The sequence below is a fragment of the Onychostruthus taczanowskii genome, unplaced genomic scaffold, assembly GCF_017590055.1.
Source record: "Onychostruthus taczanowskii isolate IOZ18803 unplaced genomic scaffold, ASM1759005v1 scaffold81, whole genome shotgun sequence".
NCBI lineage: Eukaryota > Metazoa > Chordata > Aves > Passeriformes > Passeridae > Onychostruthus > Onychostruthus taczanowskii.
Genome location: NW_024506002.1, coordinates 2,848,346 through 2,992,524, shown reverse-complemented (window position 1 = coordinate 2,992,524; position 144,179 = coordinate 2,848,346). Strand labels below are relative to the sequence as shown.

General features: G+C 45.3%; 2 protein-coding genes across 3 annotated transcripts in view; both read right to left on the bottom strand.

The window, feature by feature from the left end:
- CAPN6 (calpain 6) overlaps window positions 1–44,160 on the bottom strand; it is a 52,729-nt gene extending 8,569 nt beyond the window's left edge. The window contains exons 1-11 of the mRNA XM_041424400.1: window positions 43,954–44,160; window positions 37,662–37,748; window positions 36,684–36,855; window positions 15,187–15,318; window positions 13,829–14,037; window positions 13,274–13,466; window positions 8,629–8,822; window positions 6,954–7,031; window positions 5,592–5,787; window positions 2,134–2,256; window positions 42–244 (exon numbers count right to left, since the gene is read on the bottom strand). Coding sequence (XP_041280334.1) covers window positions 42–244; window positions 2,134–2,256; window positions 5,592–5,787; window positions 6,954–7,031; window positions 8,629–8,822; window positions 13,274–13,466; window positions 13,829–14,037; window positions 15,187–15,318; window positions 36,684–36,848 — 1,493 coding nt within the window. The 5' untranslated portion in view covers window positions 36,849–36,855; window positions 37,662–37,748; window positions 43,954–44,160. The remainder of the gene's footprint in view (window positions 1–41; window positions 245–2,133; window positions 2,257–5,591; window positions 5,788–6,953; window positions 7,032–8,628; window positions 8,823–13,273; window positions 13,467–13,828; window positions 14,038–15,186; window positions 15,319–36,683; window positions 36,856–37,661; window positions 37,749–43,953) is intronic.
- Window positions 44,161–65,492: 21,332 nt separating this feature from the next.
- Window positions 65,493–131,023, bottom strand: DCX (doublecortin). Of its 2 annotated transcripts, none has more exons than XM_041424360.1 (6): window positions 130,657–131,023; window positions 120,803–121,143; window positions 78,414–78,516; window positions 74,403–74,525; window positions 68,322–68,416; window positions 65,493–65,549 (listed from the first exon to the last, which is right to left on the bottom strand). In XM_041424360.1, the coding sequence occupies exons 1-6, from the start codon at window positions 131,018–131,020 to the stop codon at window positions 65,493–65,495; spliced, it is 1,083 nt and encodes a 360-aa protein (XP_041280294.1). In that variant the 5' UTR covers window positions 131,021–131,023. The 2 variants fall into 2 exon arrangements, with proteins under 2 accessions (XP_041280294.1, XP_041280293.1); XM_041424359.1 differs by having other exon boundaries at window positions 74,388–74,525; window positions 130,657–131,020.
- Window positions 131,024–144,179: the final 13,156 nt, after the last annotated feature.

The window sequence follows — 144,179 nt, the reverse complement described above, 5'->3', positions numbered from 1 at the left end:
CTCAGGAGGATCTATCTCCTGCAGCTGTGAGTGGCACCCACCTGAGTTTTGAGGGCACATCTGTGTAGAGCCTGAGGATGAATTTTGTGGGGACCCCTGGGATGTAGGTGGTTGGGACCAGGACGTAGCGGCCCTGCTGGAGGGTCCTCCTCAGGAACACGCTGCGTGTGTTGAAGTAGGGAGACGTGGCCACTCTCTCCTGCACCGTGAGCTTGTGCAGCCTGTACCTCCTGTTGTCCTCCACCTGCAGCAGGAGAGGGGTTAGGGACAGCAGGGCTGAGGGCAGGGCTCTCCCTGAGCACCACACAGCTTCTCACCCAACAAGGCAAATCGTCTGGCAAGTGTTTTCTCATCCAGTTAAGCTGTGGCAGGTGAAAGTTTGGGGCTGGCAAAGACAGGAGCCCACTGACAGAGATGATGTGATGCTACTGCAGAGCTTGGAACACTTCCAGAGATGGACACACAGCCCAAGGACTGCACCTGCTCAGACAAGGCTGAGATCCCGTGGAAGAGGTTTTACAGCAACTTCTGTGAGCCAGAGAGAAGTTTGAGAAGAGGATCCATGTTCGCCCCTGAAAGAATTTTCTACCAAGGTAGTTGACATAGAAACCAAGAAAGAAAGAAGGATAAATAAGAGAAACCTGCAACTGCCTGTTCCAGTGAGCACTTTGTTTGTCTTTCCTGACCAATGAGTAAACTGATGAGTTTTGTAAGAATGTATGAAAAGCATGCATGCTATAAAAAAAACAGTTTGAAGCCTTCTGAAAATGGAGTGTGTTGCTTTGTATTGTGACCATCTCAACTAGAACAAGATCCCTCTGCCTCCCTTCTCTAGCCTTTCACAGCAGGCTCCCAATCCAGATGCACACAGCTGGATTTTCTTTGCCCTTTCCTGAATACAAAAGCCACAGAATAACCATTCATGTTTTGTTCTAAGCCTTGAAGTCGTGCTTAACTCTTAACATCCCCTCCAGGGGACTGGTATTGCCAGAGCACAGCTTAAATCTAAACCTCTCTCTCCAGCAGTTCTTGAGGCAAAGGCAGCCCTTCATTCTTTTCTGGCAGCTCTCTTCCCAAGGCCTTTAGTCATGCTAACAAGCCTGGTGTGTTAGAATAGATCTAAAATAGAAAAATTATTGAACAGAAATAAAAATAGAGCACTGAAGCTTTTAGGAAGGTGTGGTTTTCTTTTTCAAGCCTTTCCAAATTACACTTTTCAATATATGTGGTTAACAGGTGATTGGCAAATGAGTAGGTTTGATGCAGATGTCAGCAAATCTAACCAACTGTTAAAAATTGACTTTTTTTTTTTTTAGGGTAGGGCCATAGATTTAATGTAGTCCCAGGAGCTGTAGCAACAGATAACAGGATTACCCCGTTCGTCAGTGAAAGAGCTCTCCTCCTCTGAGTTTGAGTGTTTTCATTTTACTCAATTTGCCTTGAGAGTGCAATTAAATTACCTTTTGGGATCCCTGTGGTTCCTTTTCCCATACATTCATTTCCTGCTCACCACTCCAGCTTTTAAAAATACTTTTTTTCCAAGTGGCAACAGAAAAACTGCAGACTTTTCAACCTCATTCTTCTAGCTGTATTTTCTGGTGAAATGGAGGCAGAAGAAGGAGAAAAACCCTCCATGTTTTAAGTATTAATATCATTTTGCCTTTCTCTAGAAAGTTTTGGGGTAGGAAAAACACTTAAAATTCTTTTGCAAGGAGTGAAAATTATTTATTTCAAATAAATGAAACTTATTCAAATAGAGTTTGAGCTGAACTAAAATCAGTTGAGTTCCCATGGCCTGAGTTAAGTGCACACACAAAATCTGAGCACAGAGCCAGACCCCAGGACAATCCTGGTATATTATCTGAAAGATCCATTTTCAAAGCAGTACCTAAAAGAGTAAGTCCCCAGACTCCACAGACCATAAGAGAAGTCTATGCCTGAATTTGCACATGCTGGGAGAGAAAAGGGCAGGAAGGTGGGAAAGGGAGTAGGAATGGATGAACAGATCAAATTATTATCTAGATTTATCTATCTAGAGGTAGATCTCTAGCTGCCAAAGATCTCACTGTCAGGGAGAAGCAGGACTGAGCAAACTGAACAAGCTCTGCACCAGGAGCACAGCTGGCTGCCTACCTTGAGGATTTCAAAGCCAATTGTGATGTTGTCTCCTTTCCCTTCTTTCTTGTACTTGCGGCGATCCTCCTGCTGTAAGGACACCAGCACTTTGTCCTGGGCCTTCTTAACATCAAAGAGGTACTGGGAGGAGAGAGGAGAGGGAAGAGCTGTTGGAATTTTACCCTCAGGAGGCTGAGGGTAAAGCCATCACCAAGGAAACACTGCAGGAGGGCTGAGCCACCATGGGATGGGACTGTGCCACCGCCCTGACACACAGGGGGCCAGGGCATGCTCTGACTCTGGCAGTGGTTTGTTTTGTGTTATTGCATTGTTTATTTTTATTTTCTTCCCTTAATAAAAACTGTTATTCCTATCCCTGTATATTTCCCTGAAAGCCCCTTAATTTCCAAATCAGAATAATTCAGAGGGAGGGGGTTTACATTTTCCATTTCAGGGGAGGCTCCTGCCTTCCTTACCAGACACCTGGCTTTTCAAACCAAGACATGTGCATACAAAGGAGACAAATGGAAATACATTTGAGGGAGGAAGGAGAGTTCTCCATGGAACAGACGTTCCCAGCAATTCACAGCTGGAAAATGAATGCTAATAGTAATGATCTTAAAATCAAAAGTATCAGGTAAATAAAAAGTATTGATGAAAATGGTAATCCTAGTGATAGGACATGGGGAATGACCTTAAAGTGAAGCAAGATAGGTTTAGACTGGATGTTAGGAAAAATTTTTTCCCTGTGAGGGTGGGCAGGCCCTGGCACAGGGTGCCCAGGAAGCTGTGGCTGTCCCTGGATCCCGGCAGTGCCCAAGGCCAGGCTGGACATTGGGGCTTGGAGCAGCCTGGGACAGGGGAAGGTGTCCCTGCCATGGCAGGGGGTGGATTGAGGATTGAGATGAGCTTTAAGGCCCCTGCCAACCCAAACCATTCCATGACTCTCTGATTCTGTGAAATCACATAAAAGACAGCCTGGGACAAAGCTACAAAATAACTGGAGTCAGCAGGAGGATGCCTCATTTGAAAGAAAAAGACAAAAGATAAAGTTTTATTTAGCTATAAATCAGGAATCAAATTAAAAAAAAAATAAACCAGACTCCACATGGGGTCTTAGATAATTTTTGATTCTCCTTTAAACTAAACAGTGCCTAGAAATTTCAGACATAGTTATGTAGGGCCTGCAAATGAAGGAATCTTTCAAATCTTATTTAAAAGGCACTTTGTTCTGCATCTACAGTTCCTATTTAATGTGACAATGACAGGAATGCTAGTTTTGGACTTCTCAGTTTTCCTGAATACCCAGTTAAAAACAGCTAAGAAAGACTCCTGCATCTCTACCATACAAATATTTTATCCAAACTGTTTACAGTAAACTTGAGTCAACTTGGGTTTAAGATCAAAAGAATTTATCTCAAGTTTAAGCAGTAGTTCCCATCTTACTAAATCTGACTCGAACAGTTACAGTATTAAAAATCACTACCAGACCAGTTCATAAGTATGAACAAAAAAAAAGGTCAGACAGATGTTTCTTAATATGACAAGGAATTTAATTAATTTGTTCATTATTAGAGACTCCTTTAAATTTTGCTTTGTGCATGCAGAGGACAAACCTGAGTTGTCAGGACCAGAGGAAGGAAGAGGACATTATTTACCCCAAGTTTGGATAGATACTGTACTCTCCCATCCTCAAAGACACTTAAATGTGAAGAAAATAAATAGAAACATAAACCTGCAGCAGTGCACAGCTGGGTACCACATGTTCTGATTTAAGCAGAAATTCCCTGGCAGTGTGGAGAGGAATATCATCACTGGTTCAACTCCCCGCTCCCTTTTCCTTTGACTGCTGCTGAAAAACAAATTACTGAGCTTTGCTCTGAGGTAGATATAGAGATTGCCTTGGCTACAGAACCATCCACATCCCTCTGCCTTGGAGCTCTGCTGAACAAGGCCCCATCCCAAGCTCTGATTTGTGTTTTTATCTCTTACTGCAGCAGAGAAAGCACAGGGCCCTGGGAGAGTCCCAGGGGCTGTAAGAGAACCTAAAAAGCGAGATATAAAGATGCAGCATCACCCAGTGAGGCACATTTTAATTCTTGTCTGTTGAGCCGTACACCCCCCAGGCAGCCCAGGGTGCTCCAAGGCCATGGAGGGGTGGAAGGACAAGGAGTGGAACCAGCAGAGTTCTCCTGGTCTGGTGACAGCTCTGCAACTGTGACCTTCTCCTGATGGCACCTCAGCTGTCCCAATGGGTAATGATCTAGAAGTCAGCAGGTGACTGTAGAATGCACAAATACTTGGCTGAAATTGCCTTATCAAAGGGACTGGAAGTGTGACAATCCCTCCCTGCACAGATAAACCTCACAGGAGGCCTCAGTGCCAGGAGAACAGAGAGATTATCTCTAGATTATGGTGGGGTGTGCCACAGTAACCTGTAATGGCCCTAAGATAACAGAAATGTGTTCCAGCACTGCTGCTAAGAGCCTTTTAATCCACTGGCCCAGAGATAACACTGCAATACAGAGGCCTTCCACTGCATCAGCATTGCACTCAGCTGGAAGTGTGCATTTGTTCTCTGTGACAGCTAAACACTTACAAATGAGACCAGACAAGGCTTGGAACACATCCAGCATCTCACAGGGCAACACCTGAATTACATCACCCCCTGGAAATGAGGCACTGACAGAAGGCAGAGCAGTGAAGAGCTGCAGGATGAGCTGGGAACCTGAGTTCTGATGTGAGCAGCTGGGCTGCACTGCTGCAGCCTCCCCCTCTGAAAACACAGGCTGCAGGTAGAAACCTCCCTTGCAAGTGCAGAGAAGCAGATGCAAAAATATCTTTAATTAATCTGGACAGAAAGATCCATTTTCAAAGTAGTAACTACCAGAGTAAGTGCCCAGGCCCCACAGACAGTAACAGAAGTTGTATGTCTGAATTTGCACGTGCTGGGAGAGAGAAGGGCAGGAAGGTGGGAAAGGGAGTAGGAATGGATGAACAGATCAACTGAATAGCTTGAAATGACCAGGTAGAATGAGACAAGGAAAATTCTGTAATGCTGACAAGGAGGTGAGCTTGGGGAAGAGATCAGGTACTTCCAGAATGTCACAGTAATGCCAAGGGACACTAACTAAATACAGTGGATCAAATCCCCGAGCTGTTTAAGGGGGTTAAGTGAGTTCTGTCATTAGAATATCAGGCTTGCTGCCTTTCTATGACTGGGAAAATGAAAGAAGTCCACCAGGACACACACCTGTTGTGTGTGTGACTCACCAGCTCCAAGCATGATCAGTCCTAAATAAATATATAAACCATTCTGAGAAACTGCACCAAAATCATGAAATACGCAGTAAACAGCACACTCCCAGGGCAATGAGATTTCTGTCTGGTAGTCACTGCCAACTCCTAAACAGGGTGGTTACTTCAGGAGCCCCAGCTAAAGTGGGTACACTTCAATACCTCACAAAACTTCCCACCTGGGGGTTCTGCAGGAAGGTCTCTCTGTTATCAAAGCAGCCCCCAGCTCGGTTCAGCAGGGGCTCTGGGTGCTTTGCCCAAGCCCCATAGATCATTTCCTTCTCCCAGGTCTTGTGGAGGCTGAAGCAGGAGGTGTTCACAGTCCTGCAGATGTCCACATCTGTGAAATTCTTACACCAGTCCTCAAACGTCATCCTGCTCCAGGGAACACCAGGGGAGTAATGGTTTGTTTAAAAATAAACAGTGATATTCACACAAAGAGCCAAAATAAAACACAAAATCTTCCAGTAACTTGAAGAGGAGGCATTGCTCAGCTGTGCAGGGGACAAACTGCTTCACTGGAAAGCTTTCCATGTGGAAACACTCATGAATCCACAATCACAGGGTTTTAATTCAGAGCAGCATCACTCAGTGTGTTTGGTCAGACCAGGATCTGTCCTGTTGCATCTCCTAAGCCTACAGGACTGCTTGAACCTCCCAGGCTGGATTTGATGACACATTTTACAAAGGCCAAAGAGATCACCTGCAATTAAAGCAGGATCCACTCATTATTACAGTCCTTATTGTCACATCTGTCCTTGAGCACAACTCCAATCTCTGCACTCTGGACAGAGTTTTTCTTTAACCCCATCTCACCTGTGCCTGCTAAAAGAAGGGGCTGGACTGCAGAGCAACTGAAAACCAGCTTGGCTCTTTGAATTACCATCATGGCCTGGCTTATTCATGGCCCAGAGCCAAACCCTGCAGCTGCCAGTCCAGACAAAGCCAACAGAATTATTTTCACTGTGAGCCCTGCCAGCTCACTTGATGCAATATTGATCATTTCCTGAAGGACCTGCTGGGCTAAGGATCTAAGCTTTAAGCAAGGTCAAAATTAATAGATCTCTAGATATTGTATAGAGAATGAACATTTGGAAAGCACCAACAAATATCACAATTCACTGGATGCAACTCTATTTTTAGATGCCTCAGCCATGGCTGACCTACAGACAGGCACAGTACTCAGTAAACAGGGTGTGAAATGCACATGGTACTTCCTCAGATATTTTTGCCCATTTCAAAATTTAACTGGTCTAAACAGTGTTCAATACTGGGCATCGTGTCATGTAAACCAGCACATTTTCTCCTGTTTTCTGAGAGAATATCCTAAATACAGACAGTAGATTCTGAGAGCTACTGATTTTGTTCTACTAGCTTGAAATCCATTTTTATTATTCTTCCCTGTCATCCCTTGGGAGCTTGAAAGAAACAGACCTTGGGATAACTTTAACCATCTGTTTTTGAAGCTGTTAATTGGCAGATTAATGACAGTTACTCAGTGTAGCCAGTGTCTCCAAACCCTTCTCATCACTCCCACTCACCAGAACTCTCCATCGTTCTCAACAGTGAGCCCCAAATTCTTGCGCTCAGAATCGCTGACTTTCTTCCACTCTTCAGAACTAAAAGGAAATAATTAAAAAAAAAAAGAGAAAAAAAAAAATCAAAACAATAAAGATGATTAATAACTTAAAATACAAACTCTTACCTGGAAAAAAAATGGAAGTAAAAATCTCTCCTGATCTGTGGTTTTAAAAAGAATATCAGAGTACTGAAAGGGCAAATGATATTGATGAAAGCGTGAGGCTTTCAGGAGGAGTTTTAAAACATTAATTGATTTGAAAGCTACTAAAAAAGAAAGAGATTAATAGGAAATAGGCTCAACTAGAGCAGAACTTTATTGATTTCCTTTGTCACACCCTCCATTAGGACTCTTAAACACTTAAACAGCTGGTTTCCAAGGTCACAGGAGATTGACTCCATTCCCTGAAGGCCCCTCACATGAAACCTGGTTTTCCTCCTCAGGAGATTATTGAATGCTTCACTTAGACCAGAGAATTCTCTTTGTCTTTTAATCATCTTAATAAAACAGGCCTGAGGTCTGAAATTTCCCCGGGGGCCTTTGAGAAGAAACTGCTGGAGCCTGAGCACAGTGTCCAGTTTGCAGAGGGATATTCCAGTGCACAGACCCTTCAGGCACAGAGCCCCTGTAGGGGAGCACAGACCCTAAATTCCAGCAGCCTCCTGCTGAAACCCAAACCAGACCCTGTTCCTGCTGGGTTGCACCAGACAAACAGAGCCACAACTCCCCCCTGCCCCTCCAAAAGCACTGGAGGCTAAAGCTGAAGGAGGCTGGAAGGAGGGAAGGGAGGCTGCTCACCCCAACAGGCATTTTCTTAACCTATTTGGAAATTGTCAATTTAATTCCGTTAGAACAAAAGCCATGGGCCACCATCAGAGTGCTCAGTGCTGGTATGAGTGGCAGTTGTGCCAGGCTGCTGGAGAACCCTAAGGGCTTCAGTTGAACAAGATACAGCAGCTCTTTTGTGCATTCTCTGCGTTTCACCCAGACCAATCTCTCTGAAAGTAGTAGATTTTTGCTAGCTAAAGCATGGATTATAAGCAATTAACATGCTGCTGTTAAGAACACTGCAATGTTAAATACTAAATGCTAGCTGGTGAGCCCAGTGCTGAACTGTCACATATTTTTCATGTATAAATCACCCCTGATGGGGGACATCCCCTCCAGCAATCATTTCTCTTGCTGTGCAGGTACTTGCTAAGTCTGTGGCCCATGAGACAATTAATTAAAAAGTTAATTAGAAAGAAATCACAAATATGGTACTTTTACAGCATTTTTCACCAATCACTTAAATTATCTACAAGACTTTTGCCATCCCCAGTAGCTGGAAATGACAGATGAGAAACTGAGTCACAGACATGCTCAGTGGTGAAGTTGGGAACGAGCCTTGTGGTCTTCACTCCTGAGCTATTTTTCGTCCCATGGTCCAGTGGGCTAGAAGAATGATGTAAAGAGTAAATAAGGTCCAGGGAGCCATAGGCTCCTCCAGGACATGCTCAGTTTCTCAGAGGAAAATGGGCAGAGATGCACAGAGGTCCAGCCATCTCTGAGCATGGGTGTGTCCCACCAGTGTTTACCCACAAACTGCAGTGCCCCAGCACAGCTTCACCCTTGGACACTGGGTTTGCAGCTCTTACCTGTCACTCCAAGCACCATGCCATTCTTTTTTGCCCCAGGGATTCCTCAGCCTGATCATGAACAGCTTTTCAGCCTTGAAGGAGAACACCAGGCTCTCCCCGAGGCGCAGCTTCCTGATGGCAGTCACGGAGTAGGCATGGCCCACGATCAGCCCCATCTCTGTCTCTGCTTCACTGGGCCGGCCAGGGGACTCCTTGGGCATGAAAAACAACCATTAAACAGAAAGAACTCACATCTCTGAGGAACCTGATGCGGCAGCAGCTCTCTGGCCACAGAGAGAAACAGACAACTTCCCAGGCATCATTCTGGGAAAGGCTGTGAGAAGATCAGAGAAAAGAATGAGAAACAATCCTTATCTTCATTTGCTGCACCTGGTGTTGTGAACATGTGGAATGTGTTATGGAGATTTGTTTACAGACCCTTCAGGCACACAGCCCCTGCAGGCTGTGGGTTCTTAATTAGCCAATGGTGATGGTGTTTTAACTAAAGGACCAACTAGGTCCACTTGTAGCAAACTAGGCTATAAAACTATGGGTTTCTTAATAAAGAAATTATCAGCCTTCTGAAATACATGGAGTCTCTATCAATTATTATCCAGCCAGGGACCTGCTGTGCTGACAACCTGACAGCTCCATGTTCAAGGGGAAGGACATGAAAAATTTGTTTTTCATTCTTTTCCTGAGTGATTTTACTGTGCATAATAATAACAACACTGAGAATCAGAACTAGGGGCTCACTAGTGTGGTGGTGTTAGTGCCAGATAATTCCAGTGCCAGACAATCCCAGGGCACAGGGGAATCCTGCCTGTTGCAGCCAGCCTCTCTTCCTGGCCTCAGAGTTAGAGACAGGGCTGATGGAAAATCAGCCCTCCCAAAATCTTGGCATTTCTACCAAGTGGCTCTTCTGGACACTGATGGCTGTGCCCAGACTGGTGTCCTCACCTGGGCACTCATGAATTTAGCTGGTGATCCAATGGTTGTTCTTGTGTTGGAATAAATTAATAGGAAGGACTACTGGTAGTGGGTAAAAATGAGAGAGCACAGGCACAAGTGAAAAAGCTTCCAAGCCATTTGTGTTCTGTACCTCACTCACTCCTGGCAGGGCTCTCTTATTTGGCAAAGAGAAGATCTATAGGGTGCTTTCGGAACTGGGTTTGCTCATCATAAACTCCACATAAGAATCCCAGTTTCCAGCAATGATCAGGCTGTCCCTAAACCATCCTAAACTGACCCTAAACTGTCCTGTTTGATGACCTGGGCCTGATCAGATGCTGATCTAAGAATACATAAAAGTAGTCAAGCTCTGAAAAAGAGTACAATTTCATTTAATGCATCTAAATCTCCTGATCTAAACCCAGAAAACAGGACCATACAAAGATGTTGGAGTTGTTTTGATGGTCTTGGATTCAGATTCTCCTCACCCTCACTGAATCCAGCCAAGCCATCCTTGAGTCTCTCTCATCTATCACACATATGGGCTATCACCCACAGGGCCTTGAAACACTCATTCCCTTGGACATCAAGGAAGGAAGATTGGACTCAGTGCAGATCCTTGTAATTACCTAATTAATGCTCAATCAAGCCTTGGCTGGGGTGGAGAGAGCAAGAGGTATGGCCTCTTGGTGTTACTAATGCAAATATTTAAATATAAATATATTTTTATCATTGCATGTTAACATATTAGTATAATTATATGAATATTTAAGTATAAATAAGGACTCACCACATGTATGAAATACACATAGTATTTCCTCAGATATTTTTACCCATTTCAAAATTTAATTGGTCTAAACAGACAAGGTCCTTGTCCTAAGGCAAATGTTGCACTGATACAACAGCGCTCAGTCGCCAAAGGTAAGAAATCACATTAAAAAAAAAAACAACAAAGAGGGGGGAAGGAGAAATTCCTATCAAATTGGAACTGACAGATGGGCTGGCAACTGTGAGAGTGTCACCAAGGCCTCTGTGCCTCTCGCTGACAGCAGCTCCCATGGAATCAGCTCAAGTGTTCCCCAGCCTGGCTGACATCCCCCTGGCTCTGGGCTCCCCCAGTGTAACACTTTCCCTGGCATTTTTCACAACTAACAGCAAACAAAGAGTCCTTGACAGCACAGGAGTCTGTAACTTCTCCTGCTGCCTTTATCACCCCCCAGGCTTTTCTCATTGCTGGCCTTTCCCACCTCATTCTCAAGATACTTATTTATTTCTTCATTCAAATGAGATATTGGAGCATCTCCTGTCTGTTCAGATTTCCAAATGGTGATGCTCAGGGCCATTCTGTAATCCAAGGCAAATGATAACATGTTTGTAAGGCAGCAATGAAGCCACTTGAGTATTAAATATTCTACACCTAGCAAGCTCCACTGGGTGTAAATTACATCAAAACGTGACAAATGCAGGCAAACTTAGGAATGGCCTCTCTGTTATCAATGTTTAGAAGCATTTGTGTTCAATTTGGAAGGCAGAAACATAATGCCAGGAATCAGTGAAAGCATTACAACTGCCTAATTAATTGCTTTTTAAAATACAGCTCCCTGTACTGAGTCAATCACCTCAGCAAATTCTTGTTAAGAAACAGAACTGCTCTAGCATTTGGGAGCAGTCCATCATTCTGGAAACAGTGTCTGCAGTAACAATTCACACCAGGCAGTCTGCTCTGTCAGCCTGAGCAAATCAGATGGGATTCTTGCAAATAAAAATTCAGGCCTTATGAAAAAAGGGTAAACCAAAACCTAAAGACCTTGAAGCTTTTGTTTCTGAGCTGTTTCCTGATGTTGCTGGAAGGGACAGTCCCTGTTCTATCCCAGGGTAAGTTCGTGTCCCCAAAGGTACCAGGTGTATCAAATTCAGGGTGCCCCCCACGTGAGGAATGATTGGCATCTGACTCCGTGATTCAGAAGGCTGAACAACTGCTTGATTAAAACTATACTGTATCACATTAATACTGTATTATAACTACACTAAAGAGATACTAAAGAAAAACCCATGACTGTCTGAGACAGCCAGGACACAGCTTTGAGCCAGTTGGCCAAGGAATGAAAACAGTCCTCAGCAGAATCCAATTAACAAATCACTTCAGGAAACAATCTTCCTAACACATTCCACATGAGCCAAACAACAGGAGCAGAGAATAGATATAAGAATTGTCTTCTCTCCTCTCTGTGCTTCTCACTGCCTTCCCAGGAAAAATCCTGTGTGGATTTGGGAAAGCTTGTGCCTACTGCTTTCTGTGAAGAGAGCTGAGGCTACACCAGGTGTTCCTCTTCGGTGCCTGATGCAGGACCATGCATGGCCAGGGCCAGATCAGCAGGTAACATTCTGAGGAACCCCAAAACCAGCTGATTTTCTGCTGTTCTTCACAATTCCACAGCTCCCTTCATACTCACAGGTATTTCTGAATGAATCATCCTCATTCACAGATAGGGAAATTAAAGCAAAATGTTTAGGTGATTTAACTAAGACCAGCCTTAGCTAAGGCCTTAAACTGAAGCAGGGGCCATGGGGGGAGGATGCTGAAGTGCACTTAGATGCCAACCCTGCAGCTCCTAGAAAATTATCCCTTTTCTGTGGGCTGCTGGATTAATGATTCACTATAAGTTATTTTAAAAAAAAACATTTAAAAGCAATTTTAAAGGAAACATTCAGGTGCCATTGCAGTTTGTTAGCCCTTCACATGATAACAAATGAATCATCCTCATTCACAGATAGGAAAATGTTTAGGTGATTTAACTAAGACCAGCCTTAGCTAAGGCCTTAAACTGAAGCAGTGGCCATGGGGGGGAAGATGCTGAAGTTCGCTTAGATGCCAACCCTGCAGCTCCTAGAAAATTATCCCTTTTCTGTGGGCTGCTGGATTAATGATTCACTATAAGTTATTAAAAAAAAAACATTTAAAAGCAATTTTAAAGGAAACATTCAGGTGCCATTGCAGTTTGTTAGCCCTTCACATGATAACAGCTGTGAACAAGGTGAGGATTTCAGCACTATTCAGCCAGGGCCTGACATTGCAGACTTAGAAGGAGAGTTCAGTCCAGCTGTCAATGGTTTGCCTCCTGTGGCCAGGGGCTGGGCCATAGGTCCTTTGTGAAGCACAAAACATCCTTTGGGAGCTGTTGTTCATCCATCTGGGTGGGCACTGGGTTACCTGAGCCACACATGAGCCAGCACAGGCAAGTTATGCAGGGTAATGCCAGTGGGGGGATTATTCACTATATTGACTGTATTGAATATATTCAGTGTCTAATAGCATTGCCTGAATAACCAGGTGAGCTCAGCCTTTCAGCTCAGCTCCACTGTTACCCTGGGCTGCACTGGCACAACCAAAGTCAAGAAGTCTCAGCAGCTCTGTGCCAGAACTGTTTTCTCTAAAGAGATTTCTCTAAGAAATAAAGCAGTTGAATGCTGCTATCTGCTGTGTAAATTAGGGTGGATTTACCTCAGGTCAATTCAGAAAAAAGAATTTCAGACACACAGTGAAGTGGCAGCATGAGCACTTGTGATTGTATTTAGTGGCTCCTGAAGCTGGAAGCACTTGTTAGATTTCTCCAAACAAAGCTTTTGCAAACATGCAATATCCTAATAAAGGTATTTCTTTCAGAATATCTTCATTGAAATAAACCCTTAAAATCCAGCTCTCTGTACTCACTGAAATGAAGCAGCTGATGAACCCTCCTCTTTTATGCACTTTCATCAAGTCTTCAAACAGCTTCATCTGTTCAGGAATAACCTCACCATATTTGCCCTCTTCCAAACTGATGGATTCTGCCACTGCTCCAGTGAAATCCACCAGGGCTTCTGTAGCACAGCCTCCATCCAGGGCTTGGTAGGATCCAGCCAGCCTGGGGGCAACACAGAATATTCTGTGTTTACAGGGGACTGGAATAAGTGCTCTAATTTGGCTTGAATGTAGGGAATATGTTTGTGTCTCACCAAGGAAAAAACAGAACAGAACATAAAAGCCTGAGCGAACTGCAGATAAATCTTCCCTGGTTTCTAGGATCCTTAAGGATTTGGGCTGCTGAAGTAGACTGTATTGCAGTAATTTAGGATTTTAACAGAGATTAAAGAAGGAGTTTGCAGTCTTTTTTAGGTTCTCTTCCAGCAGCAAAACTAAATCCTATGGAAAGTGTGACAGAACTGAAAGACAAAACAGACAAAGGGACAACACTGAGGAGTACAAGCACAACGAACCAGCTCATACTTAGCATAAGCTTTCTCCAGCAAAGCACTCCAGAATTCATTTCTCACGTTGGAACGGCAGTAGATGAGCTGCCCATTCTCAGTTGGCAGCAGATCATCCACCACCACCTCTGTCCACTCTCCAAAGCGCCAGAAGCGGAAACGGAAAATCCCAGCGTGTTTCCTTGGGTTTTTGGGGTCCCACTCCTGCTCGTTGTAGTCTGGAATCACCTGAGAAACCATGCAAGGGTGTGAAAAATGCCAAATCACTTGTTTTTAGAATTTTAAAAGTTTAATAGTAATAAAATGGTTATAAAAATAGTAATATAATTACAGTAATAAAAATTTGGACAATTAGGATTAGGACAATATGAGACAATAAAAACAAAGAGTTAAGGCAGTCCGGGTACCTTTTTCTGGGCATAATAAGCCCGAAAAAGGAAACCTGTTAACAGGGGATTAACCCTTAAAAGCAATAGCCTGTTGCATATTCATACACCTCATACATGATGCACAAATTCCATTCAAACAAAAGATTCTGTCTCTTCCTCTGAATCCTGACGGTGTCTTCAGGGCTGAGCAAGGCAGGAAGAATTTAGTTTCTTCTGATAATGGGGCAATAAATTCTTCTGCTCTGAAAGATTTAGGTGTCCTGTGGCTGCTTAGACCTCATCCCTTTCTTTAAAAAAATATCCTACATACCTAGTTTCTATTTTAACATTATGTTATAACCTAGGCAGTCCGGGTACCTTTTTCTGGGCAAAATAAGCCCGAAAAAGGAAACCTGTTAACAGGGGATTAACCCTTAAAAGCAATAGCCTGTTGCATATTCATACACCTCATACATGATGCACAAATTCCATTCAAACAAAAGATTCTGTCTCTTCCTCTGAATCCTGACGGTGTCTTCAGGGCTGAGCAAGGCAGGAAGAATTTAGTTTCTTCTGATAATGGGGCAATAAATTCTTCTGCTCTGAAAGATTTAGGTGTCCTGTGGCTGCTTAGACCTCATCCCTTTCTTTAAAAAAATATCCTACATACCTAGTTTCTATTTTAACATTATGTTATAACCTAAAACTATATTTAACACACTACTTAAGAAAATTAATACAGCATAACTTTCTAACATAACACATATAATATTCATTTTAATACTTGCAAAAAGCCGATCATAAAATATGCATTTTTCACAAAGGGGAAGTTCAGCAAGTGCACTGTGCTGAGGTTTATTCCCAGGGCAGACTGCCCTGGAGCACGTTAAAGAAAGGGAAGATTTGAATCCACCAAAATTAACCCCTTGTTAGTCCTATGGAGAAAAACAACCAAGGTTAGCTTGGTTTATCAGCTTTATTTCCTGCACCACACACAGCAATCACCCACCTGCTGCCAGAGGCTTTTCCTCAAAGCCAGGCAGGAGCATGCAGCCACAAACCAGCAGTTCCCCAGCTTGCCCTGGTGGAAGTCATGGGAGCTCATTCCATCCACAAGCAGGTGGGGGTCTTCACAGAGGTCCTGGCAAAGCAAACCAGAGATTGCTGGAGACTCCACTCCCAAAATTATCACAGCATCCTTCCAGTCAAGAAAAGCAGCAGGAATTGATGCTGCTGACACCTGAGCTCTGAGCTTCTCCTTGTCAAGCTTCTGAAGGGGGGGATGCTGCCTCAAGATTTTAGCCTTTATATTTTTCAAATCCTGTGCTGCAATAGTGCATAACTCTACACTTCATATAAAGTGTTAACTACTGTCTTCACACTTTGGTCAGACAGAACAATCCCTCCGGGCCTGGAACCCAGGGATAGCTTACAGCCTCAGGTCCTGAAAAGTATAAACAAAAGTGAATTGGGGGGAAGCAAACTGAGGCAATGTGAAGTTATTACTTGAAGCTATAATTGGGGAATGAACCTCTGATATGCAAACAGACCAAACTTATATCAGCCCAAAGAACTTGTGACCATCGTGCATCTTGGGTGTAGCCTCTGCCAGGCTCCTGCACTGCCCAAGGTGAACCTGCTAAAGGCCTTTAATAAATACTCACTTTATTCTCTTGACTTTGTCCAGCCTCTGTTCTAGGTAGCTACTCCAAGGCATTATCTTGGCTGCCATTCCTTTGGCTGACACACTGACCCTCCTTCACCAACAGCCTGGGTCACTGCAGTGCCCCCGAGCCCTCAGCACCACAGCAGGGAGAGAACGCTCTTTGTGAAGCACACCTTTTATTCTCTGGGTCTCGTAACTCTCATGGCTCTGGCTCCTGTTAGAACTATCTGTCCCTCCTTTCCTGGCTCCATCTCTATCCACGCACAGATTCCCACCAAAGCATGGCTGGATCTTCCTGGGATGTCTCCCTGCTCCTGCCTGGATTACCCCTTGCACTAAAGGGAGAACCTCTCAGTTTCATGGACCATGGCAAAGCCACAGGGGTGCATTTTGCAGCAGTGATGTGTTTGTCCCCACAAAATCCTTGGCAGAAGTGTCCTGCTGAATGGAGAGGGAACCTCTCACCAACACTTCAGCAGAAAGGAATGGGACCATCCCTAACTGGTGTGGAGTTGCAGGGTTCAACACAGTGACTGCTTCTGACACTCTCCTGTCAGTCACTGCTCTTCCTGCCTGGCTGAGAAGATGGCAGGGCAGGCAGTGGCAGGAAATTCTGCTCTTTCACAGTTTAATAACGCTAAATTTCAACACTGTGGAAATGATCCTATATCCAAGCATTAGAAATGCAGAATAAATAACTCCATCTCATCTCAAACTGGCAGGAGAGCCCAGATTTCCTGCAGTCTGTCCTGTCTGCCATCAGCAGCAGAGGAAGGAGCTGTGCTCCTTACCTATGGATTCTCTCTGCCCTTTGGTAATTAAAGATGATGATCCCAAAACGGCAGGACTGCCACCCAAGCATGGCTACAAACCACAGGCATCTGTCCCTCTGATGTGACTCTGACAAACCAGAGCTAGATGAACTCATTTCCAGAGAAAAGAGCCACCTCAGTGCTCAGCTGATGGAGAAACCTGGGCTGGTTTAGCCGATGGCACCTGAAATCAGCTCACAGCATGGAATTCATAGAGCTGCAGCCGTCCTCCTTAAGGAAATTATATTTTTGGCATGAAACTTTTATCATTAAATAACAGCTGACATTTTAAATGCCTTTTGGGAAACAAGCAACTGATCATTACATGACACTGCTCTCCTGTCAGGAATTCTCATGTGTCTGCACTTAGAGAAAATACAAAGCTTATTAAGAGACCTCAACAAAAATCTGAGTAACAAACTGGTGCCCAGGAGGAAAACTGAGCACGTACAAGATGCTCACCAGAATCATGGACAGATTCATTCGGCCTCCCTGGATGCTCTGACATGGAATGGCACTTCAGAGATGTAAATCCTCCTAGCTGCAGGGGTGGACAGCAGTTGGCCACTTGGCTTTCATGGTGGTAGCACACATCCCACATCCACGTGGGCCAGATTCCATTTTATATCCCATTTCCTGGCATCTCTGGCATTAATAATTTCTAGTTTGTTTTTCCTTTCAAAATGCTATTTTGTTTGAATAATAAATGAGGGATAAATGGAGCCATTGGGGTTAAAACTGTCCAAACTTTTCTGTCACTAGTGGAAGCCAAAACTTTAATTAGTTTTAGAAAGAAATTAAGCACTGCTGTGTATTATGAAGATCTTATTTGGTTTGTTTTGATAAAAATAACCACATTAAACTGCCATTTTTTAATTGAAGTGTGTCTTGCATCTCACAAAGTCCTCAGAGGGAAAACAGAGCAGCATGTGCCAACTGCCAAAATTTATGGATGAGATCAGCATTTGCTGAGTGCTGGGGTCCAAAGCAAACATGGAACAGCAGAGCTCAGAAACAGCATCTCCCTGCTTGTACCAGAGCCACCAAATTCTCCAGGATCCTGCCTGATAAGCCCTTTCTGGTTAAACCACCTAAAAACCCCGGAGTTCTGGGGCTAAAGAACAATGTAAGAAAATGCCACCAATTCTGTTTATATCATTAATCAATAAATTAATAAATGAGTGCCATTAATTCTCTTGTCATTATAACAGCTTCTGTGGTGGCTGTCACTGTGTGGCTCAGATGAGATACAACAGCACTGAAGCACAGCCTAGAGCTCATTTCAGCTCTTTGCTCTCTCCTGGGCTTTGTGATTTTCACCACTTATGCCATACAGTAAATTCTTAGGAATACTTTTATCTATCTAAGCCACAATTCCCCCAACACAAGTTAGAAATGTGCTATTTCAATATATTATTCTGCAGTCCTTGTGAGGGTCTTTAAGTGTTTTGGTTGCCCCAAGCATGTAAAAAATAGAAATTAAAAAGAAAATATATTAAAAATTTTTAAAATCTATTTTTCTACAATGCTCCCAGCAGTTAGGATATATAATGTTCCCAATTTAGGATAGTTGAGGATCAAGCCAGTTACTATCAGAGGAATTACAAGGAGGAGACACTGACAGGAGATGTGATCCAGGCACTTCAGGAGTCCCAGTCCCTTCTCCCTCTTGCTGCCTAAGCACCCAAGCACTGAGGCTGGGAGTTCCACCAGAATCTCCTCACACAATTCACAGAACCACCAGTTTGGAAGAGACTTTCAAGATCATCGAGTCCAACCCAGCCCCAACACTTCAACTAAACCCTGGCACCCAGTGCCACATCCAGGCTTTGTTAAACACACCCAGGGATGGGGACTCCACCACCTCCCCGGGCAGCCATGCCAGAACTTTATCACTCTTTCTATGAAAACATTTTTCCTAATATATTCCTCCTTTGCAAACACAATGGTTTAACCCCAATCCTTTTTCTCAGGATCATTTGCATCATCTGTGCTGTGAAGGAGAGAAATATCTTCCCATTTCCAAGCAACCATTTAAAGGCAGTTACAGGATCCTGCTACACACCATTAACATTGACAGCCACCCCATTTCTGACACAGCACCACAATAAAAGCAGTTGTTGCAGTATTTGTGCCTGCAGGGAGCATCCCAAATGCAGAACCCTCCCCACTTGTCCCCTCACACATGTACACAGTGAAATAAGCACCATCTGCAGAGCTGCAGTTGGGCTGGGCACAGTCTGGAAGTGAGGTTGGAGATTTCAGGGCCTCGTGGTTCTGCTGAAAGCCCTGGTGCTCTCCCTCATTGTCCCACCAGGCTTTCATTTGCATGACAGAAGTCTGGTTGTGTCACCTCCCATCCTTGCTGTGTAGTTGAAATATCTGACATTCAGACACTGATGCTCTGAGGAATAAAGTGGCTCACAGACCCCTTTTTCCTGTTTTTAAGTGGTCCCTTTATTTCTAACAGACCAACCTGGTCAACTGGCTTGCAATCCTATCCCAGTCTGGATCCTACAGAATTCCCATACCTGACTTCCTAGCCCCTCATCCAAGCAGTAATGAAAATTCTGATGGGGGAGATTCCTGTAGGACTCCAGCAACACAACTTGAGAGTACTCCAAGTAACTTATTTAACCAGCTATGCACCCCCATGAAAGAGTTTTGCAAGACAATGTGAACCATGGGAGACAACAGACACCCATTTCCCTGGAGCCATGACATGGTTTGTGTGTTGTTCTGCCACAATGTCCTAAAATTAAAAAAAAAAAAAAAAAAAAAAAAAAAAAAAAAAAAAAAAGAAAGATTTAATAAGAAAGGATGGGTTTTATTTGAGACCAGATGCACCACTAAAAGTACAGCAGGTAACTGACTGTGCACTGATATATGCATTGACTCAGAATAATTTAGCTAAAGGAGAAAATTCCCCTTAGCCCTGAACATGCATCTCCTGGTGTGAATATTACCAATATTCATGAAATAAAAGTTATGCAGTATTGGTTAAAGATAGGGAGAAAGATATTTTGAGGGTTTATTAATTAGCTGTGTGTCTTCACAGGCATTAGCTGAAGCTGCATTGTAAAAAACATTAACTGTAAAACATTAACTGTAAAACATTAAGAGAGATCTCAGATCTCCAAGAAAAGGGAAAGATGATGTTTTAACAGGTTAGGGTCTGTCAACTGTTTCAGAGAAAAACAGATTAAGTCAAGGGGAGAAGACAGAAGAGCAGTAATTTTTTGCAACTGAGATTTTCAAAGGTTTCTGTAGTATTTAGAGCTTTTCTCCAGCACCCTTTAGAGAACCCAGCCCTAGCATGACAAATAATCCACCTTTGCTTGCACACGAGGCCTACAGAGGCAGGCACTATCAGACTGATCTACTTAAGCCCAGTCACCATTCCCTTAAATTCTTTAAAGCAGGTTGATTTCTGTCAGAGCTGAGAATTGTTTCCATTTTCTTCCCTTCTCCCACCCTCACATCATCCTGAGGCAACTCCTGTAGAGGCAGAGTAGGGAGCAGGGGGAAAGGCAATTCTTTCTGAACATGGATGGAAAAATTCAGCTTGGCTGCAGCTGACACTGAACCACCCTCATCTAAAGGAGGGCAGCAAAGACAGCAGCCAGTGGCCGTGGAGCTGAACAGGTAAATGGGATTGTCCAGCCTATAATAAGCCCCAGCTGTGCTGGCATGGCCACAGAAGCCCTCCCCAGAGCAGGTTGTGTGCCAAGGCAATTGCAGTGAGCCCCAAGAAGCAAAAGGACCAAGTCCAACTGCACTGGATACTCCAGTGCATGCAAAAAGACTTTTACAGCCCTGTGGCTGAAAAAATAATCTGCCTGTGGAGTGGAAAAATAGAAGTGACCCCACAGGGGGCAGTTCTCAGAGAAATCTCCATCCAAAAAAACCCCAGGGTCAGACGTGACCGACTGAAACAGCCCTTACTGAGATCAGGAGGGGACTTTGGGCAGTGCTGTTACACCCTGGAAACCCCCAAAAGGCAGGTTTAGCCCCAGGTTTCTGTCTGTACACCCTGAGCTCAGGATGAGCAATTCCTCTGAAAGCTCTGTGCCCAGCATCCAGCAGAATCAGTTCCTGAAAGTGAGATAATGCCCAGTGCTGCTTCAAGAGAAACTGAGCAGCACAGCAGCAAGGGGAAGGGCATGCCAGAGCTCCAGCCTTGTGTGAAAGGAAACTCAGCTATTTGGGGATTGAGAAATGCTTCTTCTCCCTCCTCCCTCTCCACTAAATCCTGTTACAAAACCAAATGCATCACAGACATTTTTATAGTGTTCTTTTTTTCCTTTTTCAGTTTGGGGCTAGTGGTGACTAATACTCAGTCCATGGGTTTCAGCCTTGCTCTGCCTGTGGGACACGTGTTTGGGGAGGATCTGAATCAATGTTTTGGAAGAAAAACCCCCAAAAATTGGAATTGGGCAACATGGTGTGTATGTTGGCTGTCTGTGGGTTTCACCTGACCCCTGGAGCAGCACAGCTGCTCTCTCCAGAATGCTGACAGGGCTGGGCAGGGCTCAGTGATGGGCCCTGGGGCTGACCTCTTCCTGACCCTCCTGACAAAGCCTTTGCTGAAGCTCTGCCAGTCCTCTGCCACTGCGGCCCAGAAATCACTCCAGACTGCAATGAAAGATTTGCTGTTCTTCCAGAACCCTCAGACAAGAACAAACCACTTCAAATCCCCTCTTGCTGCACTATCTGAGTTTGTGATGCTACAGAACCGAAGCACATCCATAACACCTCTAGAGAAAAGCTGCCTTGTTTGAGAACACTTTGATTTTCACTGAATTTACCAGAACACAGCCTTTGCCTCCTGCCTTTTCCCCTTGGACCTATTCCCTTCTCTAAACTCAATTTGTGTGACTTTTCCCCAGCAGCAGCAATCAAAGATGCCATTCTTAGGACAGGATTCACCTCAGGCAACATCACATTCTCTCAGCCAGATGTCCAAACTCCCCTGGAAGCAGAGCTCAGGTCTTTTCAAAGGGCAGTGCACAGACTTTACCCTGCCACTGGAGAAAGCCCTGTGTCTCTACTGATCATATAAACCAATAGTTCACAGCAACTCCAACCCCTATAAAACTTGATTTTCAGCTATTCCAAAGCTACAACAACTGTGACATAATGTGGGGGAAAAAAATTAATAAAAGTCCCAATTTAATTGGTTAAAAATGTATATATTTAAACTTCCTGGGAAAAGTGATAATTTTCCATCCTAAAGGGACCGTTTTGGGGTCACTAATCTGACATTTTCTTGCAAAATGCTTTTACAGGGATTTATTCTGATTTTGAGGTGGTGATGCTCCATGAAAAACATTTGAAAGAAAATCTGAATGTAGCCATGCACCAAAGCAGGGGAAATGTTTTTGCATTAAATGCAATAAAAGAGGATGGTCAGGGACAAAGCCAGTCCTTAGGGCAACTCCCTGACATCATTTCCAGAACTCCCAAACGTAGCTGAGGTCAGACATGGGCTGCAAGGCCACTCATCAGACTCAAAGGCCACCCACTGCTCAGCTCCAGCTTTTTACTGCTTCCTCAAAACATGTTTGTCTATCAAATTCTTGGACGAGTTTCCTCAGATGGGGAATAAAACCAATAAGAAAATGAGGTTGGAAAAAGTCGCACACATTTTTTCACAGCACTGACATATTCAGCACTGGAGCAATGTGGAATAAACTATTCCCAGGTCAGTACTCCTGACTGTCCAGCTCTGCCTGGGGAGGAAAATATTTGTTTGCCTGATAATGAACATCATTTTGGCTCAGGGGCCATGATCTTGTCCAGTCTGACCTTCTGCTGTGTCTGCATCAGCCGGCAACTGATGCAGATGGAATTCTCCATCACTGCCTTTTCTGAGGAAGGGAATTTGCTGTTTACAAAAGAGTATCAGGCAGATTTCAGCAAAGTCACATTTATTTTTTTTTTTATGACGTTGAGTATTTTGTGGCAAAACTAAAGTCAAGTCCTCTAAACACTGTCTGGAGTGAAAATTCAGATTAATTTGGGAGATGATTTGTTTTTCCTGAAATATTTCTGCCTTGCCCAGTGGCAATGCACAGACTACAAAGATTAAAAAGCATAAATCTAAACACCACCTTAAAGAGGATAAACCCCTTTAGCAACAAGTTCCTCCTTTCCACATCCCTTTTCCTGTAGGGTTTGTTTCAGCCTAGATTCCACTATCTACCATTTATCTCAGACACTTAAGGATAAAAATCCTTTTTCCTCTTCTCCCAGGCTCCTCAACTTTTTCAGATTGCACCTTGAGGTGCTCTCCCACTTATTTGCTTCAAGCAAAAAATAAGTGAATGTCTGGGATAACAGTTCAGGGCCAACCCAGTGACACCTTGCACAGAAACCTTTGGAATTGTGATCCACCCCACACCATTCTGGACTAGATGCTTCATAACATAAAAAGAGGAACTGTTAAATGACACAAAGCCCTGAGCACAAGGCACAAGCTTCTTAGACTATGAGCTGTATCAAATTTTGGATTTTGAATTGGTTTTTAATAGAAATTTTGTTCTAGCCAACACAGCACAACTTTGCTGAGCCTATAAAGGTCAGAGTCCATGGAGGGACTTTAAATTCTAGGTTGGACATCCTTTCTGGCAAAGATCAGCATTAGAACATGTAAACCAGAGTATTTTTCTTTTAGGAAGATAGAGAGTTCAAATTCTAAGCTATAAAAATATTGCCTCAAAAGTGACACAGCAGCATTCATTCTACTCCTGAATACTGAAAGCCCTTTTATGACTCAGCCAAATCAGTGTATCATAGAACCATAAATTCACAGTAACTAGCAGGAAGACTTTTATTTGCTCATCTTGAAAACAAACAGCAGCTTCTATCTCTAAAACATGTTTCTAAACTTTGTCTTGGAAAGATTTCCATTTAGCAATAAAGTTATCAGCATGTGAGATAAGTTTCTTCAGTACTGAGTGATGACACTGAAAAATCCACATCAGTGACTTCCAAGGAAGGATTATTAAGCAAAATCACAGTTGCTGTATCTGCCAGGCAATAAAGCCCATGCTTTTCCCTCCATGTAGATGATTTTGTCTTGCACAGATGGCTATTAGAGTACTAAATGAATAAAATATGTTTGGATAACATGCTGTTATACAAAGTGATCTTGAGGATTTCTTCTTCCCAGCCTCAAGAAAATTTCCAGGATAAACCAGTCTGACTATGCTTTAATGTCTTTACAAACTCTGCATGTCACTTTGGATATTGTTATTGTGCAACTTAAATGCCCAAACCATTGAAAAGCCAGAGAAACCTGGATGCTTGTGAACTTGTGAAAATGTGGAGCTCTATCACTGTTTGAATAGTCAGTAACTTTCCTAGCACCATTAATGATCATTAATTTTGGATTCTCTTCTGCTTCAACCCAAAACAAAGAGTGGAGCAGATTGAGTCAGACAGATCCATGGACAAGAGCCTTTGGCTGCCTGGGAGGACTCAGCCTGTCAGGGTGGAGTCAGAATATTCACTTGGTCATGATTTTATCCCAGTTGAAGCACAGTGACTTTCATCTTTGTGATTAAATTGTTCAGACATTTAAGAGACTTCTTGCTTGCAAAGACAGAGTAAGAAACTTTTTTCTTTATTTATATCATGCTGTTTCTTTCCATAGCTCTTTCACTGCTTGAGCTAATTTTTGATTTTCCCAATGTGATATAAATACACTGAGTGGAATTCACCACTTCATTTCAGACAAATTTCTCTGTTAAACACTAACGTCAGTGCCATCCCTGAGAAATTACCCTCCTGATTTACCAGCTTAGAAATCTTTAGAATCCCAATAATCTCCCTCTATCTTTTGCAATAACTACTGGCAGCCACAGGAATATTCACAGTGCTGTGAGGTTGGAATGACAGATTTGAAGTCACATTCTGGGAAAAACAAAAGGGATCTAGACCTCCAGTTCCTATTGTGTGTTCAAAGCACCCCAAAATTTCCTCTAAAGATGAAGATTTTCTATGAATATCTAGGAATTGCTGTGAGAACTTCATAATCTTTATTTAATCAGGGACTAACAGCTAAAATGAAGTCAGTGAAAAACCTAAGGAAATATTTCTTAACTCTCAAAAGACAGGAGAAGGGCCTGTTTCTAATAATGTTGAGGTTTGTCAGTGCTGCTTTTCCCTTGTCTTACAACACAAGTATTTACAGTTCAGCCATTATGTTCATTGGGAGCGATGCTGGTTTTTAATTTTTTGCAGATTTTGGAATGTCTGCACAAGTAGCTTAACCTGGTGTCCCTGTGTTTTCCAAGCACTCCCTCGCCCTCAGGGTCTGCAGTTTGCACTCCACCCAAATGCAGAGCTGCAGGGCAGAGTCTCAGCTGTAAATCATCCTCACTTCAGCTAAACCAAGGGCTGCTGCTGCTTTATAGGGGCCAGTCCCTCAACCCACCTCTATCCACAGGCACATACAGCTTTGCTTGGGTTCATGAGACATCCAACATTTTAGGGGAATCAATGTGCTCGTTAAGACTGGGAAGGAGAAATGCCATGGTTGGATTACATCTGAAATACTTGGATTCAATTGGAGTTATTCCTCTTACAGTGCAGACAGCAGCTGTTTGACCAGGTAGGTCATGTGCCCAATTGTGAAAAGCAGCTTTTAGGCAATTGTCACTTCTGAGTTTTGTTTGTGGAGAGCAGAGTTAGAGAGTGAGGGAGGAGAGGCCAGAGGACGAGGTGCTGCATTCACATCTCCATTTAGGGAGGAAAATCAGATGTCCAAGGTTTAAATGCCCTTCTCTGAAGGGAGGAGGAAACAGATAGCAGTGCTTGTGCACAGCAAATGCAGCTCTGCACAAAAATGGATTATCTATAGTTATCCTACTGACCCAGGGAGAGAAAATGCCTGATTTTTTGTCTTTTATAGTCCCACAAATGCTTCCTTAAAGCTCCTATGGTAAACTTGCAGCAGCAATAAAACTCCAAACGTGCACACCAAAGCTCAGCCCACAGCTGGATCAGTGCTAAATGAGATTTAATTTTTTACTCACCATCACAGGACTGAAGATTCAGTGCAGTCTTAGGCAAACAACCAACCCCATTTTGATAATTATTCAGTGTATCAGACTGGAAAGTGCTGTCTCCAGACAAAAATCAGACCTCAATGTGCTTTCTGTAGCACAGACACTCTTTACTAAGCAGACCTTGGGGAGCCACTTGTCCACCTCCCAGGTTCAGGAAGGGTCACCTGGAGCAGGAGTGCCCAGATGGCTCCTGGACAGCTCCAGACACAGATTCCACTTCCTGATACATGTGAGGAGCTCAAGGTGGCCTCTGCCACCTCCAACGCTGGCCAAAGCTCAGTGTAAGAACTGAATAATTGTAAGGTACCACTTGCTCTTAACAAAAAGTGTATTTATCCTGAGGAACAGCATTTTATTTCCTGCAAGCTGGAAAAAAATGCTAATTCAAAATGGTATAGCCTTTGTGATTAAGTTAGAAACATTGCCACATACAGGCAAGAAAGCAATTCTAAAAGGTTCTTTCAGCTGTGAAGGATTTTTAAAAGCTTCTTTTTAGCCAAGAAAACATACATATTTATTTAATCTTTAAATAGAATTAATCTTGAAGGAAACATACATTTGGATCACAGGAACACAGCATGAAATTCAAACAAATTACTCTGCAAGTCGAAGGCAGAATGGCTTACTAAACCTCAAATTCCAGCTCATCCCAAATACCCTTTTAAATATGGAAATAATATGACAAAAGCATGAAGCTCTTCACACAGAAAGCATTTTTTGGATGTGGATGCTTTCCACTCTTGCTGAAGAGTGTTGACAGAACAATACCTCAATTTCCTTTGCAACTGGCATGTTTAGGCTGTAATTTTTGCTTCAGAGAAGTCAGACATTTAATTCTTTTGAAAGACTAAATCAATGAACTAACAATTACTGTAAGAAGACTTATGCTAGCTGGGGATATGATCCTCAGGCTTTTTGTTTTACAATCTCAAAATAAATTTTACCATGTCATTCTTGCCATCGCCACATCACCTCAGGACAAACAGAAACTGTTTGAGAAACCAATTTTCATCTAATGACAACTGAACCAACTAAATGAAACCTGACATTTTAAACTTTAAAGAAACATTAGAGTATTGGAGTTGTACTGTTTGTGCTCTAGAAATGGCATTGAGGTAGTTTAATATTTTTTTCTTTAGAGGAAACAACCACAACAACATAAGAAAGCCTTCCTCCAATCTGAGGGAGGGAAATACAAACTGGAAAAAGTGCCAAGAGAGAAGATAACAGAATATTGGCATCTGGAGAGCTGTCTGCTTGGCAAGCATGCATGTCATTTACAATGTTTGCCTTTAATTATAGTCCTGGAAGAACTGGGTGAGTAATCCCACTGAGCAAGCTGCCACTTTCCAAAAGTAGCCACTTCATCCTCTGGAAATAAAGGGTGCCCACTGAGGAGTTTTTGTTTCCTGTCAGGATGCAGCCAGCAACAAAGGGCACAACTAAAACCAAAGAATTTTCTGACATCAGGAGTGGGATTGGGCCATCAGATTGATGTCATATGGCGTCCACTCAGTCACCAGGCTGTACTGGAGAGGTCAGACCTGCAGGCTTTATGGTGCCTTGCTCATCTCTTCTTCTGGGCAAGCCCCATCTTAACAAGATTTTCCAGGCAAAATAAAAATAAAATTATGGAATTCGCAGAATAAGGGTGAGCAACAGCTCAATTCTGAGAACATTTCAGCAGTTCCTGAAAGAAACATGTCACAATTTCCCCAGATGGAAACATTAAGGACAAAATATTATGGGAGGAATGTTTTAACCAGTCAGAAACCAAGATGGAAACGTGCCAAACAATGTTTTCATGATGCCTCCCATACTCAGCCTGCTGGGGGACAGACCAGGTGACAAACAGAACACAGTGAGATTCCCAAAGCTTTGAAAGGAGCCAGGGACCAAAAACCCTGATATTAATATTGAGGTGTACCAGCATAAATCACTGGTGGGACTAAAAGTGAATAATAAAACTGTAAGTTTAATTGAAGTTAATTAAACTATAAGTTTAAACTATTTATAAGTTTATATTGTTTAGAACAGGACACTTTCTTAAAATGACATCCCCAAGAGAACAAAACAGTATCTGTTTCAGTCTCAATAGAGCTTCTTAATTTAAACACTCATCTCAAAAAAAAGTGAGGCCCTCCCAGGTTCTGGAGCACCATGTGCTCCTATATTTTAATTTTTCAAATTAACACACAGGATCTCTTCAGGGTGTGAAGCACTCTGCCAGAGCTGGGCATCACCAGCCTGCTGCAGAAATGTGAGGAGAGACACAAAATCCTAGAACAGTGTGGAATTCCTGATCCTGTTGCTGGTGAGCCTTCACAGACACAGAAATGGAATTTTATCAGGTTCTCAGGGTTTCTGGTCTAGAGGCACAGCACCCTGCACTCACCCCAGCCTGGGTGGGGCCTGCAGGCCCTGGCCTGGAAAATGGGGCCTGGACAAGGCTCACAGAGCTGGACACAACCCCAGAGAGGGAATCCCAGCCCCTGCCAGCAATAACTGCTTGGAGAGACTCAGGGAATTGAGAGAACGAATCCCTCCCTGTTGGTTTGGCTGTGTGAGAGGAGTCCTGGGGGCACCACACACAGCTCTGCTCCACTCCTGCCTCCAGGACCCCAACAGCTGGGAAAGAAAGTGCTCAGCAACACATCTGCAACAACCTTTTGTGTCTGGTGGCTGCTCAGCCCAGTCACTTCTCCTTGGACCCATCCTCTTTCCCATCACTACTCTTAGTACAAAAAAAAAAATAAATTGTATCTTCTTTGTAAAGCTACCACCATTGAAATTCCACAGCACAGATTCTGGGGCTCTGCCTGCCTTCCAAACTCCTCAGATTTGTTCTGGGGTGACAAAGCAAGTCCAAACACTGCTTCACCCTTCAGCATCCTGCTTCCCAAGCCCCTGCCCATTCACGTACACACATCCACGTGCACATCTCCATTTAAACACATCCCTGCCTGCCTGCTCTGGGTTCATGCCCTCGCAGTTCGCCATCCAGGCTTCATTTTCGTGGTAGAAATTGGGTTGGTCTTATCACAGACAGAAATGCTGTTGCAAATGAATCAAGATTTCATCTTGCTGGGGGGTTACATTGTGAAATTGATAATTGTATGTGAAGTTTATATTGTTTAATTTAAAATTCTCTTTAGCAAAATGCAATCCAATATGAAATATTTGCTGTTAACAGGATTTTTTCAGGGTCCAATGCCCATCAGATTTCCAGAGACAAGCCTGTTAATTATTACTTTGAGGCTTTGGTGACAAAGGTTACTTTAAAATAATAATAGGCCAAACCTGCAGACAAAGTCAACACACATTTTCCAGTTTGTCTGGTGACAGCAGAACACCTGCAGAAGCTGAGGCAGGGCTTGCAGCAGAGATGTCATAGCCACTGAGAAAGGATCAGTGTCATGTTGAACGTGAATTAGCACAGTGGCCATGGTGTGGGCATTTCAATCCCCTTTTCCTGGGATCAACATAATGTGTCCTCAACTGATTATTCAGTATTTTTACTATATTCAACAAGGTATCTTTTGTGGCAGCTGTCTCTTTGCTGCCTTTGCACTGCAGGCTGGCTTCAGAAAAGATTAGCTAACAAACACATAAATAATAATATCAGCCTGGAACACAGGAGACTCCTTTGGAGTTTTTCTGGTTCCTCAGGAAGCTGCTCTCAGATGTTGTGAGCCGTCAAGCACGTTTTACATGCCTGATGTGACAAAAATCCTCCTGTTTGGTTCTTCCTTTTCCATCCAGCTATGAAAAAAAATCCCAAATGAACCTCCCAGTTGTGAAACACACAAACACACTCCCCAAAAAAATCCACTTTTGCTATTTCTCAGCCAAGAAATGGCAATGTTCTGTAGGAAACAGCTGCCTGGAGCTCCCTACCTTCACCTGCCAGGGTACTAGTAGGTGCCACATCTTCTTTTTCACATGTTCAGTGAAAAAAATAAAACAACCCAACCTCAAAATCTTAGGAGAAAATAACAATGGGAAAAGGTCAAAAAATAAAACAAAGCCCATGATGTTTTCAGTGAATTGTTTGGCTGGACACCATCAGAACATGTTGTTCTAAGTACCTTAAATCACCAACAAGGGAAAGCCCTTCAGGGCTGAAAAATGTTTCCTTGCCTCCAAGAAAAAAAATTCCAATTCCAAAAGCTTTATTAGCACATTTGGGGAAAAGTTACAACATTAAAATTAAAACCAAAAAGTATTTGGCCCAGTATTTTCCCCCCACAAAGAAAGCCACTATTTCTCCCTTCCATTCTTACAAAATGTGTGCTCCTCAAAAAGACCAATTCCTTGGAACAGCTGGGACTGTTATTAACCTTAAAATTCTTACAGGATTGTATTAGTGTAGCACAAATAATGACAATATTATTCTATCATGATGTGTTCTATGAGAACTTCCATTCTTGGTTGGTAAAATGAGAATTCCAGTTCCAAGGGATTCCAGTTACTTTTTTGATCTCTGTAGATCAATGTATCCTGTATGTATTTGAGTTATTAGAACTCTTATTTAGATGACATTTAGATTTGAACATCCCTTACAAAATTCTGGCTGCTTAGTGCTTTAGAAAGTTTTGAATTTCAGTGAATTCCCATGTATTTCATGCACCAAATCACAATTGACCTCCTCTGTCCCATCACTCCAGGGCAAAACTAGGTGGCCACACTTCTCTTGCAAATGACATTACATTTCCAGCTGCTGGTGAAAATTACCCAAATCAACTGATTTCACCAAATAAAATCAGAAAGCAGATTCTGAACCCAGCTGATCCAGAACTGCAGCCATACAGGAAGGGTAAGACTTGTTTTGACCTGGCTTTGAAAGACCTTGCCCTCCACTTTCGGACACCTCCTCCTAGGAGCCAAGTTCCCTGGGATCTTGGTAATCCCTGCATTTCCAGTCTGTGGATCTCCAGGATGCAAGAACAGCAATAGCTGCACAGAAGATCACTCACTCCACCAAATCCACCCTCATTAAACAAATAAAGCTCCCGAGGCAGATTTTCAGTCGCTCCAACAAAAACCCCCAAGGTTCAGGAGCCAAGTGCCAGCACTAATTTTACCCTTCAAGAAGCCCAGAGCACGATGAAGCCCTACCCACGCCGGCATCTCAGAGGGGTGGCAGCCCATTGTTCTACCCCCAACACCCCTCCCCTTCCCTCCCAGCTCAAAATTAATTCTAACAACGTGAAGACAATTCGACTTAATTGCAGCTGCATCATCTCCTGCAGGATGCCGCTGCCAATGCTGCCCTTTGAATGTGCAGTTGTCAGGGCAACGGGTGCGAAGAGGATGCTTTTGTGCTGCCACTTGCATCCTCGGGAGCCGCGCCAACCTCGCAGCTCCCGCAGCTGGGATGGGGTGGGATTAACGCCTTCCTCCCCGGGAGCCGCCTGTCCTTCCTGCCATCGCCAGCCCTTGGCAAGCAGCTCCTCCCGCTCTGCACATCGACACCTGCGCGACAGGGACAGATGGCTGCAGCTCGGCTCCACAGCTACGGGCACCCAGGGTGCTGGAGCAGCTCCCCAGAAACGTGCAGCAGTGCCAGACTCTGGTTGCAGGAGCTTTGGGGTACATGGTTTGTCCTCAATGAGGAAAGAAAAGACACTTCGCTATCATTTAGGAATTATTTTCTTCTGGTGATTTCCCATCTGCCTCTTATCCCCTCACCCACCCCCTCTGCACTAACAGAAGACTGCACCATGTCTGGAGGACTACATGGTCCCTGCCTCCACAATTTTAACCTAAAAACTATGATTAATGTGTACAGAAACCTTCTCATCAATCTGTGATTATCTTCAAGGGCACACTGCTTCCCAGAGCTTAGCTCTTAACAGCTTTCCTATTTCTTTAAGATGAAGGGTTTAAACTTAGGTCAGAGCCTGCTTTGCCTATGACCTTTTATACTACTTTTGAGTCTGCAAGGCTTAAACCCTTCTATAAAAATTAAGGTGCACTGCAATAATTCTCTTTATATACACACACATGCAGTTAACAAAGAAACATCTGACTTTAAACTTTTCCACAGATAATGAGCTGTAGCTGAAGATCACGATCTAAATCTGCTTTTAATGGCAAGGAAAACTATTTGCAACAATGGCAAACAGCCTCCCTGCTAGTGCACTCACAAGTAATTACAGCACAAAAAAATGCCTGTTGAAATGATCACCAGTGTCATCTAGGAAGTCCTAAAATCCTCCAGCAGCCCTGTACAGCTGCAGTCATGGAGTGAATGTCTGAAAGTCACCCAGTGAAGGATGCTGGACTGTCTGGAGGACAAGATCCATGGTATTGAGATCCAGGATGTGACAGACACACAGGGAAAAGAAGCCAGTTCAGGATTGATTTCATCTTAGTGCAAAGCTGAGTCTTTCACAGCCCTTTTCTGCTACAAACAAGTCCCAGGGAAGCCCAGCAAACAAGCAAACCACAAGACACTGGCTCACACAGCCTCCAACCTGAAACCACCTTTGTGTCCCCAGCTGTGCTTGAGGCACATGAAAGGATTTGTGAACTCCCTCAAAGCTCAGCACCTTTTGAAACACATTTCCTCACCTCCCAGATGCTACATGTGCCATTATTTCCAGTGCAAACACAAAAGTCAGCACACAGAGCTTTGCAGCTTCTGTTTACCTACACTTGAACAAGAGTCAATAACCACCAACAGCAGAGAAATGTGGACAATTCTGGGATAGGCAGGGAAACAGAAGCCTAAACTTCATTTGTTTCAGTACGTGTAGCCTTTGCAGAATAAGTAATTTTTTCAGGAAAATAATAATTATGTAATGCAAATCTTTAAGGGTGCGGAGGAGAGTTGGGGAGGGACCCCTGTTCTAATTAAGCAAAATGATTGCTGTTACTCCATATTTTTAACTGGAAAAAAAAAAAAAGGGGTTGAAGGAATTAAAAAGGCACATTCAGATGTGAAAAAGTGACCATTTAACCACGAGCCACACTCCAGAAGGGTGTTGGGGCATGGAGGGGGGATCTGGCAGACCAGGTAAGTGTCACTGTTCACGGGGGCTGGTACAAGCCCATCACTTTGTCACAGAGAAGGCAGCAGTGCAGCTGCTCTGAGAGGAGTGCACATCACTGCCATGCAGCTGATGGCATTCCCCTTTAATATCCACTCTCCTCCAGCTCTGGATTCCCCCCAGGCCCCATCCTGGCAGATATCCCAGGGTGTGATGAGCTGTCACTCCTCTCCATGCCCTGAAACTGCTCTTGCAGTGGTCATGCAACTGCTCAAAGCCTGACACAGTGCCAGGACACCTCCCTCTCCTACAGGCACCACTGGGCTCCACACGAGTCCCAAACACAAGCAGATGTCTCTGGTCTTGTTCAAACTGGAAAACAGGGTCAGACTGCAGTGACACAGCTACAGTTGAGTCAGAGGAATTAAATGATGAGGAGCATTACATCTGAGGGACATTTAACCTGAGAGCCAAATCTTTCATGACTCTCATTCCATGAAATTTATGACAACTGAGTTACTGTTGAATATTCTGGAGGACACTGAGACCACAAATCCTGTCACTGTGGAATAAAGAACATTAATGCAAAATCTGTAAAGCTCACCCAGACTCTAAGTGCCCACACAGGGATTTTCCCCAAGCTTCCTCTGTCTTCTAAATGAAAGCAAAATCTTAAATAGGTAACAAGGTCGGGGAGGGTTTAGGGTTTCAATCAGCATTTGTAAATATGAAGATGTTTCAGCTCCTGAGACAATGGATCATTTTCCACCAGAAGCAAACAAAAGCTGCTGCTGCCTCCAGTAAACACATGAAGGTGCCAAAGTCAGAGCTCCTGAATTCTCTGACAGCAGAGAATAAAGGTTGGATAAATCACCAACCTGCTCATCCCACACATCCCAATTTGGGAAGTGGGGAGACACTTGTTCCATCTATTCTTATCACTGTATCATTCCAGAACACAGTACTGCCTTATTTCCTGGACTTTTCCTTTGCATGGTGATAACCACCCCTGAAAAGGCTGGAAAACTGGTGAGAAGAGTGGAGAATGGGGCCCATGGCATGCAGTGTTTCCAGGAAAAAGGACACTGGGCTCTGCAGATGCAACTCCCACCTTCAGCCAGGTAGCTGACCTTTGGAGTTAATGGGAATTTAATCAAACAGAGCAGTGTCCCTCAGTGGGCTGGGACACAGGAGGGGTTTCTGGGGAAGCAGATCAGCAGCTCTGTCTCACGGTGTCTTTCTGTGCTGTTTTCCTGGACACAGACCAGCTCTGTCTTCCCAGAACATCAGGGTGCAATCACAGCCCTCTCATAAAGAGAAGATGCAGATGAAAGCAGAATCAGGGCTTAAAAACACAGGGTCAAGCAGGGAAACCAGAAAAGCACATGATAAGAGTCTCATTCTGTAGGATCAGACTATTTTCCTTTGTGAATAACTAAAGAACACTGTTTATCTCTGAAGCAAGCTGGACCACTCTTTCCTCACATGCCTGCCTGCCCTGCTTGGGGGATCACTGCTGTTTGTTTAACACTGACAAAGATGTCCTTGAGATTCCATCCTTTTTTGCAGGGTCAATGAAAAAGTTCACACAAACCCAGGTTTAGTTAAAAAATAAGACAAAGTATCCATTCAGCAGTGACAGGAATTCCTGGCTATTTTCAGCCCATGCTGAGCAGGACCACACAGAGGCAGTGTTAACCAGGACAGGTGGCCAAGGACATCCCTCTTGGCAGGACACAGCTGCCCCCTGCCCCACTTCAGCCTGGCAGAGGGGAGAAACTCCAGGGAAATCACAGGAAAAGAGCAGGATGATGCTAATATCAGTGGGCAGAAAGAATGTCCACTAACCAGAGGGACATTCTGAGTTTCTTACTCTTTTTCCCACAAACCAGCAGTTTTTCCCCACAGAGAATCTCCCCAGAAGGTTTCCTGCATGAGCTGAAGGGCTCTGGAAGATGCTGCACCTTTGAAATGGTTGTGCTCAGCTCAGTTGCTATTTCAGGTTTATCTCAGAGGAACTGGGCTATTAGCAGAGCCCAATGTTCTGAAACACCAGCAAAGGATTCACACATCAGGAGAGGTTTAGATTAGATACAAGGAGAAATTTCATTACCAAAAGGGTTGTCAAGCACTGGAACTGAGTGCTACTGGAAGTGATGTTTTAGAGACCTGGTGTATGAACATTAGCTTAGTAGTGGACTCAGTAGTGTCAGGGTAAGTGTTGGACTCAATGATCTTAGAAGGTTTTGTCAGCCTGGAAGATTCTATGGTTCTGTGTTGTTGGCATCAACACCAGAATTCACCCTCCGAACTTCTGGTCAGCAGAGGCCAGGACTGGTGGGATATGGTTCAACATCTCAGGAGGGTCAGGTCAATCTGTGTGATTTTATGGTAAATGATAACAAAATTGATGTAAATAGAACATTAATATGTGATTCTATGGTTCTGTGTTGTTGGCATCAACACCAGAATTCACCCTCCGAACTTCTGGTCAGCAGAGGCCAGGACTGGTGGGATATGGTTCAACATCTCAGGAGGGTCAGGTCAATCTGTGTGTGGTTTTATGGCAAATGATAACAAAATTGATGTAAATATAACATTAATATGCGAGGTTTCCCACATTAATATCATGTTTCATGGGTAATAATTGAAAGCAAAGCTAATCACTGACCTACAATTAGACTTCAAACCACTGACCACCACCTTGAACAAACTCATAGGCACAAGAATGGCCCAAAATGGCATCCTTGGCTAGAGTTCAGCTCTTGCTTCACATCTTTTATGAAGAACAAACACTCTTCCTGACCTCACTGTGAATGGTTGCACAGTATTTTCTCTTCTAGGAGGGGATGAAAGACTCCAATAAACAGGAAAGTGCTCAGAAATAAAAATAAACCCACAGACTTTGGAATGTCTTCTTTTTCTTTCCCAAATTACTTCTCCCCATTTTTCAGTCTCAGGTCTTGGAAAACTGAAATGAGAAGCAGGAAAGCAACCCTTGCACTGCTCACTAAAATTCCAGTAGAGAAGCTGCTGTAAGGAATGAGCACCAGGAAAGAAGAAGAGAAGCACAAAAGAGAAGCAGCCTCAGGCCATCCTGGCAAAGAGAGTCCAGCCTTGGTCAGCCTCATCTGCTGTCCCCTGTCACAGAGGACACAGAACAGCACCAGCTGTATATGAAGGACATCACATTGGCATTGTGTTTTCTAAGGAAAGACACCCAAGTGTGTACTTCCAGAAGATTAATTCCACCCCCAAAACTGGACATGGATGAAGTAAAAGAGTGATTCATCATGCTTAAAGGTAAAAAAACTGCCTGCATCTGGCTGGAGGCTTCCACTGTCCTCTCCATTACACTTGTCACAGTAAGAGAACAGATGACACTGATGGAAAGCCAGAATGGGAATGTGTTTGTGTTCTTCTGAATTGTTTGCTTATGGCTGTGAACTGATTTAAAAATACGTGTGAAGCATAAAACCTCAGAGCAAACCAATTAATAGACCATGGATATAGGTATTAATGATTTGAAATGCCTACTACATTAGCTCAATTCAAAGCAAATTATATATTTGTTTTCCTGTTAAGATGCCAGCAAAAGTGGCAAATAGACACAAGCATTCTTGGTTGCCTACAGATAATAGCTGTTCATTTGGCACAGAAGATCACTGGTGGGTAATTGAGGTTTTACACAAGTCAGAGACAAAATCCACTGTGAATTCAGCACAGCCATGCAGAGACCAGAGCTGGCATCAACCAGTAAAGGAGAACTCTCCACTCTCTCTGGGTATGCTAAGGGTATCCACTCTTCTGGTGATGCTAAGGCTTCACCAGAATCAAACTGAAACAGCTGAGGGAGAGGGTGGCAGTTCAGAACAGAACAAAGCTTTGCTCAGACACCTCTTGGTGGAAGTGTCTCTGCTGGAGGAGCCAGCAGGAGTGCAAACACATCCATCCTTTACCTTTGGCCGCTTCCATTCCACTTTCCCTTTTGCTGCTGAGTCGTAGTAAAGGGATTCATCCGAGGCTGGAAACTCAGGGTCCTCAAAGAGGATCCCCTGCTGGAGGCACTGCCCCTTCAGCTCGTGGTACCTCTGATCTCGGAAGAGCTGCACTGATGAGGACATCTTCTGTCTACATAAGATCAATATTGGACAAACCATGAAGAGTCTTGAAAGTCCATAGGTGATACCACTCCCTGGTCTTGAACAAGAGAGTATGTAACTTGTTCTAAATGAGGTCACGGATTTATTTACAATAAAACAAAAAACCCCAGATTATAAATTAGATTAGATTAAAGACTGGGAAAGTATAAACACAAGAAGATCCTACAGATAAGGATCATATTTTTGTCTGAACAGAATTCTTATCAGGAAAGAGCCCAGGCCAGGCACAAACTCAACATTTTTCTTTGTCTAATTGATTGGAAAGGTAGCAGAGTGAGGCTTGGCTCTCAGACTGCACCATGTGTGAAGGGCTGGGCCATCTTTCTGTCCTACATTCTTCTTTTGGCTACTAAAGCTTGAATTATCTACTCCAACTTTCATGCCTAAAAAAACCAAAACCAGATTTCCACATTTCTCCATCTTAATTTAAGTGACAATACTTTGGCTTGTACTATTGTCTTTGAACTTTATGTTACATTTCAGGGAACAGATTTCCCAGAAGGAGAAAATATTTGCAAATAACTGATGAGAACTAAAAGTATTTTAAAAAAGCACAACAACAACAAAAAACCCAAACAATGTATTCCCAGAATCCTGACTATCAAACTTGGCAGGTTTATGGTTGCACCCACAGAGCTCAAATTAATAGCTTTAAAACATTTTACAGATGAGACATCAATCACAGAAATCATCCAGGATAGTTTGAAATTTGTAGGACATGAGGGATGCTACCTCTGCTTCATGAGTGAGAGTGGTGAGAGCATCTGAACTTACCCTGTTTGGAGAAGTCCTGTGTGTCAGTTCCTTTCCTCTTCCTTCTGGACACAGGTTGGAATTTGAGATGTATCTCCCCTTCCTTGCCTACAGTGATAAAGACAAATGCAGGCTGAACTAACCAACATCCTGCTCTGGAGCATGGCACCACATGGTCCTGGCAGCCGCCCACTGTGTCCAGCTGCAGGGAGCTCAGCTGGTGCTCCTTGAGCCACCTGCAGCACAAATTGGATGAGATTCCACAAATCTGCAGGAAACTAAACCAAGCTTTTGCGGGTGGGCAAGTGAGCACAGTGAGAGAAATACAGAAGAGTTATGAGGAACACTTGGAAATGTGAGATTTATCGTGGTCTTTGTTCTTGTGAGTGAAACCTGTTTGTGGTTGCCCCTGGATCCCTGGAAGTATCTAAGGCCAGGCTGGATGGAGCTTGGAGCAACCTGGGATAGTGTAAGGTGTCCCTGCCCATGGCAGGGGGAGGACTGGATGGGCTTTAAGATCCCTCCCCATCAAAGCCATTTTGTGCTTCTATTACTTTCTTGTTAGTTATCTCCCTCAATAAAAAGTCTCAAGGCCTCTCACTTGGCATGTGGCCTCCCAAGACAGGGCAAATAGATTTCCTTCCCCCCACAAACCAGTTCTTCAAATTCATGTGTAGAACAACGCATCAATTTTACAGAGGTACCTCAGAGACCACGACAAAATAGTCTGACTAATTTGGGTGGGATATAGATTATTTCATGATAACTAGCATTCTTGATCATTAACAATTCCCCATGAGCTATCTAACATTCTAAACCGAGTCTATGTGTTTTTAAAATAGCCCCTGGGTGATGAGGTTTCTGTTGCTGCCTAATTCATTGAGACAGGTCTTTCATGACCTCATTCCCCTGCCCTTTCTCCCCATCTATCTGCCAGACAGGAACATGAGACCTTCCAGGATTAACGCTCCATTCCACAACAGCCCAGAATGTTCTGTGGCAATGCACAGAAGGTGGTGATAAAGCACTGCCTGCCTCGCCCTGGGCTGCACAGGCAGTGTTCAATAAGGGAAACACCAACAAGGAGGAGGCCTCTCCTGCCAGTCTCTTCTCCTGCCCCTCTCCAGGCTCCCTGTGACATCTGCAGTGTGTTTTTGGGGTTCAGGCTCCCAGGGCTCATCCTGGCTGCTGAATGTTTCACTCCCACCCAGGAGGCACTGAACTGAAGTCCCATCACCATCTGGAGAACCAGGAAGAACCCACTTTCACAGGAACCCAGAGCTGCCCATTTTAAACTCAATAAAAACATCTCTTTCTCATTGGAAAGCCCTCCATCAAGAATATCAGTGCAGCTTCTGTACAACAGCCTGGTGGTTTGAGTGCTGAGGATGGAGGAGCACAGCTGAACCCACCTCTCCTGGAGTGTTCACCTACCAGGACACAGCCTGAGGCAGACATGGCTCCCATTCCAAGGTTTATTTTTGAAGCAGCTCCCAGTTTTTGACCCTCAGTTGATGACTGAAGCTCCAAAACAAAGAAGCACACTCCTTCCTCCTTTCTCCAGCTGGGGCACAGGGCAGCAGAGCATCCCCTGCTCCACACCCACAGCTTTACCCTGGCTCAGCTGGCACTCCAGCCTTGCAGTGCTGAGGAAACACTGCAGGGCTTGGCAGCTCTGCCAGGGCTGCCTGCTCTGCCATGTGATATCAGCTGTGAACAGTGGACTGTGAAATACAGTCCTAAAAATACTGCACCCCAGCTCAGAGACACGGTCGTTCTGCAGAGAGAAGGGACCACTGCAGGGGAGGGACAGAGGAGAAAAGAAGGGGGAATAAACACTGAAGAGCTCTACAGGTCACCCAGTCTGCCGGGGTATCAGCAGAAGTACAGGAGTCTCACCTCACTGAGCTTTCAACCTCTCAGCTTTTAAGTCTTTCTCTGCCCCTGTTTTTCCAGAGTTTTCCATTCTGTTTAGAAAAAGGGATTCAGCAGAAGAGTGAAGCGGAGCTGCTGCAGAGTCCCCTCTTCAGCCTGACCACAGAACAATCTCAGTTTTACTTACAGTTTATTCTCAGAGATGATTCCTCTGCCAGAGCCAGCCAGAGCACAGCTAAATCACATTCAGCTCTGGGCAAATAGCAGCTCCTGGCCTTAGCAGCAGCCATTAATTAAAGGGACATTCACTTGAAATCCAGGTATTCCTCAGAGCATTAAAATAAGCTTAGAGTGTTAAACTACCCAACAGTGTTTCTTTACACTCACATTTCCCTGTCCTAACCTTTCTCTCCCCCAGCTGCTACACAGGAGTTCCACAACAGACAGGTGTGTGAGGGAGAACTACACCCTCCTTATCCTTGAATTCATACAATAAACACACAAACCTGAACAGAATTCACCTGCTCTCATCCCAGTTTGGTTACTTTGTGTGACCAAGTGACATGCAGGGTAAAAAGGCAGAGCAGTTATTGCAGCTGCTAAGCCCAGCCATCCCTCCCACTCCCATCCCAGCCCAAGGGGTGCAGGGATAGCAGGGCTGGGTTTTTCCTAACCAAACCCAGCACTTTCAGTCCCAGAGGCCAAGCAGCTGCAGAGGGTCCTCGGTGCCAGATGAAACTCCTCTGCGAGGAGGAGGCTTGATGTGTTGTAACACATAAATTCTATAACACACCCCACTTTGCTGTTCCAGCTGCTGTTCCAAGGAATTTCCATGCACAGCACCAGGACTAAAAGGGCAAAGCGCATTTCCAGGCAGGATTTAAGGCCACAGTTGGACAAAACTTTGAAAATGAAACTGCTTCTTCCAGAAGTGAATCCTGAGTTCAGGCCCACATTCCTGCTGGTTCCGGAGCCCGTGACTGGGAAGGCCATGGAGGAATGCCAGAAATGATGCACACAGCAAATTCCATGCTCTGGGGTAACCTCCCAGGCTGAGAGAGCTGGGGTGCCTCAGCCTGCAGAAGAGAAGGCTCCAGGGAAACCTTAGAGCAGCCTTACAGTTCCTAAAGGGAGTTTTTTTAAAAAAAAAAAGGGAGAGCAACTTTTTACATGGGCAGACAGTGACAGTACAAGGGGAAGTGGTTTTAAATTGAAAGAGGGGAGGTTTAGATTCGGATACCAGGAAGAAATTCTTTCCTGAGAACTGGCACAGGTTGCCCAGAGAAGCTGTGGACTCCCCAGCCCAGGAAGTGTTCAAGGCCAGGCTGGACTGGACTTTGAGCAGTCCAGAAGATATCCCTGCCCACGGTGCTGGGATGAGATGAGCTTTCCAACCCAAACCATTCTGTTATTGTACAAACCCAGTTTGAAGTTTATTGTCCATTTGCAGGTACCAAGTTGTCACCTTAGCAGGACTAACAGCCACACCTGGTTCTCAGGGGTTTCTTTTGTACTTGCAGTTGTGTGCCTGTCTTGACAGCACACAAAAACCTCCCAGCTCAACACTGACTTCTCAACAAACCTCAAAGCCACTGTTTGGACTACAAGAGCAAAACAGGGACTCAAGTATTTCACTGTTTGCAAACATAGTTTTGTATTTTCCCAAACATCTCTGTCTCCACAGTTTGCTTCAGAACAATCAAACCAGTGAATGCCTCCAAAAAAGCAGCCCTGCAGCCAAAAGCTTTAAATTACTCCGAACTGGTTTTCTGTAAAACTAATTAAAGGAACTTCCAGATGTCCAGCTGGAAAAAGTTATTGCTCTTTCTTGCTGTGCAGAGTGATCACAGGTCCTTACAACACAATGACTTTGCAAATCTGTATTAAGTGCAGGGGAACTTAAAGCAGTTGAAAATCTTCCACTTCATAAACACTGTGGTTTCACGATCTTGGCTGTTCCACTGCTACTGCTGCAGTAGAAGCATGTCTTCTGGAGAAATTTACTAATTCAAATTCTTTAAACAGCTCAAGACATTAACTGGGAGGCTTTATGTTGGACTGGATTGCCTCTCTTCCTCTGCATAAGCGAATAAAAATGTATAAAGTCAGTGTTAAATCTGTGTTGTGTGGATGTGCAATTGCATTAGTAAGAATATATTCAATGTTGACCAAATTTGCTGCACAGGATAATTTAATAGCACCCTGTTCAGTATTAATGACTGTGATACTGGGTTCTCAGTAGTTTTGGATGGCAGTGCTCTCCCTGACTGGGTGAAACACCAAGTTTATTGTGTGCCCTGGGGATGCCATGATTATTAATGATTATTAATACATGATTATTAATGATGCAGCTTCATTATTTCATTATTAATGATACTTCTTTCATCCAGCATTTGGATTTTCCAACAAAATAAGGTTAGTTGGACTATTTTATAGCCTCTGTTACTCAGGACTTTTATAGGCATATAAAGAAGGTTTCTCTGTTAGCTCAGCTGAAGAATTAGCTACGGGAAGGAGATACAAGCATTTGCCTTCTTGCAGAAACAGGACAGTGTCAACCTTGTTCTGCTGTGCAGTTTTGCCACACTTAAAATCTTAAAAGGAAACCACATATTTTCATCTGGGAGTATCCCAACCCATATGCTATCACTTCTGAGCAGGAATGTGGGGGAGAGCCACTGGACAGCCCACAAGCTGCTTTCACAGATAGCATCACAGCCTGGCAGAATCAACAGGCTATAAACCAAAGTTTTTCCACGATAAAATTAATTACAACACGTGTACTGCGACAGCACAGTGCTTAACCAGGTTTTTCTTTCATGTCTCACTGGGATGGGAGGGGTTGTGTGGTGCTTCAGCTGGGATCACAATTCAGATTGCACTGCAGAGGGTGGGTGCTGGGTCAGGACCAAGCCTGACGTTTCCTAAGCCCAGGAGTGGAGCAGGAGCTCTGCCAAGAACCTGCTGCTGATTTTCACAGCTTGTTCTCTCTCCATCTCTCTATCTCACCAGTTCCCAGTGAGATAAAGTGCAAACTCATTCTGACCCCTCAGGATGGGAGTGCAGAAGCAAACAGCTGCTGAGGAAAGCTGCCCCTGCAGGTGACTGTGCCCAAGGGGGAACAGCTGCACCTGGCATGAGCAGAAACACCCCAGATTTGTAGGGCTGGCTGATGGTCAGGGGTGTGGGGGATCTTTTCAGCTTGAGAACTGAGTGAATCAGCATTGCACTGCTGACTGTTCAGCAGTGCAATGCTGATTTCATAGTCAAAGCCACTCAAAGTCCTGGCAGAACACACTCAGAGAGGATAAACTCTGGCTGGATTACCTCTCTCCCCTCCTTGCCTTTCCCATGGGAATTTATCCCCAGTAGCTGCCTGTGAAACACTTTTAACTGTTCTCTCTCCCCTCAGGCAAGGGCAAAGATTTAAAAAGCAATGGCATTAGCAGCAGAGCAGACTTTTGCCTCCACCTGACTTCCAGGTGAGACCTTCAACAAAATCCTGAAATTCTTAAATATCATTGCAAGCAGAGACAAAACCCATGGCTCCTTTCAGGATTTTCCAGAATGCACAGGTGTCCTCATGTTTTAAGAAATCTTGTCCTTCAGTGGCTCCCAGTACAGCCTCAAAATCAGACACGTTTTCAGTTAACATCAGAGAAGTACAATTCCAGTCAGATTTCTTTAAAAAGTCATTTAATACAGTAGATGGCAATAGTTACAATTAACATTAATCCAGTCAAGTGATCTATAAAAAGCTCTGAAGAAAATGCAAACAGCATTGTCACTTAATTCATTCAAGCCAAGGTTTTGTGCTGAAACCACAGGAAACAGCTTTCTTCAAAATTCCAGTACCTCTCCATTCTGCCTCTTCATGAAAGTTAGTTTAAATGAAGAGGATAAAAAGAGATTTCAAATTAATCAGTAACTCCTTATCAGGCCACTCCATTATTTTATATATCCACTTATAAATTATTTTAGATACAGTACAAAAATCTCTCCTTCACAAGAACAGTGAAATAAAGTAAAAAAAACCCAAAAACCCCTTGAATTTCACAGTGAAAGAATCCACAGAGAGAACTGACAATATATTGGAAATCAGAGACAGGATGGCAAATGGAATTATATGAGCAGAGATCAAACCACACTTTCTCAGTCTGGCCCCTTTCTTTGGAATAACTGTAAAGGATGCCTGTAGAGGAAAGAGTGGAACTGGTTATCCAGAAGAAAGCAGAGCACCCATGCTTTGGCAATAAATCCTGCAATAAAGTTTGGATCAGAGTTAGCACAGAGCTGTGACTTTCTGAAAGAACTATATATTAAACAAATTCAAGCAATCCAAAGCATTTTCTCACTGTGCTGGCTCGATAGGGTTCACACAGAGCTTTCCTTCCCGGGGACAAAGGTGTTAATGAGTAAACACCCGTCAGGCACTCACCTGGCTGGGATCAGACGCTGCTGGGGCACATGGAACTCCAAAGTGGCTCCTGCAAACAATGATCCCTCGGCTTCTTAAGTGGAATTCTCCGGGCTGTACCACGATCACATCTCCAGGGGGGTGTGTGTTGGGATAACTCTCCCAGGGATGTCCCAGGGACACCAGGAAAGCTCTGAGCTGACCAAAACTGCAGAGCCTCGTGCGCTTCTGACAACACAAACCATCAGCTGTGGCTGTGGCTGGAACTGTGAATGAACTCTTAGAGAAGGAGATAAGGCCAGGCTGTTTGGCAAGAGTTGCAGGGTTTGTTTGGATTTTTGATTTTTTTTTTTTTATTATTTTTTTATTTTTTTAGGGAAAGCAACAGATTAATGTGCACCGTGAAAAAAAAAAAAAAGTTACATTCCTTATTATGCTGCACAGCACTCATCCTTCTCTCCCTGTCCTAGTAAAGGAATTGGTATCACTTCATGGGGATAACAAAGTTTAGAACCCAGAAAAGAATACATTTCTCTGTGCTGTAGCAAAATAAAAAGCAGGATACAAAGACATTCTTGACAATAAATGGTTTTGGAAAAACAAGCTTCTCTCCATATTTTGCTCAGCCTCAATTTCCTTTTGGGTAAATCCTAAACATCTGGGTTAATTTGACTTGGTTTTTTTAATTTTTTTTTTTATTTGAGGACTATAACACCTTTATTTTGCCATTATGTGGCTTTTATTTGTATTTTAATAAATGTAGTCCCATTTTTGAACAAGCATCATTTCAAAATGCATTACAAAATTCATCTGTACCATAGTTTTATATATTCTCCCCAGGTTTTTTTCCTCCATTTAATCCTCATTTTAGCATAACTGGTCTAAGTTTACAAATAGGTTCATTCCTTCTCCTCAACATTATTACTGAGAAAATTTCCTAGAAGAAATTGGATCTCAGGGGATGAGTTACATCCACAAAATACTCTGAAGATGATTAAGAAGTATCACAAATTTCTGTACTGCAAGGTTCACCACAGGACTATTTGCTCTCTTACCCCAATTCCTTTTGAATGCACGCTGAAATTTGGACTGAAAGTCCCTGGAAGCTGCCACTACAATTTTACCATTTCATGAGTAAAAAAGCCTTACAAACTGAAGCCATGTGTTTCCAATTTCTGATTGAGTAAGTAGCCCAGAGTTTAAATCATAATAAAAAGCTGATGCCTGTATATTACACGCACACTGTGATTCATTTGCACAGCTGAGGTAAGAACATGAAAACTCCCACAAGAGCACAACAAAATTCCACTCTGTGAGCTGATAATAACACTCACAGCTTATAAGAAGTGTCCTTGCAGTAGCTGCCTTTGCTTTGCTCCAGTGCAGAACAAAACCATGAGAACTTTTTGATGTGAGTGGTGTAATCCAAGAATTGGGTGGGATTTGTCTGGGCTGAGGAGGAGCTCTTGCTGGAAGCCTTGTCAGAAACAGAAATTCCTTCGGACAGGCAGCAAGATGAGCTACATGGATGACAACTAATAGGAAAAAAAAAACAACCTGGAAAAGATTTAAATTGTTCAGTTATTGTGAACAATTTAACCTTACAATATTGTACCTGAAATCCTTGAATGAACCCTGCAGCCTTTAGCTTCCTTGGTGGATGTGTCCTCTCCTCTGGATGGACTGGTTTCCATCCATGACTGTGCTGCACCTCCTGGTGTCCCCAGTTTCCTCACTGCTCTCCTGCACTGCCTGCAGGCACGCTGAGCAGTGCCCCACCACACTGTCCCCTGCTCCAGACTTGCTGCTTTCCAAACCTGACTCCACCTCAGCAGCAAAACAGAGCCCAGAGCCAGCCTGTTTTGTAAAGAGACACCACAGCACAAGAACAGACCAGGACTTGCTCCTTCACAAGGTCTTCTATACCCCACATCTGTATGGTCAGCACCTTCAGCTCAGAGCCCATCATACCTTCAGAAATTCCTGCCCATCACCTTGCACACACACTCCACTGCCATGTTCTTGTGTCCCACCAGAGATATGATCATTTATTATTCACTTAATTTCATAGGGCAATTTATTAATAAAACATGAGGTGGTTTCCAGCAGAGATTCAACTTAAATCCTACATGTTTATTCTACTCTTTCCAATTTAAGTAGTTTGAACAAAGAAGAGCCCAAGAAATCTGAAAACTAAGCAAGATTCACTGAATATTTTCTGAGTCGTGTATCCAGTCATGCCTGATTTTGCTCAACAACATCATTTTGAACCTGGATCGCTCATCCTTCACATTGTGGAATTTTGATAACAGGTTCCTTTTTACTTTCTCCCAAAGCATAAATGACAGGAGAGGTTGGAGTAAGGGATCAGTCCCAGAGTGATGGCTTGCTAGTAATGAGTTAAAGGAAGACAATCCCTAAAACAGAAGGCACAGAAGGGGCTGTGCTTTGCCCCTGTCTACAGCTGTCACAGAAGCTGAAGTGTACAGAGCAGGCTGCATCCCCCAACTACCTTAACCACAATTAGAAGAAAAAATTCTAAAAAGCCAAGGCAGCATTACCCTACAGGGTTTGATGTGGGGTTTGGGGTTATTTTTCAGGCAGGCTGGTCACGGAGGGAAGGAGGAGCAGGGGAACAGCCCTGCGAGGGAAGGGCCCCAGGATTTATTTCCCTGCAGGACACACCCACGAAATCCACCCTCCCTCCCCACTGTGAGCCCGGGGAGGGGGGACGTGGCCGCGAGGTGGCGGCATCGCCCAGGGATGCGAGGGTGGGAAAGGCAGGGGAGAGCTGGGAAAGACAAGGACGGGGTGGGAAAGGCAAGGGAGCGGTGGCAAAGGCAAGAGATGGGTGGAAAAGGCAAGGTGTGGATGGGGAAGGCAAGGACAGGTTGGGAAAAGCAAGGATGGGATGGGAAAGGCAAGGGAGAGGTGGGAAAGACAAGGGAGAGATGCGAAAGACAAGGGATGGGTGGGAAAGGCAAGGGATAGGTGGGAAAGGCAAGGGAGAAGTGGGACAGGCAAGGGATGGGAAGAGCAGCTAAGGCATGATCGCTGCCTTGCCTTGTCCTGCATATTCTTCCCTTCCCTTCCCTTTTCTAGCCCTTCCTTGCCTTGCCACCCCTCCCTCCCAGGTTCTGCCTGGCCCTGCCGTGCCCTATGGGCCAGCGGGAGCTCCGGAGTGTCCCCGGGGCTCGGGAAGGGTCACCGGGAGCTCCCGGGGCAGGGAAGGGGTGGCAAGGAGCAGGTGGAGTCCCTGCGGTGCTGGGACTGTATGGCACCGACAGGAATGGAGCTGAAATCACTGTAGGGCTGGGACAGAGAATGGCTGGAGTAAAATTGTGAGGCTGGGGTTGGAATGTGCGTTCCAGAGCTGGAGATGAAACCTCAGAGAGCTGCAACCAAAAAAACAATCCTTAAGTGAGAACCAGGAGCAGTTTTACCTGGCCGTGGGGGAAGTGGAGATGTGGAGTTGGGGCTGAAACGGGAGAACTGGCGGTAAAATAAAGCTTGTGGGGCTGGAGCTGAAATCGTTGTCGGGATGGCAGAGCCACTGTTGGGATGTGATAGCGACATTTGGGACGGGGTAGCAGCATTCGGGATGGGATAGGGACTGTAGGGATGCCATGGGGATTGTTGGGATGCGATAGGGAGTGTCGGGTGCCCTAGGGACTGTCGGGATGTGACAGGGCTTGTTGATATGTGACAAGGATTGTTGGGAGCCATAGGCACTGTCGGGATATGACAGGGATTGTTGGGATCGGATAGCGACTGTCGGGATGCCATGGGGACTGTCGAGATGCCATGGGGACTGTCGGGATGCCATGGGGACTGTCGGGATGCCATGGGGACTCCAAGCCCCGCCAGTCCCAGCCGCCCTTTCAACGCGGCCGCAGTGCCGCCAAGCTCTGCCCGCGCAGTCCGGCCCGGCCCCTCAGCCCGGCTGTCCTGAAGCGCAGCTCACACGGCCGCCGCTTTGGGACCCAGGGGAGCCGCGGCCCCACTACCACAGCCCCGGCAGGTGCAGTTGGGGCCTGGGAAGGGCCGGCGGGGGCTCTCCGGTCACGTTCCCGCCGGCAGTGTGCCCGGGGGGACGGCGGCGAGCGGGCGGGACTGCCCCCAGAGCGGCGGCGGCAGCGGGGCCTGAGGGGACTGCAGGGATCGGCGTGAGGAGCGGGGCGGGAACGGGCGGGCTGGGCAGCGGGCTGGGATTGGCTGGGCGGGCCGGTGCGGGGCTATAAATAGCGTGCGCGGCGGAGCGTGGATGGCAGTGTTGTAGTGGACCCGGTGGTGGCTGTGTGAAATTGGAGGCTGGGTTAGGGCCCTCACAGCTGTGCGGGCCGGGGGGTGCCGGTGAGTCGGCACCGGACCGATCCGAACTCGACCCGACCTCTGCAGCTGCTGGGCCGCGGCGTCCCGGGCAGTGTCGGTGCTCGTCCCGGCCCCGTCCGTGCCCGCTATGCCCCGTGAGGGTCGGGCAGCGGCGCCGCTGGAGGCTGGTGCAGAGCCTGTGGGGGGAAGAGTTGTCCCCGAGTGAGGGGTGGGCGGGATGCGGCCCAGTAGAGCTGTAATATTAAAACTATAGGCAATAAAGTTGTTTTATTCCATTATTATGTTGCTTTTATGTTCCACTAATGTTTTGCAGTAGAGTATTTTTATTGTACTTTTTTATTCTCTTACTAGATAAGTAGTATTTGTAGGACTGGGGCCACAGGGCTATGTTTATGTTTAAAGGGCTATGTTTATGTTTAAAGCCTTGGGACTGGAGGCAGAGCCAAACCCACGTGGAGCTGAAATAAATGCCACAGGGAAGGGGATGGAGCTGCCCGGGGGTTTCCAGCCCAGGCAGGGGTGGATTCCCAGGGGGTTCCTGGGGCTCGGAACCAGCCCAAGGGCACATTTTGGGATGGGGAACTGGGGGTTCGGTGCCCCTATTGCTGGCTGGGGGGGGATTGTAGCAAGGTGTGTGTTTGGGATCAGGTCTCATTAGCTGCGCCCATTTGGGATGGGTGTGACAGCTCATGGAGATAGATAGCAAAGAGATGGCTGATTTGTGTCCTTGTTAACAGCCCTGGGCTGCAGTGAGAACCAGGAGCAGCTTTTAGCCAGAGGCAGAGGGGAGCTGAGGAGCTGGAGCTGAGGCAGCACAGCTGGCAAGACATAAACATGGTAGGGCTGGGGGTGAAACCCTGTGGGGCAGGGTAGGACTGAGGGGTTGGAGACAAAATGAAGATCCTGCCAAGAACCTGGAGCAGCTTCACCTGTCAGTAGTGGGGAGATGTAGAGCTGGAGTGGAAACTGAGCTGGCAGTGAAATAAAGCTTGTGGGGCTGGAATCACTGTTGGATAGGGATGGGAGAGCAGCTGTAGTGGTGGTGCTCATTGTGGGGCTGGGCTGGCACTATAGCAAAGATCCTGCTGTGAGTACCTGCAGCAGCTTCACCTGATGGCAGTGGGCAAAAGTGGAACGAGCTGAATGGGCAGAGCTGGCAGTGAAATAAAGCTTGTGGGGCTGGGATAGGGACTAAAGGAGCTGAAATCACCAGTTCTTCCCCAGTTCTCTAGCAGCAAGGGCTCTGTGCAGTGGAGCAGGACGGGTGTTTTTGGGGCACACAGGGCACATCCCCTGCTGCCATTCACCGTCTGTGTGGGCAGGCGTCAATCAAGCTGAAAAACACACATGAAGAGAAAACTCCCTGAGGGGCTCACAGAGACAGGAGTTCCCTTCTCTTTGAATTGCTATTTGTATTCCGAGTGTTGTGTAAACATTAAATATTTAAAACATTGCCTGTAGCACTCTTGTTTCGCGGTGGGATTTGGATAAAACCATTCCTGTCTCAGGGTCACGAGAAATGTGCTCAGGCATAGTGTGTTCCCCTTCTCCATCAGAGATTCCAGGGCCTCCCGGAGCGCTGCCCCTCTCACACAGCCTGAAATCAGAGCCTTGTTTAATGGCAGGAGTTGGACGGGGTTTGGCTCATGTTTGCCCTGTCATTCCTGGTCTGTGGGATGCTGCTGCTGCAGAAACATTGTCCAAACCTCCCCCAGCATTGGAGCAGCTCTGCACTCCCAGACAGAACCCACTGTGCCAAGCTTTAGGGGTTTTTTGCAGTGTCCAGGCCATGCTCACTGCAGTTCACATCTGCTTTGGAACCCAGGATGTTCCACCTTGGACACTTGATCATGCAACGCCATTTTTTTATTTAGTGAAGTTTTGTCTTCTTGCAATATCAGATACCAGCTCTGCTCTCACAGTGCTGGTGATTTCTTGCTCTGGTAACACTTAGCAGCTGTTGTAGTTTCCCAGGTGAAACTCTTTACATAGAGTCTGAAGGTGTGATTATCCCCATCTTGCTGGCACCTGGAGACCAAAGAAATTCCAAGCCCATTTTGGGCACTTGCTGTGTTTTTTCTGTGGTCCCAGGTGATTCCCCAGGTGGCACAGAAACCTGTGGCCACATCAGGAGCTGAAAGTCTCCCGAGTTGTAGCCTACTGCTCTAAATACTCTTTTCCTAGTTCTGGTGCCTGCATTTGCAGTCACAGCTGATCTCTTTTTCTGACCAGAAAAGCAGAGTATGGTGAGTCATTTAAAGATTTAAGGATATTAAGGCTTTTATGTACTTAAATCTGTGTCAAGGGGACAGCAAGGTGTTTTTTAGTTTCTGTTTTAATGGGGTAAGCCTTGTGGGGATGCTGCATTGGCCCATGTGTGCCTGGAGCCTGTTCCAGGGTACTTTGTCACAAAACACAGGAATAAGGGAATTGTCCTTTAAGAGGAGAGCACGGGAGGACACATTTCCCCTTGTCCTCAAGTTCTCCAGCACATAACTGCATTTCCCCCACCCAAAGTATGACCCATTCATTTGCAGAGCTACAAAATACAAAAGCTTGGCCTCATCTCCCTGCACTTGGCTCCTGCTCCCGCTGTGTGTGCACAAGCAGTGCATGGGTGGGCGACCTCATTTGAGAGCTGATTTCATTATAGATCAACTCTGTTCCTCCCCTCATGGATCTCATAGTTATCTTCCTCCCTGATGAGGACTTCTTAATTAAAGCATGGACAATTTGTGACAGAATGGCATTTTCAAAGATTTTCTTTCCTGATTGCACAAATGCATCACTCTCCAGAGGCCAGGCTGGTCATGTTAATTTAAAATGAAGGTTTTATTGCTGCACCCAGCTCTAGGTGCTGTTCACCTTTCTAGGCAGCACTGGAAGAAACACCATTTACAGGCTGATGACAGATTTGGCTGTAGGTTAATCCAGGCTTCTGTCCTGTGCTAATTCTACCTTATGTTGGTATTAGTGCCTTATTTTTCAGCAAAACTGAGGCCATGTCAGAGTAGCACTTTTGTCCCCCTCCTCTCCCCAAGAATAGCAACTGATGTCTCCTGATCCACCAACCCTGACAACCTGAGCAGATTCCAGGAAGGTCTTTCTGCTTCCTCCAGTGTTCTCTTCCATAGGGCACTCACAGGGACCCTGCCCTATCCCCAAAGACACGGAGGCCACGTCAGACAGCGAGGGAGCTGTGCTGCCTCCAGGGCCCCAGCAGTGCTGCCCAGCTCAGCCCCTGCCCTGTCACACTGGGGGTGAACTCAGGTGGCCTGGTTTAACCCCAACCCCACACAGCCACTCACCCACTGCCTTCCCTGGGGATGGGGACAGGGTCGGAAGGGTGAAAGTGAGAGAACTTGTGGGTTGTGATAAAGACAGTTTAATGCATCAGAAAGGAAGAAACTAATCATTATGATGATAATAAAAGAGTATTACAATGTACAAAGCAAGTGATGCACAGTGCAGTTGTCCAGCCCACGGATGGCTTTCCCTCAGTTTATGTGATAAGCATGACTCCAGATGGTCTGGAATATCCTTGGGTCAGTTGGGGTCAGCTGTCCTGACTGTGACCCCTCCCAGCTCCTTCAGTGCCCTGAATCTCCTCACTGGCAGGGCATGAGAAGCTGAAAAGTCTGAGCACAGACACTGCTTAGCCGTGACTGAAAACAAGTGTTATCAGCATTATCCTCACACCAACTCCAAACCACAACAGTTGGTGCTACTGGGAAGAAAATTAACTCTCTCCCAGCCAAAACCAGGCCAGGGAACTCTTAGGTCTCTTATGTTCAGAACATATGAATATTAAATCTTATGAATAAGTTTTTAAGGCAACTCAAGATGCAGGTCAGCCTGATGAGGCTGACAAAGCACTGATACAATTAAAGCAGTGCCACTGGGGTGTTCATCCCACTCAGGGGTTTTCACAGCTCCCTGGAAAATCCCATGGTTATGGTCACTCCCGTCCTTTGGGACACCTCTGCTTTAGAACATGGTCCAGCACTGTCTGGTGTGTTGTCTGGAGCACAGCACAGAGCCAGCCTGGGGTGACAACCTGAAAAAAGCTTTTTAAATCATAAGATTTGATGGTGATTTAAAGATGGTGAAAGGGAGCAGCAGAGAGTGGGGTCAAACTCTGGATTTGATACCCCAGGCTCAAGAAGGACAAAATCTGAACACAGATGTTGAGCATCATTTCCAGTGATCTAAAATCCTCCTCTGTGTTGTCTTCACAAACGAGGAAAAGCAGAAAACAGCAGCCAAGGGATTTTGAACCAGGCCAGAAGTTGCTTCAGTCCAAGCAACTGATACCACATAGGGCTGACACACTTGGACTGAGACTTTTCAGGAGCAAACACTCTTGCTGCTCTGATGTTCCAACGTATTCCAGGATCCCTGACATTCATTTCTGTCTAGATCTAGGGTGATGCAGCAGAAAGGCCGGGCTGTGGAAGCTGAATTTTGCTCTCACTGACACAACAATAAATCTGGAGTGATTCCATATGTGCCAGAGGAATTCCTGCTAAGCAGCATCATTTCCAATGGCTTGCAGTGCTGCTTGGGGTGCCACACTACCAGAATTTAGATTTTCTTTTAACTCTCTCTGGAGTCCCTGGAATAGCTGTAATAGATGCACACAGCATGTTTTAAATCTGGCATTTTCAGAACATTTTGCATGGGCAGGAGTATTTCCTCCAGGATTTTATTGACCTGATCCAACACACAACCCCTGAAAGAGACACCAAGCTTTGTTCTTGGCTTCTTCAGGGACACAAGCAGAGAGTTTTCTAAAGCACTCGTTCTGCTTTTCTGATAACATTTCCTTCAGTTTCAGCCCATGCACATTCACATAAAGGCTGCTCTGAGAGTGGTTTTCTCCTGGTTTTGTGATGGGAACTGCATTTTTTTCCATGTGGCCTTTCCCTACAAACAGAACTGCACTGTCTGTGCTGCTCTGGCCTGTCCAGGCACAAGTGGGTGCCAGCACTTTGCCAAGAGGGGAGATGGGTTGGTAGCCCAAGCTTTATTGTCATTTCTCAGGGCTCACAGGGAAGAAGGCTTTTGTTCTCACTGTCGTTCTGACAGAGAGGCTGGGAAAGGAAAACTTGGAGCTTTTTCAGGTCTGTGTGGGAAGGCAGGACAAACAGTGCAGCTCTCAAATCTCACCAAACTTCCCCAAACACATGTGGGACTGCACGGGCCTTGCCCAGGCCCTGGATGCCAGAGCAGAGTTCAGATGAGAGCCACATTTGCTGCTCTGAATCCGCAGTTTTATCTGCAGTGCTCACACCGGGAAAGAGCTGCCCTTATTTTCCCCTTTTCTCCCAGAGTGGGACCCACACAGAGTTCATCCCTTTAGGCAAAAGGATGGGTCCTGCACATGTTGGGCTGCTTCAGTCAGGCAGATTTGTATCCTAATTAATTCAGGGGCATCAAATTCCCTCCCCAGCCTCTTTTTTTTCCTGCATTTATACAAGTGGGGCAGATTTGGGAAAGCTGAGGTATCAAAACGAATGAGTGTTCTATAATTCACAAGTCACAGTCAACACACACTCGACAAATAAAAGCCTCAGAAAGCTTTTTATCGGCCTAAATATTGAAACCAAATTTTATTTTTTGAAAATGACATTACACACATCTTGCAAATGTACATTTAGATGAGAAAACAATGAGTAACAAATATTGAGAGCAAAGCTATTAAGTGGACAGGTTCTCTGCTGCATGGCATTGCATTACAAGAATACTCAGACCTGGGATGGTTATTACAAGTAGTAAAAACAGTTCACAACACCTCACAAAAATTGAATTTTTTCCTAGTCAAATCTTCTGACAAAAGGAAATTCTGTTTAGGGAGAAGAGCCATAGGGAATAGAGGTGTGGATCTAGGTACACTTTGTGATTTTGTGGCACGGCTTTTTGGGGTTTCTTTAAGTCCATTTCTTACAAAATGCGTCTTTGTGAGTGACCCCATCTTTTCCGAGACTTTGCCTCTTTTCTGTCCTCCACTGCCAACAGAACCACAGCTAATAAACAAGAAGCCCCTTGTACTCAACTCAGAGCTCAGGAGTGTGGAGAAGGAGTTGTCTACAGACCCGCCAGCAACATAATTCCCATATCCCATCCCCACCCCCTCGCTGTGTATCCAGGAAAATCAAAAGTGTGTGCAAACTCCGCAAATCAGGGGCCGTGGGACGAGTCCCAGGGACATCACCACCACCGCTGCCAGGGGTGGAGGCCTCGTGCCTCTCGCCTCAGCTGCAGTGCCCAGCAGCACCTCACCCTCCAGCAGAGCCAAACTTCCAGAGGCTGCACTCGCTCCCCAGCTCGGGCACAGGCACTGGGGACTGATCTCCTCCTGCTGTGTCCTGCAAGGTGGGTGTGATCAGCGTGCCAAGGCAAGGCACTGCGAGAAGTACGTTCCCCGAGAGAACCTGTTGAGAACTGCTTTTCAAACCTGGTCCTTTATCGTTTTATTTATGCCCAAATCTGTACTTGACAACCACGAGAGAGAGAGAGAGACAAAGACAGAGTAAGAGAGAGGGAGAGAGAGAGAATCTTTCCAGGAGGAAAGGAAGAGCTAATTAAGAAAAGAGAGGTACAGGACCATGCATTTACTCTCAAGAGCTTGTTCACGAGCAAGCCAACATTTCTAACACTACAACCACTCATCTACATCTGTTTGCTAAGTAACTGAGTTCTACCTACAACTAGAGAGCAGAAGGGGTCTTTTCATTTTCTTCCCCCTCCCTTTAAAACGTCAATAAAAATGTTTTCTGTACAAGTTGAATGGCACAAAAGGTGGTTAAAATGCTAAGTAACTCACCACAAATGGAGAATGCAAAATTAGTTCAAAACATGCATGGACTGTGTACAGGTAAGCAAGGAATCATTGGCATAAAGCTGCAATATATTACAAGATGATACAGTTGAGATATTTTGGAATAACCTCTGCTTGTTCTGTCCCTTTGAAGAGACCTTACATAAAAATTCAGCATAAAGGGAATTCAAGGTACGTATCCAAGCAGGAAGTTAACTATGGGCAACGTTATTGGTCTGAAGAGAAAATCATTTCCCCTCCCCTTCCACACACTCCCCCAAGGTACAAAAGTCAACATGATCAGCATTGCTGCAGGCTTGCCAAAAAGAAAGGTTAGACAGGTCTGGGGTAGGAGAACAAACGCACCATTTAAATTAATAGCTCTTTGTACAGTGTCATTAATTAAATACCTTACTCTTTAAACAAAAACATCCTGAAGTTTACCAATCCCACCAAAATAACCACGGACCCCTTCCCAGCCCCGTGTCCTCCAAGGTTATGTACACAGAGTTTAAAGTATACCAGCTAAACTTTAAACCCAGCTGCCCCTCCAACCCCCACCCTCTGAACCACAAGAGAAAATACATCGTGGCCTCTCAGTTATATTATATTATATTGCAGCTTTGTCGTTAATGAGGAAATCATACGAACTCAATGCATGGTGTGAGACAGTAATCCACCATCAGGTCCCAGTTCAGCTGCACATCTCCCTCCCTCAGCACTGCTGGGTGGTGGCTCTGCAGCTCTGGGAGCCACAGGGTCCTGAGCAAAGGCAGCTCCTGCTCTCCAAACAAGAGCAGCGTGAGGAGCTCAGGCTGAGCAAAGGCAGCTGCTCACCTCAGCTTGGGACACGATTTGTAACTGAGAAAGCACACAAAGGCTAGTGACAGCAAAGCCATCAGGCTGATCCTCCTTTCCTGTGCTTCCAGACTAGACTGTGTCACAAAATCCAGAGAATTATGGAGGGGAATGTGTCATTTTAGAGAACAGAAGAGATTTGGCTAGACAGGTTTTCTCTTTCCAAAAGACCCTGGGTGTCTTCTAATTGCTAATCACAGCTGTACTAGGACTGCCACGGTGCTCAAGCTGCTTGGATCACCCATCATTTAAATAAGAAGCAAACTAACAACAATTTCACATGTCAGAATTCAGCATGTAATTATAAACTCTCAGGCTTCCTTGTTCTTACATTCAATACTCCTGCTTCACCATATCTAAAAACACCAATTAGCAGTGCAATTAATTCCCTAGACATTCTTCTTTTTAGGCAGATGCATCATTAGACATCACACTAAATCTGGAAAAAGCTCCTCTGTCTTAGAGGGAGAAAAAGGAAAAAAAGCTGTGTATTCTGCGACCCCCCTGTAACTGTATGGTCAGCATGAGAGGGAAACAGAATATCACAGGATTTCACCTGCCACCTGCTAAGGAAAGTGAATTACAAGTCCATCCATACATGCTCTGCAGTGGTTGGAAGCAGATAGAGAAAAGCAGCAATGCTGTAATTTAAAAAACAAAAAAGACAAAATACTCCCCCAACGTAACCCCAAAAATCCAAACAACAACAAAAATAAACCCCACAAAATGTTTCTCAGGGATTCTCTGAAAATAAAATTTGTCGTGTTAAGATCTGGGCCTGGACCCAAGGTTGGGATCCCTTTGGTCCCTTACAGGTCTTTCCCAAGTCTGACCGTGTGCATGGGTTTCCCAGGGCTCAGGGATTCAGAGCCAGGGTTTGGTTCTGGCTCTCCCTGAGCAGGTGCCACCTCCGTGTTCCATCCTGCATGTGCCAGGTGAGTCCCTGCGCTCTGCAACAACCCCCCAGTGCAAACGGGACTCCAGTTTAGCTCCATTTCCTATCTATAACCCTTGCAAAGAGAGATGGAAGAACCAGCTTGGATAAAGTTCAAAAGCAGCCTTGAGTTTAGATGAGTCACCTAAAATGAACCCAACCTTTCTTTTTATTTCAGAGGCATTTGGCAATGCTTTTCTCTAAAAACCAAGCCAACCACAAATCTCTATTCTGCCTGGTACTAACTAGAACTAGAGTAGAAAAATACTGGTAAAAATAGAAATACTACTTCTAGTCCCATAAAACCTGCTGGGCTCAGGGCATGTCTGTTGGTAGACTGAGTGAGAATGAAGTGAGATAAACTCAACACTCTTTAGAAGCAAAAAAATATGGAGGAGGCTCTGATTTGCTGAGGTTCCTTGTTTAATTTTCAATTCTAAAACTTTTAAGGTATTTCAGCAAACTATTTCAGCTTTATCAGTAACTATAATTAAACTGTACAAAATATCTCCCATCTATAACTTGCTATTCAAGGTCCATACAAGAGATCACTTGATAACTGGGGTCAGTGAGGTTTTCTCCGCAAAGGCTGCAGCTGTCGCCCAGGAAACTGAATCTGCACTCAAGTAATCAATCACACAAGAATTATCAACAGTAATCAATCTTTGAAATAGAAGACAAACACTGGACCAAATAGACTCATAAATTAATTACAGAGGAGCTTCTGCCTGGTTAAAGCAGCAGAAAATTAGGGTTCCATTTGCATTATATTGAGTGTCTGAGAATTTATGGAAATAAAAGAGATGCAATCTTTATGCAACAAAAAAAAAATATCTGAGATTGTACAGCAAAAAAGTGTTTGGATGAGTCAGTTATTTTGTGGTTTAGGATTAAATTCACAAGCAACTCAACTGAATTTAGGAAAAAGATCTCATTAGAAAACCAGTGCAAACACAGATGCCCTTGTTCAGCGTGGACCTCCCATTGCTGTGTGGCTGCAGCAGCTCTCACACAGGGGCTGGGCATTTCCTGGGCAAGATCAGCATTACCTCTGTGCCCACACAGCAAACCCAGGAAACCTCCCCAAGGAGTCTGTCCTGCCTTTTCACCCTGGCTGCCACTTTCCCCAGAGTTTGCTGAGCTCTGTGGGAGGGGATGGGAGGCTCAGAGGTGCCCCCATTATTCTCTTACACCCCCCAGAGTGCCAGGTCTGTCCTCCCCAGGCCAGGGTGTGTGATCAGTGATTGCTATTTCTGATCTGCCAGAGGGAAGAGTGTAAATAAACCCAGCCCACAGCTTGGTGCTGTCCTTCAGCACAGGGCTGCACCTTCCCTCTCCCTCTGAGGGATGGCACATGCTGGCAGGAGAGTTAAACAGCACCAGGGAAGGAGCTGCACACCAAGTTCTCCTGCCTGCAGCCAGTTTTGGCTTTATTTCTGCTAAGGGGAGAGGGACAGACACTGCTGTGGACAGACACCACCCCCTGGCCTAGGTACCTGCAGGGACATGACTCTCAACAGCAGCCAGGAGCTGCTGCTGCTCTTCTGTCCAAACCAAGCCACAGATCCTCAGCTAGCCCCAGCCTCCTTCTTTCTTTGTCCCTGGAATTTCTTGCCTTTTATCTTTCACTATTCCCACACATCAGTGGCACTGACACATCCTCCAGTGCTGTGTCTCATGCTCTCCCTGCCACTGGACTTTCTCTGAAGCTCCAGCTCATTTCATGACTCAGTACCTATGTCCTAACAAACATCCCCACCATTCCTCTAAGGAACAGGCTTTCCACTTCATGCCCTGTGTTTTCCATCATGGCATCTTTCTCTGATGATGCCAACTTTCTCTTTTTCAGCTGACAGATTAATTACTGCCAAGATTTGTTAATTCCCTTTAGGCATCCTCCTTTTTCCTCAGTTTGAGAGACAAACTCTCAGACCTAGGGAACCTCCAAACTGGCTCGAGAGCCCTGAGTTCAGGGAGATAAAGAGCAAGAGTCACAAGAGGTGAGTTCAGCACTAAGCAAGGACACTGCTCTCTCCCATGTAGGCATCTGGCCACAAACACTTTCTAAACAAGAAGGTTTTCAACACCTGGCCCACTGCTTTCTTGGTAGAAAGCTGAAATAATTAGACTTGTTCACTGTTTGTAAATACAGTTTGTAAATACAGGTCCATATTTTGACTACTAGCACGAATTGCCCCTGATATGGGCTCATACATCTAACAGAAAGAGGGGCAGTGGGGGCTGTATTCAGGCAGGAGAGAAGTGGGCTGCTGGATGAGGATACCTCCTTCCTCCCCGGGATGTTGCTGGCTCCCCCATGGTTACAATGGGGAACTAAAAATGAGGTGTCTCTCTTTCCTCATGACTGAAATACTTAAGCATTTTTACAGCAGAGTTTTGAGAGAGCCACAGTTCTGTGAGAGACTTGCCAGTTTGCTTCTGTAACGTGTTTAGACTTTGCTGAGCAATAAATACATTTTAAAATCAAGCTCTTTGTATCAGCTTATCTCAAAGCACCCTACAGGTAGAGCAAAATATTGGGACCAGCCCTCTGTGCCCTGGGACACCATGGCACAAGGAGAAGTGATGTGTCCAGAGTTGTGCCACACCCCAAGAGCTCTGAAACCCCACTGCTGAATCCACTAGGTTTGATTCTCATTTGCTCAGAAGCTCATCTGTTAGCCAAAAATAGGTGTTGATGTGTTTAACCTTCTCTAAGCAGTGTCCTGAGGGATGGACAGTGGTCTGTGACCCCAGAACTCCACATTTTCCTCTGCAGGTGTAGTACTCACACCAGGCCCTGCAGTTGGGAGCCTGTCAGAGCAGCTGTGCAATGGCATTGCTGGAAAAAGCCTTTCCATCCACCTGCTTGTATTCCCTGAAAATCTCCCCTCTCCCTGTTAAAACGTGGGTTTGTCAGCTTGGCCTCAGACCTTCAGTCATCACTGACTAGAACTGCTCCAGAGGAAACAAAACAAAGCAAAGAGGGGTTCATACATTGCTGCTCCCAGCCTTTCACCTGCAGGCACCAGGAGAAACCAGCTCTTGAGCCAGGAGCAGAGGAGGAGGATGAAGAACATCTGAACAGCAGAATCAACCACCACTGCAGCAGCACCCAGCCCTGTTCACTCTGCTCCCTGGAGCAGTCTTGCGTCCTGCGAGACACAAGACTCAGCTTTAACAATTCCTTCCTGAGATACTGTGGAGAGGCTCAGATTCATGCAGATGGGTCAGAGGCATCAGCCAGAAGAATTCTGTGGTTCTGGAAACAGCAATTTTCAAGAGATGGGCTAAATACCTCGAGAATTAAAGTGTGGCCTGTCTCCTTTGGTCAAGGCCATTGAACCCTAGGCCTTGCTGGCCACATGCACAGTCCTGCTTCTGAAGCCTAAGGGATGTTAGAAGGCACTTAAAGTCTTCACCTTCCTGTTCTCATCACACCAGGGTGGGGTTCCAGCTGGATCCCTTCCAGGTGTCTTGTGTAAAGCACTCGTCCTGTTGCATGGCCTGACTCTTTAGATACACAGAATAAGATCCTCATCTCGTGCCACCCATTTGCTTCTACAAAGAACCTCACCAGTCCCAAATACTGTCCCAGCCTGCTTCCATCAGCAACCAGAAAACTGACCTGGAGCCTAAGTCACCACGTGGAAAAAAAGCTGTTTTGTTCCATTGTGGTCATGATCAGCACCTGGTGTGTGGCAAACACACCTCTACAGAGCTTTTCTCTGGTTATGGATTGTCTTAGCTTGAGGAGACACTTTCTAGGCTAATTTTATATCTACTTGGCTGGTTTTTACCCCTTTCTCTAAAAATGATTCTGCCTCTACTACAGTGAAGGAGAACTCTTGGTCGCTTTGCATGGCTGTGGGGCACCACGAAGGTCAGTGACAAAATCACTCTGATGCTCTCAGCACACTGGGAAAGGCTCAGGATGCAAAATCCAGGCTGGACCCCTGCAGAGAAGATGTCACTTCCAGGGGTGGCTGTCCCTGGAACAGTGTCTGGGTAGGGATTCAGCCTGGAATCCCAGAGCACTCCCACAGGGAAGTGCTGGAAGCAGCAGGAAGAGAAGCACTGACCTCAAAGGCGTGAAAAGGCAAAAGACAGGGCATCCTAGGGAATGTTATCCATATGGATAAGGAGAAACCAACACTTTAATGCCCTTGCTTCCCATTGGAAATGCCTGGGTGTGACACTGCTTTGCTGTTTGCCACAATTTTTGGTTCTGCCTCCTTTTTTCCCCTTCAGAAGTACTGAACAAGCAAATGGGAGAGAAATAGCAGCTTGACAAAGTGTGTGGATGCCTACACGTGAGTTAGCTGAGGGTGAGAGAGATGTGGAAGTTGTTTTCTAAGCAGGATTCTTCTACTGTCTATGGAAATAACACAATTAGGGTTTCTAGCTCCTGAGAAGACAATAAATAATGTGCAGATATTGGAAACACAGACAGCTGCTTTCAACTCTCACCATAAAGTAAAATCCCATTATCAAACTTTTTCCGAATCACTTCCAGATATTTAGCTGGTGGAACTGAACTAGCTGCAAATCATATAGCAGGTAAGGCTTTAAACCAGAAACTTCAGGATTATAAATGCTTTACAAGTGATAAAAATCCCAAGGCTGAAGGTTTTGCTGCATTGCTCTCATTTTCTACAGTCAAGACCATCACCTGAGTGTAAAAATGCTAAACCCTTTTGTCTGTACTATTCCTTCCTAATGACTGTGTCTGAAACAGGGATCTTAATATGCAAATTTGCTAAATTATTCTGAATAAAGACAGATTTCAAAGAAACAAAGCCCTGCTACTTTAAGAGTTTCTCCAATTTGTTTTTAAATAATGTATTGTTTTAAAACAATATCGTCTCAGTGATTCAATTAGTCTCTGAAAGCACTAAAGGCAGCCTCATGAGGCAAATTAGACAGGGTTTTTATGGCAGAATTAATATGGCAAATTCTCATATCATGTGGAGCTTTATGTGCTTGTAAATGTAAAAAAAAAAAAATATGAAAGGTGAACTCTGGAGTATATAGTGGTATTACTATCATCTGCTCCAGGATCTCACAGGGTCTGGAATTGCCATAGTAAATTGGAAGTAATTACTAATTCACAGCAGTTCAGGAAAGCTTTCTGACCAAACCCAAGATTAATCTCGTGAAAAGTCAACAGGAGTAAAGCACGTGCTGAAATTTTAACTTTTAGGTTTTTTCCTGAATCACGGCTATTCTTCTGTTTAAGTACCTAAGGTCTGATGACTGTGCACGGTTTCTCTTTGTATTCAAATCTAGATGAGGGATCCTACAAAGCCAAAGATAACTAGTTCTGAATGTGTATAACATTCCACATGCATTTCTGTACAAGAACTCATGCAATATTGGCATTAATACAGACTTCACTCTATGCTACAGCTGAAATGCTCACTGACTTCTACTGCCCAGGCATTTCTACCTAGAAAATTGCTTCTTAAAACTTGGGAGTCTGACCTCATACCCTGTTTTCTTTGTGGCTTCTGCTGGTTTGAATGGCTATTTTTCCCACTGAATAATTAATTTTAATTCTTTTAGGCCTTTTCAAGGTCCCCCTAATTCCCTGAAGGAATTGCTGGGCTCAGCCCCACCACAGGATGATCCTCATGCAAACACAGCTGCATTCCCAAGGGAGAGCTGGCAGGATCAGGTCTCAGATGTGTCACCAGGTGCAGCTCAGGAGGAAGAGCTCAGTGATCCTCCACCAGGAGAAGCATCTCCAAATAACCAAACAGAGCTTTGGGCAGGAAGGAAAGGAGCCCCTTCTCAACAAGCATCCAAACAAAGCATCATTCCTCCCTTGGGATCCTGCTTTCTTTACACAAACTGGGTGAGAGCATCTCCCAGATTCCTTTCCTCCCAGCAGCAGCTCCAGCAGCTCAGGCTGCAGAGATCAGCCCAGATTTGGGTTTCCTGGTGGATCTGTGGTGAGTGTCCTGCACTGAGCAGCACGAGAGCCTGGGTGGGACTGCATGGCTGGTCTCCTGGTTCATCTGAGGAAAGGTGGCAGGACAGGCTCACCCTGACTGTGACAGGAATGGCTCTGGCACAGTGTGACAGCACCCTGGACTGCAGTTCCAGCCCATCCATGGCAACTGCTCAGGGTCCCTGGAGAGGCAGAGACTCAGGGAGGGACTCTGAGATTTCCACCAGCAGAACAGAGGAGGGGGTAAAAGCATGTCAAGTTATCTGTCCCACTAAAGCTTTCCCTAAGACAAAAGCTCTGATGAATAATATTGTTATTAGCATAACCAAGGCCTTTGACATCCTTATGCTTAAAGAAGTCCTTTTTGCTCATGACCAGTGTCTACAGTAACACTCACAGGATTAAACAGCCAAAAATTAGCACCCATAACCAAATCTGCACGCAGAATATTTCAGCACCTTCTGTTAGAGGATCTGAAAGCACTTGACAAATGTTAACAAACATCTGGCCTCACAACCCCCAGTGAGGTAGAACAGAGCTGTCCCTGCAGGGACAGACAGACAGATTGAGGCACAGGGTTACTCAGAGACCTGCTCCCATTCAGACACAAAATTCAGCAATGCCAAGGGCTTAGAGGTGTGCTGACTGCTGCGCCCAAGCTTTGTCCACAGCACCATCCTTCCCCCCACAAACCCTCAAGGAGCCCTTAGCCTGTGAACTAACCCCAGGATTCTATTTACAATATTTAAAATGACCATTTAGCAGTTGTGCAGTCAGAGAGTTATTCAATTAAATGAAGCTATCAGTGAGAACAAATGGTTCCTTGTGCAAAACTCTGGATGGAAATGATCATGCACTAAGACTACTGGGTGCAAATTTGGTGCATGATAACTCTGACCCCTTGACAATTCCCAATCCTGGCCTCTCTCTGATAAAACTCTTTAAAAAGTTGCATTATAAGTATGATCACATGAGCCTTGAAAGATGCAGCCTGCACAGATTGTTTCATCCCAGCAATGCAAGCAAACAAAACGTGGAGTGGCTTTGGGAACAACCCAGCATTCATGGAGCATCGAACATCACAAGGATAAAATCCATCCTAATCACAAGGGGTTGCAAGGCAACAGGGAGTAGTGTCTATGTTGGGGGGGAAAAAAAGCAAAAAAAGCAAATAGAGCAACAAAGAAAGGCTTGATTGCACAGATTTCATTTAGGTAACGTTCTGCAAGAATCAGTTTCATCAAAGCTTGTTCCATGAGGGAGGGAGGCAATGGCAGCTGGCCTAGGACGAAGCTTTGGCGCAGTAAAAACCACCAGCCCTGCGTGAGGAGATGAACTTTGCGTTCTGGAGGAGGCATTACTGATTAATAAAAGCAAAAGCTTTCTCTAAATACAGCGAGTTTGTTTTTCTCAGATAGAAGAGTTTCTTAAAATACAGGTTTTTAGAACACCACAAAACTTCATTTGTTATATAAGTAGAGAATCTGGCCATAGTTAGGAATACTGAAGTGTAAAAAACCAAATACGTAGTCTTAAACATTACAAAAACTATCAAAACATTCAATATTTTGAATTGACCATTTTCCCCCCCCCCACCATGTGTCTGTTTTGGCAGTGATGACAAGATTTCTAAACTGAGTTGCTGTTATTATTGTTCTGCAGTTGTGGTTGGTTTTTTTGTACTTTTTTTTTTTTCTGAACGTGTTTTTTAAACAAAAGAAAATTACCAGCTTTTATAAAAAAGAAGGAGCTTGAATCCTTACTCCCAAAACACAGATACAAGGTTTTCCTTTATAAAAAGTGTATTGATTTTTTTGCTATAAAAAGTGACCTATAGGGTGTCAAACCTGAAAACAAATTCTCACAGTGTTTTCAGTGTTGGCTGTTCTCAAGGCATTACTGTTACAAACAGAGATAGAGAGATACCATAGGGGAGGTATAAACATTTGTTACCAGCTAGCAGCACTGCATGTGGAAGGTGTTCTACTCCAGATAACTCAGCTGATTTATGGTTTTTTGCTTAATTATTTAAAAAAAAAATCCCAAACAATATTTGAATTATTTGAATTATTGTACTAACCTTACTTAGCATCTGACACAATCATTCCTAATCTCATCCAAGCTTCTGCTGGCATATTAAGCATCAGACTAGAAATTCCCTTCCTTCCTCCACAATAAAACCAAGACTCTTTAGAGTGGAGGTGCCAAAATTGGGGCTGTGAATAATTAGCAGGTGAGCTGGCAGAGGCTGGCAGTTTGCACAGGTGGAGAACATAGAACATCATCTGCCCTGCTCCAGCCTGCAGACTGCTCAGCAAGGGGTCCATTTGCACACCTCCAGGGGAACTACTTTACTAACACTAGGAAAACCACATGGATGCAGCAGCAGAAAAACAACAGAAGAAAATGGGAAATGCACAGAATCATTGGCACGGAGGCCCCAAATTTCTCACAGTGCCCATTTTGCACCCCTGTAACTTAGAAGAATGGTATCCCTCTATCTCTATAGACTGGCAGGTGTTGGTTTGTGGCACAGAGAGGAGAAATCACAGAACAAAAATGACATTTAACCGTGTGTCCTTTGACTTGAAAGCACCAGTCAGGATCTGCTTGTTGGGCAGAGGTACTTTGCTGTATCCCAAACACAACGTGGACATCTCGCTCTACATGGAGTCTCCCAGGGAATCCGAGTCATCCAAAGACAGGGGCAGGTACAAGTCCTGTAGGGAGAAAGGAGAAAATGTTAACACTCACCATCAGCTCCCACCCTTGGCCATGCAAAGGGAAGCAGCTGAGTGATTCTGGGCAGCTCAGAGGCTAAAATTCCCATTCCAGAGAGTGGAATGTGCTGGTGACTGGGCTGGGCTCACCAGAATCCAGAGAGCTCCAGGCTAAAATCAAGGCAGGCTCCTTGCACAGAGGAGCAAGTGCATCTCTGTTCCTGATGACTGGTCAGAGATAAATTTCAGAAGTGTTCTTTTATTGTTCGGGATCAATGTGGCCTTTCCAGTAAGTGCATCTCTGTTCCTGATGACTGGTTAGGGATAAGTTTCAGAACTGTTTTTTTATTGTTCTGGATCAATGTGGCCATTCCAGCACATGCACGAAAGAGCAGCATCGTGCCTTAAACACATCTCTTTAAACCTAAGTCCAAAATAAAGAGTCTTACCTTGGTTTGACAGCTGCCCTCAGGACAAATCTCCAGGAAAATCACGTTCCATGGTTTATTCTTTATTTTAAGTAACTTCTAATCAATTGGAAAGGTTAATAAAATAATCCCAAGTTTATTACTTGGATCAAATGCTCAATGTAAAGCTTTTCCAGTGTCCCTTTCTGGGGTAACCATTTTATTGCATTTTTTTAAAGTCCAGAGTGGGACAAGGTACAGGAACCAGCTCAAGAGCTAAAGCTCTCCTGGGACCTTTTTGAACTCTGACCCACACACAGGTAATAACTGAGCAAAATGAAGAAAAACCCTAATATTCAGGAAGGAAATCCACAGAGATCTTGATATAAGAAGAGGTAAAATAGGACTTTGTGGTGAACTCAACCTAAGCATTTATCACTTGAGCTTTAAGGGGAAAAAAGAAAAGTGATTTCGTCATAAGCAGGAAATTGCTCCTGGGAGAAAAGACAATGATGCATGAATATTCTGGTAACCTAAAATGCTGCATTTGTGTTTGCTGATTGGCTTAACTTAGTGGAGAAAATCATAGCTGGGTTGGCTTTGCCCTCAGCAGTCACCATCTATTACAAATGGTCTCAGGGCTGCACTGGAAAGGTCATCAGTCAGCCAGCTGCAAACATACATAAAACACTAAAAAGGTGAGTTTTTCTTGTCTTGACCAAAAAACAAATCCTCACCTCCAAAGTTCTCAATGAGATGGAAAGTTAGAAAGTATTTAGTGTGCCTGATGCTGAAGCAAAGGATGCAGTTTGCAGCATTACTTCTGCTCAACTGATGAACTCAGACCATGGCCAGATTCTGTCCTCAATTATAAACGAATAATAAATCTGGACACACTGTGTTAAATTTGGTGTGCTTTCTCAAACTTAGACTGAGCAGCTGAGAACAGAGTGAGGTTCTGAGGAAAACACAGTTTTCATTTGGACTCAGCTATGCCTTTGTTAAACAGAATTAGTTCAACCCCTGCAGTCTGCCCCACAGTGGGCTCCATACGGCTGCTGACTGAAAAACCTCAGCACCACCAGAAGTTTTTAATTACTCTTCAAAATCTTTGAGTCAATGCTTTCAAAGTCGGGCTGAGACGTGCATTCTGTTTACTAAAGAGAAACCCCTCTGACTTCCTCTCACACCTACATTTATGTCCAAGCTCCAATTCCCATATCAAGTGAAAACTGTTGGAAGCAGCACTGTGGCTATTCCAGAAATGCAAAGGCCCACGGAAATGAAAGTCAGAACTCAGCACAGAGTGGCCCTGAATAACAGGAACTGAAAAAGCTGTGACAGCTGCTCTACCTTTTAAATAAATCAATACATGAATTATCCATGAGCCAGCACAGGTTTCCTGATCCCTGCCAGGATGCTGTGCTACCTGTTGTTGGCCTGTTCCACAACATGATTACCACACCAGCTGTAAGAATCACCTGTAAAACAGAGCATGGCCTTAAATAATTTAAAAAACTTAAATTCTTGAGGAGCATCATTAAAGTGATGCCTGAGAGCTCCAGTAACATTCGTGTTGCTTCTGCTCTTTAATGGGCCTGATTTGCCAACACTTGAAGCTTTTCAGGCCAGGAGGGTTGACATGAAACCACATCCATCAATGATTTTTTCAAATAGTGACACAAGCTCGTGGTTAAGTTGTCTCCTCTGATCCGTCTGGATGGGCTCCAGCACACATTATCAACTCCAGAGGAGGAGTCAGGCCAGTGCTTTGCTCAGCACCTTGCCCTAAAGGACAACTTTTACAGGTAAAGGCCAAACTCTGTTGTATTTGTGGGGACCCTCGTGGCAGGGAGGAATGATGAACCTGACTCCATGTTCTCAGAAGGCTAATTTATAATTTTATGATGCTATATACTATTAAAGAATACTGTACTATACTACACTAAACTAAAGAATACACAAAGGATACTTACAGAAGGCTAAAAAGATAACAATAAAAACTCGTGACTCTTTCCAGAGTCTCGACACAGCTTGGCCCCCACTGGCCATTGAGTCAAAACAGCTCACAGCAGAAACCAATGAAACAATCACCTGTGGGTAAACAATCTCCAAACACATTCCAAAGGAGTAAAACACAGGAGAAGCGAATGAAATAAAATTGTTTTCCTTTTTCTCAGAGGCTTCTCAGCTTCCCAGGAGAAAAATCCTGGCCGAAGGGATTTTTCAGAAAATATAAATGTGACAAAACTCCCGTTTGAACACCAGGAGCTGTTGTTAATTCTTCCAGAGGATATGGCCATGACACCCAGTCCTGAGGGGCAGAGGCAGAAGGAGGTGTAGTAAGGTATAAGAAACGTAATACCTTGTGCTTGCGGAGGCTCCCGGGGCTGGTGGGCGTGGAGATCGGGGACTGCTTGGATTTGGGTGTGGACAGCTGGCTGCTGGAGGTCCCGTTGGCTGGCAGAAAACAAGACACAAGCTGGAAATCGGGCAAGCAAGGGGAAGGTTTTTCTCCTTTGGGGAGATGGAAGGTCTCCAAACATTCAACGCCGTGGTTTATTCATGTTAGGCAGGAGGAAGAAAACCAAGTGAACAGCATAGCTATAAACATAACTCAAGGATTTCAGCTGCAAAATACAGTGAGATACAAAATAAACGCAGGGAGCAATATTTCACACAACAAGTACTCACCAAGACAATCCAAGGCACATATCATCAGAGAAACAGACAATTTCTGTGTTCTCAAACTGTTTAAGGGCATGACTGCAAACCAGAGGCTGAAGAGATCCTGAATCCTACCCAAGCAATGTTAGATGTCAATTATAGAAATGAAAAATTAGGCAAACAGCAGCCTGGAATGCCCTGGCTGTACTTTGCTGTGTGTGGGATTAAGTGACCAAAGAGCCTGATTGGAATTATGCTTTCAATTGTGACAGCTGGATCTACAAATCAGTTATTTAAAATCCATCAAGTACTTGAGTGTCTGGAGGAGTCTGAAGTGTATAAAGTATCATAGAGTAAAATAAGTGAATGATGTATTTTTAAGAGCCAAACCAGCACAGCTCTTGCTTTAATGCCTCAGAAAGCCTCACTGCTCTTCTCTGTTACCTCCTTGTGAGGAACGGGGGTAGCTCAGGTTTGCAGCAAAGGCAGAGGTCAAGCAGTGTGAAAAGAAACTTTCTCAAAGCCCCAGGACAAAGGAGGAGCTGCCAGCACCTTAAAGCAACAAATTCACGGTGGTGTGGCTCCCCTGCCTTCACATCCATCATTTCCATGCACTTCCTCCTCTGTTGGAAGAGGAGGTGTTTCATCACACACAGCTTTTTTTCCTATTGCAAATGCACCTAACTGAGGAAATGGGTATTTTTAAAAGGTGGTAGAAATAATGATTTATAGATAATTGGGGAAGAGAGTGACACTTCACCTCCTTATCTTACTCAAACCATGCTTTATTGATAGGGGAAAAAACCTGTTCTGGAAAGGCAGGAGCTGTTTCCTGCTGGCCCCTGCACTGAGCTGTGCCACTCTACAAAATGAGCTGCACTGCAGGCTGGTGGGGAAAAAAGTAGAGTTCTCTAACTGTATGCCAAATAATGAAGGCAATTCAGTGAAAAAGAACTTGGATGTCTTTTATGTTTTATTTCACTGAGTGAATTTGTGTTTCCTATTAAAGAAAATGTGGGGAACAAGAGGACTGATATAATCTCCATTAGCTAGAATCCATTTCCAATTTCCAAAATGCCTCTTTCTTTATCTCCAATTGTCACTGATCCTTCCTAAGCTGAAGAATGTCACCTAACAACTCTGCAAGAAACCCCAATTTCCTTTCCACAAACAAGACTGGAACAACAGCAGAGCCAGCGTGCAGCAAAATGGATGTGATTGCTGCAGGGCAGGACAGAAATTCCCTAATACAATGAGAGTTTTAAGTGCTACAGCAGGCATGTAAATATTTTATGAGCATCAACAAAAAACCAGATGTGACATCCAAATCAGAAATGGAATGAGATGGATGGATATTGTTACAAAGACAGCAGAATTTTGCAGCAGGAGCAACAATGGAGAAGCCCAGTTCAATTTTCTCTGCCTGCTAATGAAGAATAGTGCTCATAAGCAAACTTGCCTGCATTTCCTTAGAACTGAAATGCAAGAAAATAACAGGAGGCAAAGAGCAGGTCCCAGCATAACACTGCTGCTCCACTAAAATCTGCTGATGATTTAGGGTAGCTCAGGATCTCACCTACACTCAGCTATCAGGAACTGTTCTTTAGAACCAGCTTTCCTTTCAATTCTTTGGGGTTTTCCCACCAAAGAATTTTATTCTTTGTGCTTTATGGCTTATTCATGGCATTGTATTTGCTCTGCAACATCAATTTACCTTAAAGTGTATGTGTAATATCCTTTAATTGCAGAAGCATGTGCACCTTTTTCCACAGGATCCTCACCTCCCCTGTGCATGAGGCAGTTTGTACCCAGGAGAGAAATCAGGCTTGTCCAGCACATGAGAGGGGGGATAGAGAATATTCCTGTCATGTTTGAGATGAGAGTTCCAGGGAAACTGAATTCTCTGTCTGCTTCCCCCACAGATATTTTAGAATCCCAGAATGGTTTGGGTTGGAAGGGCTCTTAAAGCTCATCCCATCCCACCCCCTGCTGTGGACAGGGACACCTTCCACCATCCCAGGCTGCTCCAAGCCCCAGTGTCCAGCCTGGCCTTGGGCACTGCCAGGGATCCAGGGGCAACCACAGCTTCTTGGGCACCCTGTGCCAGGGCCTCAGCACCCCCACAGCAAAGAATTTCATGTTAATATCTAAACCTGCTCTCCTTTAGCTTAAGTCCATTCCCCTTTGTCCTGTCACTCTATGCCCTTGTCAAAAGTCCCTCTTCAGCCTTTTTTGAGGCCCTTTTTTAGGCAGTTTTTTCACATGGAATTGTTCCCTGATTGTTGTTTAGGTTTGCTGGGATGACTGGGGCTCTGGATCCAGAGTTAATTGTCCAATTCCAGCTCCAGCCCATGCAGTCCCATCCTTCTTGTTTTTCTCTCTTCAGCCCAGATTGTTTGTGCTCTTGGGCTGAGATTTGGATCATTTGTCCTTGGTCCCCAGCTAGAGCAGGAATTGTTTTGTCTCCCTGCTCTGTGCACAGAGCTCACCATCCCATAATATGAAGCCCAGACCCACACACCAAAGCAGCACAAAATCTGAAAAATAGAAAAGCTAAAAGCTGAGGCACCAGGGCATTCCCCAGACATCTGCTGCCCTTGGACACACTCATCCATAATGACCCCTGGGAGCAGCCCTGCAGCCAGGACAGACGGACACTCTGGGTCTGTTTGCTAATTGCTGCTGCCTGGTGAATGCTCTTTTGTCCCTCTGTCCATTAGTGAACTGAGACATTAAGGTCCTGCAGCAGCCTCAGAGACTTGCTTGTATTCTCCCCGAGCCAAATCAAGGCAAAGACGTTTTCAAATTTCAGTTCAGGTACTTTAGTTCAGCGACTCCATCCTGGTTGAAAAATCATAAGCTCTCCTCTCACAGCACATGTCCTTATACAGCTGAACCCTAGCTTGGTATGGCAGTTAGTGAAAGATAAATTCAAGTTTTTATAGCAAAGAAAGAATGGCAAATGGCATCATTATTTTCTCTCCTGTATTTCTCCCCTGAGATTTAGCTCTGGCTTTTGCTTAGCCTGACTCCTTATTGGAGCAGTCTGTTAAAGAAATTTTGCCAAACTTCATGCTGACCCCACTCCATTTAAATCTCATGGATCAGAGCAGAAGCACAGAGGCTCCTCTCCTCATGCCCAGCTTTCCTCTGCCATGTTAGGAGAAAGAATTGGCTGGTGCCCTGCAAGTGTGGTTTAGTATGGATTTCACTGCTCTAAGCTGGGTCTTTTGGCAAAGCTGACTCCCTAGGAAGAAAAATTGAGTTTAGAAATTCACAGAAGCTTTGTAACTCCAATTTTGACAGAAATCCACTGGCATTGCTTAGGAAGTACAGATATGGGTTGGGTGTTAGTGAAGGAAGAGAGAAAGGATTTCCCTTGGGAATTCAAGGATTGGGGTGAGTTCCCATCTCCTTAGAGCAAGGAGACACTTCTTTGTTTTGCACTCATTCATTTAATTTTTGTTCATTCATTTAAATGACTGCATGGTAAGAGAAAAGCACCGTGCCAAGAAAACAACGTTTAAATTGCTTCTGTGGATTTGCCACCTGACTTTTTTGGGATATCCTGGGAGGTGAAGGGCTCTGGTTGCCTAAAGGGATTGAGCTTTTCACAGTGAGGCCCTGACAATCTCCTCTCTCCCAAAGATTTCCCTCCAAAGCACAGATATCAGTGCCCAGATATGTCACAATGGCCTTGGAGACCTTGGTGGGAAAAAAAGATACAGAAACCTGCACAGAAAATAGCTGGAAAGAACAGAAACAACACAAAACCAAGGAAAACCTCACGAGTTTCCACATGACAACCAGAGCAGAGGGAAAGGCAACAAAGACAAAAGGTACAAATGGGTAGGAGAGCAAACACACAGCAGAAATATTGAATATATTTGAAGTAAAACTGCTTTTAAATAGTTTCACACATTAAATGGGTGAGATTCTGGGGGGAAAAAAATAGGTCAGATCATCTTTTATTAATCAGACTTCATTCATCTTTCTTTGCTTTTTGAATGTGATAACTCCAAAATCTCATCTAAATGTAAATATTGGTTCTTAAAAGATGTGTAAATCCACTTAATTTATTACCAGTTCAATACAAGAATACAAAATGGTATTCTTTTTTCTCTCTGTCCTGAGAAAACAAGTCTTCTATTTTTCAGTACTAAAAGAGCTCAGTCTTTTTTATTCTCATTAAGCAGGACAAGTGCCATTTTTTCCTTTATTGAAATTACAGGAAAGCACGAAAGTCCCTTGTCTGGACGGATTAAAGAAACCTGATTTGCTCTTCATTACTGACCTTAACTCCAGGAACTGGTTATTGTTCAGCCTTTCTGGTTGTTTTAATCTCCCCCTGAAAAGCTCTGCTAAGTGTGTTCATTAAAGCTCATCAGATGAGTCACCATCCTGGGCCTGGAGTCGCTCAATCAGTTAAAATCAGGCACACAATAATTGCCATTTCATATTAAACTCTGTGCTCATGCAGTAAACTCTGGTTCTGGTGGGAATCAGCACCTGATTGTGGAGAAGGTTTGAAGCTGCTCATGCATGAGCTGGCTCCCCCATCACTGAGTGTTACTTCTGGGTTTTTGTAAATCAACGTCACGTTTCCCTTTTGCCTTCAATGTGCCTACAGAGCTTCAGCAGGCATTTGGGACTGTGGAAGTGGTTAAATTATGGCAAGCCTGAGTTTGAGAATAGCCAGCAATAGAATCTTGAAGAAAAACTTTATGAATGCAAAATCACCTCAGAGAGAAATATTTTTTTAAAAATACAGAGTCTTGGCATGTGCCAACCAATTCCACACTGTCCCTTTGGGTCGCTGAAGAACACCCACACACCCTAAGCAAATGAACTGCTTCCTGGGGGAAATCCTTCTGACTACTGCCAAGAGAATTTTCTGTCTAATAATCCCATTTCTACTCATGGTCAGCTGTTGTGTGATGTTCCCATGCAATATGCAACACGTTAGCATGAGGGTGAAGAGGAATTTCTGGTTTGTATCACCTGTGTTGTTGCTGTGGGACACCTGAACTCAAGCTGTGGAGCTCTCCTGGAATTCTGACATGTTTAATTGATGATTTGGCCATTTTAGTGAGAGGCCATGTCTGGTTCTCTTTTGGAACAGAAGAGGCAGGCAGGTGAGAGATCAATCATAACCCCAGAAACTCTCCACGACTCCAAAGACAGTCAGTTACCAGAATTACTGCAGTGTGCAGCCCAGCCTTGGACGGACAGCCCTGCAGCTCCCCACGTGTGCTGCTGCTGAAGAAGGAGGGAGGCATTTCAGATGGTGCAAGCTGCTGCAGCAAATTAGGATTCCCATTTTCCCTCTCTTCCATTACTGAATGTGTGTCTCAGTGTCACATCAATAAACACATCAGCAGTTCTGCAGTTGCAAGGTCAGTGGTCTCCTTTAAATAATGATTGTGAGGAGCCACTCCTGACCTGTGCAATAATCACCATTTGCTTTGCACAGGAGGTTACCCTAAATCACTCTGTATCTGCAGGGACCACCTGGGAGCACTGTGGGCCTTGATTTCCTGCCTGGGGAATAGAAACTTCTTTTAAAATATTTTTTGGGGAAAGATGAGGTGTGGCTGGAACAACCTCAAGCTGCAAAACCGCGCTTCACCAACCAGGAGATTCCTTCCCAATATTCATTAGCTTCTTGTTTCCAAAAGACACCTGAGTTTCCTTGCAAGCACAGCGAGTTTGTGCCTTTCCCTGGAGCAGAGAGAGAGGCAGGCACCAAGAAACAATCACTCACCATCTTGGTGGTTACCTGAATCGGCCGGGGACTTGCTGCGGCGCATGGGCGCGGGGCTCTTGGCCGAGCTCTTCTGAGGGGTGGGCGAGGATTTGCTGCCCGTGGCACCTGCTGGGCTCCCCTTCATCACCCGGCACTCTGGGGAAACACAAACCCACCTGGTTATGGCCCTGCTGCTCCCTGCTCTGAACAGCTCAGTGCCCGGTCCCCAGGGAGATGCAGGAAATCCCAAGGGCAAGGGAAAAGCTGACACCATCCCTTGTTCCCCAGGGCTGAAAGGAGACTCGTCAAGGGCAGGGCAAAGAGAACAGCTCTGCTCCTCTAGAGGAGCTGCTGAGGCTCTGTGGGTGTCAGGCTGGCTCCTACCTGTGTCCCACCAAACATTTTCTGCCCTTCCCCTTCCCTTGGCTCTCCTGAGCACAATGAAAGTCAGTGGCCAACACTGGCTGAGGGAACACTTAGGCCAAGAAAATCCAGTTAATTTGCTGTAGCCCTTCCAGGAACACCCAGTACCAGGAATGATGAGTGCCCTTTCTGCAGGTGCAGAGAGCCAGCAAACAGCTTATGGTGTGCTGTAAATGGAGTCTCCAAGTGGCAGATGGGGCAGCTGCCCCTGGAGGCTTTCACCCAGCTGGAACCAGCCTCTTCCATCCTCAACAAGCTGCAACTTTTCAGATGCACAAAGCAAAGGAGACAAAATGGTTTTACAAGGCACATCCTCTGTCCTGGCCACTCGTCCCTTTCAGCAAGGTTTGTATAAACAAGCCCAGCAGATTTATGTACTGGAAGATGTGAGCAGATGAGGACCCCAACTGTGCTTCCTTAAAAAATAAATAGGCCAGGAAGAGTGGAAAATGTAAACATGGTCTGCAGAGTCCTGCAGAGGGGAACTGAAATGCTAACAAACCTCCACGTGTCCCAGGATTTCAGGCATGCGTGATCTTCAGAACTGGGTTTTATTTACACTGAGAGCTAACAGAAAAGGAACTTTCCACCCCTCAAGTTATTAACTTAGCCCAGTTAAGAAGAAGGCAATAAAAAAGGGATTTCCTTTTTGTCAAATGTTAGCTGGTTCCACCTCATCTCCTCCAACAGCTTGTCCTCACCAAGATGTGAAAAACGTGTCTTTTTTACAGATGTGAGTTACGTGTTCCACATGCAGGCAGTTTTTTATGGAAAAGTTCAGCTCAGCCCCACATGCTCCACACTGAGGACCCCCTGGAATGGAGTCCCCAAAGGAATTAAGGCAGCACAGAGCAGATAAATAATTGGTCAACCAAAAGCAAGCTGTCTGACCTAAATGTATGTGTTATTTAATTATATATCAGTGTATCTATGAAAATGTAATTGCCTTCAATTTTTCCCCAGGCTTTGCTCATTCTCAGCCAGCCAAGGCTCCATCTCTGCTCCTTCTGGATGGTTTGAGAGAGAGTTTTGCTGTTGGGCCCTGCAGCACAAGAATGTCAGGAGAGGAGGCTCCAGGGATGCTGCATGGCAAGAATTAAACCGACAGTCAGCTTATTTTCTCTCCTGCTGAATCAATTTTGGAAATTCTAAATCACGAATAGAAAAGGTTGTGGGTTTTTTTCTTCAAAAATACTTGAATTCTCACAGATGATGTCACTTGAAAGGCTTGTAGAGGTCCAGCCCCAATATAGCCCCAATTTTTTATACATGAGGAGCAGTACTGGTGCTGTGAGGGGACCCAAAGGGTGTCAGGCAGCTGTGTTTAGTCACCTGGATTACTCACTAAAAAACAATAAACCTAAAAAGTAAAAATACTTCATGTTAGGTCTTTGCAAGAGCTTCCAAATTTATGCTCTTCTCAGGGGAGTAATTCCTTGGAAGGAAACCTGGCTTTGCATTTTCCAGCACAGAAAGGCTGACTCTGAGGAATTCCTCCAGCTCAGCCCTTGGCAAGTGTCAGAGGCAATCCCTGAGCTTTTGCAGGAGGTGGAAACCTGGCTGTGCTGAGGTTGGTGTGAAAAGGCCTCTAAATGTCACCAAAGTGTGACATTTCCACCACGCTGAAACCTGTGGGTACAAAAGGGACAGAGCAATGTCTCTGGAAGGTGCTCAGCAGCAGGATTAGAGGGTGGAAGCTGTGGTGGGCAGCCAGAAGGAAAAAGATGACATAATCCTCTCTTGTGCTGTTTCTTTTTGTTTCCTGACGTCCTGCCAGAGTGAACATAATAACCAGCAATCCTGGTGTGTGTCATCCAAACAGGCAAGAGAAATTTCCCCGTGACAGAGGAGATTTTATTAAGTGACACTCATCTGCAAAACCTCAGGATTTGCAGCTCTCCTGGCAGCATCTGCCTGGGAAGGAGGAAGGGTGATGGGTGTACAATGGGGAAACACTGCTGAGGCTCCTCATCTGCTCCTGGGAGCTGCAGGGCTCCTCTAAAACACCTCTGGAGCTGCTCACTGCCTTCCCAACAGCAAACTTGGCTTCTTCCTGCCAGAGAAATCCAAGCTGGAGAGGCGAGCAGTGCCCAGAAGTGGAGGCAGAGGGCTGGGATTTCCATCCAGTTGTTCTGCCAGCACTGCATCCAAGCTGTTTTCCAGCGTGGAACTCCCTGAGGAGCTGACTCAACTGCTGAGTGGTGAAAAACAACGTGAAGCTCAGCTTGCAGATCACTTCCCCAGCCTGACACAGGCTTTATTCTCTGCCTGCAAAGTCTCAGCTGAACCTTGGAAACTTCCTTTGAATCACCCCAAGACCATCAAATGGGTTCATCTGGAGTACACAGGTCAGAAGTAGCAGCACTAAAATAAAATCAGGCTTGCAAAGGAGTAATAAAAAACTCAGTGTTTGGAGATTAGAGGCTGCTTGCCTTCCTGCATCCAGCAAGAATCCTCTTTGGTCCCCAATACAGAGCCAGTCTGCAGCACGTAGCACAGGATGGGGCTTGTGTTCCTCACAGAGCACACCTAGAGCTTTGGGAAGTGTGCCTAGATGCTTGGAGAGCACATTTCTTTCAGTTTAAATGGCTAAAATGGCATTAGTTCCCTCTTGCTGCACTCACTGGCACCTGCAGACAGGTGGGTACAGTTGCCAGGTGGGGTGGGTGGTAAGGCCTACAAGCAAGCTCTGTGTATTCTGTAAAATCAAAGATTTCATGGTGTAATTGATCACAGAGACTCACATTATTACAGATTTCTGCTGGCAGTGGGGACAAGGAAAAATAATGGTGCTGTCCCAGTCATGCCCCCCAAAAGGGAATTATTGCCCTGCTTTTTAAATCAGCAGAAGTAAGCAGTGGAACTATGATTTTTTTTTCAACTCTTGCTTGTTTCCATTTTTAATATGCATGTGTCTACATAAGGATGATTAGCTCTCAAGAAAAATGCATCTATCTGAATGTGACTGGAGAAAATTGAAAGTATAAATACTCCCAGATTTTGCAGTAAATGTCAAAATGCTGTAGGGCTTAATTTATTCTGACTACACCTCAGTCAGTATTTGCCTGATTATAATACTGCTGACTGGATAAGTATCACAAAAGTGTCCAGACATATTTTCTGGAAAAATCCCTTTGCCCAGGATTCTTCTGGGAAGCTGAGAAGCCTCAGAGAAAAGGAAAGCAATAATTATCTGATTTGCTTCTCCTGTGTTTTGCTGCTTTGGAATGTGTTTGGAGATTGTTTCATTGGTTTCATTTGAGTTGTTTTCACTGTTTGGCCAATCAGTGCCAAGCTGTGTCAGACTCTGGAAAGAGTCACAAGGTTCATTATTATCTTTTCAGCATTCTGTAAGTATCCTTTCTGTATTCTTCAGTATAGTTTAGTTTAGTATTCTTTAATATAATATAGTATCATAAAATAATAAATTAGCCTTCTGAGAACATGGAGTCAGATCCATCATTCCTTCCTTTGCCTGGGAACCCCACAAATACCATACAAAGGGATGTTAAATTCCATTTAGTGGGTCTTAAAACCCAGAGGAAAAGCATGTAGGATTTTGCTCAGGCAGGAGCAGGAGAATGGCAGGGCAATAAAGGCGCAGCGTGCGTTTGGTGTTACCGCTCTCATCCAGGGAAAAGTCATCCTGTGCGTAGCGGAACTTCTCGGGGCCACAGGCGATGAACACGTCATCATCCCCAAAGAAATCGTGGAGACAGGTCACCTGCAGAGGGACAGAGAGCAGAGTCATGCACTGCATCGGTGACTGGCAGCGTCCTGATGGGGATCTGCCTCTCCGCTCTTCCCCCACCCCTGGTTAACGTGGTCCTGCTTTCCCTAGGGCTGGTGCTCATCACACAGCTGCCCTGGGCAGCTCAGGCCTTACAGAGGCATTAAATAACCCCAAAAAACAGAGATAAGATACCCAAACCACTCCCTTGCAAGTTCTTGGAGGTCTGGCATTTCCCACCCAGCTGACAGGATACATCAGTCACCTGAAGGAATGACACAGCTACTTCTAAAATAAGAACAGAGGTGTCCCTGTGCCACACTGGCAGGGCTGTGACACCACTGCCTGTGCTGGGGGTGTCTTGGTACCCACAGGGCCTAAAGCCTCAAAGAATCACTGGGATAAGCACAGATGTAAAGCTGTGACTCCTCCTGAGCAATCCTGATGACAAATTTTAAAGCCAAAACGTTTATCCGTGGTATTGGTGGAGAGACCCAAAGTACAACAGGACAACATTCTCACCCCAGAACCACTAAAATCCAGATTTACTGCAGCTGTTGTGGCTGCCTCTCCCTCACTGAGTGCCTTGCTCCCCATTTTTGCCATCCTTAACAGGAGGAAGTTTTATCTTGCAGCATCTGGAGCTCCAAACTCTGCCTTGCCTTGCAGCATCAAACAGAAATGAAGCACAAGATGTGGGAGCCCCAGATCCACAGATTTAACCAGAGAATTGATAGCTGGGAGTTTGGAAATGTGAAAATGCAATCAGGTTGCTGAGAGAAAAACTTAAAATGCCATCAGGCTGGGAGCTCCTCCCCATATTCAGCTGGCAGAGATCTGCAGATGACAGACTTGCATTAACAATTCTTAACAATATCCTGATATCCCAGATATCCTGACCAAATGTTGTGTCAGGAGCAGCACAAATGCTCATCTGCAATCACCCCAGTGTGGAACAGCTCCAGCAGAGCCAGCCTGGGCAGCCACACACCCCAGCACCCAGCAGAGCCCAGGGTGGCTTCCCAAAGTTCCCCTTTCCCAGGAAAACCTTTCCAAGCAAGCACAGGGTCAGCTCTGGTGTTTGTAATGGAGGTGAGAGGCTGAGAGTTGCTGCTGCTGACCAGGGTTACCCGGTGTGGGCACTGGGAGGGACTGGAGAGAGCACTGGAGAACCATGAGGAACTCACTGGAGGCAGAGCTGAGCTTCTGTATCTACTGATCTCTTGGAGCTGGACTGTGAAAAGTTAATTTCAAGCTCTAATAAATCGACTCTAAAGAAGGCTTTTGGCTATCTTAATAAGGCTCAGTATTTCACACTGGTGAGTATAATGTATAATTAAAGCACTGCCTGTGAGTGCCAGCTCTGGTTACAATGCCAAGCCTTAGTGAAAAGCCCGTTTTTCACGTTGTCATGACTTTCAAAATGGAGCAGGCTGAAATCTGCCATGGCTTTGATGATCAGAGTTAGAATTTTATCTGCTAACTCCAGTGAATTCCTATTTCTGATTGTCTAAAATTAGATTGAAAATAGCTATCTTCATCTATAGAGAATTCTCCCAAAGAAAAGATGACATTTCAAACCAGCACTTGGTATTACAGCCCCCACCCCTGAGGATGTGTGGCACTGGTTCATTTGCAAATAATTGGGTTTGGCTCAACACACCAGCTCCCATCTGAATGCTAAGTACCACACTTGTGCCACTGAAGAGACCCATGGGCTGCTCTGCTCCACTGTGCAGTTAAATCTGTGATCTAAAGTTGGATCAAAAGGCTTCAGAAATTTCCCAGCCTTTTGCATGACATCAGAAAGAACCCACAGATGCTTTTGTTGCCTCCAGGTCAGAAGTCCAAGTGTGGATTTTGTCCTTGACTGCCCACAACCACCCTGAGCAAAAAAAACCAAAAAGTCCAGGCAATCAAGAAAATCTTCAGATCCAAGAGTCCAAACATGATGGAGAAGTCCCAGAGTGTCCAAGGACAGGAACCTGACTGCATTTCAAAAAGAGATACTTGCAATTCACTTTTCTGCATGCCTGCCCCTCCAGAGAGCAGTTATTGTGTGTAAATACACCCAGCAGTTATAGATATGAGCACTGGAGGCTGGTAGAGAATTTGATAATCTACTTGCTGAACTCTGAATATTCAGGAAGCAATCACTTCTGCCTTTGCCTTATTTGTTCCTTTTTGGTTTCCTGTTGTAACTTCCACTACTAAGAGCTCACCACAACACAGCAGAAAGGACAGCCAAAACCCAACCCCAGTCTCCTTAAATAGTGCAAAACTTCACAAAATTCAGAAAATACCTGGGCTCCTGTGCTATGGGGGCTGTAGCTCTGTTGCTTATGTTCACCATGTGTGTGGTATTTTCTATTTACCTTTTGTTTATTCAACCCCAGCCCTTGATCACTGTCCTGAGTTCCTGAAACACATCCCAGATGGGTTCCTGCCCACAGGAAGTCACTGGAGTAAACTTTCCTTGGGGAAAATGTGACTTCTGTGATGGATCTGAGAGCACCAGAGCCAGATTGTCTCAGGGGGGGCATGGAAAAAGAAACCCACCAGGATAAAGCCCTGGATATGCTCATCCCTGAAGGACATGGAGCTGGGAAGTGGGGCCGTGCTGGGATAACTGGTCTGAGACCTCATTAACCAGTACGGAATGTTTAAGGGCTGTTCTTGACAGGCAAGGCCAAACCTCTACCTGCACTGATGCTGACTCCCAAATAACATTATTGGTCTTCTCTCCATTATTCAGAAGTCTTTTTTCTGATGTTTTCTCCATTTAAACAAACAAACAAATTAATTAATAAATATAGTACAAGTTTCCGTTCCCCCAAGCAGTGTGGACTTTTTGAAGGAATATTTTCTGCTTTAGCTTACTCTGATCTATCACTCTAATTATATCCAGTAATTCACCTGGAACACCATAAAAAAAACAACCTGAAAGAAGGTTCATAGCAATGAAAAATTTACCCCAGATGATAACCTGAAAATATTTTTTTAAATGCTGTGTTTTGCTTTTAGTTATAAATTTATTAAAGCACAGAACAAAACCCAATAGTAGCCAGCTAGTGCAAGGAGCAATGCTGCCACTTGAAAATGGTGATTTTGTTGGTGGCTGTTGTCATGCACCCTCAGCAATGACACCAGGAACCAGCAAATTAGGAAAAATTTGTCTTTCTGTAGTTTTCAGTCTACAGGCATTTTTCATCTATAACCAAAATTAAACTGGTGTTTGTGGCTACAGAAGACAAGATAAATAGCATTGATTTCCAAGCATGCCTTTGTTTAAGGGAAGATAATATTGAATTTGAAATTCAGGATTGAAAGGACAATATTGACTTGGGAAAGGATCATACTGCATGAAATGTTTACTCTCCAATTCCTGTAGCTTAAGCAATTCCAAGGAAGGAAATAATATCTTCACAGCCCTGGCCATGAGGCACAAATTTATTTCTTACAAAGTCATTATTCCTAACAGATCTGATGGTAGCATTTTTCTTTGTGCCAAGGCCTGATCTTTAAAAACCCTTATAATATATATTATGGAAGAAGTAGAAGGCTGTAGAGATTAGTTTGCAATTCCTGAGGTTTTCCTTGTTAAATTAAATCCTTCTCTGCTTGTATGAGAAAAAGCTTCCCTGAGAGGGCAGCCTAGCTGGGATTTCTACAGTGACAGTCCATCAGTGTCTGCTGCAGCAATTTTAATTGCAGAGAGGAAAAGCTGCAGCCTTGTGAGAGCTGCTGAGCCCCTGCCTCATTTTAATACAGCACTTGTAGAACTAAGCATTTTTCAGGATTTTGACAAAATGGAGCTTGCCTCACACACATCCCTGGGTGTGAGCTCACAGTTTGCTGAAATGCCTGTGCTGGCACAGGCAGAAATCCTGAGTTCACTTGGAAAAGGAGCAGCAAAACCACAGGATCTGCACTGGCACAGCTCAGAGTAACTGGCTGTTCCCAGCGTCCTCCAGGAGGCAGCAGCAGAATTTAGAAACTGTGATTTATTCATAAATAAAACAATTAAAAAGAATTAGAAATAAAAAGTTTTGAGGACTTCAGCTTCAGCCTGAATCGCCCAGCAGTGCAGAGCCTGGGCTGCTTTGAAGGGTTGGGATTTCCCAGCTCCTTCTGCTCTCTCAGCCCCTCACAGGTGATGGACACTGTCCCTCATTGTCCCTCACTGTCACTCCAGGACAAACGTGGCCACAGCAGTGACAGGGGGTGAACTGAACCATCCTCTTCACCCTTCAGAGAAGTGTCCTTTTCAGCAGAAAATGTTCTTATTTCCAGCACTCTCCCTCAGTCATAATGATTTTGTAAACCATTCTCTCTGCAATCTCCCATTTAGGAATTTAGGCAGCACAACAGTGATAAGTACAGAAGTAGCTTCAAAGTCCCTAAGTTTCTGCAAATCCAATGGTTATGTTCAAAGAAAACAGATCTCCACTTGCTTTCTTTAAATCATCACGGTTCTTCAGCTTGTAGGCTTCCAAAGGTCAGAACAGGGGGAAAACTGTCTACAGAAAAAGCCAAAAAAGGGCCAAAAAGACCCCAGGAGACAACTGCATGCCTGTAAGAACAGAGCTGAATTAAGACATACTCTCATTTTCTAGGCTGCTTTGATAAGTGCTGTAAAATTGAACAGGTCCAGTCGTCAGATAAATACAATTAATGTGCTTTAGGTGCCTGCTGCTGTCCTTTCTCTCTCAGCACTAAGCTGAGCAAGTCAGACCAGCAGCCAGACAGGCACCAAGAGCTAACTGAGCTGAAAATGTCACTAAAACCTCTTTAAACTCTGTTTTAAGTCACACCAGCAGTCTCAGGGATTTATTTACACTCCATCAGCCGTACTCCAAGTCAGACTGGTAGTGGCCTGCTTGTTCCAGGTCTGAGGAGCCAAAGTCCTGAATCACAAAGGAAATGGTGCTTTATGATGGATGTGTCACTTGGGTGTCTGCCATCAGCAAAGCCCAGCACAGAAACCAAACACCCTCAGACTGACCCACAAAGATTTAGAAGGAATATGGGAACTGATGAACATGGGTAGTGAGCTCCTCACCACACACTCACAAAGAAAAAGATTTCACTGAAGGGTTAAGGCAATGCAATGAAGATAAAGATGTTGGTATTGCAATGCACAGCACTTAATACATTTTTCTTTTTAACAGTCTGAAGACTGCAAGCCCAAAGCAGACACTGAATTGATTTACATTTTATTAGATTCTGGTTTCCTGCATTTAAAAATAAGAGATGTTTGGATTCAATTATTTCTTTAAAGTATGCACACGCCCACTCAATAGATTCCACATTTGCATTCACAGAAAGAGAATTACTTATCTGCTTTCCTGAAAAAAAATACTGCTTAAAATTGCTAAGCAATAAAAAGAGGAGCAGGAAAACACAAATAATAACATTCCAAAGTGGACCCAGAGCACTCCTGCGTGCCCTGCCTGTCACACAAAGATTGCAATTGCACTTTGGGGAGCCCTCTCTGAGCTACCCAGCAGTGAGGGAAGGAGCCTCTGTCACCCGTTCTTCCATCTCTGCCCCCCTGGGCCACCAAAGTCCACCTGGAGACCTGGCCAGAGCATGGCCACGCTGTCCCCTCACTCCTGTGAGGGCAGGAGAAGTCACCTCTGCCATCTGGGTTTCTCTGTGACCTTTCAATAGAAACCCAGAGATTCTTCCATTCCTTCATGCATTATTCAGAGATCTCGGTTTTTTCTGGAGACCATTCAGGCCCTACCTACACAGTTTGATTGAAACAATCAAACTCCACTCTCCTGCAGAGGTTTTTTTCTTCCTTTCTCACCTACAGAAGAGAAAGTTCTGGGCCAGTCAAGACCATCAAATGTTTTCTTTGATGCCAGAAGGAATCTTTACACCTTTTTGTTGCTGAAAAATGCAGATCCTCTTAATTAGGCTGTGTAACTCCAGCAGGTCGATCATGAGTGCTTACACCCACTTTATGAGGCAGCTGAACCAGAGTGGGGACACCAGCTCCTGACCAACATGCATTATTTCTAGGATAAGCATTTGTGATGCTTATTTAAGTGGAATAAGGAATATTCATGCATGTATGTCCACGGCAGCTTGCAAGACTTCACGCATGAAGAAATGCTGCTCTCAGGGGGCTGCAGCACACTGTTTATCTAAGTTCTGGAAATGGGCAAGTTTGAAACAGAATGGAACAAAAAGCAGGAGGGAGGGAGGTCAATAGCCAAGCTACCCAGTAGGAATGTTAAAGCAGAATTTTAATATCTCTGATGAATTAGTGGTGCTTCCAAACTGTGTGAAATCCAATTAGCCTCTGGGAGAAAGGTTAGTTTGTTATCCCCATTGCCTATACATATGGAGGAGACTGTGAAACAGATATTCAGGCTGTTGATTCTTTTTAACCAGAAGAAAGGCTTGCTCTTGCATTCATGAGGGTATTACGCCGAGGATAAACGTGCTGTGAAGTTTGGGGGAACAAAGAGCACAGCCATGCAAACCAATATACAAAACATTACCATTTCTCTATTGGAAAACCATAAAATGAGGAATTCTGCATGACAGATTGACTTTGAAAGGAGAGATTGCCAGCACAAATAGCCCCAGAACAGGTAGCACTTAGCAATTCAGAAAACTGCATCCTAATCAGTATCCCATCATCACTCTTGAGAGGAAACTGTAGTTTTGGATGACAGAAGAGCAGCAGAGACTTTGGAAGCAGCACAACTACATGGTCAAGGTCAAGCAAGACTAGTAGAAATGGGAGTCTTGAAAGTAAGGACACAGGCAGCCTGTAAAGGGGAGGCTGCAATATCCATTAATGGGATTTCCAGCTCTAAAACCCCTGAATATCTCTAGCTGTTGCTGCTCTGCTGCGCACAGTTTCACAAAAGAGAAAGGCTGCTGTTCAGCTTTGTGCGGGTCTCTCTTGAGCGAGGCCCTGCCAGTGATGAGGAGATCTTGGGAAGCAGATCCTCACGCTGCTTACAGCACAAACACAGCACTCTGTGCCAGGATGGAGTGGTTTGGGCCAAAACTGATGGATCCATGCATTTCCATTTCCAGGGGGAAACCCACTGTCTTTCAACCCAGCCTTCTTCCCACCTGCTGCCCAGCACGCAGCCATGGGAGGACAGGGCAGCATCCCAGCACAAATAAAGGTCTGGGAAAATGGGGATTACAGAAAATAGCTGTATTTGTTCCTACATCCTCTGTGATGCAGTGTAAAGAGACATGAGAGAAAATTCTGTCCTCAGTAGTCACCCAGAGTGACAAAGGAAATTACATCAAATCTGATTGATGAGTTTCCCTGCAACTCGTGGATGTGTTTTACTCACTGAGGCAGCCTCTCTGAGAAATGGAGTTATTGGAGGCTGTCCTACATCCTGCTGACATCAGTAACTTCCTTCCAAAATAGGTGCTGGGGAGAAATGAGAGTCAGACTTGCTGCTTTTATCAGGGCATCAGGAGAGTTTGGGGACATTTCAGTTCCAGTCAGGTGCCAGCACTCCTCTGGAGGAGCAAATTTTGCACTGGCTCTGTCTCTCCTGGCACAGCAGCACACTGACACACTTCCTAAGGGACATCCTTGTCCTCCTTGGCACTTGTGGCAGACAGAATATGATGGTTAGGGTTGAGTAAGTCACAAAAATCCCACAAATCTCTCTGAAAAGACACAGCAGCCTGGCCTTGTCTGGCCTATGTCACCTTCTTTCCAAGAGTGGCAATTAAAAAAAAAAAAAAAAAACAACAAAACACAATAAATCAAGAAAGTATCAGGATATATGCTTTCCCTCCATCTTGTTTGGAACTTTGGCAAATGTTTGTGGACTCATTTGTGCCATCCTGGGTTTCCCAGCCCTGGGCAGACACAGTACAGGGTGGGTGCCCCAGTCCTTTGGGATGTGTGTGATGTACCTGGACACAGGTGCAGGGTTTGCCCCTCTGTTTTGTACCTCTGTACAATCCTACACATGTCCCCATCGAGGGACATGTCGAGGAGTTGATATTTTTAACTTCCTGCTATCAACCTTCATGGAAAAAAGACACCAGTGTGAAGTATCCAACCTCTAAGTTGTGGCATTCACATTCTCTGAAAAAATCTCTTTGCCCAGGATTTTTCTCCTGGGAAGCTGAGAAGCCTCAGAGAAAAGGAAAACAATTCTTATGTCATTTGCTTCTCCTGTGTTGTGCTCATGTGGAATGTGTTTGGAGATTGTTTACCCACAGGTGATTGTTTCATTGGGTTCTGCTGTGAGTTGTTCTCCCTCTTTGGCCAGTTAGGGCCAAGCTGTGTTGGGACTCTGGAGAGAGTCACGAGTTTTCATTATTATCTTTTTAGCCTTCTGTAAGCATCCTTTCTGTATTCCTTATTATAGTATTCTTTAATACAAGACACTATCATAAAGTAGTAAATGAGCCTTCTGAGAACATGGAGTCAGATTCATCATTCCTGCCTTCATCAGGGGTGCCCTGCAAATACAATACAAACTAAATCTTCCTAATGCATCTCCAAACCTGGTGAGGGACAAATGTCCCATCCTCCAGCAGTATAAATTCATTTACACCCTATGGATCCAAGTCAGCCAAATTCTTGAATTAAGGAAGATGCAACTGCTCTGTGTCTAATTAACACTGGCTTTGCATTTCATCTCACTCAAAGCATCATTGCTGTTGCTCAATTCCTTAAATATTCTGAAAAGGCTCCTAGAGGCATTTTGACTCGTTAAAGTTCAATGTTTGCCAGGATCTTTATCACACTGTTAATTCTGGAGATTAATGGGAATTAAAAATGGTGGCCTTTAAGAATTAAATTGTAACAGATGCTACATGAAATCTAAAGGAAAGTAACAATTGTTATCAAGCTGTTCTTCCAGGGAGCTAAATTTCCTTCCTTAATTACAAGTCTGAACCTGTTCTTTGTGTTTTGGGAGATATCCTGAATTTACAGCTAATGCATATCCCCTCCCTATCAGAAGAGTTTTGTTTTCACCCTAATTTCTGTTAATCTTTGAATAAAGCTATTATTTTTTTTTCTTAATTAACAGTTCTTTTAAACTCAGCTGACAGAGAACAGAGTAGTGGAAAATTCAGCTTTATGTCGTGAGCTAAACCATATTAGGGTAGAAATTAACAGTGTTAAGCAGGCTGGGAGATAAAAATACTTTGTATAGCACATGTAGAGAGGCTGCTGAAATGGATGACCCAAAGCCTTTCACGTGAAAATACCTTTTCTTGCCTTTTTTTTATTGCAATGTACTTCATCCCTTCCATGTCTGCAGGACCAGTGACAGGTTCTAGCTTAGTGTGCAGCAACATTAATGGAATAATTGATGCAGTAATAGTGAAATAGATGATGTGTAAAATGGCAGGCTGCATAATTGTCTGGAGTGAGTTCAAGTATTTCTGCAGTGAAAAATCGTCCTGTTTTACACTCCCATCACGTCTCCTCGCTGCTGCGTGGCAAGCAAATTTCATTTGGAGATGATCCCAAGATGCAGTTGATTTACTGGCAGGATTCCAGAAGGCAGGAGGTTAAAACCTTCCTACCCCAACGAAACAGCACCTGGGAGAGGCATTGCAGGGCTCACACTGCTTTGGGGAGCAACCACTCAAATTACAGCTCAGCAATAAACACAGAGCACATCAGGGTGGAGCTGAGCAGTGGCAGAAGAGCACCTGATTAGAGAAACAAAAATATGACTTAGTAATATTTGACCTTTCTTTTTGCAGCATGAAATATTATGTGATAGAAGAATGGGGGAATGGAAAGAACATGAGTTTTTAAAATTATGATGCAATTAATTTCTGCTCCTGTGAAACATGCAAGAACCATTACATTTGCATGGCATTTCTCATCAAATCAGTTGTAGACTACTGAAGCAATTAGAAACTAATTGCTGTGAGATTCCCCCAAGAGATATATGATGGGAACAGGAGGTGGCCAGAGACTTACAAGCAGAATTGTATCTGTTTCTTTGCCAATCTCTAGGAAACAGCACACTCCACCTCTGGAATGGTGCAGAGGTGGCTGCAAGGCTCCCAGATCAGCCTGCTGCAGATGGCTGCACTCCCTGACATTCCCTTTGTGCACTCTCTGGGATAATTGGCTGTTGCCTTGCTTGTTTGAACCACAGGAATGATGCATCAGGATTTTTAACACCTCTGTCCCTCGCTACATGAATTCGTCAGCTCCTCACCCATCCTTCCCTCTCCAGCTCTTCCCAGCCCTCACCCCCAGAGGCTGAGTGTCATTTCCATGGTAAATGGATCCTTTCTGCTGCTGTGCAGGACACCAGCCTGGCATCTGCCACACAGTGCTTCCCTGTCCTGCCACAGGCATGGGCTGAGCTGGCATCCCCCCTGGAACTGCTGCGAGGCAGGAATGAACACAGGGAGCACCTCACAGCGCTCTCCACCTTGCCAGGGGTGGATACTGTAGATTCTTTCCTCCCCTGACCCTTCCTGCTGATTCTCACCTCTGCACAAAAGAGTTTCTTGTTCCTTGCCAGGTTTTGAGTCAGCTTCTGGTCTCAATTTTGTGCCCACCAGCCCTGGGTCAAAGCATTCTGAGTCCTCTTTGCGACTGTGATCAGTAACTCTGCAACTACAGTTAAACAAAAGGATTTTAAATAACCCTTTGTTAGGCTCAGCAAAGCTGACACATTAATAACACCCATTAAAAGATGCAGGTGTTTTGGTTGGCTTGTTATTGTGGAGTTTTTTGTTTGTTTCAGGGTTTAGTTTTATTGTGGATGCCAAGAAAGAAACAAGGTTTGTTGTCTGCTCACGATGGGAATGCTGCTTATACATATGTAGATATATGTAGATATGGATATGTGGGCATTGCACAGAGACTGAGGGTGCAGCCATGAGCTATTTTACATGAGGAATGTAAAATAGAAGGGCCAAAGCCACACTGTCACTTGAGCCTCTTGGTGCAAATCCACGGGAGAATTCCACAGAGCATCACTCGGGCTTTGCTCCCTGATTATACTGACAGCACTTCTGAAACTTTGTATTTTTAGTTTTTCCCCCTCAAATGTTTTACGGCCTCCCTTTGCTGCCTTCCCCTTTCATCTCAGAGCCAGATCATTTCTGACAGGTAATCCAGCAGTGTCAGCCTCTCCTGTGGCAGTCTCCCTCCCCTCAGTGGTGTGCTTTCAGTTTGCCCCTGCACTCCCATAAACATCCAGCACAGACAGCCAGGCTGAGCTTTCCTGAGAAACACTGAATGGCTGCAATTCCAGTTGGGCTCAAGAACTGCAGAAACACATCCAGCATTTCTGAGGCTTGGATAGCAGGGACAAGTGCAGAGAGGTAGTTGTAACAAAAGCAGTGCTGTGCTTTCCCTGGCGTCTCTGAAGAAATCTTGTTCAGAATATACATTTCCATCCGGAATTTGGTGCTGGAGTTCATGAAAATGCCACTGTGCTAAAACAACTTTCTCTAATTTCCCCCTGTGTGCCCAGGCAGTGCAACATCTGCAACCAAATAAGGCAACACAGCAGCATCCTTAAAAAAGAATTAGGGACTCATGTCCTGACAATTAACATGCTGGTGCAGTCAATTCCTGGAACATCAACTCAGCCGTGATACTTGCACACTACAACAGCTTAACAAGCATTTTGCTTTTGCTGTCTTGAACTCAAGCATGCCAAAGTAATTTTAAAAACCTGACACTCTTCTTCCTTTGTAGTCCAGGCTAAATATTTTGTTTCTTTCCCCCAGAGAATACATAATCTACACTATTGTCTTGTTTTAGTTCCAAGGCAGCCTTCTTAGACAAAAGAAAAATACTGGCTGCCTAGAAAATCAGCCTTAGATAACAAATGGTACATTCTCTTTGCAACTCCTTTTCACTTCTTTGTAACAGCAAGGCAAGTATTAAATTCACTTCTCCAAGCTGGCTTATATTTCAGTTTTTACAGAGAACTCTGCTTCTCTGATCCGGTCCTGTAGATGCACCCATTGTCCCTGGGTGTGTTTGGTTAAGTCACAGTTTTATTCAGCTGGGTTCTGACCATGGAAATCCCAGCTTGGGCACCCACACCATGTCTGGGGGGGCTCTTGCCAAGAGCAGGAGCCCCTGGGAGAGCAGGGGAAGCTCTCCAGGTCATTGTGTGCAAACCAGACTCTCCTGGTTACTCAGTGAGATGCTGTTTTGCACCCAGAGCTCCTTCACTGGGAGCAAACCCAGACTGTATAAATAAATATACATTTATTTAAGGACAATCAGGTGGTCATAGAACTAAGCATTGTGTCACAATAACATACTGACTCATTACCAGAGTGCTATTCTGGCTACTCCATGTAAGATTTTGGCCAGTGAGTGGCAGAAAAAGTCCCCAGTCTTTTCCAGAAGAGATTTTTTTTCTTCTCTTCAGGATGCAAATGGAAATCTGGGAAGTCTCATCTTATGATGAGCCTCTGCCTTTGTAATGCCATGTAAGGAGCCCATTTCAAGTCACCTATATTGAATCAGAAATAAAGCATCACTTCTGTAAGGTCTGCCACTGTACTCCAGCCATCCACTCCAATTCAGGACATCTCTGAAGAGCCCTGGGGTGCTTTTATTCCATCCTTTGCAGCTCCTCTAATGCTGATGAAGGATGTCCCAGAATCTGGGGGAATTTTGGGCTTACTCTGGTGAGCAGCACACCCAGAGAGAAAGTCTGAGCCCTTGAGATCAAGGCTTGAGAGCTGCTCCTGGAGCTGTGTGTGGGGCAGAATCTGTGTCCCATCTGGAGGTGCCGTGGGTACACGTGAAAAATAGTGCCATTCAATGTAAAATGTCCTTACACTAGATTTAATTTTGAATGTGCTGACGAGAACTTGGTTTTGTTTTGGTTTTTTTTTTCGGCAGGTAGCATCACAGCAACACACAAGAAAAGGAATCCCATTTGAACTGTGTACATATTCATCATGTTGTAATTTCCCACTCATGCTTACAGCCCCTAATAAGATGATGTTGCTCTCTTGTTGTGTACACAGCCCAGCCTGCTATTTGGGGGTTAATGAATGATAGCAAGTGAAAGCATGAAAATAAAATTAGCAATGCCCAGAGCAACCCACTTTATCAAACTCACCAGTTTATAGGATTAGCAGTGGATTCTGTGCAAATCTCTGCTATGGGTATTAGCAGGGCAAGATTTATGCCAATTAGCAGTAAGAGTGCAGATTATTTGGGAAGAGCATTGACAAGAGTTAAAAACTCCCTGTACTTTCAAACTATGTTGTTGGGACGTCCATTTCAAGCATTCAACTCCACTTACAAGGTTATTTTTACTCATCTCCCAAGTGCTATTTGATTTCTTACATGTATCCGTGGCATTGTTTCCTGAGGCAGTGAAGAAGGCTGAATTGTTCCTTTCCTAAGATAAATCTTGCACTCTCAAACTTCTCTGGGTTCAGGTCAGGCTGCCCTCAGCAGAGCCCCACGTGTGTCCCATTCTGCACTCCTCTGCAGCAGATGTGATTCTGACCACACAGACCCCACTGGGCAAATCCCTGCTGAATTCCAGAGGGATCAGGCCCAAATCCCCATGGCAATCAAGGACCTGAGGGAAGGAATTCCAGAAACGGGTTGGTAGGTGCCACCTGAGCAGCAGCAGAGCTCAGCCTGTCTCCAGCAGAGGAACATTGCTGATGGAACACAGCTCCTAAATCCTGCAGCTCTCCTGTGGGCATCAGGACAGCAAATCCACAAGGAGGTTTTATTGATAATCAGATTAGGAAAGGAAAACTTCATGGAAAGTGGGCTTTTCCCTTATACTCAAACCTATACATGTACAAGACGGGGACAAGCCTGAAACTGGTGCCATTGAAGATAAAATATCCCTTGGAAAGTCAAGTTTTTGGGGGAGGGCCATTTGTTCTGCTTCTCTACACCCAAGTTTTAATAAATTAATGAACTTCAAGACAGCATCCTCTCATCTCTGCCCAGTGGATGATTTGGAGCCCTGGGGGATGTGTGAGCTGGTCCCACTCTGAGGGACAAAGATGCTGAGTTTGTTCTAATTCCACACACACACACGTGCCACAGATACACTAATGGGTTTTGCTCTAAAACAGTTGATAATCTCCCAGCCAGTTTATCCTGAAGAAAAGCTGGTTAATAGAACTAGGTATTTACAACTGTGACAATTACATTGAAGCAATTTGCATGCGGACATAATTATGTTTCTAATGAAGATTAACTGAAATTAAATGCTTTTAATTACAATTTGCACTGCCTTTGGCTATTGTGCAGACTGTATTCTGACACTCATGCCTCACCAGACACGAGATTTATACTTTGCTGTGTCAAAGCTGACCATAATTATTGGCTGGATATTTGCTGTCAGGTGCTGCTGACATTGCAAAAGGGCTCAGTGCTGGAAACCACAGTGTGGAAGGATCAGAGATTGAACCTTTCAAGAGCTGTTTGCTCAAACTCCTCTGAAAACACCCTGTCTGCCCTTGTGACTGCAATTTTTCTACCTGGCTGCTCCAGCTTTCTCCAGAAGAAGAGGGAATGTTGCTTTTTATTTCAGCAGGAGTATGTGGAAGCCTCTGTATCTGTACAATTTGCTGGAGTCCCTTCTTCTTGATAACGATTGGAGCCCAGTTTACATATTAGATCCAAATTTGAAAAAAATTAATTCCAAAGGGTCCTTAGAGGCAGCATCTTCATTATTCAGAAAATCTTGGCATGTAAACTCCACCTACCAGCATTCAAAAGGAATGAGTGATCAAAGCCAGATTACAGATTCATTAGTGATTAATCTGTTCAGGAAAACCTTCCCTGGTGCTTTGCAGGAATATGATAGTAATATGATTAATAGTAGTAGTTACAATAGGATCACAGCCAAACCCATAAACAGCTACTAAGAAACATAACCAAGGGAGCCTTGGAGTTTCCTTCCTGAAGAGTTCTTGTTTGGTGGAGATGTACTCAGAGCTCTGTGTCCTTCCACTGTGACTGGAGACCTTTACAAGCCTCCCCATCCCTGGGAAGAGTTGGTAATAAGAGACCTTAGAGGTCACAGTCTCCAGCTGTACCAAGGGAAATACAGGTTGGATTACAGGAAAAAGTTTTTTACAGAAAGAGAGATAAAGTTCTGGAATGGCTGCCCGGGGAGGTGGTGGAGTCCCCATCCCTGGGTGTGTTTAACAAAGCCTGGATGTGGCACTGGGTGCCAGGGTTTAGCTGAGGTGCTGGGGCTGGGCTGGACTCAATGGTCTTGAAGGTCTCTTCCAACCCAGTGATTCTGGGATTCTGTGTGATTCTGTGATTCTGTGACCTCAGCTGCATTTCACTGCCAGAACTGCAGTGCCTTGCCTCCATTATGCCCTGTCCAACTCTCATGTCTTCAGGAAAATTGAAGATGACACAAGCCAGGGCAGAACTTAGCCCAGGGCTTCCCCTCTTGGGGTTTGCCTTGTTCCTCCTCTCCATGTGTTGGACTGGGAATGAGTTACAGAAAATATTTCATCTCTTCCTTCTTTCTGTAAAAAGTGTCACAAAACAACTCTCACTGAGGGCACACATGTGACATTTCACTTCCAGCACAGCGCTGTGGCTTGGAGCCTGCCTCAGCACATTGTCCTTCCCCAGGGGGCTGTGACAGCCCCTTGTGTGTCCCCCTTGGGAAGGGGAAACCAGGAGGTGCTAAATCTCCCTTTAAAGCACAGTCTCAGCATAGAGCAGGGGTGTTTTGTGCAGTAAGAAACATAAAAATCTCCAGCAAAAGTTAAAGCCTGTCTGATTTGCCTCACCTTCTTTCTGTAAAAAGTGTCACAAAACAACTCTCACTGAGGGCACACATGTGACATTTCACTTCCAGCACAGCGCTGTGGCTTGGAGCCTGCCTCAGCACATTGTCCTTCCCCAGGGGGCTGTGACAGCCCCCTGTGTGCCCCCCTTGGGAAGGGGAAACCAGGAGGTGCTAAATCTCCCTTTAAAGCACAGTCTCAGCATAGAGCAGGAGGGTTTTGTGCAGTAAGAAACATAAAAAAATCTCCAGCAAAAGTTAAAGCCCGTCTGATTTGCCTCGCAGGAAAGAATCACAGAATGGTTTAGGTTGGGAAAGAGCCTTTAGATCACTGAGTCCAGCCACTAACCCAGCCCTGCCAAGGCCACCACTCAGCTGAGAATAATGCTCATCCCACTTAGCATTCATTCCAATACATATTTCATCATGTTGATGCATATTTTATTGCACTTTTTGTACCAATTCCTCCAGCATTTTGTTTTTGCAATGGTGCCTAATAACCCATGATTGCACATAGATCGTGTGTGTTTGTGACTGCTGTGATTCCCTCCTGTCCCGAGGAGGGAATGATCCTTCCAGGCTCCTGTTTTCCTGGGTACTGCTTCCAGTTTAGCTCTCCCTCCCTGGGTTTCTCAACCCATGATTTTCCATCACAAGAAGGATCCCATTCCCAGCTCCACTCTGGCCATTCCTGCAAACTTCTACCTGCAGCTTTTTAGATACAACATCCATAGCCACTCTACCCACATAAACCAGATCTTGGAATTTTTATTTTCACCCACAGTCATGCTGATTGGAGTAAGTTTTATTCCTAGAAATACAGATTATTATTTGGTAAAACACTAACAAAAATAGCATATTTACACAAAAGATAAGCCAATGCTCACCATCTTTTTTATTTTTTTTCTGAGCTGCTATTTCTGAGTTAAGAGGCTGGCTTGTGGATGGCCACACTCTGCAAGATCAGGCAATGGAAACCACAAACATTTGTGCAGTACTTTATTTCCAACATGTTATTTCACCCACCAAAGAAGTCTCCCAGCTTTTAAGAGCTCAGCAAGAAGGATGTAGAGCAGTCTGATGATTCAGTTCACTCCACAGCCCAAGCTAATCCTATAAAGAGCCACCTGAAAATGCATAAAAGGTCATGTCTGCAGAGCTGTACGTCTGCTTATGTTTATATATTTGATGTGTATTTATATCCTTACGTGCAAGCAGACAAAGATGATTTCACAGCTTAAAAAACACACAATATAATATTTTACAATATCCCAGAGGAAATGAGGACATGGTTTCACCATCAGATCCTCAAGGACAAAATGTCAAAGCAGCTGTTGAAGGTCCTACATCAAATTAGTTCCTATAAAGAAATAGATTCCTGTCTACAGAAATCACTGGAGCCTTTAATGACCCATGTTAGAACTTGGAGCATTTGAATAAAGCTCCATGAATGTATCAAAATAATTTAAATCAATACATTCGCAGAGTGATGTCTTTTTAATCAAATGCCATATGTGTTTTTGCACTCAAATTTAACACATGTATTTTAGGCCATTTCCCTAAGAGAAATCAAATAAACAAATTTCATATGTATTTATTTCTAGCAGTACAAAATACATCCCCTTCCCAACACACATCAGGGCAGATTTACAGAAACTAATTAAACAAACATACACATACACATGCATATATATGTGTGTGTGTGTGTGTATATATATTTTTTTTTTTAAATGTGTATATATATATGGTAAACATATAAAATATATAATAAAATATAAAAAATTATTAGAAATTATATTTATTATTATAAATATATAAAAGAATATATAAACAATATAAATTATTTGTATATAAATAAATATAAGGAATATATTTACAATATATTCATCTTATATTTATATTATATTTATATTAAAACAGAAAATATATTATAAAAATAATAATAAAATTATTTCTAGAATATTAATATTATTCAATAATTAAATTTAAATATTTAATTAATGTAATTATTTTAGTTAATTTATTACTATTTATATATTATAAAAGATATAAAAATATAATTTTATATATATATATAAATTACTATCTTTGTGGACACCCAATGATGCCCAGGGAAATACAAGAGTGAGGAGCACCACTGATAATTTTTCAATGTGTTTCAGGCCACTGGGAAGGCAGTGTCCAAGTGTGAGAGCCTTCAAGGTAAGGTTACCACTGAGGTACTGGATTTTAGATTTGGGAAGCCCTCAGAGCACCCACTTCACTGGTGCCTCAGCACTCGAGGTAAGAGAAGCCCTCTCAGGAACTCATGCCCCAAATTATCTGCAGTTCTGAAAATCCAAGTCCGTACCCTGATTTTGTAACAGAGGAGCAGGGAAATAAAAAGAGCAGGAAAAAAGTGTTTTAGTAAAGGACAGCCTTGCAGGTTTTTCCCCCCTCTTGATGTTCTCTGGGCAGAAGAGCAGAGAACAAAGCCCAGCTGGCAGGTTCCAAAGGGCTGGATTAGCATCCTGAGAGCCAGCTCCCAAAGCAGATGGGCACAGGAGGCCCCTGGGACGGGATCTCAGACACAAAACCTGGGACAAGCCATGGAGAACTGGCCAGCATCCCTTCCATGGCTGCAGCCAGAATCCTGTCTGGGCAGGCTTCAAAGTCTGCTCTATGGCCAGTAAAGCACAGGTGTCGGGGTTCTGGGGTTGAGATGACCCCAAGGTGTTAGAAAGTCTTTTTTCTCCCAGCCCCACAACCAAAGAAGAAGTTGGGATTCGTCGGTTCTGCTTTTCAAGGTTGTTTATTTTTCTTTATCTATAACATGCTTTCCTTGACCAGCTGAGATCTGTCCTGCAGGTCGGGTTGTGGCACCGTCCCTGCCCTTGGGGTGGTGTTAACTTTTTACACTAAGAACTCATTGTACTTAATTTTCAATCATTTTCCAAAGCCTCTCACCTATGTGAGACAGTCTGTCTCTACTCTAAACCAATCTAAAAGTGCCACCATCACAGCAGAAGATGGAGGGCAAGAAGAAGGAGAAGAAGGACAGGACATGTCCAGATCCCTCCATCTTGCCTCTTGAGCCCCCATTCTAAAAGCCCAGAATTCTACTCTTTCACCCTGTGACAAATTAACTATCATTCTACTCAGACTCTTGTGGCTTGTCAATCTTCACACAAAGTTGGCAGTTTTTTCCATGGGCTCAAATCAAAGGCACAGGTGTTCTTGACTCTGTGCCAAGGTCTCTGAGGCCCTTGCCAGGGTCTCGAATCATCCAGGGCAGTCAGAGGAATGCCCTGGATTTTGACACACAGGCACTGAACTGGCTGAATTAAGTTCAATTCAAGCATTCTCCTCTCTCTCTGAAGGTGACACAACCCAGCTTGTTCCACCATCCCCTGTCACCACAGGGGTGTCGGGGACAGCCAAAGGTGATACAGAGACTCCATCCTCAGAAGGTATGAAAAGACATTTTATTATTGGAAATCCACAGTTATAGAAACAATGGTGGACCCAAGACCTGATTGGCCTTTAGGAATCTTCTCTCACACTACTGGAGAGCTATGAATAGCACACTCTGGAGAACCAAATCTATAAACAATGGTTACAGAAACAGAGATAATAATTGTTTGAATTTTTTCCTCTAAGTTTCCCACAGCTTCTACACAGCTTCCCAGGATTTTCCTGGGAGAACCATGTCTCTCCCTGTTCAGAGGATATGTAATTACTACAATGCCCCATTTACACAGCACTAAGGAGCACTGACACAAACCAAGCCCAGAGATGTGTCCTGACAATGCAAAAACACTGCCCCAGTGTCAGCCCTGCAGGTGACAGGCAGTGCCACCAGCCTCAGGTGGCCTTTGCTAGATCTTTACCCAGTTTTTGAAAAATCCCCCAGCCAATGCTTTCTGGGTGGTTTTGGACAGTCCATTGTACCTCTCCACTTTGCCTGCAGCTGGTGCATGGTAGGAGTTGTGGTACACATCCCCAGTGTGTTTCTGTGGTGGGGGCAGGAGGGCAGCATTGGTGTGGTGGAGGGCAGGATTCCTTTCCTGCGCCCAGGATCAGCAAGGGCAGGACATTCCCTGTGCATCCAGGTACTCCAGGAACAGGCAAAGCCATTTATCTAACCAGCAAAACAGCTTGAAAAGCATCTTCTACTAAACAGAACTTCAGTGTTTTCAAAGGATGCTGGAAAAGCACTGCTGACTCTATTGTAGCTAATTCCCTTCTCCTGCTCTTTCAAATCATTCCCTGTGGCAGAATAATGATAAAGAGGTTCTTCTAGCAGGCACACATGGGGCAAGTAATGATCCCAAGTTCCAGGTCACCAGCCTGTTTGTTGCCCTCTCAGGTCATCCTGTACTCTCCATGCACACCTGTCACCATGATATTTTTATGAAAAATCCCTTCGCCAGGATTTTTCTCCTGAGAAGCTGAGAAGCCTCAGAAAAGAAATGTAAACAATAACTATCTGATGCTTTGGAATGTGGCAGGTGCATCTTTGATTGGTTCCATGTGAACTGTTTTTACTTAATGACCAATCCCAGTCCAGCTGTGTCAGACACTCTGGTCAGTCACGAGTTTTTATTATTCATTCCCTTCCTAGCCTTCTGAGGTATTGCTTTATCTCTATAGTTTAGTATAGCTTTAGTATAGAACTTTATAATATAATATAATATAATATAATATAATATAATATATCATAATATAATAAATCAGCCTTCTAAGAAATATGGAGTCAGATTCATCTCTTTCCTTGTCCTGGGACCCGTGAACACATCGACACACACCTCCCCCACAAGGAATTCTTTGTTCATTTTGGAGCTGTGAAAAAAATCAAGTTATTTCAGCTGCTCACACCTACCCATTTCCACCTGGAAGTCCTCCAGGGATGAGTGGAGATTAATTGTGCTCTCCCCCAAGTCCTTACTTTGATAAATGGAATTTGCCTACGTGCTTTGTCCAGGAAGAGCAATTTCAAACAGGTATGGAGTGCACACAGTGCAGCAGTTCAGCAAAATGCACTTGGGAGCCTGGTTAATTGACAAGGAAAAATAGAAATAAACCTTCCAAGGACTATAGGGAACCAGGCTACATTAGTGGGGGAAGTGAGAGAGGCGTGGAAAGGATCACTGGGCTGGGCAAGAGAGGAGAGAAATGCTGAAACCTCTGCACTGTGGTACCTGCTGGGTGACCTGGACCAGCCAAGAGGGCTGAGGCTGTAAAATAAAAAGAGATGAGTGAGGGAAGGGGTCTTGGCTGCTTTTAGGGCCAGTGTGACATCTCCTACCCACAAAATGAGATGTAGCACAGGCTTCATCTGTAACACACCTGAGCTGCACTGCCCCTCCCGAGGACGCAGCATCACCTCCCACATCCAAGTCCCTTTATTCTCCAAATGTACTTGATTTCCCTGGGTTTTGGTCTGGCTCACCCTTGAATACTTTAATCAAGCATGAGCTGCCTGGAGTACTCTTATGCTTGACTAACTGCTCGTTTTGGAAGGTGCTCTCTTCCCCCCAGATTAAAAGGTGTGCTCAGCCAAAGTAATCCTGTTTTGTTGAGGCATAAATCCATTTTTTGCAAGTTACCAAAGTTGCCACTCAGCTTCTGAAGCTGGAAAACTTCAAGAGTGTCCTATATTGAACTGAATCAGAAGAACTGCTCCATTACATCAATATTCCCTGAACTTCCCACTCTGAATTCCTGCAGGAGCAAGTGCCTTTCCCTATCAGCATCCTTACATTAAAATTTTTAATCTTTCATGCCGCCTGCTGGGACCGTCTGAAAAAGGAACCCAGAATAACCACAGTAATCACAACAATTCTAAACTTTGAACTTAAATTCATCCATTTGGCACCTGTGATTACTGAATTTGAGCCCAATTTGACACCACCCTTATTCTGAGGCAGATTTGCTGCAACATTTATTTTGCCATGTGCCAGTTCAATTACAAATATTCTGTCTCCACACTGCTGCCTTCCAGATGCACTGAACTTCCCTCCTGCAGACTGCAGGAAAATGACTTGGCTCCTTTTCCACTACTTTCTTTTTATTCCATTACATCAGGCAAATAAACAAGACTAGTTTGCACTAACTTAGTACATCACTTAAAATTTCCTGCACTATTTTTTTCTTCTGAAGAGATACCAAAAAAACCCATTCAAGGCCCATACATTGGTAACCTGTATACTAAAATATCCATATTCTTTCTCATTCCAGGGAGAAAGAGAAGGATAGAAAGCAAGAAGAATTATTATAACATCTCCCCAAGATGTTAATGTTAGTTCTTTCATATAACTGAACTTTATTACTGGTGTTCAAGGGCCAAATCCTGTTTGAGATTGATTTTCAATCCACCTATTTTATATAAATGCTGGAATAAAATGGAGAAGAATCTGGTCAAATTCACTACAGTAGGTTAAAAAGGCACTGGATACTTGCCTCCTACAGGTTTTGGGGGTGGGGATTTTTTTTTGTGACTTCCAAGATCTGGTCTCTTGGTTATAATTCATCCAGTGACAACTTTTAGAGCAGCACTGATCCACAGTAGAGATGCCAAGCACATGGCTCTGCTCAGTGTCCTGACCCCCAGTGACAGCCCCCTGACAGAACCAGTGCTTCCCTTTAGCCAAGGCCCTTCAGCCTTGAGATCTGCCCCAGCCAGCAAATGCAGGCGACCTCTTTGATAAGGCTGAAATAATCATCAGGCTGGATGCCTCTTGTGAGCAAGGAAGTGAACTTTGGGAGCTCATGCTGCCCCTCCTGAGCTGCACCAGAAGATGAAGGTGTCCAGCCTAGCGCAGTGGCCCTGCTGGATTTAGAGCCCCGGAGCGTCTAGCCTCCTACAACAATTTTATTTCTTTTTGCAAGAAGGAGGCAGCACATGCCATGGGCACCCTTCCATTCACCAGTGCAGACACATGTTTGAATCCTCTGCCCACTGGGGTGTGCAGAAATGTCTCTTTCCTCACCTGCCTGCCTCCACGTGTGGAGCTGCCGCTGCTGACCTGGCAGCCAGCCGCACTGATGGGAGCTGCTGCAGCGCCTTGGCCTAGACCCAGGGCAACCTGGGCTGTCTCCAGAGCAGAGCCGCCACAGCAGGGCACAGCAGCCCTGGATCTGCTCCACTTCTGGTCTGTTCTGGCTTTGGGGACCTCACACCAGCAGAGCTCTCCTCAGACCCCACTGCCAGCAGCGCCAGGCTTTGTTTGGACATTGGCACCAACATAAAGTGAGAGCAGGCTGCAAAGGAAGACAGAAAATCAGGGGCTCTGTGGCCAGCTGGGCAATAAACAAGCACCTCTGCTAACAGGATTAAACTCCTGCTAGATTACAAGTGTGTCAAGTTTACAAACAATCAGATTGGGGCCGTGCCCTCAATTTGCAGCACTTGACGCTACAGGTGGCAGCTCTGGGGCAGGCACACCGAGCCTATTGGTACACACATTTATAGTTGGAAGTTCAGTATAATGCCCTTCTCCTCTCCAGTCTGACATTTTCCTATTTTCCTTTCAGCACATTAAGTGGATCCCCACCTCAGTGCCTCTGTCCAGGTTCATTTCCCTGTCACTTGCTGCCGCACTGACAACTCCTGTCTGCTAATGGCCCCTGCGCAGAGGAGAAGCCAAGTGCAAGCTGGAGCAGGTGTCTGCTCAGTGAGTAAAAGAAAAATCTGAAAATTACCTCCATAGAAGTGGAGAAAACCTGGAACTGAGAGATTGCTTTGTGTTCTGCAGGTAAAGAGACAAATGGTTGGGTTAATAAAGTCCAGTTCCGCTTCCAGATTCTTGGATGAGATTTGAAGCCCAGTATTCCTGACTGCTGCAGTCTGTCTGTTCTGTACATCCCTGTAAATTAATGAGCCAGAGCAGCATCTCAGAAGGTGCTTGTCTCACCCTACAGTGATGCAGCAGAGGGAAAGGGGCCACATCCTGGACAGCAGGAGCTTGGGTGGCTGACAGTCCAGCTCTGACCCGTGCCAGTGGCACAAACAGAATGAAAACAAGATAATTAGGGAAGCACCTCAGAGGAAAATATCCCTTGGAAGGCAGGCAGGAGAAGTTATTTCTTGGAGCTCTCTCCTGTGCAGTGCAGCTCCTCTGCCACAGCCTGAGCAGTTCAGCTTTTCCACGGGGCTGAGGCAATTCCTCAGACAAAGGATGAGCTGGGTTACATCACTGCTGCTGGGAGAGTGTGAGCCCAGCTGCACTGAGATGCTGCAGGCTCAGCCCCACTGCCCTCACCTCCCCTCTGCTCAGAGAACCCTGATACAAGGATGCAGAAATTATCCTGCGCTGCTTGGCTTGGATAAATTAGGAGAGATTTTTCTTCTGCACATTTTGTTTTTCCTCTGCAGCCATGAAGAGGACAAACGTTGAACCTCCTGCCTGGAGCTGCCTCAGATGCTGGCAGGGAGAAAATAGTAAAGGTTGTTTTGTCTGATGCCTAAGTGGATGAAATGGCAGATCTGCCCTAAGAGAAAACTGGGTAATTTCTGAGACTGGCAGAACAATGCTCCTGTTAACAGTATCATGCTCAAAATCCTCTGTATACCCTTTCCAAATGCATTTTTAAACTGTTAGCACTTAAACAAGGGACAGAGGCAACACTGCTAGGCAGGACAAGGGAAAGCAATATGAACTACATTACTTTGGTTTTAAAAGCAGCTTTAGGAACAGATTATCAGCCAGTGTAAGCCAATAAATCTGCGCTGTTTTTAATAGAGTGACCCAGGCTTGTGTGAGCTCTTCCTCTGCAAATAGCACCTCAGACCTTCCCATTTACAGCATCTCAGATTCATGCTTTGGGGATATTCCATTGTCAAAAAGGATCTATTTTTCTAACAGTTCTCTTGCAACCACGTCCCCAGATGTGACAGCCAGACAACTCCGGTACCAGCCCTGCTAATGGATTTCTGCAAAGTCTAGACCTGCATGCACTGTGCTTTGGGAATATGTTTGTTTTGAGTGCTACCAGAAATAGCATCTCCACCACTGTGCCATCAATTACATGGGTGCTACCCACAAGTCATTCTTCTACAGCTCTCCACTGAGAGCTCAGCATCTTGCTCCCAGCTAAAAGGGATGGGAAGCTCATGCCTAGTTATTACAAATACACTGTGGCACTGGGGATGTTCCCAGGTCCCGGCCGAGGTCCGCACCTGCAAAGTGTCACAGAGCTTCATTTCACCCTAAGCTTGGATATTTTCCCTCTAACAGGTATTATTTAAAATCTGAAATAAGGCTGAGGCAGCTCCAGCCGTGCCCATTCCTGCATTCAACAAGATGCGCTGTTTTTAAGGGAGAACAAGCGGAAAGTGCTGAAACAGCACTGGGCAACCGGGAACAGGCTCTGCTTAGGCACCTTTAGTACAAGAAAATGCTGATGCAGGGCATCAAGACCAGAAAATATCAGAATTGCTTTAGTCAGGCTGAAAAAAGGACATGCAATTATCAAAACCATTAGAAAAGGCTGCATTTGCAGGGGACCCACCCAGAGACTTGATTACTGCCACAGCTGCCTCTGCCTTTCTCAGGGGTTCCTTAAAACCACACACTGAGCCCAGCCAGGGCAGGGACAGCTGCAGGAGGGGACAGAGCTGCGCACAGGTCACTAACTGCGTGCTAGACACGAGTAAAACAATACAAAATAAAAGTAGCTCTTGGGGATGTTGTGACCTTTGCTGTTACAGATGGGTTTATGCCAAATGACAGAAGCATTTAAAGACTGGGTAATGGTTTCCCCTCCAAAATTGCATTTCTTGGTACATCAGACATTGCTGATTCCTAAATTATAGTTTGTCTTTAAGTAGTTTTTTCCAGTCCTTGCTCCACAGGAGCTGGCTGGGACAGTGATATCATTCCTAAGGAAAAGCCACAAACTTTAAGTGAGCTACAGTCAAATCCAATTAAAAACAACACGAGCATTTAGAGTTACAAAAGAACAAAACTTTCTACAGCCAGCTGGCCCGGGGGAAAAAAAAAAACAACATAAAATCAAAGCTTTTGTGTAGCAGCAGATTTGAGTCAGTGTGCTGGCATTTTGGATGCAAATGCTGCAAGGGGAGAATGGATTCTGCTGAGAATGGGGATAAAGGGGGACTGTTGAAGAGCCTCATTCGTGCACTGGTGAAAAGCAAGTCCAAAGTGCAGAGTGGAGTAACAACAGGGCAGACAAAGAGCAGCCCAGAGGGGCTGGAGCCACAAGAAGAGAGCAGGCAGGGAATAACATGCTTCTGCAGTGAGGAATGAAGTAAAACAAAAGGCTGGTCTGGAAAAGCTTTGGCAGTGGAAAAAACAGGACACATTTACACAGGTCTCTTCCAAATGGCCAGCCAACCACTGCTGCTTTAAAGCTGTGCACACACCATGCTGGGTCCCAGGTGAGATCCCCCTGCTCAGGGCAGGAGGAGGCACAGCAAACAGCATCGGGGAGCGATGCTCCACAGCAGCACATCCAGGTGCTCGGCTGGCACCCAAGATGATCTCCAAAACCAGGAGCACAAGGGATACAAACGTGGCCCTTCTGAGGCACAGAAAAGGAGCCTCTGTGTGTGAGGCAGCTTCCCCTCCCTGCTGTGAGGGGAAAGCAGAGCATCCCTATTGTTGCCAGAGGTGACAACTCAGGAGCAGTGCTGGTTTTCCCCTTGTCATGGAAGGCATTGGACCATCAGACTGAGGTCATGGCCTGTGGAAATGTTCTGTAGAGCTTTGGACAAGGCTCTGCAGCTGAGCAAGAAATAAATCTCCATGCCTGAGAGATTCTTGCACATCTATATAGAAAAAAGATGAGTCCAAGGCACTGCCCAGTCCCTGCCACGTGCTGTACTCCAGCCTTTTTAGTACTTCTTCAAGGTTACATAATAATATAAATTTTTATTTGCAGGGCTTATTCAGAATGACACCACCTGCTCTGATGGACACTCCCTCCAACCTGAGCAGTGGAAGCCCAGGACTGGGGAGCTGTGTCAAGCTGCAGGGCACAACCTGCATTGCTGCAGGGCTCAGGAGGGAATCCTACTCCTGCCACTCCTGCAGACCCTACTGTACTGCCCAGGGAGCATCTCCAGCTAAAGCTAAGAGTCAGCCAGGGGCAAAATGAAGGACTTGGAAGGTTAATGGTCTCATTTGGTGTGGCAAATCCTCTGAAATCCACTGACAATTTAGGAATATAATCCCCTCTCTTTTATTAGTGACATGCTTCAGTCTTGCTTACAAATCATAGACCAGACTTCCCCAGCACCACAAATTTATACCCAGTGATTTCCCTCAAAGAGGATGGACTCCTCAAACTGCCTGGCAGGAATGTCTTTGCCCCTGAACACAGTGAGGATTAAGGTGTGAAATTCCTATTAGGGCAGGGGGATTAGGCTGTTGCATTTACATAAAGATTTGACACAGAGGATCAGTTCATGGCTCCTGAAGCACAGCCTCCGTCAGGGGCTAAGAGCTGAATTCCCTGTTTCAGCAGACAGGGAAGCTCCTCCTTCACAAATGTACTTACATCTTTCTGCGTGATGCTGCCTGGGAAGGCCAATTCCTCCCTGATCCCTTCAGTGATTGCTGTAAACCCCAAAGCAGGAGCTAGAGGATTGCCCTGATTATTGTCTCCCTACATCCGAGAGTAATCGGTGAGGAAAACTGCTAGATTTACAATCAGCAAAATCCATGCAAATACCACGCATGCAAAAAGTATCTGGGAAGCACCAGCTCAGGGATGAAAACTGTGCCATAAGTGACTGTATTAGAGTGACAAAATGTTTTCAGGGCAAGAAGGAGATTATGGCTTAAGTATGTGTTTTTAAGAAAGAAATTCCACCCTGGCTGCGGTTTATTCACTGAAAAGGTTCGTGTAATAATGCCCTGCACAGGCATGTGGGCATAAATAAAAGGTCCAAAGCCCCCAGGTGCCCACTACAACAGCTGCTATGGCAGCTCATGAGTGTGAGGCACTAAAATTCAGAGGCCTCATTGTTATAATCAGATCAGGAGATCACACCAATGCAGCCCTTTCCCTCAGCAGCTCTGCATTTAGCACTGAGTTAGGCAGGTTTGCTTCCACTTCAGTTCATGTTCCTCAGTCTTTCTTGGCTTTAGCCCTGGGGGCAGAGCAGCCCGAACTCTCAAAAGGTAGTTTTACTTCTTGGTACCTCAGGGCTTTTGGTCTGGGAGGAAAATGCCCGTAACCAAGCACATTTCCTGGTCTGGAGTTTAACAGCAGATCCTTCGTGCATTCGTACATCAGTTTATTCATGTTAGTGTGCATTTCATCAGTGAACTGTAAACATTTAGGGTTTATTTGTCACCCCATAGCACCTTGCATAAATAAATTACCAAAAAGCCATTAACACCTGACTAGAATCAACATATTATTAATTATCTTTCACAATACCCAAGGAGCAGTGTGCTCTTCTGAGGCAGAGGAGGAGTCATTCACAGCTATTTCACAGATATGACCTGCACAGCACAGGATTATTACAAAGAATGAACAGGCAGGCAGTCACACACTGGATTAAGGAACAATGATTCATAAATCCAAATCCCCATCTCACATGTTGCTTTTATATAGACCCTGGTAAAAGCCTGCCTGAACCAGCAGTGGCAATCACAGCTTTTCATTTCATTTCTGAAATCACAGGCCACTTCTGGCACACCTCCCTGACTCAGGAGAAAAAGGTGCATGCTAAAGAAGCCATAAATAGTATCTGCTGGTGCTCCCTTTTCTATTACGTTGACTTTGATTCAGGTCCTCACAATTACTGGGAACAAGAGGGAGATAAATAAAATTATCCCAGCTGTTTGTGGCCTCCCAGCTGAGAGCTCTTTGTGCTGCTGAGAGCGTCACCAAGCAACCAGCCCTCGCAGCTGCCAGGCTGCGGAGAAGTGAAAGCATGACTTATGGAAAGGAAGCACACGTGAAGGCTGGCACTGAATCAATCTCAGCTTTGTCTCCTGCCTAAATATGGCACCAGAGATTGCCCTCAGTGGATCCCACCCGCTGAGGGGGCAGAACCCGGATGCTTATTTTGTTTCAGAAGCCAGACCCTTGCAGAACTGAAGCCAGGTATTCTGTAAGCTGTGCAATGAAAAGAAGGGGGGTTCAGTCTGCTATGATGCTGTTGAGGCTTCTCTTCTCCATCAGTCTTAGCTGGTGGTCCAAAAAGCAGCAGAAGGTGGCCCACGATGATGCAGCTGCCAGAATGACTGCATTGTCCCAGCTGCAAGTCACACCCACGTGTAAGTTAAATGGAGGTGAAAAAAGATTGTGTGATAATTGGAAAAATATGGCAAGGAAAGCACAGCAAACAGGCAAATCCCCATGCACACAGGCAGGGAGTGAATAAAATGGGAGGAGGGGAAATGGAGAGAGAAATGACCATTCAAAGTGCGCTCTGCTTGTTCCTGATTGTACAGCACTGTTAGGAGTGGGGCAATAGACATTCCTCCTGCAGAATTTAGGCAGGGTTGGGAAACCCTGGCTGGCACCTTCCCTGAGCCACAGCATTCCCCAGCTCTCAGCAGTCTCTCAAATGAGTCCTGTTTTACCTAAAGGCAGCCAAGACAGGGATGCGTGAAGACTCTTCCAACCTGGACATTAAAGACAAATTGACAAACTCATTTCAGCTCCCTGTGAGTTTAAATGTGTCACAGCAGCCCAGTCTGAAAACAGCAAATTAATTGCCTTGCTCGTGGTCACGCAGTGCAGCTGGATTCAGGCCAGGAGAGCCATTCCTGAATACCTGCAGCACACTGTCACTCATCTGTGACATCAGATATTTCCTGGGGCAATTACCCTCTTCTGCTTTTGAGAGAAAGAAGCTCTTTGTCAGCTGTGCTGGGAAGAAAAAAACAAGTTGGTTTTCACTCATTATGAGATCTGTAAAACAGTGCTCAGTGCAATTTTGGCCCACCTTTATTTTTCCTTATCTGCTGTCCCTTTGACACTACACTGAACACATGCAACTGGAAACAACCCAAACAGTGAGTGTCAGGATCAGACAGCATTTTCTCCAGCATCTCCTTTTGGAAGAAAGGGCCTTCTGGAGAAATGGTGTAAAATGGAGCAGTTCTGCACTGCTTGGCACTAAAGCACTACCTGCTGCCAAGAGCAGTGCAAAAACTTTAGGAAGAAACTCATGATATGGATGACAATTCAAGGAAAAGCAGACATTTCAAGAGCTGTTCTCCATTTTAAAACTGCAAGAAATGCCAAGACTGTAAAGATCTCTGTTGCTCTACAGTGCTAAAAATAACATTTGCCAACAACTCCATCGAGTCTCTTGCACAAAATTCAGCCTTATGGCTTTCATTTTGGTTGTGAAATGAACACATCATTTTGCAAACCTCCGTGACTGGGGTTGTCTAAAATGAAGGAAATCCCCAGTACCATTTACTCTCAAAATGTTAAAATTCACTAGAAGGAAAAAAAAAAAAAAAAAAAAAAAAAAAAAAAAAAAAAAAAAGAAAGAAAAAAAGCAGCTTCAAATTTCAGCTGGTATTAAGAGATGTTATTTCTTGTTTCTAATCCATTATGAAGGGCTTTCAAGTAGGCAAGAATAACATTCTTAGATCCTAATGTTGGCTACCTAACTCGACTCTTTGATACACTTCATTTACATGTAATCCTGCAGCCTGCCAGCAGTTGATAAGGTTCCTGATATCTGCACATTTGAGAAAGAGAAGTTCAGTTCATGATGGGCTAAAGCTGAGCTCCATGATGGAAGGCTGCTCAGGTTTAGGGTTTCACACAGATTTTTTGCTTGTCTGCAAATGCTTCTCAGCATTTCTCCCCATATAATTTATCTGCCAAGTTTAAAATTCTTGACCAAGTTGAAATGGCTGCGCTGGATTTTTGCTTTTTTTCCATTAGTAAAATATTTTATGAGTTCCTTTTAACGCTGGGTGGTGGGGAGGAAAGTGAGGGGTGTATTTTTCTTTTCACTCCATTTATACTATCTGGTAGATGAAAGGAGAGCCAAAGTTACAGAAGTGGCTGAGAGAAGCCACAAATGCTGAGTTAGTGGCTCTACAGCTCATCTGACTGAAGGATGGACAGGATGGTCCATCAAGACCAAGACATCTACAAGCTGAATTTTATGTCCCTCATGTAAAGAGCAGGGTCATTCCATGCAGTTTTGACAAATTCATTTCAAAGGTTCCACCAGACAATCATAGAACAGTTTGTGCTGGAGGGGACCTTGAAAGGGAATTTCATCCAAGCCCCCTGTAATGAGCAGGGACACCTTCCACCATCCCAGGCTGCTCCAAGCCCTGTCCAACCTGGCCTTGGACATTTCCAGGAACCCAGTGGCAGCCTCATATTCTCTGGGCACCCTGTGCCAGGGCCTGCCCACCCTCATTGTAAAAAACTTCATTTTATCTGATCTAAATCTACCCTCTTTTAGTTTAAAACCATTACACCTTGTCCCAGGCTAAAAATGTGCCCCCATCTTTATTATAAACCCCCTTTATTTACAGAAAGGCTGCACCATGCCATGCCATGCAGGGGGATAAGATGTGTCACCTGGCTGTAGAAATTCAGGGTATTCCCCATCTGCAGAGCTACAGCTGGAGCTTCTCTCATCATCTTTGCACAACTGGAAACTTTGGGTCTCCAAAATAAGTGAACCTGGCAGCTGGGTCACCTCCATAGCCCTGCCACAGCCAAACTACCAGGTACAAAGGCACAAAAATACAGCAGGACTGGGCAGCAGGGGGTGATTCAGCACTCCAGAGAAAAGAGGCTCTGACCATCTGTAGCCCCCTTGGTGTCTCACCAAAGCCCCAGCTCCAGAGCCCTGCATGAACTCGAGTTCCCAAGCACCTGCAGGAGCCAGCCCAACCCAGCCCTCCTGGCTGCTGCAGAAGGTGGGAGCACAGCACAGCCACTGGAGCAGCTCTTTATTCCCTTCCATTCTCTGAGACACATCTGAGAATGTGGAGAGGTGAAGTGGGAAGATAAATGGAATACAGCAATATTTTAAAAAGCTGCTCCTTTCTGTGTGAATTTTGAATGGATACCATATGCTTTAGCATGCTGTTTTAATTCTCTGCTAAGATATTATTTACTAGCTTGCCTCAGCAAGGCAATCCTCTCTCCAGAATAGTTATTTTTAGTTTAAAAAGACAAATACAAGAGTAATTTCTACCAGTGCTGCTTTGGACTTACAATCATCCATTACACTGCCTGTTCATCTCAGTCCCCAAGTTTTTTATTACCACGGTCCTTTCATCATCTTCACCAAGTGCTCCCACCTCCAGATCACTCAGGAAGATAGTAAACACCACTTGTTTATTGGTATTTTTTTTACTCTGATAAGAAGTTATTTCTACCCTGGTTTCTTCTTCTTAACCTGTTTCAAATCTGTGATAACATTTTCACTTCTTATCACTACCTCAGATTTCTTCACAGGTTCTTGAAGGAGCCTTTCCTTCATGAATTTTGAATCCAAATGCTTATTGGCTCTCCCCCACCCATGGTTTTATTATTTTATATTAATAGATCAGCAAGATGAAAGGGGTTTTTGCATGTTTCAGCACGTTTTTTCACAGTTTTGTCTTTCACTTGATTTATCCAGCGCAGAAGCTGAGTTTCCTGGTGTATTTTCACTGCCAGACACACAGAGGAGAGCAGGTACCATTAGTCCCACTCTGCTCCTCTTCCTGCACTATTCTGGGCATGAGGGAGTGAGGAAGGGCACAAGAGATGATGTGCAGAGTGCAGGGGCACAGCAATAACTTGAGGAAATGCTTCTTTCACAGATGAGTGCACACCCCAGGAGCTGCTTTCCTAAACCCATTTCTGTTCCCTGCTCAGAGAACCTGAATAAAGACAGAAAAAACAACACCTGCAGCCAGCAACTGTTCTGCCAGGAACACAAGGAGGTGCTTCAGGTGGGGGCTTGGACTGCTCTGCCACGTCCAGGAACCAATGCGCACAGGCAGGGATGGATATCCACAGACAGGAATTGATGCCCATGGGCAGGAATGGATGCCCACAGACAGAGATGGATGCCACAGACAGGAACTGAGGGCCACAGAGAGGGATTGATGCCCACGGGCAGGGATTGATGCCCACAGACAGGGATTGATGCCCACAGAGAGGGATGGATATCCACAGACAGGATTTGATGCCCATAGCCAAGGATTGACGCCCACAGCCAGGGATGGATGCCCATGGGCAGGGATTGATGCCCATGGGCAGGAATTGATGCCCAGTACCCAAGCAGTGGGTCCTGCAGCCCCAGGGCACCCAGCAGCCAGGAGCAGATGGTGAGGCAGGCAGGGCAGGGAGGAAGGAGCCCCAGCCCTGCTCTGCTCTCCTGGCTGCCCCGCGGGCTCAGGGGCTGCATAAGGATTCCTGTGGAGCCAATCAAAGCTCCTTGAGCTCATTGTCCTCCTGAAAACAGAACTCAGACCTGGAGCACTGGCAGGACTGACCTCTCATGCCAGCTCTGACTGGAGCAAAATCCCCTGGAAAAGTCCTCCTAATGAATGGGGTATGTTCTCATCTTCCCCATGTCGGGGTTTGTTCACAACTAAATCCCCCATTTGGGGGAAAAAAAAAAAAAAACAAAACCAAAACCAAAAAAAACCAGTAAAAGGCAAGATAGATCTTACACCCACTCCAGCTGAAAAATCCTTGTTCTTAGGTATTTTTCAACATTAAAAAATACAAAAGCACCATGAGCTAAAACACATTCATTTCCTCTTCTTTTAGATTATGTGGATAATTTAAAAACTGTTAATAACACTGAGATTTGCATTTATGTCAAAGAATAATGTAAAAGTAAACATTTTCAAAGTGCAGTTAAAGATCGCTGAGATGTCTTTGCTTTTGATTTATTAGGGTTAAGGAACAAAAACAATAATGTGGCTTGAGGATATCAGAGCACAACAATCCCTGGGATTCTTCAACTACAGGATTAAGATTGCTCAGACAGCAAATTGAGCTGCAGAGCTGTGTTGTACAACACTTAGTAAAATGTATTTATACAGATAAAAACATGTTTACTCACACACACAGTGTTGCAGTTAACCAGGGAACTAGAACTGGGTTTAATAGTGTAGATTATTATTAAATATTCACTATGTAACACCCAGCAAGGCCTGGCTGCACGTTCACAGGGGACAGGGTGTGCCTGTGGCTGAGAGCAGTGACTGCTCTGGATATTAGCCTTGCTTATTCCTCCCTGTTCAGCCTGAGCACATCTCCAGCAGCAGGTCTGCAGTTCCACTCTGTTTTAATCGATTTTACTGCAGCCTGAGGAGCACTGGGACAGCCCTCAGCTCCTCTCTGCACCTCCCCACGTGTGCAGGGCTACCTTAGCCAGCCAGGAAAAGCTCTAGGGATTGCATCTAACTTGGTTTTTTCCCCCTCAGCTCCTTTAGACACTGTTATGAGACACATTTCTGTGTGTCTTTTGTCACTCCTGGCAGAGCTGAGGGTGGATGGAGGCTGCATCCTCTGCAGGTGAGCAAGGCTACCACTCCTTCCCTTACTGAGCCATAAAAACACCTTTGTGGCCACTGAGATCGTGGCCAAAAGACAGGGTGAGGAGGGTTTTGAAAATCTCTCATACAGAGCCCTTAATATTTAAGCTCCATCAAGATGTAGGTACTAGACACGAGAATGAATAATCACTGGCTCAGCCCATGTGCAGTTTGAGAGGCAAGAAAGAAGGAAATGCTGTTGTGCTGGCTGTCAGCTCTATCCCAGCATTTCTGCCAGCCTCTGTGACCTGGTTGGTTGCCTTTATTCACACCTAGAGCAGGCCTTTCCTAGAGAAAAGTGTGAGCTGTCTCATAACTTGCCTGCCACTGAGCGAAAACAGCTTTTTGGTTGAAGGCCGGTAAGAACCGGTCTTTGGTGGAAGGCTGGTAAGGGAAGGGAAAAGAAGAAAAAGAGGTGAACTCGCAACAAGATGTGGAACGTTGCAGCAGGCCCGGGGTCTGCAAGGCCTCCTTGGCAGTCAGAAGCCTGAGCTAGGAAATGCCAAGTCAGGATGACTGGACCTTAGAAGCGGCTGGAACCTACCAGGATAGAACGTGGCACCAACCACCAGGACATCCTCAAGGTGTGTCCCCCTGAGGGAATTCAGGGGGTGTTTGCTCAACCTTTGAACTACTGCAGGTAAGGGGAGGTGAGCAAAAATAATGTGTGATGCCACTCACAGCCTAACACTAAGGACCCTGGCACAGCAGAGTAAGCACAGAATTCACAGAGCTCTGCTTATTCTGTGAATTCAGAATAAGCAAGCTATTTCCCCATTACAAACGGGAAATTCACATATTGGATAATTCCAGGTGATCAAAGTAAGATTTTTAAAAGAATCCACACTCTTGCTCAGGATATTTGAAGTGTAACCTTCTCCCCCTCAGGGAAGGAGGGACTCTCATTTACATTGGTGGAATTGCTGCTGAAGCATCAAAAAGGAGCCAGAAACTTAAGTTTCATATAATGATACAAACTGACAATGAAAAAAACAACAAGGCTTTCTTGGCCTGTCCACAGCTCCAGATATGCAGCCTTATTTCCCTTGCTCATTTTCAGCCCATTTATTCCAAGATAAACCCTCTGGCACTACAGTGAATAATCCTCTTCTCTCTTGGGATTCAGAGTGAAAAGGGAACATGTCACTGTGTATGACAGAGAGAACTGCTAAAATAAAGATGCTACTGAGGATTGAATTTTGAATACATCTCTTTTGGGGTGTGAATAGCACCAGGATGCAGAACCAGGGGCCAACACTCCCAGGTCACCAGGTCAGCTCTGGCTGCATCTTTCAATAATTTTGACAGCCTGCCATCTGTGGCACGAGGAGCAGGTGTTCATGTGGAGCATGGTCAGTGCATGGCTCTAAAATCAACCATTTCCAGCAAGCAGCCGCTCTGGAGCCTGCTTGTGGGCTGGGAGCCTCGCTGCCTTGAGAGAAAAATGGATTTACAGAGACTTCTACCCCAGCCAGGATCTGCACTGTGCCAATGAGTACAAAAAGCCCTGTGCATGGCAGGCAGGGGATGACACCTCCTCCAGAGCCTGAGAGTGAGGCAAAGCAATGGCAAAACACCCAGCAAAGTCTGCAAGATGATGTTGTCCTCCACTGCCTCTCTCCTTGCTCTACACAAAGAATTACAGAATGGTTTGGCTTGAAAGAGACCTCAAAGCTCATTCAGTGCCACCTGGACCCTGCCAGGGATGGGGCAGCCACAGCTTCTCTGGACATCCTGTGCCAGGGCCTTACCACTCTCACAGGGAAGAATTTTTTTCCCAATATCTAATTTAAATTTGCCCTCTGACAGTTTAAATCCATTTTTCCCTGTTTCTATCACTACCTGTCTTGGGGAGCGGTCAGAAACCACACCAGTTGGTAACCAGATCAGTACAATGCTCACAGGAGAACAGCTCTGATGGAGGGTTCAGCTGCTGAGGTCAGCCTGTGCCAGCTTTAGGAAGCACAGGAATTAGGATTCACAGTGCTTCAGACAGACCCTTCTTCACCCAAATTCTGTGGCCCACAGACCCAGAGGAAACAGAAATTAATAGGCATAAGGCTTCTAAATAACATCTCGGGAAGTCTTCTGAATATTTTATCCTAAGTACTTAGATACACACTCATGGAAGCTGGGCTTGTTCATTCTAGTGAGTGCTGAAATCCTTGTGGGATACCTGTGGACTAATTGGTTTTGTCTGTGTTAGTGTCTAGTCACTGCATGAATCAGGCAGTGCTGAAGCTGCAGCTTGCACCGAGAGCTCCCTGAAGATGGAGAACTAGGCTGTGCTGTCTGGCTCTGGAAGTGGCTGGGTTCAGAAGTTCTCCAGTCCATACATTATTACTGATCCTCCCTGCATGACACACGGCTGCTGCAGAGCAGTGATCTCACGCAAGCACCCTGAGCCAGAGCATCTGCAGCAGCCTGGGAGCAGGGAGGCTGGGATTAATCCCCATCCTGAGGGATGTGGGCAGGGATCCTGCCTGCTCAGCTCCCCTGTCCAGCCACACCTGCACTCCTGCTATCAAAATGGGAGATTTACAGGTGCCTGGCAAATCTCAGAAGAAGCTTTGAGAAGAAAGGGCCGACGAACAGATGCAAACCAGATCTGGGTTTGTTGGTCCAGCTTCGTGAGGCAGGGAGGGAAGGTGTGTCACCATGATATTTTCTGAAAAATCCTCTCTGCCCAGGATTTTTCTCCTGGGAAGATGAGAAGCCTCAGAGGAGAAGAAAAGCAATATTATCTTATCACTGCTCCCTGTGTTTTGCTGCTTTGGAACGTGGTCTGGACATTGTTTACCAACAGGTGCATCTTGGATTGGTTCCATGTGAATTGTTTTTACTTAATGACCCATCCCAGTCCAGCTGTGTCAGGACTCTGGTCAGTCACAGGTTTTTATTATTCATTCTTTCTAGCCTTCTGATGTATCCTTTTCTCTATAGTTTAGTATAGTTTTAGTATATAATTTTTAAAAATATAATGCAATATCATAACATAATAAGTCAGCCTTCTAAGAATATGGAGTCAGATTCATCTCTTCTCTTGTCCTGGGACCCTCGCAACCACAGGAAAGGTGGGACTCCCCCTGGCACTGGCTGCTGCAGGAGCTCTATAGAAGGTGGGATACAGAGCACACTGCACCTCTCTCCTGCTCTTCCCTCTGATTGCCTTTGAGGCTGAATTCCAGCTTTACACCAGTGCATGGAGCTGTGTGTTCTGGGCAGTTCTTCAGCAACCTAAAGGGCAGCCAACAACTCAGAAGGAGGAGTTGTTCTTCTTCTTCTTCTCCTCCTCAACGTGTGCAAGAACACAAAGCAATTTGCTCACTTTGTAACCCTGAACCTGGTGCCTCAGGCTGTGAGTGAACTCCTGCCAGGGCTCTGGAGGGAATAGGCTCCCTCTGACCTTCCAGCAGTGCAGGTGTTACTGGGCACAGGCACACAGGTGTCACCTCCTTCCTGAGCAACAATTACAGATTACAGCTGTTGGAGGCATTTTTATATTTCAGCACAAACCTTGTTCCATGTCTCACTGACACAATTTCATTAACACAATAAATAGATCTACATTATCCTGGAAGAGTTTGGTCCACTGCTGTTATCAACACCTGATTGATTAATTTTTTACTACTTTTTTCCCCAAGTACCAGCTTAAAATCAGTGCAGCAACTCTAAAGTTTGGTTTCTCCAGTGTAACTTGTAGGGATGCCTTAGTGCAGTATTTAGGAGATGCTTTATCAACTAATTTATTGACCTGATCACAAAGTCCCAATGTTAAATTTGCTGTAAGCTTTGTCATCCTGCTTCTCCCTCTGTGGCTGCTGCCCTTTAGCGCAGGAAATCTAAAATGAAATGGCAACTTCTTGCCTGGCCAGGAGAGGTGGGCTGGCCCCCGGGGCACTGGCATCAGCTTTTGCAAACACAGGATGAACTCCCCTCATCACCTGCCACTTGATATCCTTATCAAAGCTAAGGCTGCTAGAGGGGACCATTTTATTAAGACTGGAAATTCTATTGGGAGTGCAGTCACAAGTGCCCTGACATATGGAAATGGATGTAATTTCATCTGATGAGACAGCTAACACTGTGTCTGGGCAAGGGAACAGCCAATGAGCAGAGCATGGGCGACTTCTCCCCGTGTTTGAAGATTTCAAAGGCCAGAGGAGATCACTGATGCTATCATGGCTAAAACCACAATCTGTTCCCTGCTTGTTGACCAGAATATATCAATTTATGTGCAGCTGAAGCATACAAGCTCTCCCTGCTCTGAACGACACCTATTCTGCTTATTTTCTGGTGATGATAATTGTTGGGTCACACAATGGGGTGTTTAGATAATTAAGGCATGGCAATAAAACAGCTGGAGAAAAAGAAGAAATTCCACACCACAAAAGAATATCTTAATGCTAAAGTACAACTGGACATGTCTGATGAATTTCAGAGTATCACCAAACTCAGACAACAACCAAAAAATAGGATTGATTTGTGTCGCTGCATCTCTTCAGACACTTGGCTGAACAACTCACAGACCTTGGAATAAAATACAGGGCAGGGAAAGAGAAGTTCAGGGTGCACAGAACATCAGCTTTCACAGGTCACTGAGAAGCAGAAGGAATGCAGGCTGAGCCCACCTGCAAAGCAAGGTGCTGCCAGCAGCAGCTCTGGGCTGCCAGGGGTGGAGCAGCCTCTGCCCCGAGAGCACCGACCCTTTGTGCACCATGGTGAGGAGGCAGCTCAAGCATGAGCAGGACAGGAAATCCACACAACCTTTGCAGAGTCTAGCTCAGCCTGCTGCATTCAAAACACCCCAGTGCCACTCCATCCATGGTCTGAAACTCTGCTTGCTAATTTGGCTTGTTAACGACGCGGGGCAGGAGCTGTCGTTGTCGTGTGTCTGTGAAGCAGCCAGCGCTCCCAGGAATCCAGACTTATTTGGGACGTTGGGTAGAACTAAGGGTTTAAAAAAGGAGGAAGAATCTACCAAAATAACTGTTTGCCAGCATGATCCACAGGCCTGACCAAATTAAATCCTGGATGTGTGTATTTTAATTGTCTGTATTGCACATCTCAACACTACAGCAGTTGTAGTCACAGAACCAAGTCCTGAATTTGGCCCATTATAGCATCTGTTTAATGCACTGAATTCTCTTACCCACTCCATTTCCTGTACAGCCATGGAAGTTCCAAAGTTAAATCTCTGTTGTGATCCCCTGTCATGCTCATTTTTGGTCAACTATTTGAAAAACCTTTTGAGCTCAGGGGTGTGCATCAAGAGGTAATGCTTTGCTCCAGGGAGGGAAGAGCCTGAGTACAGACATTAGAAATATGTGCAAGTTAAATAAACTACTTAAACACAAGATGCTAATTTAGCAGCTTCAAGGGCCATATTTCTCCAGCCAACCCAAGACATAAAAAGACACAATTTCATTAAAATAACCTAACCCCACTGTTGTTTCGAGTGCTGCATTTATTCAAACACAGCTCACCAGCTCTCAATTAGCTGCTTTCACACTCCAACTGCAGCAGGTCTGCAGCGCACAGAAATGTAATTATTCACACACCACCCTGTCACTGCCACCACTGTCTGTACTTCTAAAGCATCTTGATTACTGCACTGATGAGCACTATGGAAATGCCTACAAATAAAATAATCATCTCCCCTCATTAAGTTCCAGCTCGTGGACTGAGGAAGGATGATTTCCCTTTGTACGTTCCTTTTGTAAATTTTATCATTTCACAACAGAGGGAGCAACGTGCCTCTGATGGCACTCAAAGAGACAGACTGTCAGGATTCTCGTCAGTATTTCAGCTTTGAGCAGCTTGCATTTTTGCATGAATATTTCCTCCTGAAAATAAAGCGCTGTTTGTCAGAATCACGCATGCAGTAATCTCTTTCTAATGTCAGCATCAGACATGCAAAACCCCCTAATGTCATGTCAGGAGGTCAGATTTTATGGAGCAGTATGTCATGGAAACCCTGAGAGCCAGCATAAGCTTCTAGCTCTGACTTCCACACTAAGAACATGCATCTGTAGTAAAGAACAAGCATTGAAGGAAACCTTCCACTAAAAACAAAGCCTTGGTGAACCAGGTTTGCTCCTCAGGAAGCTTCAACAGCAATTGGTGCTGCAAACAAATATCAAACATCCAATTACTGCCAAACCACAGTCTCACTGTTTTCAATAACTGCATTACTGGGTGTACATTTGCACACACTGAAGCTCCCAGCAACATCTCCAACATGCAATCAAATATCTGATTTCATAAAATGGTGAATTGAAAAGCCAGAGAAACAAGTGAAATATTGTATCAGGGCTGATCCTGTCTTGTCTCCAGCCAGGGGTGGAAGGGAATCACCACTTGCTGCCGTAAACAGCTAAAAGGGGAGAAGAGAGCAGTCTGATGGAAGCTCATGGAGCATCCCTATTTCTGCACCATCCAAAGCAACATCTCACCCCCAAACAGCCAGCAGCTCTCAAAGAACTGAGGCCACTCACAGGTTCAGATTAAGATTCTCCTTCCCAGCTGGGAGAACAGCAGGACTCTGTGTCAGCATGAGCAGGGAGATGCTCTCAGGCCAGATCCAGCTATGGAGCCCTCTGCAAAGCTGCTGTGACCCAAAGGGCATGGCCTGTGCCCAGGTGTGATCACCTCAGGGAGCACAGGTCATTTGAGAATCTCCTTCCTCTTTCCCTGGTCTCTCCCAAGGCTTCCAGTGCACCTGTCCTGGTATCACTGCCCATTTCCAGCAGGTTACTGTGTCTATGGACAGGCACCCTCTCATGTTCAAACTGTGCATCTGAGGAAGGAAAAGTGCTGTGTTGAGACAAGTGCAAAGGAAAGCTTTGGCAGACAGATGGGATTTTTTGTGCATCTGAAGCTGGAACCAGACAGTAACTAATGTGCAGGACACAGGATGGGACAAAGCAAGAATCACAGAATGGTTTGGGTTGGAAGGGACCTTAAAGATTATTAGCTCCAATCCCTGCCATGGGCAGGGACACCAGACTATCAGGTCAGAGTGACATGCTGCTCTCCCAGGAACTACACTACACTCCTGGACTGTGCAGGACATTGTAGGAGCCTGCATTTGGGATGAACATTTTTATTTGTAAAATCTGCATTTCCTTGGGCAGAGCCAGTCCTTGAATAATTTTCTCCAGAGACAGGAGAATTTAATGCAAAACCTTCAATCCCAAGAATAGCCAGCATCCAAACCCACACAAGAGGTGTGCTGCCTCACTCCAGAATCTGGAGCAGGAAAAATAGTGACAAAAATAACACCATTCCTCAATTACAATAAACAGAAATGTTAAATCAAGCTCAGAATCGTCCTTGAAGAATCTAGCTCTTCCCAGCTCTAAAAATGATCCCCCACATTCCTTTAAGGCTTTTCATAGATACAGCAATACGAAATGGCTCGTTGCTGTGTAGCTGCTAACAAGAGACAGATGTTTCCTTCAGTTCCAGCAACATGCAGACATGAAGCACATTTTGATGACCTGGTAAATATTTCTGCCTCTTTCTGCACGTTACCCCCTCGTGCATTTAGTCAAGGAAACGCTCTCCAGTTCCATACTTTCCCTGCTCACTCTGGAGCTGGCCAGAAGAGCATGCTCGGATCAATCGCTTTATCTTAGCAAGCCTTCACCAGAGGGCAAGGAAAGTCAAGCAACACATTTTCACTGAGTGCAGCCAAAGCTGGACAGTTCTTCCAGTGAGTCCAGATCCAGATCAGCTGGTGGCTGTGAGCCCAAGTCCCCCTGTTATTTATTTAGCTGCCCCAGAAGACACGCACCGCGCACCGGCGTGCAGGGCGAGCATCTGTTCCACCCAGACCCACGGCTACATCCTTTACTTGGTATTAATATCAGGGAAAATTTAGTAACCTAACCACTGGCATGAGAAGCCATACTTCTAAGGGAACAGATGGCAGCAATCATCTCAGCTTAATTTTAGGCTTCAAGAATTGCTCTGAGTCAGCAAAGCCGCACAACGAGAGGAAGAAAGAGACGTAACATCTGTAAAACCTCCTACCTGCTTCCCATCCAAGGTGTACAGCTTTTTGACCACCCCTGTCTCCAGTTTGATAGCTTCAGTGATGTCAGTGAGGACCTGCTCAAAGGAGTGGGCGGTCTTCTTGTTGAGGAGCACGCGCACGGCCTTGCGCGGCTTGACCCCGCTGCGGATGATGGTCACCAGCTTGGGGCGCACGAAATCCTTGTTCTCCTTGGCCTGGGCACTGTTGCTGCTGGCCAGGGACTGAGGTGCTTTCTGGTTGGCAGAGGTCTTCACGTTGACAGACCAGTTGGGGTTGACGTTCTTGGTGTACTCCACCTTCTTGAAGAAGTTGTCGGACGAGCAGACGTAACTCTCCCCTTGAGGAAGAAAGGAGATTCTGCATAAGCACCAGCTCTGTGCTCTTCCCCGTGAATCATGCAAACCATGGATAATTGTTTCCATTAGCACTCCCACGACAGCTTGTTCTTAAAACATTCTGCCTTGTTTTAATGCTATATTTACGGTTATTTTAAATATTGCTGATATTTCCACAAAGTAAGCATGTCAGCCATCAGCAAATACATATAATGAATCAGGGGTTAAGAGAGGTTGAGTTATAAAGGTATTTAGGTACTTGAAGATGCAGCCAAGCTTTCCAAGAGCTTCAGAACACGAAATTCATCTGACCACCTCAATTATTTTATAAATTTGCCAGTTTTCCCTTTATCTTTACAGACCTAGGTGCTACTTCAGTGTGCCATTCCCTGCCAAGAGGACATCAACACTGATCCACAAAGTGCCTTCTGCATCATGCCTGAAAAATAATCAAAATCTTGTCCTGAACAGTCTCCACTAAAAGTAGCCTTGATAAATCTAGCAGGCATAACAAATATGCACTGTTGGAGCATCAGTGGTTTATTAGGGAACAGACCTAGTGGCAGCTGAAATTAAACACTGCACCAAATACCACTCCTTGATTTACACGTCTGATACCAACCAAAAATACATTAAATCCAAATTTAGACACGGCAGAGAAGAGTTACAGGGTCCTTTTAATAATTCCCAAAAAGCTCTTCCCTATCCCACCCAAAATTAGTTTCAGGCTTTGTCTGTAATTTACAAGATCCTATCTATCCAAGGTTTTAAAAGCACCTTAAAGGATTTGTAGGAGCTTCTTTTGGGCCTGCAAATCTGATGGATGCTGGGAGAGTTATTACTAGAATGAGACTGTAAACCAGTATCCCTAAGGGAATGTAGCTGTCTGGTCTGAAATGACTCAGGCTGCACTGAAAAAAAGTCACTCACTGCAGGAGGAAGAAGCTTTCGTCTCGCCATTAGATAAAATTTTAATAGGAACTGAAGGCATGACCTGTAGGATTTTAGAGTCTCTTCTGGTGTTTTCTTTGTCTGATCTTACAGAATTAAGGTTTTTTTTATGTACTACAGTACATTTGAAATCAAAATACAGATTTAACTATTTTGAAAGACAATTAAGAAAAAAAATAAAAAAGAAACTAAGAAACTCCTTCATTACAAAAACAGATTGGCTGCATTTCCTTGTCTGTCCCTGACTGCAAACGCCAAGGCTCAGACATCTTTGAAAAGCTTATCCCACAGCCAAGTCTAGCTTCCCCCCCCCAGGGGTCTCTAGGACAGAATTTGTCATCCAGTTGGCAAAATATGGATTTCTAAACATCCCACTGATTTTCATATGGCCCAGGCATGTAACATGCCCAGGATAAAGTTCATACTGGAGCTCCTTCTGCTGACTAAACTGCACTTCTGATGGAGGCACCAGAACCCATGGTGAGACCACAACAGACACACAACAAACAGATTTTAACAGTGTATTTCTGTCCCTATTACTGACCAGGGTGTATTTCTGTCCCTATTACTGTGTATTTCTGTCCCTATTACTGACCAGGGTGTGTTGTCACAAGCAGCCATAGAAAAGATGTAGGATTCTCCCTTATTTTAACCCCACCTTTGTACCCAGTTTGCCACCATAATGCCCAATTGTGGTGTTTGCATCACCAAGAGATGCAGCTGTTCTCCATCAGTTGTATAAAATTTACCAAAATCCTTGATCAACAGGAAGCAGATATTCTGTTTCCCCTTCTAAAGATGGAATACAAATACAGGAGAGAGCTGACAAGGTTTGTGATGGACACTCAGTTGGGCATTTTGTCAGCCGGTGTATCCCAAACTAAGAACAATCCCACCAGCAGGTTCTTTTGGCCTGACCAAACAGCAAAAATCTCTATTTGCTGACAGCAACACCCCTCAATAAACCAACCATGCAGCTCTGCCCATAGCTGGAGCTCCTTAATCCCCAACATTTTGTGAATCTGACTCAATAAAAACTCAAATATACCCTCCAGAGTACCACGCATTATACAAAATTCCCTCTGGGGATATCATTTTCCAGAAGCTTTGAATACTTCAGATCTTTCTGATTAATAAGTGATAAGTTGTGGTTTATTCATCTGCTTCAGCCAAGTAACACCTGGTGCAGAGCAGGCCCAGGCTTCTCTCCAGTTTCAGGACTCAGAGAAGGGCAGCAAGGAGTCTGGAATGCTCCCAGGAATTAACCATCCTAAGAACCTGAGCCCTCCCAAGCCCATAATCCCCGGGCAGCAGAGCCCTCCTAAGTGTGCTCAGCAGAACTGTGCATTATCCTCTGAGAAAAGGGATTTCTCTGTTTAAATGCAGCACTAAGTGATTTGAATGCTGCTGTCGCCCCAGCTTCCCTGTGCCAGCTCCTGACCTCACATCCACCTCTGCTTCCCCACCTGAAAAACAGAAATAAACTAGCAGCCACTGAAGTGTGGCAAGGCTTGACTTTCATCTGCATTTGACCTTCATCTACATTATTTTCACAGTGAAAGAAGGTACACATTTGCACTGTGTTCTGTAGACACCTGAGGTGCTGGAGCATATTTTCTATTAACAAGTTGTATTATTTTAAAGCAAGCTGAAGAGATTATTGATCTGTCTGGTACAGCACCATTACCCTCAGTTCCAGCTGAGTCCTTTTGAGCTGCTCACTGCACAGCACAGCTGTTTGTGGATTTACACCTCTGTACACCAAAGGCAACAGTGGCATGAAGGCAGAACTCTTACGGGCTTTGTTCCACAAGTGTGATCTTGGGCAGCTGTGCAGATCCACACACTGGCCTCTCGAGCTGTGCTCACACTCACAAGGGGAAAATGGAATCTGCCCTTTCTCCCTTTGTCTCATTTAACTCAAACTCCAGCAAATAAAATCCGTGCTGTACTCGATTCTAAAAGTGGTGAGAAATTTCCTTGGAGAGACACTCCAGAAGAGCAGTTCAGAGCAGCAGCTCTTCTCAGCATCATTTCTGCAGTCACAGCAGCACAGCTCCAGGGAAGAGGAGCTTTTCTTTCCTTCCTCCCTGACCTAAAGATGTGACCTGAAGCTTTAAATTTATTTAAAAACCACTTCAACTAATGTCTTCCCTAACTCAGTTTGTGACCCTCAAATAGCAGCAAAATCATCATTCAAGCTCCTCACTGAGGCACATGCATTTGCCAGCCAGGAACACACTTTCCACAGTGCATTTCACCTCCCACAGTGGAGTTTTACCCAAACCTTACCATGGTGGTAGCAGGATTGAGCAAGCATGGGCTGAAGACCTGTGAACTTTGCGGCTGTTAACTGCACAATGTGGCCAGGAGATGATAAAGAAGAGAAATCTTACAAGGAATAGAGCTGCCATGGAGGGAGGAGTGGGTTCTCTGTGGGTTTCTGTGCCACATCTGTCTGTGCTAAGCCTATAATGAGAAGTCAAGGTGTACAACTGTGCCAGCCACAGAACTATGACTGACAGACACAGCGTGATAGCAGAAGATGTGCTCAGCATAACAGAAGGGATGGGAAGAGGATGTGAGATCTTGTCACGAGCAAAAGAAACAGCTCCAAGAAGAACATTGCTCCCCAGCCCTAAGCACAAAAATCTGTGCACAAATACTTTCAGGAGCATGTCTCGAGCCAGCAAGCAGCTGTGCAGAAATCCCCCTGCAAGCCATGAGAAGGTACAATGGACAGCCAGGTCATGAATTCCAAAGAAACCCCAAAAAGGGAGCCCCAAAGAGACACACTCGTGCACTGGGGCTGGGGAGCATCATCCTGACAAAACCACCGTGGTGCCAAGGACAGTGTTGGTTCAGTGCAGGGCCAGCTCAGAGCACAATGCCCTTTTTACACAGCAGAGCCAGAGCCCACAGGGGGATGAGGGGTGTCACCATGCCAGGGTGCTCCAGACGTGTCACAATTCTTATTGTGCCACCAAACCAGCAAAGGCATTTCCTCCTTGCTCCTGCTTGCCCTCAGCAGTGGCTGGGCTGCCTGCAGACCTCAGAGCTGCTGCCATGACCATCATATTTGCCATTTGAAGCCAGGCTTGCATCACACAGAATGACTCCAGCTTCAAGTGCATGACACATCCCAGTGCTACGGATTTGATGGGAGCACAAGGAGATTATTCAGCTCCTAAAGAAGGGATGATCTCAGCAAAGATAAGGTTTGCCTTGGAGAAGGTTCCTTAGAAAAACCCTAAGCTCCAGATGAGTGCTAATCCTCCAACCCTCTTACAGCAGCTCCCTGTGACAATACCAAAAATGACAGGCTGTGCTTTCAGGAAAAGTTATCCTTCCTCAGCATGCACCAGCAACTTTCCAAGGGTAATGAACTGCGGGCAGAAGTCTTTTGAGAAAAATCAGGAAAGCTGGATTGAGGCCATTTTGGATGTCTAAGTGTTAACATTTATTCCAGGAACAGTCTCTGTGGGCAGCAGTCAATTATTCTGGCTGTTAGGTCTGCAGTTGCAAAGTTGAGAATGTGCTACTGTGCTCAGCTTTTGTGTTTCATGGAATTTACCAGGGCTGCAGCAGGAATTAAGTGGACTTAACACCTTGCAGAGTTCATTCCACATGGTGTTGGAGGAGGCCTTGAGTTTCAAATGCATGAACTTGCTGCTGCTTCATGAGTTAAAAGGACCTACTCCAGTTAAAAAGACCTACTCCAGCATAGCAAAATGAACCTTGGAAGAGCTCCCTTCCCTTGGCTCCTCCATGAACAGAAGCACCTCTTGTTCTGCTGGAGAAGTGGAAGAAATGCTTGGTTAGAAATCACCTTCAGAGCCACACGATGCCCCTAAAGAATTTTGGGACCACACCAGTCCTGGCTGCACCTAGCGAGGGTGAGCAAGCAAATAAAACAGAGCCCCATGGACAAATTTTGTCATGTAGGGTGTAATTAGCTGAGCTATCAGGCCAACAAACACCCACAGAAAACAATTCCACGGGTTACCAAGGTTTCAGTATGAAACTACAGGAACTTCACTTTTCCAGACAAACTGGAACACACACATTGGGTGGAGATTCCAGGATGTTTCCTACAAACCCCTCAGTCCCAGCACACACCAGACTCTGCACAGTTCCAGGGTGGAGCCCCTTCTATGATTACTTTAAATACTCCTGGACGAGATTATGGAAAATATTCCCAAGGGCATGACAGGATACAAAAAGCTTGGAATCACTTTCTGGAATATCTCGCACAGCCCAAGAACATTTGCAATAAAACCACACTGAGCAAAATAAATCCTACTCAGCTTTTTCTAGAGTTTGATTTGAAACAAGGGCAAATTTCAAACAAGCAGCCCAGGACAGGGCATGAAATCCACCCTGGGATGTGCCTTCCCTTCCCTCCCAGGCTGTGCCTCACTGTCCATTTCATTATGTCAAGAAGCTGAATATGGGAAAGCAGCAAAATTGTGGAGAGGGCTGAAAAAACCCTTTTGTCCCACAAAGAATTCATTTATGGGACAATGGGGACTGGAACAAGTGGCCAAGAGCAGCATTTCTTAAGCCATCTTTGCTGCTGAAGTCAATGCACAACATCAGCTTCCACCTCTACCCAGCCCTCCATTCAAGGACAAAAAATAATCAGAGCTGAGGTGGGACAACTTCTCATCACATCAAGTCTTCAAGAAGAGGCTCAACATGAAGCAAACCACCATGTCCAGATACCAGAGAAACTAAATTTCAGCTGAAACTTGGATGAAATGCAAGCTGCTCTATGATCATCGTGAGACAGGCTGGAAAGGATTGCACATGATTATTTTAGCATCTTTCATATGCAAGTTTGATCACAGCACAAGGCACAGAATTATCAGTTACAAGTGACTCACTGCAGTAAATGCAGCTACATAAATCAACTTCCCAAAGCCCTGGTCACTGGAACCAATTCTATATGAAGGGGAATAAAGCCCACCTGGTGCTCTTTTCCAAAAAATTCATCTGCCATGATAAATAGCAGCACCTTGGGCCAACATCCACTCCTGACCCAGCCAAGGCAGTGGGACATGAGTGGAAGGATGAGCTGGAACAGGATCCTGCCCAGCACAGAGATTAAGGAGGAATACAGTCCTAAGCAACATCAGCAGGTGCATTATTTAGTTATATTAAAGATTATTATTATTATTATATTTAATTTATTATTATTATTATTTATTAGAGCTTATTATTTATATTAAAGCTGAATGCTGAAAATAGGAAGTCAGGATTGAGACAATGACTACAGTGATGGAAAGTGGCTGCTAGGACTGAAAAGGGGAAGGAAAAATGATCAGGTGGGAAGATTTTGAGAGAAGGTCATTGGGAGATGAGACAGCTCCCTGGAAAAGAATGGGAAAAGCAGCCTGTGACCAGCGAGGGAGAACTCAGCTGGCAGCAAAAGGCACCTGTGTGACAGAGCTCTGAGGGCTTCCAAAATGGGAGATCTTAGGGGGCAGTACAGGAAAGGACCAAGAGGCTCAGCCCAACAGATGGAAGGAATGTGAAAAAAAGAAAGAGCATTAAAAACTTCGCTTGTTCTCATTATGGGAGTACCCTTGAGAGCCAGGGAAGAACTCTGGGTCTGGAGAACAAAAGGGTGATTCCAAGCCCTAGTTAATTAGCTGCACACCACATGGTTTTTGTTCACCTGAAATGTCTGTCTCTAGATATTGCTGCTGTACAATATCGTTCTCTACCCTCCAGAACTGCACTCAGGGTACACTAGGTAAGGACATTTTTCAATCAGAAATAATCAAGCTTAGAACATGATGTGAAATATTGTCAGTAATTCACAAGTTTTTGCCATCAAACCACTGAGATGAGCCTCTTTGATCACTTTCCCTAGATTGTACTTGTTTATTGGAAATTACAATGATAAATTAGCCCCATTATAGCAGCAAGCACTGGTTTGGTTACCCTCAGTCTCCAAGCAGAAATCCACTTTATAAGAGATGCCCTGGTTGTGCGTGCACTGTTCTTGTGTGTCACAGCAGAATTACTCCCAAATTCTGGGTTTCATGCAGGTATTTTGTATTTTGGTACACAGGTATTCTGTACCCAGCTATGCAAACACCCAAGCTGAGGGCAGAGTTCACCACAAGGGCTGGTTATAACCACAGTGTTGTAAATTGCTTTTCTACAACAGAAGTGTAGGTCACCCCTAGAAATATGGGATCAATAGCAGCATGCAGACCTACTCTGGTATGGTCAGAAATGGATTCCTTTGTCTTCACTCTGCTCAGGTTTTATTTTCCTAGATGAGGCTCTGCTGAGGACACAGCCACACAGACAATCCCATTCTGGTTTTCATGCCTCTTCTTCAGTGCTGTTTCCAGATGCCATTTTGGCAGAACAAAGCCAGAACCCAAATGCCAGCATCTCCTGTCTGTACTTCAACCAGAAAAATCTATTTTCATGAACTAGGTACCTCCTTACCTGCAGCAAAACCCATTTGAAGGAGATGCAACAACTAAAGCTTTCTTAACTTCACTGACAAAAAGCAGGAACACTCTAAGAGGAGGGAGAGTGTAAAAAGAGAATAAAGAACTGTATTTTCTGCTGAAGTTATTTCTGAAGATTTGCTTAAAACCTAGGGCAAGCAGGACTAAGAGCTGCCATTAGAGAAAGGCTGTGGCCATATTAAGAGACCAGAATGAAACATGGCAGAATCTCTAAAATTAAGGGAGGCCACACCTCCATTTGACAGCTGTAAATGGGCTGAGAATAACTCCACCAGGAAGCATCACAGCTCTGAAAGGCAGCAATTTCTTCCCAGGAAAACTCCTCTATGGAAACCAAGATTTATTCCACGTCCTTGTCCCTGCAATGTATTTTGGGGAGATGAGCATCCTGCCTGACAGAGAAGGAATTGTAGGGAGAGCTGCTTTAGTCAAGGTCACACAATGACTCGCAGCCGAGGCTGTCCCTGCAGTCGTGCCTCCCGCACTCCCATCCATTGTCTTTCGCTAAAGGCAAAAGCCTCGTGGATTTTTGGGAGTTCCCAAACTGGCCAGAACGTCTGCTTGGAGAAAAACACCAAGGAAAAGGGAAGGCACCTCCCCTCCTGCAGCAGGATATTCCAGGTCCGAACAAAGAATGAATCGCTCGGGGAGGAGAAAGCAGCGTGCCCGCGGGTGCCCTGCTTCCATCCCACTCTGGCCACGGCAGAGCTGCCCCGCGGTCCTGCCTCGGGCAGGGAGGCAGCACTGGCCATCCATCCCTGCAATCCCATCCCAGGGCGGTCCCGAGCCTGCCGGGAAAGCAGGGCAGCACCCCAGGCTCGGGCACGGCTGGCAGCTGGGCTCCGCGGGAGCAAACCTTCCCCCAGGGCACCCCTTCCGAGCAGCATTGATTTTTGGCTCATCCCTCACCCCGCAGTGACACACAGAGGAGCAGGCTCAGCCACACCCCCTCGGGACATGGGGACAGGCTCGGTCCTGCCCTGAGCACCCCCGGGATGCTCCTCACACTGCCCGGAGCCACCGCAGCTACCGCTGCCCAAGCCAGCGAGGCTCCCGCACTCAGCCCCGCACGGACCGCGCTGGTGTCAGGGCATGAACCCCCGTGTCCTGTGCGCGCACGTCTCTGAGAGACCTCCTTACAGACCCCCTTACAGACAGCCCAGCCCACCTCCACAGCTCCTGAGCTCAAACCCCTGCGCAAAGAAACCCCCACAGCTCCCTGTAATGAACCCTCCTCGCGCATAAACCCCAAATTTCACCAAGCGCAACCTGTCCAAAACGCCCTTCTCTATTCACAAGCCTCGCTCATTAAATCCCCTCTCTAATCAGGCAGTGTGAACTCCCAACACACCCCTGCACACGCTCCACAAACACTGAGACCCCCGCGCCCTCCAAACACCCCTCGCACCCCAACACCCCTCTCCAGACCCCAGGTGCCCGCCCGACCCTGACCACACCCCCTGTGCACACACATCGTGTGTGCCATACCCCAAAAACCCTACACAGGGCGCACAAACCCTCCCCACCCCATCCCACACCCCTGTGCACACACACGGTGTGTGCCATACCCCAAAAACCCTACACAGGGCACACAAACCCTCCCCACCCCCATCTCGCCCTCCAGGAATACCTCAGCCCCTCTTCCCTTTCCAGTCATCCCCACCACCCCACGGGGAACCCCATCCGGGCTCACCCCAGCCCGGACAGCCCTGGGGACACCCTGAGGCAGCCCTCGAGGCACGGACACGGCCACGAGCCGGACACACGGACACGGCCACGAGCCGGACACACAGCCAGGAGCCGGACACACGGCCAGGAGGCGGACACACGGACACGGCCAGGAGGCGGACACACGGCCAGGAGCCGAACACACGGACACGGCCAGGAGGCGGACACACCCCTCCGGCCGCACATCTGCACGGCGCTGGGGACACGGCGGGGGTGGCACCCGCACCGCCACCATCCCGGCCGGGCACAGCGGGGCTCAGCACCCCCAGAGCCGGGGAAAGGTGCCCTCCCGGGCAGCCCCAGTGGCTGCCACCCCTCCCTGCAGCACAGGATGCTCGTTACCTTCCTCCAGCTCGTCCATGCTGCCGATCTTCCGCGAGCCATCGATGGTGTAAATGTAGCGCACGCCCTGGGGCAGGTTGATGTTGTCGGACAGGGAGCGGGTCAGGTCCGCCAGGAGGGCATCAAAACTTCGGAAGCGGTCGGAGGACACGGCGTATACAATCCCCTTGAAGTAGCGGTCCCCGTTGCGATAGAAACGCACCTTCTTGGCTTTCTTCTCGTTACTGAGCGCCTGTAAGGTCCGGGTTCTGTAGAAGCTACAGTGAGCGCTGTGAGTGGGGCTGGGCAAGCCGTTCATCCGTGTGCCTCGCATGTTTCTGGACGCCTTGTCTCTTTCGTCAAAGTGTCCAAAATCAAGTTCCATAGTTTGGTGGACCCTAAAGATCTGAAGCTGGGCAGGAAGGAGACGGGGAGAGAAGGAGGGCAAAGGGTCGGGTTAGAGCCCGGCAGAGCCACAATCCGGAGAGCAAAACGACACTAAGGCTGTGTCTGGAGCAGGACAGATGCATTTGGGAAGCGCCCCCTCCCCTGACCCAGATTTGTATCGATTCTGGGGACTGAGAGTAGGAGGGGTCCTCGCATTTTGAAAGGGATCCAACTACTGGGGGCAGGGAACACGTTTCCAGAGAGCTGCCTGCTCCTGCACCTGGGAGTTCTCAAAGTGCAGCAGATCGGGACTTGGGGCCAAAGGGATACATGGCAATCACAACTCAGCCCCCAAAAAACTCATCCAAACACCAGTTGGCAATGAATTAAACCTCTGAGCCCTGTGAGGTTTCCTTTGGCAACAGAAAACAAGGAGATCCCAGTAAGTCAGCCCTTCAATCTGTCAAATCACGGAAGGACCCAGAGCATCTGAATGTTTAACATTAGAATAAACTGGCATTTATGAAAGAATGGTCACAGGGGAATAAGCAGTTTCTTTGTGACAGCCTGTTCAATAAGGGTTAGCAGTGAGATCCAGCCCACCCTTCCCCCTATCCGCAGCCCCCTCCTAGCCCATCAATCAATTCCCAGGACCAGCCTACATCTCCAAGAAGAAATGACTGCAAAGAAAAATCTGTCATTGAAACGCAGCTTCGGTAAGCTCTTTTCAGCCCGAGCCTCCTCTGAATTGCATTTTTGCTCCCGTTTAATGAGGAGGAGAAAATAAAGGGGCTATTTCCACCCCCCGCTCCCAGCCCTAAGTGATTTAATAGCTGGAAGTGCCCGTGCCCCAGGGACACGCCGCCCCTGCTCCTCACCTTTCATTGTTCTGAGCACGGGGGCTTCCAGCACTGCAAAGCCGAGGCTGGAGCTGACACCCAGCGAGCAGGAATTTTGCACTGTCTCTAGTTTATGCTCGAGAACAACCTTTCTCCTGCACCAAACCCCGACACAAAAGGAGAAGGAGCCCCCCAACCCTGCAACAGGGACCCTTCCGCTCCCCCGGCAGCACCGGGCACATGCACCTCATGGATGTGGCTCTCATGTTAACACAGGGCTGAAAGGGGATTTACAGCACTTGGCAGCCAGGTATAAATCCAGAAAAAGCTGTTGCTATCTCATCCCCGCCCTTTACACTCGCCGGAACGAAGCTCCTTCCCTGTATTTTACAATGTCAGCGTGACCCATGAAAGAAAAAATCATTGTCCCCGGGCTGCAGCGAGGCAGATGACAATGCAGGCATTCCACACAGAAACCCCGACTTGGGAACGTTCCCCCCACGAAGCCACCGGGGCAGATTCAGTCTGGTGTCATGCACTGAACAATGAAACATCCAAGCAACTTCGGGAATGAATCAGAGGATGCAGGGGTTTTGATTTTAAAATGAACTGCAGATGCTGTAAAGCACCAAGAAAAGATTCCTCCCTTCTGTTACTTTTCTGCATGCAAGTCACTCAGGAAATCTCTACTCACCGGTTTTCAGCGTGCAGGGTGGAGATGCTCAGAGAAAGAAAACCAGGCTCACTCTGCCTTTGTTGTCTGAGCTCCAAGCAAGAAATTCCTGCCAGGGTGGATGAGACGCCTCCTAGGTCCTAGTGCCTTGTTCCATCCCTCCACGGCAACTTTGCCTCAGTGATTCTCACTCTCACCATCAGCTGTCTGCTCACAGGCAGTGTTTGAGGGGAAAACGGGGTGCTGATTCCAGCTCTGGATAGTCAGCACATCAGTGAACAAAAGGTTTAGAGGGGCACGGTTGGGGGTGGTGTTTGGAAGGATGCAAATTTCCCCTTGAATCCAGTTGAAAAAAAAAAAAAAAAAAAAAAAAAAAAAAAAAAAAAAAAGCCAGGATAATTGCCCCAATCCTACAGGATTAGCAGTACAGGGGGGTCACAGTCACAATCCCTCAGTGTAGCACAGTGCTGGCACAAGACTCCTGTGCACTAGAAATGCAACTGAGAAAATCTCTGACCAGTGGAACTGGGCACAGTCCTGCTCCTGTGCTGGTTTTACGTGGCATTTGTGGTTTACACTGGCAAGCAGAAAGGGAGAATTCACTTGGTGGTTCTGCATGAGGTGCCCCTGAATACTTTTTCTCTGTTAACATTGGACACAAGCCAAAGCCAGAGTGCTGAATCCCAGTTCATTCAAATCCCCAGGGGCATCGGGATGGAGTCATCCAGCAGATCGGCATGGCTCATATCCCACTGTAAGAGAAGTTTATTTTCTGATTCCATTACAGGAGGAGCCAGCTGTTAAAAAATTGTACTGAGCTCCTTCACTTTGACAGCAAAATCTTTCACCTGCTTTCTGGGTGGAGATTCCTATGCTGCAGCACTACTAACCCTGCTCCTAACCCCACTGGTGCTGGCCTCATCCTTATGTTAGAAAAGAATGGGATTTGGAAATGGGAGAGTTTTCCCATCTGTAGAAGGAAATCTTTCCTAACAACACTGCGTCTGTTTCGAGTGAAAACATCAGATGTTGTCATTTTGGCACATCACAGCAGTATCACATTTACACAGAAGGAGTTAGTATTTATTCCAGCTTTGTCTGCCCTGTGCATGATAGTCCAGGCAACACTGACACAAACCCACTGAGAGCTCGTCTCAGTTTGCCAGCAACTTTCACACATGACATTTGTAAAAAGTTTCTTATTCCCTGAAACCACCCTTTTATTCAAAGTCTCCCACACATCCTCTGCTGGAGATTTTGGCTGCTCCCTTGTGTGCATGGTCAGATCAGTGCAGAGGAGACAGAGCTGCTCTCCTCCCTCAGGAATCAGCCCTTGAGGGGAAGAACAGGGTCTGTCCTCTCCAGGGTATATTTCAGTATTTCTCTGGATTCAGTTGCAAGGGGTATGTGGGACTTCAAACCTTGTCCTTCCCATTTGGTCCTATTTTCTGAATTAGATAATTCCTGGCTGTTCATCACCATGAGCTTAATCTGTCCAGAATTAACAATTTTTTCCTTTAACACAATGCTGCTGTAAATATAAATCTGCCCGTGCTTTAAAAATTTGCCAAAAATATAAATCATTCAGCATGTGCCAAGTACAGCAGCAGCAAGAATAGAGAAAAGGAGAGTCGTCATTCAGCCTTCAGTGGCACACACAGCTTTGACAGAGGAAGATTTTTGGGATGATGGCTCAGCATCCAGGTACTACACCAAAGTAACCAGGCAGGATGATGTAGACCCAGGTAGAATTGTACCACAATGTGTCAATCTCCTAAATTTGACTTGTTTGGGAAGTTTTGAGGCCAGCAAAGAGTGTCAAGCACCATTAACAGATGGCTCTTCTTTCTGCACCCCAGCCTCATCTCACCCTGTGAGATGAGCGAGTCTGCACAGACACCACTGCTCAGGACAGGGACAGGAGCTTTTTGAAGCACAGGCCTTTGAAAAGCATTTTAAAATAACTACCCCAACAAGAGAACTGGAGGATAAGGTTCCTGACTGAAGGATAAGGTTCCTACAGCAAATCATGGTAATGTTCATCCTGGGTAAAACCTCGAGTTCCTTCTAAACAGTGCCCAGAACATCTCCAGTGTGTCCTCCTTTAATCCCTCCACACGACCAGCAGGATCTCACAAGCCAGAGCACCATCAGAGGTGAAGAGCCCTGGAGCCAGACTGATTTCACATGTCCCCAGTGAAATCACACCATATTTGCTTCTCTCCAAGTGAGAACAGAATCACCTCAGACCACAGACACCAGCACAGAAACAAGCAGCAGTTTCTTGAGGAAAGCAAGGGCCTGCTCCCGACTTCATTTCTTCTCCAGAGCTTCTTCCCTGGCCTTAAGGAGTTAATGCCAGTCAAAACATATTTACATCAGAAGAGACTCACCCTCTGAGACATCATACTGTAAACAATTTTAGGCAGCGTGAGTGATTGAGAATTGGAAAGAAAATTCCACTTCCCATCAATAATTTCATCTAGCTGCAAAGGAAAGATAAATTTAGCTCTTCAGATTAAATTATCTACTTCAAATCAGGTGAATCATCTTTCCTCCAGGAAGGTAATATTTAGACTTTTGTCTGTGTAACTAAATCTGTATAAATACATGTTTGTTGACATTGCTGAGCAACTATGACACTTTGGAAAGGGACAGACTGCAGGTGACAGGGGTTGTGTGCTAACTTCTTCACATACACCTAGAAAACCCAGTTTTTAGCATCACCAGGGGCTGCAGTCTCAAATACTCTGTGTCAATGCCCAGTTGCTTTGCTATGCAACTTCCTGACTTCTATAAAAATTGCCTCTGGTGGCGCAGCACATTGTCTGAACAGGATATAAGTCAGGGCGATAAGCAGCCAAGGTCTGGCTGTACCACAGAATCACAGAAAAATCAAGTGATCACTGGGTTTGAAGCAAGTCTTGGATCAGCATCTCCGAGTCAGTCTATTTGGAAGCACGTGTTTAGCTACATTTCTTACTTTAACCTCTGTGGTTCTGGACTGTGTGGAAATTGTCATCCCTGATCACTGCTGTCAAAGCTCAGCTTGATGTAACTTAAACACCAAAACTCCCTGAAACTACCAATTGTTATTTCAGGAGTCTGACAAGTGTGTCAGTTTAAGAAAGACCATGTGATGGGGGGAAGAACAAACCATGTGGCATAACATCAACTACTCAGTGCAATATAAGGACCACTCAGTGCAAAATCTGTAATCCCCCAGTGCAAAACAACAATTAAAGAAACTGTTTAGTGCAGTACAACATGTCAGGGCACTCAAAGCTGAAATCCCATCAAGTCAATGGCTCAACCTCGACCCTACAGAGCAACATCCTTTAAATGTGAATCTTCAGAAGAGCTGAGAGTTCATCACAGAGTTATCCTAGATCAGGTTATAGAGCTAGGTTCCTCCTACAGAATACTATGAGCTAATAAGCAATGGGGACTTGGCAGACTTTCACCACATAACATTTGTTTCCTTTGGAGATTTATTTTTATAGGGACCACACACATCTGAAAGTCTTTTAAACACCAAAGCTGGAGAGCCAAAGTCAGCCCAGCCACTGGGGAGAGAAGGGTGGAGGGTCACCTCCAGAGCAGCTCCCCCTCTACAAGCCTTGGAAACATCTGCAGGGGCTGCTCACATCTTGAAGGACTGAACCCGTCACAGTCTGAACCACTGGAACCTCCAGGGAGGAGCAGGGACAAAGCTTTCAGTGTGAGAAGGAGGAGAGGGTGGAAGAAGCAGCCAGGCTCAGTGTGGGAGTGCCCAGCAGTGCCACAGCAGCAGTGTCCCCTGGCTGGGACCTGTCCCCCTCCACACCCCACAGGCTGTGCTGAGTCAGGGCATGGCAGCCCCACACCCCTGGCAGATGCCCTCAGTCTCAGCAGGTGACTTTAGCTTCGGGTATTTCTGAAATCTGGGAGCCAGGGGCCTCTGCATCCTCTGAGGGAGCATCAGGAAGCAGGTTGAAAGGGAAAAGGCCATTTTCCGTGCTGAGTATCTGGAAACTGTGCAGATCAATGAACTCGAGATATTCCAAACACATCCAGATACAACAAAGCATTAAACCCCACAACAGTCATCCAAAAGAAAAATACCTCCTGCACTAGATCTCTTCTGGCTCAATCCTCTCCCTTCTACAACAAACCACCACAATTAATAAGTCTTTCCCAGCTGAAAACAAGTTCCCTGACAGCAGGAAGTGAAGCACCCCACCCCAAGCACACCCCTGTGTATTTTGGGTGAACTCTGGCAGAGGCAGCGAGTTCCAGGAGCCAGCTTCTGGTGGCAGCTCAGTGGCAGCATTTCCCCTTAAAATCAAAGTGCAAATCTTGCAGAAATCCGTGGCTGTGCCTGCCTCGAGCACTGCCTGTACCCAGGGATGTGCAGAACCCCTCTGAGCTTGTCAGTATATTTGTGCTGACCAAGTCATGGGTGATACATGGTCTGTGAGCCCCAGCCAAGGTCATGACAAATGGAACAGCAAAACATCCAAATTCTCATTTTTCCAAGGTTTTCCATGGGCTGCATCATAGTAGTTAGGAGATTTGTGACCAAGAATTTAATAACTTCTTGATCATTTCATTTTATACATTAATTGGAACTGAATACCTGATTGCCAGCCTCTCTCAAAATGCCTGCTGAGTGTAACACTGGCTTGAAGGACCTTCCTGATGGAATTCTAAGTGATAGAAAGGAAAACCCCATCAAAGCCATCACGGGGGATCATGTCACGTTCCAGTTGGAAGTGCAAGATGATTCCTTTCAAACACAGATCCTTTCTGTCACTCTGAAGGCAGTGACAGTAAAGTCAGGTGACACTGGGGAAGCATTTGTAAAAGATACTCGAACAGCTCATCTTAGAAATCCCAACAACAGACCATTTCAGAAGTTGTTTTCCATGAGACTTCCACCCAGTGCATTCAGTAAATGTCATCCCAGACCAAGCCCGACAGAGGCTGTAGGGTTAGCTGTATCAGTGTCCCAGGAGTAGGGCAGTAAAGTAGGAATGAAGAGGTACGAAAGTAGGTAAAGAAAGCTTTTGTGCCTGTTTTACTCTTTTCAGGAGGTGGTTCCAATCTGCTTTATCCTAAAAATACAGACAGCACTAACGAATGGTGATTTTTTTCATGGCAGCAAATATTCCCCAGTTAATTTGCTATTGTAACTCAGGCACACATATCATGTACCTACAATAAACTATTGAAAATCGGTGCTTTGCATCTGTACTGGCATTTAGAGGTAGGTACAGCAATGAGAAAACTCATTTAGCTACATCAAAAGAAAAGCTTATCTGCCCGAAGTCTCATGCAAATTAGGAGCACACTGAAAGACAATTGTTTAAACATCAATAAACTGGGGGCTCTTGTCTGCAGAGCTGCAGTCCCTCACTCCAGAGAGACACAGAACCTCAGCTGACAGGACGGAGGAACAATTAAACACCGAGTACAAGATCAGCACCTTCAGCCCCTTTCCCCAGCAAGGAAAGCCAGCACTGCAAACTCAGCCTCAAACTGAACCAAATCTGGTTTTCTCCTCCTGGAATTCCTGGGTCTGGCACACAGCAGCCAGCATTACCCTGTTGTTTACAAGGCAGCCCTGAGCACAGGAAGGAAGCAGGTTCCAAACATATCCTGACATGCAAAGCCCTGACCCAAGCAGCTACTGAAGCACCCAGGGATTACTAAAACACCTCCTGAAGACCTGCATGGGTGGGTCCCTGTGTGTTTTCAATCCTTAAAGCAAAGGTTACAGTGTGGAAGCATTGTGGGACACTCTGCCTTCTAAATAGCTTTATTTCAAGTACTGAAACTGCGAGCTGAACTTGTGCAACTCTTGCCCTGCTCCCTCCACACACAGCAGAGCTGTGCTGAGGTGAGAGATGGCTGCAGGCACAAGCTCTCCCTGTCTACAGTGAGACCATCAAGAGGTAAGCACTGAGCATCATTAATGGACTGATCACTGGAGAGAAGCATCATCCAGCAGGGAGACAATGACTTTGACACTCCGTTTTTTAGGATAAAAAGTAGTACCCTTTTACCTTGTCAACATCTGCAGCTTGCTGGAAAATCCTTTCTAGCATTGCAGGGGAGTAGGAGATGATTGTGGGAGCTGCTGGACAAGAAACCAACACCAGAAACTCCACAGAGATGGTTCTGATGCTATTTTATCTTCAGGTTAGGCAGGGTCTGTTCATCAGGAAACCCTCCCAGAGGGGCACACACTACTCACAAGACCATCCAATGAAATTCCCAGCCTGGAAAACTTTGTGAACCCCAGAGTAACTGAACAGGGGAATGACAACCCTATCAGAACATCAGGATTGGTATCCCAAAGTTTGGATGAAGAGCCAGGTCAAGAAGAAACTCCTGGTCTCCTCTGAGGGTGCTGTCGAGCACATTTCTGATCCCATGAGCTCTCCTAAGGGCTGCCCAACATCAGCTATGTGAACACTCACACTGAGCAAGGATAGCAGCTGCTCAGGCATCAAAAAAAAGCAAGTTTCCAGTTAAAATCCATTCTGAGCAGTAATCAGTCACCACAGAGCTGGAGCCAAAGACCAGCTACTTGCAAGGAGTCACAAGGAAGTATGGCTGTTTCCTGTGGCCCCAAAGTCCAGGGAAACAAGCCCTAGAACCACTGACTGTGCAGTGTGTAAATTCACTCAGTGTGAGTTTGAGCACTGTCTCTACATGGGATGCACGGGTCAAGTGGCTCAGGCCAGAAAACCAACTGATTAAATGCTGTGGTAGTGAAAAAAAAAAAAAAAAAAAAGATAAAGATGATTTCCAATCCTGGCTAGCTGCAAGCAAATTGTATTAGCAGCAGCCTGACTTTACCCAGGGCCCTGTGGGCTGTAACCACAGTCATCTTTTTTGCTAGAGCAGCCAAACTGCAAAGGCAAGGCTCTCCTGCAGCAGCAACCTCCGTTCCCAGTGCTGTGTGCACAATGAACCCCAGCAGAATGTGCCCATCCCACCTTTGTACCACGGGATAATGGTTTATTATTATATAATTGCTACAGGCACTGCTTTTGCCCAGCTCCTGCTTTGCTCTGACTCCCAGAGGAAGGAGCTCAGCTGAGTGCAGCCCCAGGGTGAGCCACAAACGCTGGCAGGCCATTGTTTGGTGCTGTGTGTCCATCAAGTGCTCTGCTGCCCTCAGCCCAAGTTTCATTCTGTTTCCAATTAGAAACCCAAACTGCCTGTTGGATTAGGTGACTTTCACTCTGTAGGCAACCCAAGAAATATTTTCCTTTTGATCCTTACGTTCCTGAGCCCTGCAAGCACAGGGAGCACTCTGCCCAGTTAAACCCAGTTTAACTGCAGGCCCACCCAGCATGAACAGCCCTGCACATCCCCTGGCCATGGCTGTGACTGGTTCCACTGTGCTCACCCTGCTCCAGCTCTGCTGACCAGCCCAAATCTCCAGTTTGTGGGCTCAGGCTGTGGCCATAACCCTGGCAGGGAGTTATCAAAGGCAGGGCTTGTCTCACTTTTAGACCCAGTCACCTCCAGGCTGCTCAAGCCAGAGATGCTTTCACTTTCTTCTTGATGGCATGTTTTCCTCACTTCATTGTGGGACAGGACATCCATTCCAGGCCTCCCTCCTTGCCTATTCCACAGGAGAGGAGCTGCAGGGAGCTCTGCTTGTGCTCCCTGCAGCGCTAATTATTATGTTTTTATAATTATTATCAAAATAATTCTGTATGGTAATTATAATTATTATGTCACATACCCCAGCTAAAGCATTATGGTAAATAATTTTATATTAAATTATTATTAAATATAACATATTTATGTTAAATAATATTAAAATCTATCAAATACAATTAAGTTATTATTATAGATTATTCAAGTTATTATTATAGATTATTCTTTGTTATTAATCTTATTAATACATTTAATATTAGTAATTACTATTATTACTTTTATTAGTATTATGGCTATTTAGTATTTCTTATTAAACATTAATATTTATTACTATATTAAATAATTATGCCACACACCCCAGCTAAAGAGAATACCTGGCTGTTTTAGACCCTAACCAACCACTCTGCAGCAGAGACACCTTTGTGGTACTCCCCAAAAAACCCAGTTCAACGAGCCTTGAACTCATCCCACTCCCGGACAGTGACATTAGCGCTCTCTGTGTCCAGGTGAGCGCGGAAGAAGGGACAGGAGATGTCCGTGGGGCACCAGCACTTGTGCGCTGTGTGCCCGGTGCCCTGGGAGCCGGTCCGTGCCGCCTCCCCTGCCCGGCGACAGCGCTGCCACCCTGTGGTGACACCGAGCAGCCGCACGGGGACAGCTCGGGCTGTCACCCCTGCACACGGCGTGACAACCAGACACCACCAGCGCTGGCAGCAGCGGCTCTGGGATAACGTAATTAAAAATGGGGGGAAAAACCCCAAAAAGTGCACCATCAGCACCCAGAGAGGAGTGAGAGTGTGAGAGGAGGAGAGAAGCTGAGCCCAGGAAGAAGGGAGGGGTAGGGGGAAGGTATTTCGTTATTTGCCTTTATTTCTCGCTGTCCTGCTCTGATTTGATTTGTAATAATTAATTTCCCCAAGACGAATCTGTTTTGCCCGTGACAGTAATTGCTGAGTGATCTCCCTGGCCTTATCTCCGCCACGAGCCTTTCATCGCATCCTTCTCCCCTGTTCAGCTTCTCTCAAATCACGTCGAATGGTTACTCAGGCCTGGACTGCCTGGCAGGATCAGAAGGAGAATAGCCCTTCCTTAGGCTACAAACGTTTAAAATTTGAGCATTTCAGGGGAAAAATCCTCCAGAGATGGAGTTTTAGCTCAGTCAACACTGCATTGAAACAGCTGTAATGCACCGTATGGGGCCAGCCCAAGCGAAGACACTTGATAAGAGGAGCCACAGGTCCCTTTACCTTTTGTCCCGTTTGTCGGTGTCCCCTGCGCGGCCCCGGCACTTAAATGCGGTGCCAGCAGATGGCAATCCAAGAAGGGCTTGAGTTCCCAGCAGCTGCCACAGCCATGGGGCTGTCACAGCCACGGGGACCTGCTGCCTTGCCTGCCTCAGCGGGGACAAGCTGTGCTGGAGCCCTGGCTGCTGAGAGCTTCACACTTTCGGTGCTGGAGGCACTGACCCCCAGGAGAACTCTGCGTTGACCTGAGGCCGTGGAGAGGGCTTCCAAAATGGAATGATGGAACTGGGATTGTGGGTGTGCAGTTTGAATAGAGGCGTGTGGTATCACAGGGTGGGAAGCTCAGAGTTTAAGGGTTTAGAGTAAAGTAATAGATATAAAGCAAGATGGAGGTTTTAGGGCAGAGGCTGGTCCTTCTTCTTCACCTTCTCCATGGGTTTGGGGGGTTTTGTGTAATTGGATAAAAAAAGTCCCAATTGCAGACTACGGGCAGTTGGTTATTGTGTCAAAAGTAAGAATAATTTAGGTGTCATTTCTTAATTGGACAGTTTATCCTTAAAAGGCCTTGTAGAGAGAGAGATGGGGCTCCATTTTCAGTTTGTTAGAGTGAAGTGCTGCAGAACTCAGGGTTTGTGAGACTGTAACAGAGATAAGAACTAATAAACATCTGAGTCCAAACAAGAAATACTGTCTCATATTGGGCATTTAATCCTGACCCTGCAAAAAAGAAGCAAAGAATCCACACTGTGCCTATACAGCCAAACCTCTGAGGGAGCTCAGAGGCTGAAGAGAACAACTGGGTGTTTCAGACTCTAGCCAACCACTCTGTAGTAGGGACACCTTTGTGATATTCCCCAAAATACCCATTTCAGTAATGGGTATTTAACTCATCCCATGGAATTCTTACCCATTTCAGTAGCCTTTAACTCATCCCATGGAATTCTTGCTGGCTCCTCAGTGCTGGCTCATGGAAGTTCACCCCACTGCACGTGGTCACTGCTCACTGTGATTCAGCAGTGTCAGAGTGTCTCTCTTCACTCCCACCCCTGCAGGCTGGCTGCAGGTGGTTTCCTTTGAGCAGTGCTGTCCAAGGCACAGCCTTGAGCTCACACACTCTGGCATTTCAGGCAGCATAAATCCATTGCACTCAGCCCATCTTATCACATCTCCACACCCAGGAATTCATTTCAGCCAGCTCTAGAAGAGCTCCTACTTTATGCAATGAATTGCTGTTCATATTTCCTTCCTCCTCCAACAACTTCTGATTAGAAGGAACATTTTCAGTAGAGCCTTAAGCAGAGTCCTCCTGGATTCTCAGAGGCTGTCAGGGAGCAGGTCTGATATTCCCTGCAGCTTGCTGTGCTGCCCCTTTTGAAGGAGCAATTCTCATCCACAGCCACAGGACCAGAGTGCCCAGGGACACAGCAGGACCCCGAGGACTGAAGCTAGAGCAGGAATTCAGACAAGCCACAGCCCACACGCTTTCCCCTCATGTTCCTGTCACTGGCTCAGCTCTGTGCTGAGAAAGAGCCCACCCAAGGTGCCTGTCTGGTGACTGGGTCTTACCTGGTCTACATGAGAGATATCTGCTCAGATTAGAGTCCAGATTATTCTTACACTTGTGCTTCTACAGCTACAAAGTGGAGAATTTAGATCTGAAATGGAGAAGACTGCTCAGGCTTCCCAGTACTTGGACAAACCCCAGAGCCAGGCACATCTTCACCAATGGCAGTTTTCTTGAGAAGAGACAAACTATGGACTATCCCTCCTCAGGGCAAAGCAGCTGCAATGCAAACACATCTAGGAGGACTTGTAGTGACCACTTGGAGCCATTAAAGGGGATATGAGGGATCTGTCTGGTGAGGGGGGAGATTACAGCAACATCCTGCTAATTAATAGACAGGAGGTCCCATCCGCTGAACTACTGATTGAGCTGGTGCTTTTAATTAGACTCTGAGTTGCTGTGCTGCAGGGCTGCTTTCCAACCCCTCACCCAGGACAGAGATTAGCAGTAGTTTTATGCTAATTTATGTTGGCTGAAAAGCTGGTGATTTTAGGAGACATTTAGATTTCAGGGAGGAACTACTTATTAATATTCATCTCAGCTCCTATAAATACATTTCTAATCCACTGCAGGATTTAGAAGGCTGTGGATGGCAGCTGTGTCACTGCACACGTTGGATTTGTTGCAGAGCAGGGGTCATGTTGGGTCAGGGGGTATTGGAGCATAGCTGTGACAGGGTGGGCACAGCTCACAGCTGTGGGATGCGGCAGGTGGCATTTTTGTGTTTCTGCCACAGTGGCAGGAGCTGGACAAGTCCCAGGATGAGCACACACAGCCTCTTGGGCTTTTTCTAATTCTGGCTTCTCAAACTCACTTCAAGTTACAGAGGAGGTAGAGCTTAGCTTTGTCTTATGATTCTTCAGGGGCTCTCTGAGCCTCTCCTTTGCATAATAATTATTCTTTGTCTTGCATTTCCCAAACACCTTCATACATCCCTTTGCCCCAAAGGAATGGAGCAAACCCAAATTACACTTGCTAATATGAAACAATCACTCATCACACTTTCAACTTGGCTACTCCCCACCTGAACTCCTCTCTCCAGTTTAGCCACAATCCAGCTGGATGTGGGCATCGCAGAAAGTGGCACCATTTTCTAGACTCTGCACACACATGCCCATGCACTGACCTTTCCACATGCCTCCACTTACTTTCCCATCAATAACAACAGGTTCCAGTGT

Excerpts from the sequence above, each read along its gene's own strand:
- DCX (XM_041424359.1), bottom strand. The coding sequence starts at position 131,020 with ATGGAACTTGATTTTGGACACTTTGACGAAAGAGACAAGGCGTCCAGA. Across the intron at positions 121,144-130,656 it reads CATGGACGAGCTGGAGGAAG|GGGAGAGTTACGTCTGCTCG; the intron begins GTAACGAGCATC and ends TTCTTCCTCAAG. Across the intron at positions 78,517-120,802 it reads ACACCTTGGATGGGAAGCAG|GTGACCTGTCTCCACGATTT; the intron begins GTAGGAGGTTTT and ends GTCCCTCTGCAG.